The sequence below is a fragment of the Gigantopelta aegis genome, chromosome 3 (genome assembly GCF_016097555.1).
Source record: "Gigantopelta aegis isolate Gae_Host chromosome 3, Gae_host_genome, whole genome shotgun sequence".
Taxonomy (NCBI): Eukaryota; Metazoa; Mollusca; class Gastropoda; order Neomphalida; family Peltospiridae; genus Gigantopelta; species Gigantopelta aegis.
In genome coordinates, this window is record NC_054701.1 from 40,638,091 (window position 1) to 40,782,269 (window position 144,179).

At 37.2% G+C, this 144,179-nt stretch overlaps 4 protein-coding genes across 8 annotated transcripts in view; 2 read left to right on the plus strand and 2 right to left on the minus strand.

Moving 5' to 3' along the window:
- Positions 1–10,198: 10,198 nt before the first annotated feature.
- Positions 10,199–55,082, minus strand: LOC121368038 (glutamine--tRNA ligase-like). Its single transcript, XM_041492550.1, has 23 exons — positions 54,969–55,082; positions 53,987–54,143; positions 51,741–51,850; positions 50,242–50,317; positions 48,706–48,770; positions 47,754–47,813; positions 47,238–47,304; positions 46,160–46,231; positions 45,173–45,258; positions 44,482–44,568; positions 43,051–43,150; positions 41,326–41,513; positions 40,660–40,790; positions 38,995–39,087; positions 38,137–38,274; positions 37,593–37,680; positions 36,465–36,550; positions 35,765–35,921; positions 35,279–35,371; positions 34,240–34,367; positions 33,243–33,309; positions 32,033–32,158; positions 10,199–11,312 (listed from the first exon to the last, which is right to left on the minus strand). Exons 1-23 carry the CDS (start codon positions 55,080–55,082, stop codon positions 11,262–11,264), a joined length of 2,340 nt encoding a protein of 779 aa, XP_041348484.1. The 3' UTR covers positions 10,199–11,261.
- Positions 55,083–55,227: 145 nt separating this feature from the next.
- On the plus strand, positions 55,228–114,457 carry LOC121368039 (ectopic P granules protein 5 homolog). 3 transcript variants are annotated; one of them, XM_041492551.1, is made up of 46 exons: positions 55,228–55,311; positions 56,082–57,722; positions 58,247–58,414; positions 59,098–59,258; positions 59,574–59,656; positions 60,384–60,523; positions 62,260–62,465; positions 63,016–63,115; positions 63,550–63,670; positions 65,059–65,215; positions 65,897–66,043; positions 67,642–67,662; positions 68,994–69,148; positions 69,361–69,512; positions 70,147–70,287; positions 71,380–71,544; positions 72,216–72,338; positions 81,601–81,833; positions 82,921–83,061; positions 84,011–84,131; positions 84,754–84,851; positions 85,744–85,840; positions 86,345–86,578; positions 87,715–87,881; positions 89,199–89,399; positions 90,090–90,213; positions 90,798–90,939; positions 91,772–91,943; positions 93,789–93,879; positions 94,553–94,630; positions 95,423–95,565; positions 96,000–96,168; positions 97,732–97,926; positions 98,744–98,875; positions 99,345–99,426; positions 99,817–99,980; positions 101,083–101,275; positions 102,416–102,586; positions 103,152–103,327; positions 104,564–104,743; positions 105,719–105,876; positions 107,000–107,199; positions 108,018–108,266; positions 109,728–109,947; positions 111,198–111,404; positions 112,915–114,457. In XM_041492551.1, exons 1-46 carry the CDS (start codon positions 55,273–55,275, stop codon positions 113,216–113,218), a joined length of 8,562 nt encoding a protein of 2,853 aa, XP_041348485.1. In that variant the 5' UTR covers positions 55,228–55,272; the 3' UTR covers positions 113,219–114,457. The 3 variants fall into 3 exon arrangements, with proteins under 3 accessions (XP_041348485.1, XP_041348486.1, XP_041348487.1); XM_041492552.1 differs by having other exon boundaries at positions 90,801–90,939; XM_041492553.1 differs by lacking the exon at positions 67,642–67,662.
- A 3,552-nt stretch (positions 114,458–118,009) lies between these two features.
- On the plus strand, positions 118,010–123,780 carry LOC121390236. Its single transcript, XM_041522014.1, has 3 exons — positions 118,010–118,781; positions 120,808–120,984; positions 123,414–123,780. The coding sequence occupies exons 1-3, from the start codon at positions 118,478–118,480 to the stop codon at positions 123,629–123,631; spliced, it is 699 nt and encodes a 232-aa protein (XP_041377948.1). The 5' UTR covers positions 118,010–118,477; the 3' UTR covers positions 123,632–123,780.
- A 17,048-nt stretch (positions 123,781–140,828) lies between these two features.
- Positions 140,829–144,179, minus strand: part of LOC121368040 (trans-1,2-dihydrobenzene-1,2-diol dehydrogenase-like) — a 91,596-nt gene continuing 88,245 nt past the window's right edge. For all 3 annotated transcript variants that reach the window (XM_041492556.1, XM_041492554.1, XM_041492555.1), the window contains exons 7-8: positions 143,108–143,258; positions 140,829–141,531 (exon numbers count right to left, since the gene is read on the minus strand). In XM_041492556.1, the coding sequence (XP_041348490.1) occupies positions 141,392–141,531; positions 143,108–143,258 (291 nt within the window). In that variant the 3' untranslated portion in view covers positions 140,829–141,391. The remainder of the gene's footprint in view (positions 141,532–143,107; positions 143,259–144,179) is intronic.

Below are 144,179 nucleotides of genomic sequence, written 5' to 3' on the forward strand. Positions count from 1 at the left end.
ATTTCAGGCATAAAGCGATTTAAGTTAACACTTTTTTGTACAGTTTGTAGTGGATACATGATGATAAATGTAACAGTTTCATGGCGTTTTGGTTGCACAGAAAAAAAAATCACTTTGTGTTAATTTCAACGTAGTTACTGTCGTTATAAATTCTGCACCAAATTTCTCAGTATTGAGAGAACAATGTCACTGTCATTTATTTTCTAGTGTGGTTACAAAATAACTCACCAAAAAATATATATAATCAGATTGATCAGGCGGTAGCACTGTTTTAAGAGAGAGAGAGAGAGAGAGAGAGAGAGAGAGAGAGAGAGAGAGAGAGAGAGAGAGAGAGAGAGAGAGAGAGAGAGAGAGAGAGAGAGAGAGAAATAAGAAAAGAAGACATACTAATTAAATATTAAAGCGGTCAATCTATTCGTACTCTTCAAAGAAATTAGAAAGGTTTTTCAGTATGTTATATTATATTTTTACGTGTGTGCATATACTAAAATATCAGGTGAGCCAAAAATTACTACTACAGAATGGTCGTTTTAAAAACACAAAACAGTTTGTTTTGTTTTTTAATAAAACCATATTTGAAAAAAAGGGGACAAAAAATGGGGACAGCGCCTGAGTATAGAGATTTTATTTTATCCTTAAACAAAATGAGAAAAGCAGAAAAAACCCATCATTTTTTTTTTAAATTAAACAATTGGTTTTTTTTTTGGGGGGGGGTTGTTATGAGGGGGGGTTTGAGAGAATTAAGGAAAATATTCAAACAGTTTTAAGTGTTACAAATGTGTATCTAAAAATAGCATTCCGGAAACGGCGATCAATCTTGTACTTCTCAAGCAAACCGACATTTACAAGACAGGTTACAAACAAAACTTTGTTAGCTAGACTTCGGGCAGTTATTCTGAGAATCAACCCCAAGAAACCAAACATTAAGTGACTTTGACCGATAAGACTGCAGTGGAAGTCCGACAAATGCCAGGCCAATACGTTATCTTGGCTCAAGTGATATCAGCCACGATATGTCACTGCCAATTGGACAAAATGGCATTGTTATCTTATTATATAATGCAGTGCATAACACAATATCACGATTATTAAACACGTAACATACCTTCCAAAGGTCAAGCGGTGTAAATAACTGATACAAGAGGTTATTGTAATTGTTTAACTGATATAACATCTTCGTAATACCTTTATATACAAAAGCAGTATGGATATGTGTAATTTCTTTGTTTTTTAATGTTGTCATTTTCTTTTCTTCTTCAAGTGTGATAGCGGGGCATTTGTGATCGAGTAAAAAGAGAATCGGCGTACGATAGATGTATGGTCAGTTTGCCGAATCATGCATGTTTAGTGCGAATTTAAGATGTCTGTTTTGAAGACGTCACCTTATTTGGATTTTAACGACCCATTTGCTGTCGTAAATGAAGAATATAACGACACCAGTTAATTATCTGTAAATTGAAAGAAGTTATAACATTTCAACAGCGGAGAGGCACACAATAGTTATAGCACGTTGAACATTTTGTAATGCATAAATATACAATATCAGCGGAGAAACCTGAGAATTAAAAAAAAAAATAATAATAACATTTTGAAACGATTATTCACACGCAGCATCAACATATCTGTGACCGCGTGCACGTGTTTATAATTTATATACATATGGTAAATATTTCTACCTGTCACAAAGATTAAACTCTTTTTATGCCCATTTAAGGTGGTATTTATTTAAAGCATTAAACCATAACGTCCCTCGACGTATTACCCTATTGGAATGACAGACGACATAAAAACAAGGTCCTGCGCTGTTATGATGCATCAGGTGACAAAACCATTACCTGCACATCTTACACAAGTGTCTTTAACGTCTCTTGCAGGTGGGACATACACGCAGTGACTGCCAAATTAGACAAAATGCAATTAATAGATCACGATGCAAGAGCCTCGTGAACAAGGACGATAAGTGTATGATATGGGGTTCAGGGGGCTAACTGTCCCCACCCTCCACCCCCGCAGTACTGGAGCAATCCTTCGCACGAGATCGCGCTAAAAAGTAGGAGACATTCAGGCAAAATGTGCTGGCCTGAAACCTTTTCGCTATGTACATCCATGATTTTTCTTACAGTATTACTTGTGATCCATGTAAACATGCACAGTGATTCGTTAACTCTATATAGCTGGTAGTAATGTAAAATATGAATAAACGTTGGTATCAAGATACGGGCAATAGTAACATGGTTAAAGCTGCTATATGCGGCGTTTCAATCAACATATAGGCCATAAATATAAATACTACAATCCCTTAAAAACATGGCATAATCTTTTTAAGTCTTTTTGCACTACTCTGCGAGATCGCAAAGCTGCAAGAATTTAGTGAATTAGGCCCTTGGCCTCGTATTGATAAGACGGCGTAGCCCAGTGGTAAAATGCTCGCATGATGCTCGATCAGTTAAGGATCGATGCACTTCGGTGAACCAATTGGGCTATTTTGACGTTCTAGTCAGTGCACCAAAACGGGTATATCAAAGGCCGTGGTATGTGCTATCCTGACTGTGGGATAGATATCGCTTGCTACTAATGGAACAAATGTAGCAGGCTTCCCCAAAGACTATATGTTAAAATTACCAATGTTTGACAACCAATAGCCGATGATTAAGAACTCAATGTGCTCTAGTGGTGTCGTTAAACAAAACAAACTTTTAACTCTATCGTATTCATAAACGTACTTAAAGAGATATTCCTAAGTTTGCTGCATTGTAAGATGTTTCCGACTAATAAAATATTTCTACGATTAAACTTACATATTAAATATATTTTATTGTTTAAAATATCAGACGGGTGTCTGTATATTCAATGTGTTTCTGGTCATCTCAATATTTGTAAGAAGCCCAAAGTGGATTTTGTCTTCAAATAATTTCGTACGTACAAAAAAATAATTTTTTTGCAAATAAAATTAAATTTAACATTGTACAAATATTACAACGATCAGATCAGAAACACGTTTAATATACATCCACTAATATTTTATGCAGAAAAATATATTTGATATGTAATTACAATCGTTAAAAAGTCTCTGTTAGTCCATAACGTCTTAAAAATTGCAGCAAATTCAGGAATGTCCCTTTAAGACAAAATATGACGTACATTGTACAATTACTTGGAAATTAATTCAACACCACCTGTTTTGATCATATCACTTCGCAAGTAATTGTGACCACTTGCTGGAAACAAAACACACAGCGGATATTGAAAACGATTGACAGCAAGTGTCACTGACGTTACATCAAGATATAATGCACTCTAGAGAAAAAGACGGAGTCCGTAAATATGCATAAAAATGAATGGCAATTAACTATGGAGCTGAAATTACACAAGCTGTGATTCCCATAAGTAGTTTATTCGTGTCATCTCGGTTAATACCCAGTAGATGCATAGTATGTAAAAACTATCAACATCAGGTTTAAACTCCGTCGGCACGAACAGCTATTTCTAGGCGCGTTTTTGGCTACAGTACAATTCATGTGGTGCTTGATTAATGTCTAGGTGTATACTTTAAGTATGTATAGTCCGTCCCACAGGGAACGCCTTTTTCATACTGTGAAATTTGCTACAAGTTATTTATTTCTGAGCCTATTGCTTTGTAAATTGCACACAAAAATAGTACTTTTCTTCTTACGTTAAACCAAACAAAACATATTTACAAAAAACATGTTTTATAGAATGATGGGACGGACTATAGGCAAGTATCATACATTGAATTAAGTACGTCTATGAATACGGAGCGGATGCCAAATATTATTGCATGATACTAGTATACAGTGGCGGATCCAGTATTGAATTGAAAAAGGGTCACCGGGCTGTAAAGCTGGCGGGTGATAGGCTAGTATTAAATATTGAATTTAAAAAATATATATATTGTCACACCAGGTAGTAGCGGATACAGGATTTGTCTAGGGAAGAGGTGCTTACAATGGGTACCCACTAACAGTATCCAGTACACTAACAATGTTATATACATGAATTACCCAGAGACGGATCTAGGGGGGCAGCGGCCCGCCCCCATAAATTTTAATTTTTTTTTTTTTTTACGAACATCTCCAAACCTCCCCCAAAGTTCCACTGGCATTCCGCCTCATGCCATTGCCTCCCCCCCCCCCCCCCCCCCCCGCCCTCAAATGGATTTTTCTGGATCCGCCAGTTACCAAAATTATAATCTTCCACAGAAATATCAAGCGGACCACTGTAAACATGTTGTTAAAAACAATAAAAAGAAAGAAATGTTTTATTTAACGACGCACTCAACACATTTTATTTACGGTTATATGGCGTCAGACATATGGTTAAGGACCACACAGATTTTGAGAGGAAACCCGCTGTCGCCACTACATGGGCTACTCTTTCCGATTAGCAGCGAGGGATCTTTTATTTGCGCTTCCCACAGGCAGGATAGCACAAACCATGACAATTTCGGAGGGGGTGCTAACCTACAACATACTCGAAAGCAGTTCTTCGATCAAATTAACATAAACTGAATTGAACTGAACTGAAGTAACCTCGCCAACATTTCTTGTATAGTCATATTAATAAGCCAGGGTGGAGCATGGGAGTCTTGACCCTCCTCAGTCACACACACACACACACACACGCACACACGCACACACACACACACACACACACACACACACACACACACGTGGGTGGCCCCTTAATATACAATCCTTGCTACGCTAATACCTACGCACCCCAATTCCGACTTCTGATAAAAAAAAAAAATAATAAAAAAAACAAACAAAAAAACAAACAACAATCAAACACTTACCTTTATTGATGTATCCCTTCAGCACTAGTTAAGTGAAAAAGATTACAAAAGAACAGCACAGTTAGCAATCGTCATTATGTAGTAGTAGATCCATGCAACGATATTTTAAAGCAATAGGCCTACACATTTAAAATAAATATGATTATTAAATGCCAAACAGCGATTCTGTTCGCACATTTCTGAAGTTAAAACTGTATTCAAAAGAATGTACGTAGTATCACTTTGTTTGACATCAATAAGCATATAATTAGAACGTCAAAGCATTGTTGACGTCATGTCAAAGGACTGTTTCCGGCCATTTTCGTAACTTGACGGAAAATGTCGAAATACCATTAAAATGGTCACCCCAGCGCGCGCGCTCACACTCATACACACACACACACACACACACGCACGAACGCTTTTAATCCGCACCTGATATGGAATAAATTTAGTACAGGTCTATGTACAGTAATAATCCATCGTCTATCAACGGCAAACATAAAGTAAACGGTAGGCCTACATAAAAAGTATTCGCTGAATGCGTTAAGACAAGTCCTTTTTTTCTTCTGTTGAATTCAAACTGTAACGTTACATATTAATCCGGTCATCAGTATTGGGCGTTTCAATAATATACATTAAAAAAAAATGAAATGAAATTATTTGGATGGGGTTTTTTTGTAGTTTTTTTTATCATTATTATTATTGGTTTTTTAGCATGTAGGCCGAAATCAAAGTTTAATCTTTAGACTACACGTCACAAGAAAAATGATTTTTTGGTTATGATGAAACTTTGAAACTGTCGCTTAAAGTAGATTATATTAAAACTGCAATCCAGCTTCATATGTATTATTTAACCATTTAGAATATACCATTAACATTAATTTTATTCCTGTCGACAGCATAATTTTGGCTACACTCATACATCACCCTCAAAAGTGTATTCTTCTTCACTATAAAACCGTTGAGCAGGTCGTTTTATGGTTTTCGTCTATTGTCTATGATGTGCAATACATTGAAAAAAAAAGAAGAAAAAAAAACTCAGATGTAATAGGTATAACTGGCCATTTTCAAGTTACAGTACTTGTTATTTGATGTCACTTTTATGCAATCTTTGCCAGGAAAGGCGAGTGATCAGTCTTCAACACTCGCATAGAAAGTTTTAGGAGAGTGGCAAATTGATCGTCTTGCAATAAGAATTTATTTAGAACTTCACAAGATTCTCCCTTAGCATCCATTCAGGAGAGCAACTACTGCTCCCCTTGATTCTGCTTATGGTAAACACCGTTTATGAATACATTATTGTGAAGAAATGAAATATAAAGAGATTTTCTGTAACCACAGAATTGTATTACCTTTAAAACAATATATTACATTTGCAATGCAATATAATATTCCAGTACAAACATTAGAATATATGTATATATATATATTGCCATTGATCTATCAGAAAAGGCTGATGACTTCATTTCAGATCAATTGTAATGTAAGAATAACCATATTAATATAGTAATTGATGCACCAGATCATTCTTTTAAACAATATACATACTGGTTTAAGTGTTACAATTATACTTCATGACAAGTACTATAATGTATTCACCCTCCACCCCATCCCCACCCCCCAAAAGGGGGGGGGGGGGGTGGGAGAGAAGAAGCAACTGAGAATATGCATAAACAATTAAAGAAGATCATTTGTTGTAACTCATATTGTTTAGTAGGTGGAGAAATGGCTTGGAGACGCCAGCGAAAATCACGTTTCTTGGTTTTTATTACGGTAATGACTTCCGAGACATATTGTTGACTTGTCTATTATTAATTATTAATAAACGTCATATACATGTATGCATAGGACTGTTAGTACTACTATTACAGTGCACTCTTCTTATCTAAACCAGCTTCAAGGGCGCACCCGACTCGGAGCCGGTTTATCCCAGTAGCATGTGCAACGGGCCCCACGCTTCAAGGGGTCCCGCGGAAATGTTTACATTTATTTCCCCCCCAGATCATTTCCTCCCTCTGCACGAGGGGGTTGCTAAATATATATATACTGGGAAGGGGTCTCCTCTGTTATTTGTGCTACAGGCCCCTCGGATCCTTAAACCGGTTCTGCACCGATTAGACGTGCTGGTTACCCGGTGCTTTTTTTTTTTTGGGGGGGGGGGGGGGGGGTGAGGAAACTAAGAGGAAATGGATACACAGACCAACTGTAAAAAGAAAATTACAACGTGGTGGGTTTTTTTTAGGTCCCCTGGTACCACTGCCCCCCTCCCCACCCACCCACCCCACCTTGGATCTGCCTCTGATTTTATTTCAGCTATAATTGTCACTGAATGGGACTCTGTGATCATGATGCCAGTTTACACAGAAATCTCGATTATACAGATGCTGGTTTGGACAGAGACCACTGTAATATAAAACCATAATAAAATAATACATTTATAATAGAAGTGTGCATATTAATTAATAATGAATAACAGACCAAATCTGTGATATATATGTAACAGTATTTTTATTGATGATAACACACAGTAAATCCATGTAGTAGTATGTACATTAATTTTATTACAGATTTGTTACTGGTTATCGATCACTATGTAAATGATGTCTGTAGGCTACTATCGTGACTACTTTACTAAAAGGTTTTGTGCTTGTGCTTGTATTAAAAGAACAGGGTGGGATGTAGCCCAGTGGTAAAGCCCTCGTTGATGCGCGTTCGGTCTGGGATCGATCCCAGTCTGTGGGCCCATTGGGCTATTTCTCGTTCCAGCCAGTACATCAAAGGCTGTGGTATGTACTACCCTGTCTGTGGGACGGTGCATGTAAAAGATCCCTTGCTGCTAATCGAAAAGAGTAGCCCATGAAGTGGCAACAGCAGGTTTCATCTCCCAATATCTGTGTGGTCCGTAACCATATTTCTGACGCCATATAACCGTAAATAAAATGTTTTGAGTGTGTCGTTAAATAAAACATTTCTTTCTTTTGTATTCAAAGAAAAACAAATTTAACAACACCTCAACCCTTTTTAAATTACAGCTACAGTATTTAAGCCTAAAGCACACTGAAACTGGGTCTGGATCTAGCATAGTCGCAAGTGTTGCAAAGACAACATCCCTGGCGTATTTTAACACCAAGGTTCTGTAACAGTTACGTGTTACGAAAATGATAGATCTTTAGATATACTTTCTCCTATAAACACCAACAATAATTATGAGAATTCCACATAGATTAATATATGCCTTTCCAGCTGTTTATTAAGAAAACTGAAAAAGTAAGGTTCGAACATTGTGCAGCTGCATGTCTGGTAGAGTGAAAACATATAGTGCATGTCCTATGTCGTCTCTTGCCAGTCTGTACATGTAGTTTTTGCCAGCTCAGACATGGCGTTTTCTGTCAAATTCAATTCAGTGTGTTTCTTTTTCAACTGGTATCATACATACTAGACTCAGCTTCGGTGTGTTTTTGACCAGAGGTTTCTAACAGTATCATAAATAGATGGTTATTGAGACACTTGCTCAGGATAAAACATGCTGTCATCATATTAGCTACATCTATATAATATTACATGTAATATTTCAGTTTAATTTTTTTTTTTCTGCTTATAAGTTGTATCAAGTTAAGGTTCAAAACATGCTGTCCTGGGCAAACCACTCAACTATCTGGACTGTCCAACAAGGACAGTGGTCGATGGTCAGTTGTCATGGGCGGATCCAGGAAATATTTTTAGGGGGGGACCAAAAAAGAAGGGCACACTGACTCGTCAAAAGGGCACCTTACTACAAGTTTTGATATTTACAATTAATATGAATTCCTACAGTTCTACGTCATAATATACTAGCAATAATGAAGTAAATTGGCGTCACTCGCGTTAGAACCTCAATGGGGCCCCATTGAGACTCAATAACACAGACACATATCTGCAAGCTTGCGCATGTACACGAAAATCTTGATTTCATTTATCTACAATATAATTATTGTTTACTTAAAAAAAAAAAAATTCTACAAACAAAAAGGGCACTTGGACATTTTGAGGGCACTTGAACAATTTTTTGGGGGGACGCGTCCCCCTGGTCCCCCCCCCCCCCTTGGATCCGCCCATGGTTGTTAGTGGTTAATTATCAATGATAGAAATAAGCAGAATTTTGCATGAGTCCACTGGACAAATACATCTAGAAATCTACTTGTCCACCAGTATTTTCACTTGTCCAAATAAATAGTTTGTTTTATTCAAGTACAATGATGACAATATTTTTGATAGCTCAAAATGAAACTACACTGAACATTTTTACTTACCCACTGGACAACCACTGAAGTACATTTTGTTCGTCAGGGCAGATTTTCTCTTGTCAGGACAAAGTGATTATTTTTTACACTAGTTATTCTACCAGACAGGAGAGCACATACCATTGTTTTTCAGACACAAGTCATGAGTTACTGTTTGCGGTGGTCAAAACCTGAATGGACCAGTGAGTGTGATTGACCCTCTGACCCAAGAAACCTCAGATGAGCACACAGGATAGCACATACCATTGTCTTTGAGATACAAAATTAAGTCAAGCATACGGTTTGTGGTGGTCAAAACCTGAATGGACCAGCGAGTGATTGACCATCTGACCCAACATACCTCAGACGAGCACTCTACCACTGAGTTACATTCCGTCCCACAACAATACAAAGATAATGTTAATATTGTTGTCTTCTTCATATTACTTTAGTGGAGATTAGCTTTATGGTTCTCTACTGAGCTATGGTTAGTGTAAGTGCTATAGATGTCAAACTGTATCAGTTGATATCATCACAGCATTAATATCAACCGACACATTTTGTACATAGAAACTCTTCTTCTTCTTCTTCTTCAGCGATCCCGGCCATGTCAAATGGGTAGTCCGGTATTGTGGATGAAGTCCGCTGTCTGCCTTAGCGACGTTGGCGGTCCCCACAGCTTCTCCCTCAGGTCCACTGCATTAGGCCATGTTTGCTATTGCAGGGTGTCAAAGGTGGGACAGGATTGGAGAATGTGGGCTGGTGTCTGTGGACCAGTGCCAAACGGGCACTCATCCGTGTAAGAGATTTGTACACGGAAGTCAATTTTTATATTTATACATGTAGAATGGTTTCAAGAAGAATCTGTTTAAAGGGACATTCCTGAGTTTTCTGCACTCTTAAAGATGTTATCAACTAACAAAGACTTTTTAGCGATCGTAATTACATAACAAATATATGTTTTTGCATAAAATATAAGTGGCTGTATATTAAACATTTTTCTGATCGTTCTAATATTTGTACTAGGTTAAATTTCATTTTATTTCCAAAATATAATTTTTTTGTATATACGAAATTATTTGAAGACAAAATCAAGTTTGGGCTTTTTACAAATATTAAGACGACCAGAAACACATTGAATATACAGACACTGATATTCTAAACCAGAAAATATATTTAATATGTAACTTTAATCGTAGAAATATTTTATTAGTTGGAAACATGTTACAATGCAGCAAACTCAGGAATGTCCCTTTAAGGATTTGGCAAACAAAAACTCAACCGACCAAATTACCATCATTTGCTACTAATGGCTAAAAATAATAAATGTTTAACAAAAAAGAAATGAAATTAACAAAAAAGAAATGAAATGAGATATTAACTTTGCTGTTTAAAATACAGTGCCATAAAAAAGCAAGGGAAAAAAAGCATCTACATATATCTAGAGCTTTTACTGGTGGATATCTGTAGAAATGTAAAATACATAATTTTGCTTATGTATACAATTGCACACGCATATTTAATAAATGCTTTTAAGTTTTAAAAAATTCCAAAAATCAAAATCCACTCATCCTTTCATCACAAAAATAAATTACTTTACAATCTAATATTATTATAATAATAAATTGCTTCGTCTTTTTTTTTCATGGGCAAGTATTTTCGAAACAGGAATACTGGTAACTCCTGATTCAATTTAACCAACACATGAATTAAGTGATGTGCAAAGTTATTAAATAATTTTAAACCAATATTTTCATGACAGCCAATTTGTTTCTTATATAAAAAAAACTCCATTTTTTTAAAGGTAAATTATAAAAATATCTTATTTCCCCCAAATTTGTGGTGCCAAAAATTATTAAATAATTTTAAACCAATATTTTTAAGACAGTCAATGTGTTTCTTAAATAAAAAAAACCCCACTTTTTTATGGTAAATTATAAAAATATCTTATTTGTCCCAGCTTGCACACCATCTTAGGACTGGCTCTGCCAATCACAAACTGTAGAATAATGATCATGAGACAAATCTATATGCAAGGAACCAGATGTTTAAAACACAATAACTGTCCTTCAGCTGACAGAGATAGTTTCCACATCAGATACCAGTAGACACTGTGGTTTGATTCAGCTGTTGGGCAAATCTTGTGACATAAAAAAAGAGACTTTACGTCTGCTCCCGATAACAATGAAAGTCATCGGCAGCCATTATTTCTTTCCAGGGTCTTCCTTCAGCGTCACTGTCCGGTTAAACACCAACTGAAAAATAAAAAAATAAAAACAAATGTAATAGTCTTCAAAAAATACATGTAGATCTGTTAGCACTTTATAGCTTTTTCTGTGTTTTCTATTAATTAATAAAAATCATTCTGCCAGCACCCACTTTTCAAACTTACAATTATATACCACACTGCACTAAGATCGTAGATATAGCTGCCTTCTTTCTTTTTAAATAGTCTCATACTTACAAAGACAATGAAAACTCTGCTTTAGCAGAATGAAGGAAGGTAGGAAATGGTTTGTTTAATGACACACTCAACACATTTTATTTACGGTTATATGGGGTCGGATATATGGTCAAGGACCAAACAGATATTGAGGGAGGAAACCCGCTGTCGCCACTTTATAGGCTACTCTTTTTTCGATTTGTAGCAAGGCATCTTTTATATGCACCATCCCATAGACAGGATAGCACATACCACGGCCTTTGATGTACCAGTCATGGTGCACTGGCTGGAGCAAGAAATAACCCAATGGGCCCACTGACGGGGATCGATCCCAAACCGACCGTGCATCAAGCGAGCAGAAGTGCAGAATGATGTCATGCGTCATCAGAGAATTACTCTCATCAATAAATCCAAATGGCTATTTCCTGTTACCACACAGTGTTCCATGACTGGTATATCAAAAGCCATGGTATGTACTGTGCGAGCTGGGTGAAAGATTATATAAATGATCCCATGCCTCTAACTGACATACGACCAGCCTCAGTGGTATAGTAGTTAAGCCATTGGACTTAAGTCTGGTAGGTACTGGGTTCACATCCCGATATTGGCTTCCACCCAGAGTGAGTTTAACAACAAAATGGGATAGGTGTGTAAGAGTCTAACACCAACAATAATAATAACTAACCCACTGTCCTGGACAGACAGCCCAGATAGCTGTGGTCTATGCCCAAGACAGCATACTTGAACTTTAATTGGATATAAGCATGAAAATAAGTAAACAGACAAACATTAAGAGAAACATAAATGATGATACAGGAATTCCTCCCAGCCCTCATCACATTACTGGTCACCTATATTGATCAAGACATCATGCTCAGTTATTAGATGGATATAAGTAAGAAAATATGTCATTGTCATCATCATCATCAACAACATCATCATCAACAACATCATCAACAACTCGCATATCAGAAGTTGATGAAAAACTTTCTTAGCTGTCACCAGGTGACAAGCATCTTAACAGTTCTGCCACTCTGCGAAACATCACATCATCTCCAACCCATCATGATCCACTGGTCCATCAATTGCCTAACAACCGGTGTATTCCCCAGGGAATCCCTCATTCACCAGCAGCACTCAAGCAGTCCTCTCATAGGCAGCCCAGATCTATATATTATCTATGTGTGTGGCAGTCCGGTGTTGAACAAACACTTTGTGCCACGGGGCAAGCCGAGGTCAAGAGTCCTCGTGGACCATATTTCACAGATCTGTGGCATTCTGTTCAATAAAAATCAGAGTTCAACATAAACTGTTAAGACAATGCAATAATTTACTACCACACATGGGAGGGGTTGGCTCTTGAAGAAAGATCACAGGGTGGGAAGATTGTTATTGTAGAGCGGTTTTGAAGAATTTAGGTCAAAATTTCAGTTAAATCAAGTGAAATCATTCAAAGAAATGTTTTATTTAACGACACAGTTTATTTACGGTTATATGGTTAAGACATATGGTTAAGGACCACACAGATATTGAGAGAGGAAACCTGCTGTTGCCAGTGCTCCACAACTGGTGTAACAAAGACCGTGGTATGTACTATCCTGTCTGTTGGATGGTGCATATAAAAGATCCCTTGCTGCTAATCGAAAAGAGTAGCCCATGAAGTGGCGACAGTGGGTTTCTCTCTCTATATCTGTGTGGTCCTTAACCATATGTCTGACGCATATAACCATAAATAAAATGTGTTGAGTGTGTCGTTGAATAAAACATTTCCTTCCTTTAATACAGCAAAACCTGTGTAAATGGCCACATTTATCAAGTGGCCACCTCACTTCTGTACACCTAGTAATCTGTATTAAGCAACCAACTGTGTTAAGAGGTCACATGTTGTTACTTTCTAATGGACGTGTTCAACACAGGTTAATCTTAACCTATGGGTTAAAATACAAAAAATAATAATATTTGTTTCATGACATCTCAGCATATTTTAAAACTAAAATTTCAATTAAGTTATATCAACACTATACATGTAGATGATAGAGGGAACCCACTGCCACCATATAGTTTAAATATATTGAACATACAACAAGTGATCTTTTATATACGATTTTTCATAGATAGGAAAGCACATACATGTATACCTTGTCAATTGATGTAGCAGTCATGAATTAATTATTGACTACTGGATGTCAGACATTTCAGGTATTTCTCACACATGGTCTTCAGAGGATTTCTGGTAATTTTTTCAATTAAAAGGGATTTTTTATATGCACTTTCCCCACAGGCAGGACAGCACATACCATGAACTTTGATATACCAGTCATGTGGCACTGGTGATGTGACAGGAAAAAACCCACAACAAGTTTATAACATACTACATCTCAAAAGGCTAATCTACAACAAAGCTACATGTATATATCGATCTTGCCCCTGAGGAAAATATACATGCATGCTACCATTTCAGCAATACACTTTAAGTGACCGGCCTCGGTCTACAGGCTGGTAGGTACTGGGTTCGGATCCCAGTCAAGGCATGGGATTTTTAATCCAGATACCGACTCCAAACCCTGAGTGAGTGCTCCGCAAGGCTCAGTGGGTAGGTGTAAACCACTTGCACCGACCAGTGATCCATAACTGGTTCAACAAAGGCCATGGTTTGTGCTATCCTGCCTGTGGGAAGCACAAATAAATGATCCCTTGCTGCTAATTGGAAGAGCAGCCCATGTAGTGGTGACAGCGGGTTTCCTCTCAAAATCTGTGTGGTCCTTAACCATATCTCTGACGCCATATAACCGTAAATAAAATGTGTTGAGTGTGTCGTTAAATAAAACACTTCTTTCTTTCTTTCTTTCTTTCTTTACACTTTAAGTGCTACACTCATCAAACAAAATCTAAAATATCTAAATTACTCCACAGCGTCAGACATATGGTTGAGGACCGCACAGATATTGAGAGATGAGACCCGCTGTCGCCACTTCATGGGCTACCCTTTTCGATTAGCAGCAAGGGATCTTTTATATGCACCATCCCACAGACAGGATAACACATACCACGGCCTTTGATGTACCAGTTGTGGTGCACTGGCTGGAGCGAGAAATAGCCCAATGGGCCCACTGATGGGGATTGATCCAAGATGGACCGCACATCAAGCTAACGCTTTACCACTGGGCTACGTCCCGCCCCGCCCCACCCCCTCCCCCTACCCCCAGCTATAACAGAGCAAATATTAAGATACAAGGAGCACCATTGGATGGATGTACATGTATCCAAAAGACCTATAGTCCTTTCCAAACTCAATGTAAATACTTTCACTTTGATTTGACGTTCAAGTTAAAGTTTGTTTTGTTTAACGACACCACTAGAGCACATTGATTTATTAATCATCGGATATTGGGTAATTTTGACATTAGTCTTAGAAAAAAACCCAGCTACATTTTTCAATTAGCAACAAAGGATCTTTTATATGCACCATGCATCCCACAGACAGGATAGCACATATCATGACCTTCGATATACCAGTCGTGGTATACTGGTATGATTTGACATAAGGAGAAGAGTAAAAGTGTTTTAGAAAACAAAAAAAACAAAAAACACCCACTATTTTGAGGTGCAATTTAGAAAATAATTGGCTCACAAATAAATAACTTGTAGTAAATTTTATACCATAGTAAGAAAACGGCGTTCCCTAAAGGTAGGTCTATAACTCTGACTTTGTTTTAACTTTTTTCATTTCATTTCAACTTATTTCATGCTGTCCTGGGCACATACCTCAGCTATCTGGGCTGTCTGTCAGGGCAGTGGGTTAGTGGTTAGTGCTTATAGTGAGAGAGAAGAGGGTGTAGTGGTCTTACACCTACCCACCGAGTCGTTAAAACTCGCTCTGGGAGGGAGTCAGTACCAGGCTGCAAACCCTCTACCTACCAGCCTTATGTCCATGCTATGGCTTAACCATGACACTACTGAGGCCAGTTTGTTTTAACTGCATCATATCCCCCATGGACAAGTGATGAGAATGACCAGCCCGGCTTGATTGGGCACTGCACTGATGTAATTAACAATAAATTAAATAGCTTCAACACTTGACGATGCCCCTCAGTCGTAACTTAGTCACCAGGACCATGTGATGAGATGCAGGTCATTTTTCACAATCGCCAATATTGATTCAGGGTCAAAGCTTTTCAAAAGATGTCCATATTGCCTGACATGTTCACACAAAATGGTAACAAGCTTTGTGATTAGAAGCTGAAGAAGGAGAATGGGCCGTGGAGCTCTGTGACCTCCCATTGAATTAATTGTGTGGGACTCAATCATATACATGTACAGAGGATGTATTAAGTTTTATTCAACAACTGAATTGTATTTCTTAATAATTATTTAAAGGGACATTCCTGAGTTTGCTACATTTTTAAACATGTTATCGACGGACAGAGACTTTTTAACAATTGTAATTACATATATATAAAAACAAAAATTCTGCTTAAAATATTAGTGGCTGTATATTAAACGTGTTGCTGATTGTTCTAATATTTGTACTGGGTTAAATTTCATTTTATTTCCTAAAAAACATTTTTCATACATACAAAATTATTTGAAGACAAAATCCAGTTTGGGCTTCTTACAAATATTAAGACGACCAAAAACACATTGAATATATAGACACTGATATTCAAAACAAGAAAATATATTTAATATGTAAGTTTAATCGTAGAAATATTGTGTTAGTCGGAAACACCTTACAATGCAGGAAACTAGGGAATGTCCCTTTAAGGTTGATTGATCCTGGGTTCACATACTAGTTCTGGCTCATACCCAAAGTGAATTTTAACAGTTCATTTACGGTAGGTGTAAAACTACTTTTTGTACACCGACTTCTCTCTCTCTAAACACTAACAACTAACCATTAACCCAAGGTCCTGGACAGACAGCCCAGCTAACTGAGGTGTGAGTCCATGACAGTGTGAACACAAAAATCAAATTAATCAATTAAAAAAAACCCAAAAACCCCCACCAGTGTTCGATAAATATTTGAGACAGTCACTAGCCCTAACAGAAGCTTTGGTTAGTGCCCTATGTATTACAGTAAAAATACAGTTTATAATTTTCACTAGCCCAGACCAAATATTTACAGTAATAAACCAATAAATAAAAAAAAAATTAAAAAAATGATAATGATAATAAATAAATAAATAAAATAAAATAAAATAATAAACCACTTTGCACTTGACAGTCAAAAGTTCAGTGCACAGTAAATTAAAATGCCTCAATTCGAGTTCGTCGATCAGTTCAAACATGGAAGTTTCTGATCTGACTGCACTCTACGTGAATACAAATAAACAGCCGAAAAATGGATCTACAATCACGGCTACAAGTGAACAAGTACTTGAAGACTGTGCAAGACAAACACAATTACCAACAGAATGCATATAAATCTCCAACTAGTAACAGCAGAGCAAATAAAGCGCCGCTTCTATGAGATGGCCGAAATGAAATGCACTCTTATGATAACCAGGCAAGAGTCCTCGTAGTTATAAGTCTGATTGCTAGCAGAAGCCGATATGCTTTCGGGGTTCAAAGAGTCACAACCCAGAGCCCGATCGGAGCGGAAAAGAACGCCAGCAGCCGACAGTCGGCCATAGTGGATGCACTCATGAATCAACAGCTGTGATTAAATATTGATGAACACCATGATGCCCGAGCAACGTTTTGATGATGGTTGTCGATAGTTTTTGTGCAATGTCACAATAAATCATGGCAGTACGACATGCACATCGCCAGCACGATCATTTTGTTCCGGAGGCATCGGCCCTCATTCAGATGGATTGGTCCGTCTTGCTTTGGGCCAAATATTGCCAATGATTATGTGCAGATAGAAATAAAGAGAAAAACACTGGGCTTGAAAAATTCTCAAATAATATACAATGTAGCTACAGTGTAACTACATTTAGTTCAGTGAAACTCCTCTAAACTGGACATACATGTACATGAGACCAAATTTTAAAAAGTCTTGTTTTAAGGAGTAACTGGTTTAGAGAGGTTCTTTTCTGTACTGATATTTAAAAAGGGGCCATGAAAAAGTCTGGGGTTTTTTTTTTAGGGAATTCTGGTTTACAAGGGTCCAGTTTTGAGGATTTCACTGCTAACTGGTTTAATAAGCATGGAGCTCGTGTCCTTACAAACTCTAAAATGTTTCTCGTTTTGTTTAACGACGCTACTAGAGCACATTGATTAATTAATCATTGAATGTCAAACATTTGGTAATTCTGACACAAAGTCGTCAGTGGAAACCTGCTACATTTTTTTCTAATGCAGCAAGGGATCTTTTATATGCACTTTCCAACAGACAGAAAAGCACATACCACTGCCTTTGACTAGTTGTGGTGCACTGGTTGCAACAAGAAAAAACCCAATCACCGCAGGCAAGCACTCAACGCAAACACCTCAGGTGAGCACTCAACCAACTGAACTAAATCCTTGCTAAAAAAATGTATAACAACAAGTTTTATTCAGTGACAATAAAGTACCTGTAGGGTCTTTTGTACTGTTCATAAAAAATATTATTGCATTATAAAGATATAAAGATATAAAGAGGAAAGCTAAAGAAAAAAGGAAGCAAAATTGAGAAAGGTTCACCAAAATCACCCCCAAATTAACATAAATCAAATTAATTTGGGTTCATCTTCTATTCACTTAGTTGGGATTTAGCTCAGTCGGTTGAGTGCTCGCTTGGGGAGCTTGCACCATATAGGATCGAACCACTTCGGTGGATCCATTCAACTGACTGAATTTCTTCTCATTCCAATCAGTGCACCACAACTAGTCAAAGACAGTGGTAGGTGTTTATTTGTCTGTGGGAAAATGCATATAAAATATCCCTTGCTACATTAGGAAAAATGTAGCAGGTTTTCTCTGATGGCCATGTGTCAGAATTACCAAATGTCTGACATCCAATAGCTGATGATTAATTAATCAATGTACTCTAGAGGTGACATTAATCAAAACAATTTTTTTTTCAATTTATTCTTTACTTCAGTATATAATGTAATCATTTATTAAAAAAGTACAAAAAGACAACAAAAAACAACTCCACATTAAAAAACAAATGTCCAGCAATCAAACAGGACCAGGCCTTGAAGGTCAGCTGATAATATGACCTTATCAGAACCAGCAGACGTGACCGTATCAGGTCCTATCAGCAAAGTGTCCAAAGGGCCGTAAATCAAACCAGCTTCCTAATCACCGCTCTAGAGCACCCCCTACCACCCACAGGACCCCCCTGGACCTTTTACGCCTTCTAAAGAGGGATATCATTTACCAGCATTATCATGATTAAGTGAGGACTGCCATGAGGTTGGCTTGGCCCTGGTCTCTTGTCAGATTTGTGGATCTGCTCCCAGCCTCTGCCCTGTCATGAAGAAGCAGATGTCCACGTGCAGATTATTTATGGGGAAAACCGAGAGTTAATCATATAATGAATGGATGGCATTCAGAAAGCTAGTTATTATATTAGTCTCAAAGAGGGGCGAAATCAGGCCTCTCGGACCACAATTAAAACAGTGACAAATTTAGAAACAAATCAAACAAATCATACTGGTCACACATTCAAAGAAAAAAGGAAATTAATTGTCTTGTGAAAAATCGAGTTATGCATGACACCATTTCGATAAATGTTGTAAAGCATATCCACATCTGTCACATTAAAACAACTCAAAACCAAACAAATTTTAAATATCTAGATGTGTGAATTACACGTTACATTAACCTATGTTTTCAAAGAAAAAATCAATATGTGACAAATTATGTTGGCTGAAAATCTGGTGTATTTTGTATCCCATCAACCCCTCTATGTATGCCTTCAGTACATTCCATCACTACTTACAAGCCCATGTACATGCATACATTAATCCACAATGAAATTTACTGATCATTTTAACAAGCATTCTGAGAGTACTGCTGAAGCAATACCTGTCCCTTATCAAACATAAGCATTTTGTGTATCTCCTAAGTTCAAGGGCCATAACTGTCAAAAATTGTTAAAATGTCATGAAAGTCAAAGTTGATCTGTAACAGTACATAATAAAGCCATAACAAGATTTCAGCTCAATATCTCAAGGCTTTCTGCAAAAAACGTCTGGGAATAGTTTTTTCATATCTTCTAAGTTCAAGGGCCATAACTCTGTCAAATTTTTTTAAATCACCATGAAAGTCAAACTTGATCTGTAACAGTACATGATAAAGCTACATGTATAAACAAAATTTCAGCTCAATATCTCAAGGCATTGTAAAAAAAACCACCCAGAAAAATATGTGGGACAGACAGACCAGACCGACTGATGGACCGACGGACAGACAGACGGACGGATGGACGGACCAACAGACAGACAGACGGAGATGAAACCTATAGTACCCACTGGTTGGACCGGTATGGGACTAATAAATGTATTTTTAAAACACACTATTTCATTTTCAAACTAGTTCCATAGGCTTTTTTTCATAAAACTGGTACATTGTTGGGAGTTTATTATAATGTCAGTGATAACCCCCCCCCCCCCAACTCCACCCCACCCACCTGTATATTCTATACTAGTAAAATCTGAGTTCTCTCTACTCTAATACCCCCCCCCCCCCCACACACACACACACACATTCCCTCTGGGTATACATACTTTTTAGATTGCCCCTATTCATCTTACTGTAAAAATAATATTTAAGCAGAAACGTATAAACCAGTTAAAACATTTATTTAATTAACTGATTTCTGAATGATTACCAAATAATATCACCAGACCTAACAGTCCCTATTTATTATGCATTACTATCACTTACTAATCATAGAAAATTCCACATTTAGACATTAATTAAATGACACTGATGGATTATTGGTGAGTTATCACTTTATCCACAGAAAGTCTTTTACAGGAATATTAAACTGAGACGTAATATGAATGATTAAATCAAGCCATGGCAATGCTCAATATTGTACTAAATTAATGACGTATCTTGCAGCTTATATTAAACCAATAATCAGTGTCATTTACAGATCTAGGCCTTTGCTTATAAGCCTTTAGAGTCTAGACTCACATCTCTAATGATGTTGCACCCTCACAACGTGCATGTCATTGCCATGACGTTAAAGTCTCAGTTAAAGTTTGTTTTGTTTAACGATACCACTAGAGCATATTATATTAATCCATGTCAGCATATTTATATTAGTCAGCATATTTTTAATCCACTCTAGCATTTTTATATTAATCCTCACCATGTAAACTACTGAACAGTAACAGTTAACATTTTTCATGAAAATCGATTATTGATTTTTATAGTCGATCATCACATCAGTAGAGTCAAACTGATAAAAAAATTATTATAATCAATGACTGGAACATCACCAACTAATAAAAAAAAGAAGAAGAAAGTTTGTTTTGTTTAACGACACCAATAGAGCACATTGATTTATTAATCATCGGCTACTGGATGTCAAACATATGGTCATTTTAACACAGTCATAGAGAGGAAACCCACAACATTTTTCCATCAGTAGCAAGGGATCTTTTATATATACCATCCCACAGTCAGGATAGCACATACCATGGCCTTTGATATACCAGTCGTGGTGCACTGGGTGGAATGAGAAATAGCTCAATGGACCCATCAACGCGTCAGGCGTGCATTTTACCACTGGGCTACGTGCCACCCCTCAACAGTAATAAAGCGTCTTGTGCAGCTGGTAAAACGGTATCTTTTGTTTACCTCTCCTGTGCCTCTTCCATATGCTACAGGGCTAGGTATATGCCCTTGAATGGTCTTTAAAATAATTTCAAATGATTCGGAGCAAAATCCCCACAGACAACCGAGTTTTACAAAATATATGTACACCACATTTCATGTTACAATCAATAAATATGTGATTTATTAGTAATAGGTGATAGCTAGGCACCGATAAAATCAGAGACTTGTTTGTTTTTCTTTTACTTCACTGGCATCATGAGAGTCATGAGACTACCACATTTTTATATTGAAGGCTATCCGATTTTATATATTATTAACTAGTAGCTCTATGGCCTATCAGTGAAAATTATTTTATAACTTAAGATGAATTTTATCAAACATATTTCATAACAAATTATCCTCAAAAGTTTATACATAAATAAATAAAAATTCTACTCATACATGTATTCAAACAAAAATGTGTCAAATGACAAATCATTTTCCCCCCTCCCCCTTTAAATTCAGTTATATGTACTTTACATACTGTTATAATGACACATTGACACACTTTGCTTAATGAGGGTTACATACAATGTAGGTAAATGTCTTTTCGGCTTGTGCTAAACTCCCCTACAGCTATCCATACAGTCCCTTCATCTTGCTAATAGACACTGTCACGGCAAGACAAATGCTAGCTATTATTTTGCCGCTGCCATAAAAATACACAAGAGTCCAGATTACAATGATATCACACACAAAAAAAACCCACTAATGACAGCCGGTGCATTTTTCCAATTCTGCACCAGATCACCAGAATTATTTTCTCTTTTAGAGCTCTTTATAGTGAGGAGGTAAACAAAACAAAAAAGAAGCTGTTATGCAATTTGTTCTCGGTCTGTCATCACGCAACAAGTACGTCTGGTGAACTGGAACCATCGCGGTACTGCACTTAGTGAGCACGTGAGACGAAGGAGAGAAGACAGAAATAATGACAGGTTAAAAATCATTTTTCACTTGAGAACAGCCCGGCTAATTGACCGGATACAAACAGGATGAGCTTTTATTATCTGTCAGAAGAACGACCAAGTGCACGTGATAAATGGACAGATCACATGCAAGAGCGTATGATGTTTGTGATTCCTGCTACTTAAATATTTGCCGCTCTCCATCAATCAAGTTTAAAAAAAGATGATGTTTTCTTTGACATCTGTTTTTAAATGCAAATGAAACAATTTTTGTTAAGTCTGAACATTTTTTTTTTCTTTTTAAAGTCGCTCCCCACAGTCCTTTCCTTTTAAAATTTAATAAATGTCAACAATTATTATAACTTTTTTCTTTATTTTACGTTTATTTTGAATTTGTTAAAGTCATTCCCCACAGTCCTTTTTTTTCAAAAGTTAATAAATGTCAACTATTGCTTTAACATGTAAATGAAACAATTTTGTAAAAGTCTGAAAGATTTTGGTTTCGTTTTAAAGTCGCTCCCCACAGTCCTTTCCTTTCAAAATTTAATAAATGTCAATTTTTTTTTAAGCGTTTATTTTTGTCTAGTTTTTTCATTCACTTTTTCACTAATTCATAAATGTCTTCTTTCATCCATACATTCATTATTACATTTTATTTCTATGACTAAACTACAAAGTTTCCCAACACGTACACATTCCAAACCAAACGTAACCGCCCTTTCAAAGCATGCCAAAACACTCAACTTTTACCAATTCTGGTTTAAGAAGGAAAAAAACAAAATCGCAAAAAAAGAGAGTCAAAAGTCTGTTTCCTGCCATTACAAATAAGACTGTTTTACCCCATTCTGAGCGATTTTCCAAGAAGCTCTTTTAAGCTGCCAAACTGAATGAAAGAGAAAATCTCAATATTCTTCCAGCGTGTCTCCATGGCTCCAGTGCAATATCTTAGATCAGACATGTTGAGAAATATTTCTATCTCATCCCATTCTGAAAATTACCTCATCTTGATCTGCTCCATAGGCAGCGTATTGCCGGCCTTTGAAGATTTCAATTTGCCAAGTTTACTCAGGAACACAAAAATTAATGGAGACAGAAGGTCTACAGATGTAATCAAACCCTGGAATATTGGGGGAAAGCAATTCCGTGTTTGTAGTAAACAATATTAGGCTTTATTACCGACACACAAAACATCTCTGACAAACGTAATATTGTGTACATAATGGAAATGTGCATACAACATGAGGCATATACATGTAGTCATCAGGGTGCCAAGTCGAACAGAAAAACACAATGTGTTGATATGTTCTGCACTTATGCTTAAACGTTTGAACTCATACTGAAAAACATAAAAAACAGAATCATATGGCAATCGACCTACAGCATGACTCAACACAATACTGTCTGAAAATATAATAAGTTAAGTAGCCACAATGTAGATTCCACCCCTGGCTGAAAATATATACATTTGTACAGTCATCGTATTTGAGGTTTTTTTATTGATAATTTGGTATAAAAATATATTTTAACTGTTCATAAATCAGAAAAATATTTGCAAAATAACATTAGCTTAAGAGGACCATACACACAATTTAATCCGTATCTGTAACGTCACACTATTGTTCAAGGTGTAGATTATGTTTCAAGAATCAACACCTGTGAAACAATGTAATTTGAACTTTTCATGAGTTCGGGACAGGGATTAGAACCCACTACCGACAGAACATGTCCTAAGGGGCTTGTGGGTTATTTTTCAAGAATCGATAGTTAACCATGTATTCTCCATTACGTATATTTCAAGTCACACAGTCCATGCAATCTGAAAACTTGATACAACTGAGACATACGTTTATTCAGGACGGCAACACATAAACACATTTTACACTAGTTATTCCACATACATGTATGTCTACATGTACAGATTGAAAGTTTTTGTTTTGGTTTAATGATACCACTAGAGCACAAAGATTTATGAATCATAGACCATTAGATGACAAACATTTGTTAAATCATTAGAGGAAACGGACTACATTTTTCCCAATTAACAGCAAGGGGTCTATTATATATGGTATGCACTTCCCACAGACAGGACAGCACATTCCACAGACTTTGATCTACCAGTCATGGGGCACTGTTTGAGATGGGGGGAAAACCCAACAGGTCTGCTGAAGAGGAGGTTCATCCTACAACCCAGGCATCTCAGGCGGGTGCTAGCTGTGCTGACTGATAGGAAATCTGCTGCTGTGAGTCACTCCTATTGAAAAGCAGTATGGGATCTCTTAGTCTTATACATATGTATATAGTTACCCAGAACAGCACATACCACAGACTTGATGTACATGTACCAGCCATGGGATACTTTACAGAAAAAAATATTATCTGATAGATCTACTGATGGGAGCTTATCCTATGGCTCACCACACAGGTAGCGAGCACTCTGACCACTGAGCTACTTAACATCTCATCTCACAGCTGGGTTACAGATAAAAGAACAATTTTTTAAAAGCTTGCCCTCATCTACATTAGCATACATTTAATGATAATGTTGGGAAAAAACCCCAGTTAAAACATTCCTCATCGACTTGGCTGAAAATTGAATTCCCAGCATGAAAAGCCTGACTCGATAATATCACCACACTGACTGATTACATTCATCATATGTTGTCATATACAACAAGGACATCGTTGTGCACCGCCCGCTACAGCAAATTACACTAATTGTGGCACCCGGGGCTGGGCAGACACTTTCTGATTTACTCCAATACTGAGGCCCTTTCATTTATCTGGACTACCACGCTGATCAGTCTTAAATTACTCTCGTAAATTGAATTAGAGGGTAGAATGCTCAAATGATTTATGAGTGTTCAGGCACAGAAAGATACGAATCCCACAAGCAAAAACAGCATCACAGTTTTCATTAAGAGTTAAACACTCTGCACATTATAAAACTTGGTGTAATTCGGAAAGCTGCACATTATAAAACTTGGTGTAATTCGGAAAGTTGCACATTATAAAACTTGGTGTAATTCGGAAAGTTGCACATTATAAAACTTGGTGTAATTTGGAAAGCTGCACATTATAAAACTTGGTGTAATTCGGAAAGTTGCACATTATAAAACTTGGTGTAATTCGGAAAGTTGCACATTATAAAACTTGGTGTAATTCAGAAAGTTGCACATTATAAAACTTGGTGTAATGCAGAAAGTTTCGAAAAATATGGCACAACAAAAGAAATTCTCCACGGTAATGGTCAATGCTGTGGACTTTTTAATTCTCCATGACATTTTTTTCTCTTTTTTTGCTAAGGGCTAAGGGCTAAGATCACTTCGCGGAATGGAGCCCTGAGCTAGCTCTGGCAGTCACCAAAATTCACCAATTGCAAATTTTTAAAACAATAATTGGCAAAAGAAAATAAGTTGGCGAAAGAATTTCAAGTATTAATTGATATTTTGTTACAAAATAACTGGGTATATGTATCTATAAAATTTGGAAGTTTAATATATAATTTGGCGAAATTTTCTGCTCATCCAGAGCTACACATGTAGCCCTGAGTGATATTCAATGTTGGGCTAGTATATAACTACTATTGCCATGCCCGATGGCTAGTGAATTTTTCTTTGTCAAATGTTGCAGTTAAGTCTGTTTTATAAATATGAATATGCTGTCCCCACCACAACCCCCCAATTTTAGTATTTTTAAGCTCTATCTCCCTCTTCAGGTAACATATCTGATCATTACTATTACTTAGTAAAATAGTATTAACTTAAAGTTAAAGTAGGGTTAGTGAATTTTTAATCGTGGCTAGTAATTTTTTTAAATCACTGATCCCATGGCTAGTGGACTTTATAAAAATTCTAGAAGCCCTGTTCAATATATTTTAAATTATTCAGTTTGAGTCCCAGTAGGTTTTGTGTCTGTTAAAATTATCCATGTCAATGTGAACACTAGAACCATTTTGACAGTCCGTGTACTTAATTAACTGTATCACGACAAATATATTTTAAAAAATATTTGAATATCTTGTATTGTTCATGAGCGGGATGTAGCTCAAGCGGTAGCAAGTCCACCTGTGAAGTGGTCGGTCATCGGATCGATCCTTCTCAGTAGACCCATTTGCAGTTTGGGCTATTTTCCGTTCCAACCAGTGGTCCACAACTGGTTCATCAAAGGCCATAGTATGTGCTGTCCTGTCTGTGGGAAAGTGCATATAAAAGATCCCTTGCTGCTTATCGGAAAGAGTAGTCTACATGTACATGTTTGGGTATGTGGTGGCAGCGGGTTTCCTCTAAAGAAATATGTCAGAATGACCATATGTTTGAAGTCCAATAGCTGATAAGATAAAAATTAATGTGCTCTAAAGGTGTCGTTAAATAAAACAAACTTTACTTTTGTATTGTTCAGTATAGTTATATTATAAGACGTTTCAAATTCAGATTCATGAGACTTAAAAAAAAAAAAGGTACATCTGATAATTTAATTTATGTACATTATTTTTAAGACGTACTGCCAATTAGTACCGGATGGTCTTGTTTGATAAATATAAACCTACACAAGACAGAGCTCAGTGGACATGTAGACAGTTCAAATGGCATACATTGTACATGTGTCACATTCAGAAACTAGGGAATATTTTTAATTTATCCAGCAATCACTGTATACATTGGCAAAATATGATGACTAGATAAATCTCTATATTTTCGGTCACTGACCACAAATATAGGTCACGTGACATAAGTCAGACTGAGTACATGTATTTCAAAGTAGATTTTCAATAAACACACTCTTTAAATCATTTGTTGAAGTATAGTAAATACAAATAACTTTTAGTCTTGCGATAACAATACAAAACTTGTATATTTATTTATGAATTAGAGTTTAGAAATGCTTTTTTAATGTGACGTCATGTATCTTGTATGACATCATACGGCAAAAGCCTTGCTAGGTTAACAATATTCGATTTGCTCACACAAAACTGGAATAAATAACGATTTTCCAAATACATTGTATCCCTGTAGGACTGCAGGATAAAAGAAATAACTGGTTACTGTCTTAAGATATCGGTTTTATCCTGCTCAGGGAGAATGGTGATATCTTAAGACACTAACCAGTTATTCCCTATATATAATGCCACAAGCTTATAAGTAATTTAAACAATACTACTAAGTGCTTAAATATCTATAAAAAATTACAAAAATTAACAAGACAAATGTGTCTAAATGTAAAACATCAACACCAGTTATAAAAATAAGTTGAATATGTGTGCATTATCCACAACATTTGCAAATGTTCTGCTTACAGCATTTAAAGGGACATTCCTGAGTTTGCTGCAATGTTTCAGATGTTATCGACTAACAGAGACTTTTTAACGACTGTAATTACATATCAAATATATTTTTCTGCATACAATATTAGAGGCTGTATATTAAACATGTTTCTGATTGTTCTAATATTTGTACTAGGTTAAATTTCATTAAAAAAATTGTAAGTACAAAATTATTTGAAGACCAAATCCAGTTTGGGCTTCTTATAAATATTAAGATGACCAGAAACACATTGAATATACAGACACTGATATTTTAAACAAGAAAATATATTTAATATGTAAGTTTAATCGTAGAAATATTTTATTAGTCGGAAACATCTTACAATGCAGGAAACTCGGGAATGTCCCTTTAAGTAATTCACTGCATCAGCAAGTCATAATGAAAGCAAAGACATTTGTGACACATAAAGATCCAAACTAACTGAGTCACAGTGGATGCTTATAGACAAACAACCGACAATAAAGTTTAGGCAAGCCTTTCGCTTTGTAAAAATCAAGTGATGCTTCTTCATTTGAATATTTTTATTATAGCAATTGGTTGTCAATAAAACAATGCCCATATAAGTAATATCATGTAAAAGAGTGTACGAAAACAGCAAAAACTTAATTTCAAATATTCATTTTATTCATTATATGAAATCCTCTGATTTACGTGTCAAATATACATTTATACAAACAGAAAATGGTATTATCCAGTAGCCCTTGAAATTTGCAATGAAACTCAGCAGTGCGACAGCAAAATTGATGTGTGATGGCATTTTTATAATTTTCAGATCTTCACTTTGCTATTATCTGTAATAAACTGCCGTCATGAAATGACCTCAATCCAGGAAAAGTATCAACATTATTGCTTAAATGTCAGAAGATTTACATATGTTTTGTATATAGACTCTTGTTCCAAATATGAAATTAAAATAAATAATAAGATCAAATGTGGTCAGTAAATAAAGTTTGTTTTGTTTAACGACACCACTAGAGCAAATTGATTTATTAATCATCAGCTATTGGATGTCAAACATTTAGTAATTCTGACATATAGTCATCAGAGGAAACACACTACATTTTTCCTAATGCACTTTTTATATGCACTTTTCCACAGACAGGAATGCACATACCATGGCCTTTGACCAGTTGATTGGAACGAGAAACAACCCAATCATATGTGTTCAGGGACATGTACTGATGTAGCTGTTGACAGGATGGTGTCTCGAAGAATCAGTTAAATACGATCAATATTAAATGTTATCATCATGGTTAAAAACACAGAAATGAGTCCACTGTCCTAATTCAACTTCACTGTCTTTCATTTGCAAACAGTTTCTGCGATATATACTGACACACAATGAAAACGCAAAAACAACTTCATGGAGTCTCCTGTACACACGTGCTCTTCCATCGGCAAAGGATACAGAGAAACGGGACTCATCTGAGAAAACAATGCTCCGGTAAAAGGCTGGTGGATGATTACCATTCTGAAGACCAAATTGTAGTCTCACAGCACGATGTTGCAGTGTCATGATGTTACCGTTGTACGGGCGTCTGCATCTGAGTCCAGCCGTTCTGAGTTGACGGATGAACGTCATCGGATGTAAAAAGCTTTCCATGACGTCCTATCGTGTTGCTTGCTGTCATCTAGCAGTTCTGAACCGGTCGCGGAGGTGGTGTCGTCGATTCTGCCGATTTTGGCGTGGGGTCGTAACGGGACGTTGTCAAGGTCGAGGTCGATCACGGACACTCCCGGTCTGTTGATGACATTCAACAAGTCGTCCAATAGTTGATGGATGGACTCTGAAGGTCCTAGCAACTTGGCTTTGCGAAGTCCCCCCTTGAACCATGACCAACGCTCGCTCCCTTCGTTCTTCTCTGAGTCGTGGCATTCTTAATGTGACGAGGAATATGACACCGTTATGTGACTTTTATGTGTCCACATACTAGCATTTCATGTGCATTGCATGCAGCATGATTGAGCATGTAGTGAACACATTTCACACCATTTTGTGTTTCTGCTATTGTATGTGTAACGAGAACAAAACCAGGATTAAAACCCAGACAAAAGTACCAATCAATGGCTTCCTCTCATAAATTGTTATTTTAAGTCCAATAAATATTTTTTTCATTAATTACAAAAAAATATTGAAAAATATCTGTTTTGCGTTTTCATTGTGTGTCAGTATACTAAAATTCATACCTGTAAGTACTTATTACCACTTGTTTTATCTTTAAAATTTGCCCATAACACCATTTTGTTTTAGTTTATCCGAATCTTTGTCATACATGTACCTGACATCATTACCAGGCATTAAATTTGAAGATTTTTCTGTTTGAATTCAATGGTAATTGTGAAAAATGATGTAATCAAGATATTTTGGGATTCGCCATAATCTCATACTCTCAGGTTTCGAAACTTGCTAAAGAATAATAATGTATATTGACAAATTATGGTAAGCGAACCAAGAGTACAATTTTAATGTGGAATACAGATATTAACAGTTGCTCATATGCTAAAGAAGATAATATTATTTGGGCGACTAACACCATTATTTTTTTAATATTAAAGTCGCCCAAAAGAGGATCTTGGGCACATTTAGCGACCTGGCCACAGGCCGTTTCAAGCCCTGACTCTTATGCTTGAAGCCTTCCGACTTAAAATTTGGGATTTGCAAAAGCACAAAATCCTGCTAAGTTTACAGTCTGATAACGGTTACCTGTATCATGAGATGCTGGTCTCACTTAACATTTTGGGCATTGTATATATATATATATTGCTTAACGACACCACTAGACACATTGATTTATTAATCATCAGCTATTTGGATGTTAAACATTTGATCATTTGGTAATCTGGACATTTAGTTTTAGAGAAAAAACCCGTAATATTTTTTCATTAGTAGCAAAGAATCTTTTATATATCATCCCACACAGGATAGCACATACCACAGCCTTTGATATACCAGTTGTGGAGTACTGGTTGGAACGTGAAATAGCCCAGTGAGCCCACCGACGGGGATCGATCCCAGACTGACCGTGCATCAAGTGAGCGCTTTACCACTGGGCTACGTCCCGCCCTATGTCTACATTATCCCAAGTATTCCATTGTGTCTCATTTCACTCAAACATTGCCTATGATGCATCACATACTCTATCTCACTGGCAGACAACTTAGCAATGTGCATATTTTCAACAGTGCAGCATATTTTGGATTTTTTATGCGAAATACTATACTGGGTCAAAGGTAAAATCATAGAAGTAATGTTTACAGGGCTATCTCTGCCACTCACCAAATTCGCCAACTGCAAATTTTAGGAACAATTGGCAAATTTTATTTTAATTTGGAGAACAAATTTCAAGTAATAATTGGTGTTTTGTTGGAAAATAACTGGGTTTTGCATTTTTATTTTAGCTAATTTGGCAAAATGTTTTGCTGATCCAGAACTAGCCTTGGTTCAATTCTTGATTTACTGTTCAACAACATACGACTGAATGAATGTTTAATGACACCCCAGCACAAAACTAGACATTAGCTATTGGGTGCCACAAAAGGTAAAGTACATGTATATGACGACAGATGCATGCAAATAATATCATTGTGGAATACCAACAGATAAAAATCTATGATAGTGTATGACATAACAAATGGCCGTGGTGAAAGTTAAAAGGTTTTTTTGTTTAATGACATTACTAGTGCACAATCATTCATTAATCGTCCGGTATAGGATGTCAGTAATCAGTCATTTTTAGAGGAAACCTGCAACATTTTTCCATTAGCAGCAATGCATCTTTCATATTAACTTTCCCATACACATGTACCACAGCCATTAATATACCAGTTGTATATTGGTTGGAATGAGCAGAACTGTCTTGCGAATAACAGCCACAGGCTGTGCCCACAAAATGCGTAATTAAAAGGTTTTCTGATGGAAGCACACACAAAATTATCCATATCTAAAGGTTAGAGAAATCCCATTATAGCTGTCAAGCAAGTCTCTACAAACATACATAACCATGTGGTACAAAATGGAGTCCAATACAGAGAGTTAGTCAAAGCAAAAGACATTTAGACCATAACACCAAATGAGAAAGAAGGAAGATGTTTTTCTTATTTTCATGCTTGTATCCAATCAAGTTTCAAGCACACTATCCTGGGCACACTCCTCGGCTATCTGGGCTGTCTGTCCAGGATAGTGGGTTAGTGGTTAGTTGTTAACTTATTGAGTTTTTAAATTCACTTTGATTGGGAGCTTGTACTGGGATGTGAACCCAGTACCTACCAGGCTTAAGTCTAATGACTTAACCACTACACCACCAAAGCCAGCTGAAGAAGAGGTGACCATGAAATAGGATAACTAGGACAAAAGAGAAGACTACTGATGGACTGTTGTGATACTTGAACCAGTCCAATGTAACCGGGAGTTACGCTCAAATGTTGAGAGGTCAGGTTATGTATAAAGGAAAAATTATTACACAATACTTTGAACCCCGTGTATATTTTAAAAAAAGTTCATAAATCTGGTTACATCCTCGTTAGTAGTCAATAGTTTTACTCACCTTGTCCGCTATGGAGTCTGGGTCGACACTGAAGAAGCCGTTCCGTTCAAACTGGAATTTGTCAAACACCTTGGCTCCCTTCACCGACTGGTCCACCATGGCATCACTTATCACTTTCATAGAGTCCTGAATACATGAAAAAAAAATTAAAATTTTTGTAAAACATAATTCATCAGCACAAATCACTCCTTACTTATTTAATAAAATTCTTGAATTCTGAATAGACAAAAATAACTGTAGGAAAATACATAAAACATGGCTGCTATTTGGTAGGAACAGCCTAAGTTACCGCACAGGGAACATTTTGTTTTCAAAATCTTGATTAGCGATATTTGTAGTCAGTTGAAAATTGATTAATAACTACTGTTTAATGTTTTAGAATTGTGTAGCGATTTCTGAAACTTGCATAGTCAATCACGACGTGATACTGAAAAAAAAAGGTTCTCTGAAGTATGTGATGGAAACAATGTTTCCTTACTATCTAGACCATTTTAAAATAATCATATGATAGACATCAAATAGCTCTAGTTCAAAATGTGCTGAGGTGTTATTACGTAGTATTCCTACACACCTTTGTGAGAACATCATTAGTTGTTTATGATATCACACGGCAATAATGCACATAGTGTTATCAATTTAAAGACATACAACTAGCTGCCTTTAGGTGATGATCCGATCACCACAGCTATACTATCCAATGAAATAACAGTGACTGAAATTGATTGCTCTGTGATGTATAAGTTAACCTGAAAGCGATTTCCCCATGATGCGTAAGTTTACTGCATGTGACAGAGAAAACTTTTAACTTTATTTTAAACCTTGTTTTTGAGGATACGTAAGAAATAGAATACTACATTCATGTCTGTTAGATACCATTTATCTCACAACTCGTTGTTTAAAACATATCTCACTTACTTTTGTTCATTAAGATACATTTTGAAACAATTTGTTCAATATATTTTTAAATAACATATAATATGTAGTATTTAACAACACCACTACCTAGCATAGACGAAGTGGGGGAGGCCACAGGCTATTTGTTCCCCCCCCCCCCCAACTATGAAGACTATAATCCCCTTTACTTGGTGAATTAAGGTATTTGGGCCCACCAGTTGTCAGCAAATTCAAACGCTTATACTTAGCAATTCATCATCAAACAAAAACCTCAGCCATTTCAATACCAAAAGACCGTAAATAAAATAAGACTTACGGGATTGATGTCGGTGAGAAAACCACCAGGCACTACAGCTGGATCCTCTGGGTTTTTGTGGAGGAACCTGCAACAGAAGAAAACATGACATACAAACATTCAGTGCTGCAATAGTTTGTTTTGTTTTACACCACCACAAAGGCACACTGATTTATTAATCATACGGTTTCAAACATTTGATAATTGGAAATATAGTCATTTTTTAAAACATTTTTTGTGCTGGATTATGCATTGGATTAAAATTAGTTGTGGGGGTTTTTTAACTATCACAGTTTTCTGAATTATATCCCAAATATAAAAACTACATTTCACAGGTTCATATATTTAAAAAATAAAATTTTATATCAGGTAAATTAAACTTTTGTTTTTAGTTACAAAAAATTAATATACTTGATTGAAATATAGAGGCTTTTATTAGAACACAGTGAAATATGACGACAAGGACCAACATGAGAATCTAGAGAAAGTGACTAATGGTAGATGTGCTCTAGGTACAAGTTAAAATACTTTTATATGCAAAATGAAAATATCTTAATGTTCTTTATCTCAACGGGTGCAAATACTTTAAAATAGTATGCAAGTTGATTACATACTACATGCTTTTAAATTTAAAAAAATGTATATATAGCTTTCTATTAAACTGAATGTATTCAAGTTGATATTTACATCCTCTTAAATCTTAATATACATGTAGTAAATCTGTTTCTATTAAACTGAATGTATTCAAGTTGATAATTACATCCTCTAAAAGCTTAATATACATGTAGTAAATCTGTTTCTATTAAACTGAATGTATTCAAGTTGATAATTGCATCCTCTAAAAGCTTAATATAGCAAATCTGTTTCTATTAAACTGCAAGTATTCAAGTTGACAATTACATCCTCCTAAATTTCATAGTATCTTAATACAGCAAATCTGTTTGTATTAAACTGCACATTATTTTGATACATAAATCTGATAATACTGAATAGCTTGCAATCAATCCTGTGTACTTACAAGAGTTCGTATAATCTGACTTCACAGCTTAATGGATCAGACACCCAGTGAATGAAAGCCTTTGGTTTATTTGAATCTGTTACTTTCTCGCATGATACCAGTAACTCACATGGTTTGCCAGAATTGTCCTTGCAAAAAACAAAAAACACACAACATAGTTTTACAAAACAAACACAATGGAATTAAATACTGAGAATTTTCTTTTTAATATGTGACATGTTTTTGTTTTAAAATATATATATATATATATATATATATATATATATATATATATATATATATATATATATATATATATATATATATATATTATGATAATGATAGTTAAAACAGGTATTTATGAATGTGTAACTATTAAACAAAGAAAAAGAATCATTGTAAACATTAGATTTTTAGTGCAATGCTGTAATGTTAATTCCATTGAGTAAACAAAGTTTGTTTAAATTTAATTTCAAAGACATCAAAACAAACAGAATCTGTTACTGGTTTTAGTATAGGTCTCTGGTCATAATGTCAAACACTGTCAAGGTTAAGGATATGAATATAAATTATGACATTAAGATTTGTGACCAAAACAACCCGACACCTAATTAAACTGTCACACTTAGGATTATAGTTTTTACAAATTTATGAAGCCTGTTTTTCTTAAATGCTGGGGCCGGTTGTTCAAAGGTTAGTGAGCTTAACTAGTGTTTAACAGAAATTTTTAAAACCCAGGACTGAAACAGTATAAATTGTAATTGAAAACACAATGTTGAAACTCGATGCATAACAATCAAATGTATCCATACATAATCCAATCTAAAGTTCATTTTATATTTGTGTAAAAATAATTAAAAGGAAAATATCAGACTAACCAAAGGTTAGTTTAACTATGCTGTGAACTGGGCCCAGGATTTAAAACATTGTAAATCTATACTGTGTACATGTAAATGCAGCCCTACATGTGCATTATGCACATTTTAAAATTATTTTTACAAATACAACTTTCACCACTCATAAGTATAATGTCTATCTGTTTAAAGCAAAAAACTAATACCTTTATAACTTTGTCCACCTTGATGACATACCCAGAATGTCTCAAGCCCACTGGTTGGTTCACTGCTAATCTCTTATATTGCTTATCAGCATCCTGCAAAAGTTAGACAATCACGAGAGCTTATAATAATCTTTTATGTTTTTAGCATGACAAATATAAATTTGCTTTGATTACTGGTCAAACAGTGTGCAATATATATACATATAGAGGTTGTCTTATTGTTTGTTCAATTTGATTTCATATGTAACATCCAGTTTATCATTTAACCCCTTAAGAGACAATAACATTTTCAAATAGAAACTGTCTCCTTTAAACCAAAATTCGATTAACACAAAGATAATATTGTAACTAAATATGCAACCTTTTTTTTTAACCTATGCAAACTTAGTCTTTTTATATTTGTCAAATAAAAATGTTAGTGTCACACTATATTGTGAAATTCAAATAATAAACCCAAACTGTCTTTAATTGTCCATTTCAACATACTTCTCTGAAATCTTCCTGTTCGATGTAAAACGTTTTTCTGAAAGGTACTGTGTGAAATCCTTTCTTCTCATCAGCAGGGAAATTGGGGACAGTGATGTTCAGGTCTTCAGGCAGGTTTGAGATTGTCACTTTGAGAGGTTCTAACACAGCCATGACCCTGTAATAACACGTTAATTTTTTTTATTTATCGACATCACTTGAGGACAGCAATTAATCATTGTCAAACAAGTAGTCTTCAGAGAAAACCCGCTACATTTTCCAATTAGCATCAAGAGATCTTTTATATGCACTTTCCCACAGGACAGCATATACCACAGCCTTTGATATACCAGTTTTGAGTGATCTATAATCCAGACTAAATGAAGAGACATGTAGAAAGGAATGAAGGAAATGTTTTATTTAACGAAGCACTCAACACATTTTATTTACGGTTATATAGCGTCAGACATATGGTTAAGGACCACACAGATATTGAGAGGGGAAACCCACTGTCGTCACTTCATGGGTTACTCTTTTCGATAAGCAGCAAGGGATCTTTTATATGCACCATCCCACAGATATACCAGTCATGGTGCACTGGCTGCAACAAGAAATAGCCCAATGGGCCCACTGACGGGGATCTATCCCACACCGACCGCGCATCGAGCGAGCACTGTACCACTGGGCTACGTCCCGCCCCCTAGACATGTAGAAAGCTTACCTTGGTGCGGTGACGTTGAGTACGTCTCTAACACACGACTCCAGCATGGTGGGGTCAATCACCGTCTGTGCCATCGTCACGCCAACCTGTTGAGACAATCACATCAACCAATCTGATTTCTGTATTATCTCAAATAATACAGTGTGTTATAATTCAGTGTTATTCCAGCACCCAATACAAGACTACAGTTGAAGATGGTTTTGTTTAACAACACCACTAGAGCACATTGATTTATAATCAATCAGCTAATGAATGTCATTTGGTAATTTTGACTCGTAGTATTCAGATGAAACCTGCTATATTTTCCCCATTAGCTTGATGTATCATGCAACCCCTGCAATTTCTCACGGCAATCGGCAATACAGTGAAGATTGCTGTGTAGTTTGTAATTCTCCACAGCACTTTTTTTTCCCTTGGACTATAGTCAGTTTTTTTTTTCAATGGCATGGGTTTTTTTCTGTGGACATTTTCTTAATTGCAGGGGTGGTCATGTCATAGCAATGATCAGACTTTGTGCCGGCGTCATCCAGGCTGTATTTCATACCATTCAGGTGACATTAAGGAGATAAAGAAAGAAGGAAATGTTTTATTTAATGACACACTCAACACATTTTATTTACGGTTATATGGTGTCAGACATATGGTTAAGGACCACACAGATATTGAGAGAGGAAACCTGCTGTCGACACTTCATGAGCTACTCTTTTCGATTAGCAGCAAGGGATCGTTTATATGCACCATCTCATAGACAGGATAGTACATAGTACAGCCTTTGTTACACCAGTTGTGGAGCACTGGCTGTAACGAGAAATAGCCCAATGGGTTTGAGGAGATAAAGTAGGTGTAAAGGCACAGTAACAAGATATGACTGTTTTTAAAAATATAAAAATTTTAGATAATATTTTTGGAAACTTCAGTGGTTTTGACTTACTATGCTCTCAAATCAAAAACTGTATCTACAATTAAAAGACACATGTGACACATTTTGGAGGAAAGGACGATTAAAATGTTGAAAAAAAATGCAATGTTCCATGAGAGGAAAACAGCTGATCCGAGGAGAATTCCCACCTCTGTTTTATTGTTCAGTATAGTACCTCCCGTATAACTGTACTAAGTAAAATATGTTACCTTTGCACAAAAAATGTTAACAGCTTCAGGTGGAAAGCCTCGCCTTCTCAGTGCTGTCAACGTAAACAACCGAGGGTCATCCCAGTCTCTGAAGTCAGAAGAAAACACATGTTAAATGAGGTACAGCAATTTTATTTTGTTTGACATCACCACTAGAACACACTGATCAATTCATCAACGGCTATTGGATATCAAACAATGGGAAACATGCTATATTTTTCCATAGCAGCAAGGGATCTTTTGTATGCAATTTTCCAGACAGAACAGCACATCTCAGTCGTGGGGCACTGGTTGGAATGGGAGTGGGGGGGGAACAATCAGAGAACAGGTCCACTGTGGGGATTTGATCCTCTGACATAAGCACTTTGGCGAGCTCTCTACCAACCGAACTATACTGACATCCAAAACAACCTTTACAAGACATGAATATGTATTATAGAAAACCAACAAAACAGTACAGTACAGTATTCTATGGTAACCACTCTACCAAATGAGGTAAATACTCTCTCTGTCAGAAACTTTAGATAAATATGGTCAATGTTACCTTACAATTCCCGAGTTGATAAGTTTGGCGATCTTCCTTTTTGAGACGACTGCGTAGTTGAGGTTTAAGCGAGCATACTCCCACTGGACCGGACAGTAGACGTCAAGAGCATTGCATAGCCAGTAGTATGAGGAACGTCTGTGATAAAGTGTACAGATGAGTAAAAAATATATACAGTAAAGTACACTTATAACGAACATGCTTAGAACGAACTACTGCATAGAACAAACTGATCGTAAAGTCCCATTATCTCCCTAAACAACAACTTGTACAAATATGTACAACGAACCATTGCTATAACAAACTAGCTATCATGGTCCCTTCTGGTTCGTTATAACAGTACTTTACTGTATATATTTTTTTGGCATTTTTTGACAGCCACAGGTCATTAAGGGGATGAGAGTTGTCTCAATTTAAAAAGAGTCAGAGTATATAACAATTTATGACAGTATTTTGAGTAATTAAAATGTTGTGAAACTATCATTTCATCACTAAAATACAATAAAGCAGGTAACAATTTAAAAAAACATGCCTTGCTTTAGATGTAATATATTAAATGCTTACATCATGATAACATTTCCAACAAACAGATGCCCAAACATGTGCAAATGGAAATTTCATATGACATCATTTGAACTGATATTTTGTGTTGATGTTTTATTGTTTGAAAAATGCCCTTACAAATGGTCAATAATTGATAAACAAAATGCTTATAAATATAAATGGTAAAATAAATCAATTGTAAGTGTAAGCCATATTGTCCTAACAATTGACAAATAAATAACTAAATTGCATATCACAATATAACATACATGTAGATCACAACAGAAATTTAAATGTTTATGTCTCCATACTAACCTGGACTGAAACTCTTTGGTGCAGAGAGAATGAGTGATGTTTTCTAGAGAGTCACACAAACAGTGCGTGTAGTCATATGTTGGGTAAATACACCTGGAAAAACATATTCCAAAATAAACATATATCGAGGTGCATTTCCCAATTTTACTTTTGTTACAATATAATACAATTAGTCATTTTATTTCAACTTATTTCCGTGCTATATCCAATTAAGGTTCAAGCACACTGTCCTGAGCACACACCTCAGCTATTTGGGCTGTCTGTCAAAGGACAGTGATTTAGTGGTTAGTGAGAGAGAAGAGGGTGTAGTGGTCTTACACCTACCTACCCATTGAGTTGTTAAAACTCGCTCTGGGTCGTCTGTCCAATGGCTTAACTGCAACACCATCGAGGCCGGTCTACAACTAGCCATAGCCAGCAATGAAGCAAGGGAGACAACTACTATTAGAAATTGCTGACGTAGTCTTAAAATGTAAGTTTTGGAGTTGCACATTTAATTATGTATGTGATTATGCAGCTTCTCATAAAATTTCTGAACTTTTTGTGCCTGAAATCATTTTTACCAAATAGATTAAAATGCTTAAAAATTTACTTTATTTTAGTTTGGTATTCAGGTTTAAGCTAATTAAAAATCATTTCAGATTTTATTTCTAAATATATATATTTTTTTTAAATGCTATGCATATTCAGGGTATGCACTTGGAATTTTTTTGACTGGCCAATCGGGCCACTCACAGCAACATTTTGGCTCACCCGTACAACTTTTGAATGGCCCATGACTGAATTTCGTTAAAAAAAAGAAACTAACTTAAATTGTACTTTAAAAACATGTTATCATAGCATACAAACAATAATAACAACAACACAAAAGAAGGAAACAAAACTTGTTTTAGTTACATTGCAAACTGTTGTAATTAAATTATAATTATTGTTGTCACAGGACAAACATGGAATATTTTACCAAGGTTCAGTCTTGGAATGATTGTCGTTGGCATCGTTCGCAGTGACGACTAGGTGTTTGGAAAAGTAGACTCGGTATATTCCGTAAGAAACGAAAATGTTCCAACACAATGTAACTTCGGAAAACCTTAGGCTCATAAACAAAATCTTACTGCAAAACATATCATAGTGGAATGTGGCGAGTTGTTCTGACTGAAACTATGAATACATTTAGGTGGCCGAGGTTTTCCGAATACATAATCAAAACCAGCCAAGGGATTCTGAATGGTTTTAGACTGTTCGATAGGCTGGGGAAATGATCTCTATTTTATGTCCTATATTGGATTGGTTGCGTAGATACTAATAAGAAACTAGCTGAAAACAATAAATAAAAAATAACTTTCCAATCTCTTACAAATATTAGTTATTTGCATTTTGATACATAATACAATATGCAGAATTTTCTCGGTCGCCAAGCGGGCAACACATGATAAGGTTTTGACTTGTGCGACACTATTTTGACTCGCCTGGGTGATCGGGCGACCGTAAAGTGCACACCCTGCATATTTGCCATGCAGGTGGGTGTTTTAAACTAATATTTCTTTTGATTGGGGATTTACAAGAGAACAATTTCAATAACACTCAATTACTGTGGAAACAATTTTCTAATGTTAGGTATTGGACTTTTTAACCATCAGCAGATAATGCTATTGCGTAAATAAATACCACGTGTCACCACTCCTGTGGTGAGGTGTGAACTTTATTCGATAAGCAACTGGATCTTTCTTTCCTTCCTCTAGTGTGGTCTTCATTCGAAGAGTGGCCTCCCCTTCTTGAAGTTTTCCTTTCTTCATATCCTAAAAAAATATTCAAAATTTCTGAAGAATAACTTTCAGCTATTTGTTTACCGCATTAACATAGAGGTAATTCAGAATGTTACAAAAATACATATACATATTATCTGTTAGCCTTGACTTGTTACTCTATAAGATGAAACAACACCTCAATATATTGTTATATCAGAGGCATCAAAGTAAATGCGATTTACCAGACACATTCTGGAGTCCAAGTGCGCAATAGACTGGTTTTGTGTCTAACATTAAATGAATGTGATTTGGATAGGATGTGAAGGAAACCAGTAAATTGCTATCCAGCACTTTCTCATCTGAATTAGATGACTGTTCTAGAAAACCGATTGAAAAAAGGAACAGATTTCAATCTGCTGTACCCCCTTTAAACTTTTGTACCGATATGAGATATTTTAACAAGTAATTCTTTTCTCAACTTTTGTGTTCTTTAAATAAAATATTTAATTCTTTTCTCCACCTTGAAAGTCGCATAACATATATGCCATGTGTTTTCCATTATTAATTAACATGAAGAGACAATAACCTCAAAAAGACGAAGAGATTCTTCAATGGGGCGATCTCTCCATGGTGAGTCTGGGTTATTGTAACCTTTGACCTCTTCTTGTTTCTGGTGACACACGTAAGCATGACCTCGCTTGATAAGGTCCACAGCGTACTCATAAAGCTGCTGGAAGTTGTCGGATGCATGAGTTATCTTATACGGCGTGTAACCTGAAATACAACAGCAGAAACAAACTTTTTACTGCTGACAATCAGTGATGGGTTTGTGAAATTAATCATCTACATGTCATCATTTCATTATAATTTATGATAGTGATCTTTTTAAAAAAAACGGTGCGGGGAGTAGCCCAGTGGTAAAGCATTCACTTGATGCGCGGTCAGTCTAGGATTGATCCCCGTCGGTGGACCCATTGGGCTATTTCTCGTTCCAGCCAGTGCTCCACAACTGGTGTATCAAAGGCCGTGGTATGTACTATCCTGTCTGTGGGATGGTGCATATGAAAGATCCCTTGCTGCTAATCAAAAAGAGTAGCCCATGAAGTGGCGACAGCGGGTTTCCTCTCTCAATATCCGTGTGGTCCTTAACCATATGTCCGACACCATATAACCGTAAATAAAATGTGTTGAGTGTGTCATTAAATAAAACATTTCATATTGTTTTTTTAAAGTTAAAAAGTCTGTTTCATTTAACGACACCACTAAAGCACATTGATTTATTAATAATCAGCTATTGGATGTCAAATAGTTGGTAATTTTGACCAGGGCTAACTCTGGCATTCACCAATTGTGAATTTTGAAAGCAGTTGGCGAATTTTATTTTAATTTGGCCAAATAATTGCATGTAATAATTGGTATTTTAAAGAAAATAACTTGATTTCTGCAATTTTTGAAGTTTAATAGACAATTTGGCAAAATAATTGCATGTAATAATTGGTATTTTTAAGAAAATAACTATTAATTTCTGTAATTTAATAGACAATTTGGCAAAATATTTTGCTCACCCAGAGCTAGCCCTGTTTGACTGTTAGTCTTAAAGAGGAAACTTGCTACATTTTATCATTAGTAGCAAGGGATCATTTATATGCACCATCCCAGACAGGATAGCACATACCACGTCTTTTGATATATCAGTTGTGGTGCAGTGGATGGAGCGAGAAATAGCCCAGTGAGCCCACCAACGGGGATCGTTCTTAGACCGACCGTGCATCAAGCCAGTGCTTTACCACTGGCCTGTCCCACCCCCTTGATCTTTAAAAAATGCAATCCAGTACAGAACATTCACATAAAAACACATATTCACCACCAATCAACCAACCAACAGAAAGAAAGAAATGGTTTATTTAACGATGCACTCAACACATTTTATTTATGGTTATATGGCATCGGACATATGATTATGGACCACACAGATACTGATAGAGGAAACCCACTGTTGGCACTTCATGGACTACCCTTTTCGATTAGCAGCAAGAGTTCTTTTATATGAACCATTCCACAGACAGGGTAGTACATATCACAGCCTTTGATATACCAGTCGTGGTGCACTGGCTGGAACGAGAAATAGCCCGATTGAGCCCATCGACGGGGATCGATCCCAGACCGACCGCACATTGAGCGAGCACTTTACAACTGGGTTACGTCTCACCCCAAACAACCAACCAACAAGACAGTCAAATATGATCTGTCCTTGTTTTTACAAATGGGTTAACAAGTAAATATCTTAAAAGATGAAGATCTAAAATATTACCTAACCACTCAACCATGTCACGAATCCCTGTGAAAAACTTCTCTTCCTCCTTCTCCGGGTTTGTGTCATCATATCTGAGATAGCAATGACCCCCTGTTTTCTGAAGAAAAACATTCAGTATAGAATATCATGAATAAACACAACTGACCAAAATTAGTAGATTAAACTGATAAGAACAGGGAGGTGGATACCCATTTAAAAATAAAAGCTGAAATGATCTTTAAATGTTGAAAACTATAACTTTTAAAGTATTTGTCAGTATTTCAGATCAAATCCAGTCTACTATGTGAAAATTATTTCACACAAACCTGAAATTTAGTAAAAAGCTAAAAACTCACACCCCTGTAAGAACGAGTAGAAAAACTTTTAACTATGGGATTATATTATCACTGTAGTAACATTCATTTCTTTAAATGTTCTGTAAATATCTTAATATGATATGCAGGATTCTCATGGACCCGGGGTCCTGACGCAGCGATTAAGGATGGGATGCACCATATTGCATACACGTGCGTCCCTGCGGACGCAGTATATTTTTATTTTTATTTAACTTCAATACAATTTTTGTTTTAAACATCTAAATTTACTGTAAAGTAAATCGGCAACATTCATAAAAAGTTTTGGAAATTAGTGTTAATTGGTACAGTCAGTTGGTCACTCCAGAAAGCCACCCTCATCAATGCACCCATTTCGTGGAAATAACTCAACCACGTGACCCAGATTTACAACATTAATCGGTACGACAAAACATGACTAGTAAAAAGTAAAACTTGTTGTCACTAGTAACCAAACATTTAATATAAAAAATGCAACATGTCTTAAACAGTATTTCATTTTATTTAATCGAATTTTCTAGCTTTACGACAAGCAGCTGGCAGTACACTACTGAATAGTAGACTGGCCACGTGGACATGCAATCAGCGCTTATTCACACCGTGAGGCAGATCAACTGAACAAAACTGGTTGAAAATGTTTGGTTCTAAAAATCGCAGTAGAAAAATAATCTTTCGCAAATTTCCCCCCCACCACCCCCCGCATTATTAGTTGAATATATATGAGTTACCTGGTATTTGTTTTATATTTCATCATACATTTTAATAATAAAAAAATGTATTCATGTACATGTACTTTTTATTACGACATAACACCATTTAAAAGGCAATGTTTTTTGTGTTGTCAGTTGTTATACAATTCACTTGATATTTTATTGGATATATCAATTCATCTGCAAATGTGGACTCTCCTACATTCCTAATGGACTCTTAAAATATAAGGTCATGAGTCCATGGACTCTCAACATTTTTGGATGAATGAGAACCCTGATATGTTAAAATGCAAATTAATTTCACTGAGATGCATTAAAATGTGAATTAATTTCAATATTTAACCTGCACTATAAAGTACATAATAAAACTGGTAAGTACTACTTACTCTGGCAATTCCAAAATTGAAGTTAATTGCTTTTGCATGTCCAATGTGCAGAATACCATTTGGTTCTGGTGGAAATCTGGTAAAAACCTATAAAAGAAAGCACAAGTAAAGTTACTTTTCTAGTAATACTTTGTGTATGAAATTAATAACAATATACGTCTATATATATTTAGGGTAACCTTAAGTGACAAATACATACGGTTAGCCTTTTTATTTTCAAATGACAGCCAGATAAATTCTGGTCTGTTATTGCAAACTTCAAGTAAGAATTATCTGTTGTTATTTTTACATTTATCGGGGTACGCAAAATAAACATCATCCACAAACTGAGAGAGAGAGAGAGAGAGAGAGAGAGAGAGAGAGAGAGAGAGAGAGAGAGAGAGAGAGAGAGAGAGAGAGAGAGAGAGAGAGAGAGAGAGAGAGAGAGAGAGAGAGAGAGAGAGAGAGAGAGAGAGAGAGAGACGGAGAATGAAAGAGAAAGAGAGGGAGGGAGACAGAGAAACAGAGTAAAGAGTAAGAAAGAGAGACAGAGAGAGAGAGAGAGAGAGACAGAGAGAGAGAGAGAGAGAGAGAGAGAGAGAGAGAGAGAGAGAAGGGGTGGGGGAGCTGTCTTGTATTTACTATTCTGCCTTGTACTTGTATGGTAAATGACATTTATGTTTACTAGTGAAGGCTAATTTCTGGCACTAACCGTTCCTCCAGTAACCTTCAAATGTTCTTTGAGAATGTTCATTGTGTTAGGTGTTATCACATAGCCATCAGTCTTGTAGTTCTCACCTAATATGGAACAGGGATTTTTTATAGTGCTGATTTAATCTAAACACAATTGTACTATAAAACAGGTATACAATCACAATTGGTTAATGTGCTATTCTGTTCTCCCCCTAAAGTATAAATCAAAAATGTTTTTTCGCTAGGAAACTTTACATTAAAATTTGTTTAAAAGCATACTTTGGCATTAAACCCCTCCACATCTCCTATCTAACCATATGCTATAAAATGCTCAGGGCTTCTAGATTATGGTAGCTCAACTCCCATGGCTAGTGATATTCAGTGTTGGGCTAGTAACTAACTACTATTGCCATGCCCGACGGAAATCTATTTTGTAAATATATATATCCTGCCCCACCAACATCAAGTGTTAGTGTTTTGAAGATCTATCTCCCTCTTTAGGTGACATATCCAATTATTACTATTAATTAGTAAAATTGTATTAACTTAAAAGTGAATTTTTAATCATGGCTAGTAAATTTTTAAAATCACTGATCCCATGGCTACTGGATTTTTATAAAAATTCTAGAAGCCTTGCATGCTTGTGAAAATACTGATAATTGTGAAAAGACCCTTGTTAAATTTTAAAATAAGAATAAGCCACAAAAGGTTTATCAGATATATATAAACAACTGATACAACAATTAAGAAACAACCACCTTTAATTTCAACACAAATTGTGTCAAAAAGAACCCTGTAGTTGTCACATTGATAGTGTCACCAGTCTGCCGTAAAAGAATGGGAAATAATTCCAATGTGGAGATTAATTTAACTACTTGCATCTTGATCACATACTCTAACCACTGGGCTATATATTGCTATTCAAATACACAAAGACAGAGAATATGGTAGTGGTTTACTCATATATGCTAGAGTTAATGTAATTATATATTTAAATGCAATTTACCAGTTTTATGGAACCTCAAGGCATCGCCCATTAGTTCAGTAAAACTTTTAACATGGCCATCTTCTCCAATGCCTGAAAAAAAGGTAAGAAGTAATTTAACATTAAAGAAAAAAACTGGTGACCTCTGAAGAAGCATAACATGAAAGTTTTTTTTAAATGTATAATGTTTGTATAATAAAATTATTAACATGCAGAGTTCAAGTTAAAGTTTGTTTTATTTAAAGAAAGAAAGAAATGTTTTATTTAATGACGCACTCAACACATTTTATTTACGGTTATATGGCATCAAACATATGGTTATGGACCACACAGATTTTGAGAGGAAACCCGCTGTCGCAATTACATGGGCTACTCTTTCCGATTAGCAGCGAGGGATCTTTTATTTGCGCTTCCTACAGGCATGATAGTACAAACCATGGCCTTTGTTGAACCAGTTATGGATCACTGGTCGGTGCAAGTGGTTTACACCTACCCACTGAGCCTTGCGGAGCACTCACTCAGGGTTTGGAGTCGGTATCTGGATTAAAAATCCCATGCTCGACTGGGATCCGGTATCTGGATTAAAAATCCCATGCCTCGACTGGGATCCGAACCCAGTACCTACCAGCCTGTAGACCGATGGCCTAACCATGATGCCACTGAGGCCGGCTTGTTTTGTTTAACAAAAAAGACTAACTACATGTAAAAGCACATTGCTTTATTAATCATTGATTAATTAGTTCCCAAAATGTTGATTAGTGACAGTTGGTAATCAATTGAAGATTACCCATTAGGCTATTTCTCGCTCCAGCCAGTGCTCCACAACTGGTGTAACAAAGGCCGTGGTATGTACTATCCTGTCTGTGGGATAGTGCATATAAAAGATCCCTTGCTGCCAATCGAAAAGAGTAGCCCATGAAGTGGCGACAGCGGGTTTCCTCTCTCAATATCTGTGTGGTCCGTAACAATATGTCTGACACCATATAACCATAAATAAAATGTGTTGAGTGCATCGTTAAATAAAACATTTCCTTCAACTGAAGATTGAACAAAATGTTCTTATAAAAATAGTATTGAAGATGTGACTACAAAACCGTACACATTTCTGCCGATGTTGCTGCACTCTCTGCTGTTTTCTGAGATTCTTTCTTCGTTGGTTTGGCTGCCTGAAACCAAAATAAATTATTGTGTAATGAAAATGATTTTTCTTGTCATGTATGACATTTTGGATTTTTTAAATATGTCATCACTTCACCATCCTAAAAGCTTATTTTGTGGAGATGGTATCTTTTTTAAAAACTTAATAATATGGATAATAAACAGCTTAAGCTGGACAAAAAAATACTACTTGCAATTTAACACATTCTTTAACTTGTCGAAAGAATGTTTTAGTATTGTAGAGGAACCTTTTAACCAAAAATAATTAGTCAAGCAAGCATGTGTGCAGAGGGGGGAGTTTATGGGTTGAACTCCCCTCCAAACAGATGTTCTTTCTCTCTAATGTATTTTCTGAGGGAGCAGGGCCCAAACCCCTCTAAAGACTTCACCATCTAGAACCCCCTGCATAATTTTCTGTTTGTTTAGAACTTCAAGGAATTTGTTTTAGATTGTCCACCTTCTGTTTTGGTGGTTTCTCCAGGTCTGCATCAGTCTTTGGTCCAAGTAAATCAAGAATCTAAAAATAAAAGTAATAAACAATAATCAAAAACATAATAATGACAAGATGGAAACACATTTGTATAATTTACAGATTTCAGTGCCAGTAAGATAAACATGAATGAAAAAAAACTGATATTCAGACCAATTCAATGAAGTTGAAACTGGCAAATTATTTTCTTATTACATCACCAAAAAGCTATTTCATGAAATAATAATAATAAAAATTAAAAATTCTTTAAGAGCTTTAAAGCATTGTCTTCAGATTTTCACACAAAATTTGTCAAATTGCTTACATTTCAGGACCAATTTAAAGGCATTGTCCTGAGTCTGTTGCCATTGTTAAGATTTAGCCAACTAACACAGACATTTTAATGACTAAAAGTACATATTAAATACATTTTGTCACAATAAAATATCAGCGGCTGTATATTAAATATGTTTCTGATCGCTCAGTGTTTGTATTATGTCAAATTTCATTTTATTTTCTAATTTATAGTTTATTGCAATTATAGGGAAAGAAAGAAATGTTTATTTAACAATGCACTCAACACATTTTACTTCCAGTTATATGGTATCAGACAAGGACCACACAGATATTGAGGGAGAAAACCTGCTGTCGCCACTTCATTGGCTACTCTTTTCGCTTAGCAGCAAGGGATCTTTTATATGCACCATGCGACAGACACGATAGCACATACCACGGCAATTGATGTAATTATAGGGAAACTAAATCCATCCAGTTTGGGCTACTTACAAGCATAAGAATGCCCACTGAATCTACATTAACAAGACTGCGTTTGGCATGTAATTTTAGCTGTTAAAAGATTTTATTAGTCAGAAACACCTTACAATGGCAGCAAACTCAGGACAGTCTGTTTAAAGCCTGAGAGACTATACAAAATGTGTACCTGCATGTCGACTTCATTCTTCACTCTCTTACCATCCGCCCATTTTAACTTGCCACGGCATTCACCTGTAACAAAAAACATTATACAATTAGTTTACTTTACTTTAATAATAAAGAACGTGCCTACAAGGTTTTATGTTTCAAATTCATTCCTTAAATATGGGGCCAAAATATCGGACTTGAGTACTCAAGGGTCAAACTCAACCCGGACCCAAGTACCTGACACTTACACTGGATAATAATGAGATTAAGGAAGAAAGTTAAATAGCATTATGCATCTTAATTCCAGCGCTGAACATGGATGCCAAATCATGCCATTGTATTACGTTTAGAAACCGATTATGTTCAGTGTTGTGATGGACGGACGGCCAGTTTAAAAAGAGAAACTAGTGCATGATCATGTAATTATTGTGTAACTTATATCGTTGATTATCTACTGCTGAAATTATTATCCTACATTGTCCATTGTATTATAGTAGATAATTGTATTCCATCTTTTATGGGTACTAGAGTCATGTGAACTGACTCGAGACTTGCTAGACTCGTGCCCAAGTACTCGTGGAGACCCTACTTAGATAAAAGGAAGGAAATGTTTTATTTAACAATGCAGTCAACACATTTTATTTATGGTTATATGGCGTTGGACATATGATTAAGGACCACACAGATATTGAGAGAGGAAATCCGTTGTCGCCACTTCATGGGCTACTCTTTTCAATTAGCAGCAAGGGATCTTTTATATGCGCCATTCCACAGACAGGGTAGTACATACCACAGCCTTTGTTACACCAGTTGTGGAGCACTGGCTGGAACGAGAAATAGCCCAAATGGACCGACCGCGCATCAAGCGAAAGCTTTACCACTGGGCTACATCCCACTCCCCCCCCCCCCACTATTTAAATAACAAATAAAATTTTGCTACTGACAATTTAATTACTAGTAAAATGATGTGATTAAGGAACATAACATTGTTTAAATGTGGTCAACAAATCAAACAAAATAATTCAAAATAACATTATAAAATCTTCTGTCAACTTCACAGACTTATTGAAGTTATTGTAGAAGCAAAAGAGTGAAAATGAAAGCTGCAAAACTGTGACTATTAATGAAAAACTATATAATGACACCATACCTAAAACCGGCCTCGGTGGCGTCATGGTTAGGCCATCGGTCTACAGGCTGGTAGGTACTGGGTTCGGATCCCAGTCGAGGCATGGGATTTTTAATCCAGATACTGACTCCAAACCCTGAGTGAGTGCTCCGCAAGGCTCAATGGGTAGGTGTAAACCACTTGCACTGACCAGTGATCCATAATAACTGGTTCAACAAAGGCCATGGTTTGTGCTATCCTGCCTGTGGGATGCGCAAATAAAAGATCACTTGCTGCTAATCGGAAAGAGTAGCCCATGTAGTGGTGACAGCGGGTTTCCTCTCAAAATCTGTGTGGTCCTTAACCATATGTCTGACGCCATATAACAGTAAATAAAATGTGTTGAGTGCGTCGTTAAATAAAACATTTCTTTCTTTCTTTCCATACCTAAAATAATGCCCGGACTAAACCTGTATCTGTCTGCCAACAGTTCTTGTTTGTATTTGTTAATCACAACTTCAACCTGAAAATATAAATTACAGGAAAATGTATCACACGGGCAACATTTCCACATTTTCAAAGCATTTATAATATGAATGTATCTAATGTAAACACAAACATTAATAGACAGGAAAGGACTGGAATATTTGTTTAACATCTTATCTTTATTTAGACACTTGCTAGAAAGAGAAAGGAAGGAAATCTGCTGCTGCCACATTGGTAACTCCTACCAAAACAGCAGCAAGGTATCGTTTATATACTTACCTTTAACAGAACATTACATACCACATCTTTTAATATACCAGCTGGTTGTGATGAAAATAAACCCACCAGAATCCATCAAGGGTGATCGATCCTACAATGCATTACCCCAGATCTACAACAGCATTCAATCCTGCTCCCTCCCACACTAAACAGATGAAATAAATTATAAAGTTGTTTTGTTTAATGACATCACTAGAGCATATTGATTTGTGAATTATCGACCACTAAACAGATGAAATAAATTATAAAGTTAAAGTTTGTTTTGTTTAATGACATCACTAGAGCATATTGATTTGTGAATTATCGACCACTAAACAGATGAAATAAATTATAAAGTTAAAGTTTGTTTTGTTTAATGACATCACTAGAGCATATTGATTTGTGAATTATCGACCACTAAACAGATGAAATAAATTATAAAGTTAAAGTTTGTTTTGTTTAATGACATCACCAGAGCATATTGATTTGTGAATTATCGACCACTAAACAGATAAAATAAATTATAAAGTTAAAGTTTGTTTTGTTTAATGACATCACCAGAGCATATTGATTTGTGAATTATCGGCTACTGGATGTCAAACATTTGGTAATTTTGACATATTTAGTGATGAAACACACTACAATTTTCCATTAGAAGCAAGGGATCTACCATCCCAAAGACAGGATAGCACATACCACAGCCTTTGGTATATACCAATCATGGTGCACTGACTAAAACGAAAAATAGCCCACTGACGGGGATCGATTCCAGACCGACAGTGCATCTGGCGAGAAATTTACCACTGGGTTACATCCTGTCCCCTTAATAAAGAATCATTAGCAAAGAATCATTTTGACTGCAAATAATAGTAAAACATATCAAATGATTTTATTACAACAGGCATTCTGAGAGTACTGTTAAAGCAATACATGTCCACTACCGGGCATAACACATTTTCACAGCACTCAAATTCAAGGGCTATAACTCTGTTAAAAATGGGTAAATTCCCATTAAAATCAAATTTGATCTGTAATTCTAAGGAAAAAGCTATACACAAAATTTTAGCTCAGTATCTTGAGGTACTTTGATTGAAAAAAGGCCAGAAAACTAATGTGGGACAGACAGATGGATGGACAGACAAAGACCTGTTGGACTGGTAGGGGACTATTAAATATATCACTGATGTATCTGAGCAACATACAGCTGATTCGATTTCCTCAGGACTAACAACAACACCAACTCCGGATTCTGCTTCCAGCTCAGCGATGTTGACTGGCTCTAGGGGATGATGTAGCAGATAGTCCATGGCAGCTGAAACAGAACGAACACATTCAGATTTGAAGAGCATATCAAAAAAAATTAGTTATTTTGAACCATTTTTTTAAATTATTATTATTATTATTATTATTCACAGAAACCGTGTTACAGTAAGACCTGTCCCCAACTAGGGAGAATAAAAAGGACAGGCGGTCAACAAGACCTTGATATATTACATATAACAGGTTTTCAATAAATGCTAGAGTAATTTGAGGAGTAGCTCTAGAAGCAATACAAAAAAAAAAAAAAAAAAAAAAAAAAAATGAACCATTGTTTTATTACTTGCTACAATCAATGTTTTCAGAAACAATTGTATAATGACAATGTAACTCTGTTGTGACAATTATGTCATTACAGGGTTCGAATTTTAGCATGACAATGACGACAAGTGCTGTGGTTTTCCTCCTTACTTGCTGCTGTGCTCATTCACTATTATATATTATGTGCATGTACTTGTGCTTGCTTATCTTCTTCTTTTTTTAAATCAGTGATAGCTTTTATGTAACTTGTTTTGAGTTAAATAATCAACAGTAGCAGGGGTTTCCCTAGAGCGATAAGCCGACACGGCCCGTGCTCCCTTAGCCAGCCAAGTAAGCGCCTTAATGTCTGGTAAGCGCCTTAACTGCAGGACCGTGTCGGCTTAATTCGTAACATGTATACAAAACAATGGAGCTGTGATCCGTAACATCATTCGCCACACATTATCACACTTCCATTTGGTATCTCTGCAATTCTTTAGATGTTCACTTTGAGGTCCATTGATCGCACCGTTTTAATTGTCAGCAGGCTTGTGCTGGTCACGTGGTACAGGTGATCGGCTACTACTAATCCGCCAGATAACTGCTTGTTGTAAAAATGTCTGTATGCTTGGGAATTACGCATCAAGACAAATCAAAGAAAATACCTATTAATTGAATAAACATCTTTGAAGGTGAAATTCTTGAGTAAAACATGTCACCATTATTTTAATTTTGTAAAGTCTTTGAACCAAAGTAATAAAAACAAACCGACACTGCATGTCAATTTGAATACACATGCCAGTTCAGGGCCGAAAGACATGTCGGCTATCCCAAGGGCTGAGTTCAGCCAGACTGAGCGAAAACAAAACGTTCGCTACACTGGTTTGTGCGCTTCACGTTAAACCAAATGGACACGACGGACACCAATCAAATAGTTCGCGAACATTAGGAAGAACGTTCGTTGGCTGAACTGAGGAAAGCTCTCGGCGTAATATACGACACGCTTCAGAGTCAGCCGACACCCACGTGTCAAGAGACATCGTTGCGGACATGAACAATACGATTACACGGAAGTAAATCTTGATGTAAATGTGTAGAAAAACAATAGTTGTTTGCATCAATGAATACCTAACTGCAGTTTCGTTATTTCCTTTGTCTTTGTTAATTTTGTACCTATGGTCGAGAGCACGCACTGAGATCGCGATCGCAGGAAATGAACATGCAGTATTTATACAAATTGCAGTTAAACGTACACTGAATTAGTTTACAATAATTTGTTAGATAATGCTAGATATGTATTTGTTAAACTGTGAGGTGACAAGCATTTAACACGACGCTGAAATCAACAGCAACAACATGGCACAAATTATGAAATTGTTGGGGGTGGGGAATTGATGGGTTATATTTTTTTAAAGTTTTAACCCCCCTGGGGAAAGGCCTGAGTAGGCCTATATATATATTATGTATTTTTGCTTTTATAGAGTAATCCATACTTTAAATCATCAACGTAATAATAAACATTACAAAAATATGTCTTGACATATATCTTTCTTTTAGTTTTCTATAATGTGTACATGACACAGTCACACCCATATATTATGTACGCCAGAATGCATCTAAAGACAACTGAATTTTTAAACAAAATACCGGTAAGACTATCCTTAGCATATTCGCACCCAAATTATTTTGCTAACTCTGAACTCAAATCCTGGGGGACACATTGCCCAAGTATCCCAGACTCAACATGCTAACATGGCATGGTAAAAATGCAGTTTTTGTTTTTCAAGTCAAGATATTTTTTCATATTTAGAATTATTTATATACGGTATACCGCCCAGCTCTACTCATTATAAATAATCAAAGCATATATAGTATTACTGAAGATTATTACCATTCAGTTGTGCTTCTGACGTCATTTGTTTCTGAACAATGTACTTGATCAGTAGAGACTGATGACATCGAATCTGAGTTTTCAGCTTGGTTGCTATATTGTACAGCAACTTCCCCACATCTTTGTTACGCACTGCACCTGGAGCTCGTTTCTCACCCTTTAAAAGATAAAAGTCATATTGTTAAAATTATAACTCAGAATATTTAGTTTATTTTCCCCCATTATGGCCCATAGTGATATAAATTAATCTTAATTTTGCCAGTGTTTTCTGTAATTTTTTTTTTTTAAATAAAGTAATTAGAAAAAATACTTATGTTGAGTACAATTGGATTTGTATTGATTTAAAGTTGGGTGTTTTAATATGGGCTTACAAATTTATATATATAACTGAATTATTGCAGAATGGTTTGAAATTACTTTTGTAACTGGCTGATTTTTTTTCTATTATTGTATACCAATTAACATTAATTTGTTTATTAAATGCAACAATAAAATATCTGATCTACATTTTTTTGTGCCTTTTTAGTTTTTGACTTAAATGTAAAGATAATTTTTACTTTAAATAGCATTCTTGCCACTTTTTACCAATTACTTGCATGGCCTTATTCATCCCTGGGCTGTTTAAATTATTAACTCAGTAACTGTTTTTAAAATCCATATCATGGCTGTCATGATCATGGCATATGCGATATGGTGTGATCACAATTTAATGACATGTCATTGTCATGGGTAGCATAACCATTATGTTTGGCAATGCCGCGTTTTATACAGGATAGAAGGCAATCATTTTGTGATCATTTATGCAAGTTCCAAAATACTGTCAATAAGTAAGGCATATTAAAAAAAGAACCGTTTTACATGCCCTATTAAGTATTAATCATTACAATAAATGTTGCTGTTGATTTCATCATCTTTGTGAAGTGAAACCATTGACACAATCATCTAAATTTTAGTTTTATGTCAGATATAAATGCCCCAATACCTCGTCAATAACATGTTTAAGATTATTTGAAAGTTGTTCATTTTTTAGCGTTTCCTTGGCTTTCTGTTCGCTCAAACCAATGCTGACAAACAAATCCACCAAATCAGTAGCCATGCTGGATCTCAACTAATAATGATAAATGTGCTACGCTTGTTAATCGTTGAAAACCACAAACGACCTATTTTCAGTCTAATAAGGGTATCGAGAGTTATATGCCCTTGACCATAAAATGTAGACGGCAGCAGTGGTTATCACATGACAATAACAAAATAATACGACCACCTGACTCTGCTGACAGGCAGAAATGGCAGAAGCTGTAAGAGAAAACCCCAGGAAATCAAAGGTTGTTAGCTTTACGATTGCAATCATTACATCTATTGATATTTCAGGCAGAATGTTATGCCGATACATTTCTAATCAAAGGGAAGTGAATATGTATTAACTTCCTTTGAATGTCCAACCCAATTGCCAACATATTCAACATCAGACGAGAAATTTTTTATTATTTTATATCTGTCAATCTGATGTAATGTCACAATTTAATGTAAAAACAATATTGAGATTGTGAAATTAAGTGAATGGAAAAAATAAGGTTGGATAATTATCATTCAGTTTTGGCTTTTATTTTTAATGAAAGGAATTATAATTTAAAATGCTGTCCATATTTATTTTAGGCCAAGAGAATGAAAGTTATAGATTTGCGTCTGAACAATTTTAAAAACACATGAGGCTTTTTTTCATTATTCATTATTCATTATTTTTATTGATCTATTATCACATCGTTCGACACATCAAGAGTTCGGCAATTTTCGTCAATGTTTGGAATATACTGCTTCCTGCTTGAGGATTCAATGCTCTGCTGGGCTACACTTCAGAATTTATGACAGAGATGGCAGTTTTGGTGCAAAGGACCTCGTAGACATTACCACTATTGATGATTTGGAACTTGAATTTGTGTGATGATCATTAAGTGCCTTTTTTTGTGCAAATAATGAATTTTTTTTGTAAATAATGAAAATTTTCAGCGGTACCTTTCACGGCATGCGGGCGGTAGACACAAATCTATAACTTTCATTCTTATGGCCTTAGTGACATTTTTTGGTTTCTTTTCAGGGAGGTGAAACCAAACAAAAGAAAAGTAAATTAAGGACAAAAGATGTTGTGAAAACACATCAATCTCCAGAACTTTGTACTACTACACAAGAGTCTTCATGTCCTAGTCTTAAAGAAGTCTGCGAGGAGGAAAAAAGTGACTCCACAACTGTAGCAGAATCAGAAGAAACAATTTCTCTTGACAAACCTTTGCATCACAAAGATGAAGTTGTCAAAGAATTGGAGGAATCATCTTTGGATGGAAAGGAAATGGGGGCGCCTCCACCTGATCCAGATGGGTTACTGGGGGTTGCTGCAGGTGAAAAGGTGGAGGAAAAGACAGCTGATACTGAAGAGAGTGTGTCAGCACACAGTGAAGCAAATACACAATGTTCACAGACTCCTATTACTGACTCTCTTGTTCATTGTGCAGAAGGAACTGATATATTTACATCTGAAATTTTTTTGTCAGGTGAAGATAATGTGAAAGATACAGAGGCATCATTTGTAGATCAAAAGGCAGTGGGTGATGTTTTACCAGATCGAGGTGGTTCAGTAATAGCTGGATGCGAAGAAACAGATCAGATTGAAGAAAGTGCTAAATCAGAAGCTGTAGAAAGTGTTCAGATAGATACTGAGATACCAACTGATCCACATGGTTCAGTAATAGCTGGATGTGAAGAGACAGAACAGAAGACAGATCAGATTGAAGAAAGTGCTAAATCAGAAGCTGTAGAAAGTGTTCAGATAGATACTGAGATACCAGCTGATCCGCATGGTTCAGTAATAGCTGGATGTGAAGAGACAGAACAGAAGACAGATCAGAATGAAGAAAGTGCTAAATCAGAAGATGTAGAAAGTGTTCAGATAGATACTGAGATGCCAGCTGATCTAAATGCTTCAGTAGGAGCTGGATGTGAAAAGATGGAACAGAAAACAGACCAAACTGAAGAACTTGTTGCAGCAGAATCTATAGAAAGTGTTAAGTTAGATACTAAAGCAGATTCTGAAGGCTTAAATATTCCTATTATTGAATGTGGAATTGGAACATTAAAACTTAAACCAATTCAAGATGTTAGTTCTGTCAGTGACAAGGAGGTTGAGAACACACATAGAAAACAATCTCCCATTTTCAAAACTGGTGAGCTTAGTTCTGTTAATACAGAAATATCCAAGATATCTATATGTGATAGTGCTACTACTATTGAAAACATTGAGGCTGGACCAACTGGGGTGGATTGTAATGTTACTGAGTTTGAAGTTTCTCCCAGTGAGGTGCTTAACCCAGGTGAAAAAACAGAATCCTCTCAATCAGTATCTCATATGTTATTTGATGTTCCACAAATGAACAAGGAACAGTCCATGACACAACCCAGTCAGACTGACATCAAATCATCTCATCTCAAAGAGGAACCAGTTCCTTTAGCTGAGCAAGGTCTTGCATCAGCCATGGCAGGCATATCAAAAGAACATACAAAAGAGAAACAAGTTCAAAATGTAGTATCCCAAAAAGAAAATCAAGAAAAAGTCATGCACAGAAAGGTGTATCGAGAAGCGACAGATCAGAAAACGGTCAAACCAATGACTATGGAGCAGATTCAAGCACTTTACTACAATCAGCAGCTGTTGAAAAACCCACAGATAATAGAGAAATTCATTCAGGTGCTTTACAATGTCTTGTACATGTACATGTATTTATTTATATATTGTGTATTTTAATGCTTAATTTGTTTACTTCAGTTCCTGAATTTTGTTTTTGCCTTTTAAACATAGTGTCTGGAGAATATGTAATTGAGTAAGTGGCTAAATGAATGAATGGGTGTATTAATGGATGAAATTTGAAAGAAAAAATACATGTACATGCATAACTTATTAACTAATTATGGGGCCATCCATTTATCTCCCTGATATGATATGATACACCTTTCTCACCTCTCTCTGTCTCTGTCTCTGTCTCTCACTCTCACTCTCCATCAATCTGTACAGTAAGTATAAACATCATCTTTAAAGAAAAATACACTGAATACAATTAGGATCTAGATTACATGTATGTATATTTGTTTATATCATTAAAAGTAAGACAAATTTTAATTGGATTTAACAAAATTGGGCTTCTTTTTAAAAACAAATAGCTAAGATTAGTATATGGAAATAATTTGTCTTTATACTGGACTTTTTTTATGCAGAATGAAGCAAAAAAGGAATCCCATGAGTTCTATGAAATCCTACTGAATTACTATCGCTCACGTAAGAATCTGTTGAGTGCCGAAGATGATATTGCCATTCTACAGAAAGCATATAGCCAGCTGATGGAAGAAGTCTGGATTACAACTACACACACAGTCACTGCCCAGGTTTGACATCATAATAAATAGTAATATGTACATATACATACTTTTATTATAATGTCTTTGAAAATATATTTAATTATTATTCATTTTCATTTTTGTAAATCATTTTTATAAAGATTCACTTCACTAGGTGATCATAATTGTATTTGGTGGAGACTGTCATCAGGTGCAGTACTTCTCACTTTTGTATAAATTGTTGTTTGCAGTATAGCCATTGTTAATTTTATGTTCTCATTTTGATTAGCTGGAGAAGACCCAAGGTTACTGTGTCCTCTTTTGTATTTACTGTTCATTGCCACACCCACCACCATTATTATTTTAATAATAGCTACATACTGTAAAAGCAACATTGCATCATCCTTGCAAGTTTTTTTTGCACTGCTCTGTGAGATTACAAAGTTGTGAGAGTTTAGTGAATTAGGCATTTGGTTAAATAACACAAGTTTGCACGTTTATTATAAACTTATTAAAAAAGACTGACATAATTACCTGTACATTGTCAAGTTATTTTCTATTGTTTTTTATACAGTAAATAATCATGAGCATCATAGGGACATAATCATGTGTGTGTGTTGGTGTTGGTGGTGGGTTTTGGGGTTGTTGTTTTTTTAGCACATAGTTGACTGCCTCTTGCCAATCACTAGAAAGGCCCTGTTAACAAGTAATGTTTTTAATATATTTTTAAGGGTCAGTGTGGTGATGGTTCCAAGGTCTCTACAACCCATATGTACGAGATGTGTAAACTGAATACATCCGCGATTGAGAGTATGAGCCAGACTCTGCTGACCATCCGAGAAGAGGTCCAACAGAAGTTGTCATTGTATGCCTATTCCTCACAGCTGTCCAGGTATTACTTCACACAGTTCTCCACATTCAGGAGTTCTGCTACAAATTCAGTCTTAATTGACGATGATGGCTAGGTTTCATTAAAATAATTATATTGCCAGTAACAGGATCATAGTATTAATTTAACATTTTGAAAACCAATAAAAACAACACAATACATACAAAAGCTAATAATGATACTTTCAAATGTGAGCATTGAGTATAAACAAATTTTAAGATTATTAGTAATTATAGGATTCTGCAACACCATGCATGTGCACACACATACATAAGCATAAATTCCTGTCGTTATAGTGAATGTGATTTTCTCTTTCAGACTGCAAGTTGAATCATATTTGTATTCATTTTTAACCAAATCACCAGCTTTGAAAAACATTCCAAAAAATGCTCCCATTCAAGGTAACATTTACTTTTCACCTGCATTGTTTTAGAAGCCCATTTAAAGACCATCTTTTAGAGATGTTTGTATACTAAACTATTACTAAAAATATTGTAAAATATATTTTAATTTTTCTTAACCAATATTTCAAGCTTATGATTATGGCATATTGTATTCTGTGAACTAGTTTAGATTCTTTTATTAAATAAATAAGTCAGTAATGTTTGTAAATAAGGACCTATCTACAATATCTTAGATAGAGGGGATGGAAATTTACCTCCTAAACACATAAGACTCCCTTGCCTGTAAAGTATTTTGCACACATGTGTACTATTTGCTTGTACTTAATATAAATACACAGCTATACTATGTCTTGTTCAACATATTGTTTGTACATGTAATTTCAAAATGTGTGATCAGGAGACAAGAGACCTGTCATCTTGAGGGAGAGGGACAAGAGTCCTGTGTGTCTCCTTTTAGATTAATATGGTAAATAATCTATAATAGTGGTCTACTACAATGAAACCTCTCAAAACCGGACCCTCTGTAAACCGGATGTTTTTCATGATCCCTGTTTAAATATCTGTGCAGAAGAGAAGCTCTCTAAACCGGATACCTCTTAATACTGGACTTTTTACTTGGTCCCGAGGGTGTCCAGTTTAGAGGAGTTCCACTGTATTTTAATTACTGACTGCATAAAGTATGTACCTAAGATGAACTGCATGATTGTGTTTTTCTGATTTGTAGTTCTCCTTGTTCAGAAGGCTGAATATTCACACCAAATTGGGAAACTCAAGGATTGTATCTCTGTGCTGTTCATGTTCCACCGGCGTCCAAGCAGGGACCGGGAATTTCTTAACAACATTCGGCAGTGGACACAGAAACTGGTGACTCACTTTTGCCTCCATCCCAACTTTTTATTAATCCACTACCAGTCCAACCAGAGGAGACTATAGGGTTTTTGTCTTCATCCTTCTGTCTGTCTGTCTGTCTGTCCATCTATCTGTCCAATATATAGTTTTTCAGACTTTTTTTTCTGCAATGCCTGAAGATGCAGATTTTTTAATAGAATTATCATGTACTGGAAGGAAATGGTTTATTTAACGATGTACTCAACACATTTTATTTACGGTTATATGGTTACGGACCACACAGATATTGAAGGAGGGAACCCACTGTTGCCACTTAATGGGCTGTTCTTTTCGATTAGCAGCAAGTGATCTTTTATATGCACAATCCCATAAACAGGATAGCACATACCTACGGCCTTTGATGTACCAGTCGTGGTACACTGGCTGGAGCGAGAAATAGCCCAATGGGCCCACCGACCGGGATCGATCCCAAACCGACCACGCGTCAAGCAAGTGCTTTACCACTGGGCTATGTCTCGCCCTATCATGTACTGTTACAGATCAAGTTTTACTTTCATGGTGATTTACCTATTTTTCACATAGTTATGGCCCTTGAGCTAAGGAGCTTTGTTGGGCCCAGTAGGGGACATGTATTGGTTTGGCGGTATTGTCAGAATGCTTGTTTTCTTCCATGCTTTTATTTAATTACAATTCAAGCATGCTGTCCTGGGCACACACCTCAACAATGTGGGATATCTGTCCAGGATAGTTGGTTGTTAGTGATTATTGAGAGACAAGTTGTTGTAGTAGCATTGCACATCCACTGCAGGCCGTTAAGACTCAAGCTGGGTGAAATAGAGACAGGTACAAGGTTATTAACCCAGTATCTACCAACCATAATTCCAATGGTTTAACCAGTGACAGTTTGTTTTGTTTAACAACACCACTAGAGCATATTGATTAATTAATCATTTGCTATTGGAGGTCAAACATTTGATAATTATAATACATAGTCATCAGAGGAAACCCGCTACATTTTTCCTAATGCAGCAAGGGATCTTTTATATGCATTTTCTAACAGACAGGAAAGCACATACCACAGCCTTTGACCAGTTGTGGTGCACTGGTTGGAACGAGAAAACCCCAATAAGCTGAATGGATCCACCGAGGTGGTTTGATACTGCAACACAGGCACCTCAAGCGAGCACTCACCCAATTGAGCTAAATCCCACCACCCACTGAAGCCAGCTTATTTTCGTAAACCATGGTTATTCAACAGATTGTTGGGATGGGGTGTTTGGGGTAGGATGTAACTCAAGTCTAGTGTTTCCTCTAGCTTGTTTTAGCATGGTGCAGCACCATGCCTCAATAGTCTAGCACCATCTTGCCTTAATCAGCACCATGCTGCCCTGAGATTAAACAAGTCTTTTTCACTAATTAATTCTAAAATTGCCTTTATAAAACACCCAAAAAGGTATTATTAATTAATAAAATATGCCTTTTACATCGTTTGCCATTAATTTATTAAAGCAAGCACATAAATTACATTAATGTTTATTTCAATTAATTTTTGTGTATTTTTAATGAAAAACAAGTGCCCCGAAAATTGTGAAAATGCCCCAAAAGTGTTTGATCTACCATGCCTTGCCTAATTTCTAGGGAAATCACTAAAGTCAAATATAGGCTTTTTGATTGGTAAAATGATAATACATAAAGTATTATTGGTTTAAACAGATTATGTTTATTTACTATTTGTTTATGTTTGTTTTTAGGTTGCAACACTTCTGCGCTTAGCAACATTTGAAGATCATTTGTTTATACTGAACCACATCCTGAGGTGCCCAGCTGGAGTTGGGACGTGGGCTACTAAATTGGTTCAAGTCCCACCACCGCCACCGGCAGACACAGCAGGAGGTTTCGGAAGTCCTTTGTTGGATCACCTTGTCACTGAATTGTCGACGCTGTTACAACCCACCATGTATGTCGTAATGCAGTTCTGTTCCTTCTTTGACTGGCTGGCAGTTTGTCTAACTTTGTTGTTTTATAAATGCTAGTTTCTACATGCAGTCAGCAGTGCTATGGAGATTGCCACAGTGTATTCGATTCTCCACAGAATTTGGTCTTGGTGTGAAAAACATTCATAATTTTGATTATATTTTCTTGTTTCTGTATTCCAAAAATAAATTGTGAATGATAAAAATGTAAATGAAAATGCAACTTCATCTGTATTAACATATTCAAATTGTGTCTATGTATATGTATTTTAGGGTAGTTAAGTCTGTGATAACTACTTGTCATTCTATGTGCATTTAATAAGTTCAGTTTCTCACACTGTATATAACCTTTCCGTGACATAAAGAATATCACTAGTTATTTTATGCGATTGTATGAACCACATGATGATATATATATATTATGTAGAATAATTGAAAGATACTCCTTTATAATTTACCATTCAGAATAGAGATTATTAAAAATGAATATAGTATCGAAGATACTAAATATTATGTATTGTATGATTTTGTTAGTGCCCGGGAAGACTTCATGTGTCAGATGAGAACCTCAGTGAGCCCACAGAGTGTTCAGATGGAAAACACGTGGATCATGGTCGATTCAGATGGGGAAGAAGTGAGTGGGGTTTTCAAGACAGTATTAGCTTGTTAATGTTAGATGAACAGATCTTCCTAACTCCTCCCTCCTAACCCTAATTCTCTCTCTCTCTCTCTCTCTCTCTCTCTCTCTCTCTCTCTCTCTCTCTCTCTCTCTCTCTCTCTCTCTCTCTCTCTCTCTCTCTCTCTCTCTCTCTCTCTCTCTCTCTCTCTGTGTGTGTGTGTGTGTCTCTCTCCCTCCTCAGTCCCATCTCCCTACTCTCTCTCTCTCTCTCTCTCTGTTCTTCTGCATTCACCATGGCTCATTAATATGTATGACATGTCTTCAGAAAGTTGCACATCTGTTGTGTTTTTCCTGAAAATATTTCTAATTAATTTTAGTATTCGAAAAGATGATATAATTATTTGTTTTAAAGAAATAATTGAAATAAATTTATTTAACTTGTATTCTAGGATGAAGACCCCAGCAATCTTTGGTTATACCTCCATGAAAATGATATCGTATCAATTCTGAAGCAGTTTCCGGTCACTTTAGTGTTTGCTCACGTACTCAAAGCATCCGTCCAATTTTCTGGTGAGTGTGTGTCACATATTTTAGTGTTCAGTGTACATAACTGAATTAACACCAACCCAACATACCACCATCTTCCTGTCACATAATCATTCATAAATTTGACACCCGTTAGGTGATCTATTTTTTGTGCTGGGGTGTCATTAAACTCATTCAGTCGGTCATTCCTGTCACAATTTGTTTTTTTGTTTTTCTCAATACCGTTTTTATTTCTCTTTATTTTGTTTATTTTTAGTCCTCAAACTGCCCAACTGGAGTGGACTATAGGTATTCGTCTCCACCATTCTGTCTGTCTGTCCATCTGTTCCACAATGTTTCGCAATGCCTTAAGATATTGATCTAAATTCTGTGTTTAGCTTTCTCGCATACTGCTACAGATAAAATTTGACTTTCATGGCAATTTATCCTTTATTTTCAGTTACGGGCGTTGAACTTATGAGATACAAAAAAAATTGGGGCTCGGTACACTAGTGGTTATGAATGCTTGTGGAACAGAATTTTTTTAATCCATTATAATACTATTAATGCTATCGCCATTAATAACAAATTGACCATTATACTGTAATTAAAATGATGATGCTTTATGTTACAGTACAACACAAACATTTTGTTGACATTCAGCATCTTGATCATAAAAATATACTAATGGAAAGAAATAAGGGAAGACATAAATGGTTACAGCAAATATTGACTGCAAGCAAAATCCTCATTCACAGTATCAGAAAGTTAACCTTGATTCTGGCAGTCAGTCTTACAGTACCAACATACCAACATTTAGTCCCACATTAAAGGCATAACTACTCTTAGACTAGTCGTGAAGTAAATTTGGTCTTTTCTTTCCATCGGGGGGCGCGGTCGGTTTGGGATCGATCCCTGTCAGTGGGCCCATTGGGTTATTTCTCACTCCAGCCAGTGCACCACAACTGGTACATCAAAGGCCGTGGTATGTGCTATACTGTCTATGGGATGGTGCATATAAAAGATATCTTGCTGCTAATCGAAAAGAATAGTTCCTGAAGTGGCAATGGGTTTCCTCCCTCAATATGTGTGTGGTCCTTAACCATAATATGTTCGACGCCATATAACCGTAAATCAGATGTGTTGAGTGTGTCGTTAAATAAAAACATTTCCTTCCTTAGACTAGTAGTGAAGTAAATTTCATCTCTTCTTTCCATCAGACTGAGTATACCTTACCATGGATTAAAATGTGCTGTTCAGATCAAATTTTTTTTTTCGAAATCTTAATTAACAATATTTCTAGTCAATTGAAAATTGATTAGCTACAACTGTTTAATGTTTTAAAATTGTGTAGTGATCTCTAAAACTTGAACAAAATGTTCCCTGCTATTAAACTAATATAATTATGTTCTGGGGTTGGGTTTTTTTTCCAGGAAATGTGAAATATGACATTCACCTCACCACAGAGGCTGTGATTATTCGTGTGTTTGCGTTTGCCACGATATGGATCACAATTCTTGGTGACGGGCTGAAGACATACAGCATGACTCGGTATCGCCAGCTCAATAAGCGGCTTGGCAAGATGATCAGGTAACTACCTCTGTTTTGTATATGAGATATCTTTCATTCTTTGTGAAATTATCAGTGTCTTTCATTCCTTGTGAAATTATCAAGTTATGTATTAAATGTCCATAGCATAGCAGAGTGATTTTGGTCTAAATTTGTGGCCTGTTACTCATTGAAAAGGTATCCAAAAATGTTTCCTTTTTAGATATGTTTTTTTATTACCCACCTGATGAACATTTAGGTGTGTCGTACAAATTTCATATGCACCTGATGGTGAATATTAGTAGCAATGTGCAATCATTTTGGTAAGTGACGTCATCTTCACTGGTCATAGCTGTGTGCATTAGCATGTCTCGTTGAGTAATGTTGGAAGTAATTGTCAAGTTCTACATTATTTGGTAATGGGTAATAAATAAAATATCACACTTGTTTTCTCTAGATAATTTTTTTACAAAACTCATGAACTTCCCATTGTATCTGACCTCACTTGTATTTGGTCAGATACTAACATGGGAATTTCACTCGTTTCGTAAAAATTATATCTAGCAAAAACAAATGTAGTATTCTATATAAACAACTCATTTTGAGATATTTGGTAACAATTGAATGGCCGTTCATTTAATATCATCTGTGATCATTAGTTACTAGGAAACATAAAACATCAGTAAACCTTGATGATTTTTGTTTTGCATGTATATTTTTTAGACAAACTGTTTCCTTTGTGTCCGATCACTGGCTCAACTTCAAGGCGTACAACGCCAGCCGTCTACCCCCTGCCACACTGGAGAGACTGCAGCTGGAGTTTGACCACTTCTTCATGAGATCCACTGACTGTATTCTCACAGCTCAGAAGTAATTAAACAAATATTTCACTGGCCTTTTGTGTGAAGCTGTAGAGCATTTCATTTCATTTCAACTCAACTTATTTTCGTGCTTATATCCAGTTAAGGTTTAAGCACGCTGTCCTGGCCACACACCTCAGCTGTCTGTTCAGAATAGTGGGTTAGTTGTTAGTTGGTTAGTGATTAGTGAGAGAGAAGAGGGTGTAGTGTCCTTACACCTACACATTGAGCCCTTAAGAACTCGCTCTGGGTTGGAGCGGGTACCGGGCAGCAAACCCTGTACCTACCCGCCTGTAGTCCGATGGCTTAACTACTGTGCCACCGAGGCCAGTTGCTATAGAGCAGGGCACAATGTAATGTCATATCAGGGAGCATCATAGTTAGTACTCTGAAATCACTTTTCTTCATGGTGGTAAGATTTCTGTATTTCAGAAACTAATGTAAATAAAGTTTGTTTGGTTTAATGACACCATTAGAGGACATTGGCTACTGGATATCAAACACTTGGTAATTCTGACATATATTGTCATAGTAGCAAGGGATCTTATATATGCCCTTTCCCAGAATCCCACCGATACAGACTACAGTTCATGGACTAGTGCAGTCAACAAATTTAAGAATGCAATGAAAATATAATACATGTAGTAGGAATTTATGACGCTATCTTTCTGATCCATAAATTTAAGTACCCAATGAAATGTATTTCTTATTAAAACCACACAAATTTAAGCCCACATAACTAAAAGATTTCCCTGTAGTGCTAGTTATTGTTTAGCAGAAAATGTTTCAATGAACATTTCATGAGTTTTTAAGTTTAACTACTAAACGTGTGTTTGATTCCACCTTTTGAGTTATCTCAGTCTGTACTTAAAAATATCTTTAGGACCAGCTTTTCCATTTTTTCCATATTTGAGTTTCAAATCTGTTGTCGGTTAAAAATTGGTTTAAAGTCATGTTATAGGCCTATTGTAACCTACAGCATGGAGCAAGCAATCTGCCATATTACCTTGGAACAGTAACTTTAAAAAAAAGCCCACAATCCATTTTTATTTTGAGATAAGATTATAAAATCTGATAGGAAGAGAGAAACTTTGTATTTCCAGTAACAAGTAAAAAGTGCTATAATTCCTAATTTTGCTTTTGCATTTTACAGAATATCTACAAGTATGACATTGTTATCATATCTGTCAGCATTCTAGATTTTTTTCTGTATGTACACTAGCCATGTTTGGGGGTTTTTTTATAGCCAAAAAGCAATTTTAATGCATGATTTTCAATACTAATTATGAAATTAAAATAGCCTTTGTTGGATACGAAAACATGCGTAATGTCATTTCCTAATATTTTATTACAACTTGACAAAACATTTTTTGTTAGGTTTTAACTTTACTTTGTTATAAAATTAACCTTTAAAATCGCAATTCGTAATTCCAAGTCTTTATGTACAACCATATATAGAGGCAGCATGTCTTGTGTACAATGCTGGTTAGTTGGTATCTATAGATGTGCTTTAAAATCTGTGTGGTTGTTGTGATGTTACTTCCTTCAGTGGTATTTATTAAACACAAGTTGTTCTGTAAGACCCAATATTACTACTGTATCTTTCAGATTTCATGACCCTTTGTGGCAGTGAGTAGATCTCTAAATAATGTGCTTTAATGTTTTGTTACAATTCACTTTTTAACTTCTTGTTTTGTTAATTTTGTTAATTTGACTTTTGTTTTCATTTTGCTACTGTCACAGCCAAAATACTGTTTTCATGGCATAGATGTTCTAGCCATAGTAGACAAATATCAAGCTGCATCTTGTAAGTTCTGGGCTGTTATGTTTTGTGTTATGCATTTTTATGCAAAGTTTAGATGGTTTATGGTGATACGTTGATTTCTTTTTTGTCAAGGACACCATGCATAAACATACCTCACCATGAAAACAGTTGAGGGTAGTGATTAATGATGGGGAGAGCTCCCCTTAAATTAGGAGGTCTGGATAAATACTGTGGCTTAGACTGCCTGTACTATTTAAGTACCATTTAAAGATGATTCATGTAAGGAGCTACTTTTCGATCAACTAGAACAAGTCAAAGCTCCATTTTCAATTTTGACGAACCGTTCCAAATTATGCATCAAAATTACCCTAAAAAAATTATGCAACAATTTCTATTTGACTTTAATCCTACAGGACATTTGCAAATTCAATAGCACCAGAATCAACCCCTCACCCGCTACTGACCCTGGTCAGGCTGCTGGTGTTCCCTTACACATGCCAGTGTGGGTGACCACCTCTTCCCTCCCCCCCCCCCCCCCCCCCCCTCCCACCACCCAAACCCTGTCCTGGATGGAGTCAACACCTGCGCCCATGACAGCTGTGTGCTACAACAGCTTGTTCTGAATGTGCACATTAAAACCTCTGGCCTGACTTGACCTGATGATTTATGTTACCGAACTATAGAGTTTTGTTATTTCATGCATTTGCTATTTTTATTGGCCTTGTTTGTTTTAATTCTTCTGTTTTGTATAGCACCTTGGATTTTTCATTTATTTGGTGACACTGTCCATGCAAGTCCATTCATCATGCTAGCTTTGATTGTCTTTAAGGTGGATGACATCCTATTAGTCACCATTTTAAAATGTGGCGGTTTCTTAACAATTAATGCATCTTTATTGTTACACTATTTAATCTTTCTTCAGTTCAGTTTAAAGTTTATATCAGATAGTGGTCTACATGTACATTGTGTATGTGTTTTTTGTGGTGGGGGGGGATTGTTTGCAGTCTGGACCAAACTTCCCAACCTCACTTGTTTTTAATTTTAATTTTAACTACAGAAAATGCAATACAAAGGAATTGTGTAGTTGAAGTAAAGGAAATAATAAACATCATTTTAGTACCATGTTAATAAGAACTGACATGTTCCATACCATGCTAATACCTGTACCTGAATTTTATTGTTGTTATTTTTTCAGACTGGGATCGTGGCAGTTTATGGCAGATATGCCATACACCTGTGTTTCTAGTGAGAGTATGTGGCAGTTACTGTACATCCTTCATCACGGTCAAGGTCATTCTCTAGATCTCGATTCCCTGCCAACTGTGGAATTCTGTCGGGGGTATTTGAAAGGTATCTATAATTGTTATAACAGTTACTGTAATCATTGTTTAAACAGTTTTGCAGGTAAACATTGATCACTGATAAAGGAGTATTCCAGAATTGATCGCATTTAATGTGTGTGTGTGTGTGTGTGTGTGTGTGTTCCTGCTTCTCTGCTTCTCTATTAAACTCCTGATGGGCGTATCACATACCTAACTGGTGTTCTTGTTACCCCTCTGTAGATCCAGACAGCCGACAGCAGCTGGCAGACAACCTGATGAACCTGCAGACCAGTGAGACCATCTACCTGTTAACGACATTTGCCAACATGGCGCAGTGCCGCTCTGGTGTCGAAGCGGAATTCATTGAGACTGTAGCTTTTGGTGTCTTTGAGGTAATTCTAGTAAATAAGTGAAAACCTCACTGAAATTATGACTGTTGCAATTATCAACAGTCATAAGTTCCATGTATTAGGATATGATTTCCACATGTTTGTTTTTTATTGTTACATAGAGCTGAAAATAGTTCTTATGGTTTGTTTTGTTCATGTTACAATATAAGTTATTTGTCAACATACATGTATGTATGCTAAATAGTGGATTACTACATTTTTGAATGAATGAATGAAATATGTTTTGATGTTTGAAAAGGCATAGTTTAAGCCGTCATATGCTAAATGCAGTTAATATGTATTTTCTTATTAATTTATAAAAAAAATTAATTTCCAAAATCTCCAAATTCTTGAAAAAGCCTTAACTATATATATATATATTTTTAGCTAACTGAAACTTGAACTTTTATCAAAAAATTTCAGTTGCTAATATTATGATGGGTACCAAGCTTAAACTCTGAAGTTGCAGATATTTATGTCCTATTTTAAGGTTTACAAACAAAGTGTGCAGATTAATATATACCTTTAAGCATAAAAAACAAAGTACAAAAGCTTAAAGTTGCCTGTAGTTTTCATTACATAATATTCCTATTCAGCATATTGTCCTGTTGTTTGTTAATGTTTTATCTATTTTTAGATATCCTACGTCTGCAGTCATACCAGAGAATTTTGTTCCAAGGTTGGCCGTGAATTGTTGTATACTATTATGATCAAACACCCATTCATCTTGTCCCTACTTCTACAGAGGGTTAAGGAAGTCATGTCACAAGTGGGAATGGTCAGTTTGTTATCTTTTTGTATAATATTACAATGTCATATTTTCTTTTTCATCATTAACCTTGTCTCAGCAAGTAAAGAGTAAGAGTGAAGGAGGAGTTAGTCACATGGTGGGACGTGGATACTTAAGTCACCAGGATTAAACATATATGTCATATTTCATTTGAAAATGTATCTTATGATAGTAAATGTTTTTATCCTGGTGTATATACTGTACTATAGAAGTTTTAAGGTGTGAACAAGTTTAACAATTTTTTTTTTTAAAGTTGGTTGTTGTCGACAAATTATTGTTGCCAGTTTGAAAACTTTGGACCAGTTTTTATTTAAAATTATTGTCGCTCTACCTGTCAATCTCTAATGCAAATAGCTCACTCATTTTAAGCTTCGCAAATATTTTTCTATATATTCCATTAAAGTGCCTTTGTTTGTGGTGTATTTTTAATATTTTGTTTCTTTGCTCTATCAGGCCTGGTGCTTATAAAACGTTTAGAGTCTAGCCTCAAGACTCTAATAAGAGTCTGAGACAGTAACATCATGGCAACACCATACAAATTGCATGCATGTGACATCATTTGAGATGAGTTTTATAAGCATGGGTCCAGAGCTCTTATGTTGCGCAGTGGTAAAGCAATTGCTTGTAGTCCAATGGGTCACAGAATCGATTGCCTTCAGTGGACTAAGTTTGTTTTCTCTCACCCCAATCAGTGTCCCATGACTAGTACATCAAATGGTGTGGTATGTGCTATCCTGCCTTTGTGTGAAAGAACATATAAACTTGCTGCTTTATTAGTAGAAATAGCAGGTTTACTCTTCACTCTTGACCAACAGTCAAAATAACCATTATAGTTGTGTTAGATGCCAAATTGCTGTATTTTAAAATTGTGCACAGGTACATGTGTATGTGTCACTAAAAGAAATATTTCTTTTCAACATCACTTGTCCTCAACAAATGCATATTCCCTTAAGGATAGTAGTCTGGTTCGAACATCCCAACGTCCAATGGGATGGCTTAAAATTCTTCTACCGTGCACCCCTTCCTGTTCCAGTCACATCTCAAGTTTTCTCCATTCCTTCTTTTCTTGTTCATCATTAGATGTCCCTGTACCTGTTTCAAGACCTTCCAATCCAGAAGTGGATGCCGTCTGACCCCGATATGCTGACATTGAGACAGTGGCTGTTAACACATGACTTGTCTCAGGCAGAAAACCAGCTTGCCAGGAGCGTTCTTAGTCACATGAACTGGAACATCAGTGAACAAGTGGGTTACATTATTCTGTAGCTCTTGGTAGTAGTGTATTGTCTCATAACTTAAGTCAAACTGTATGGTTGTATTTTTTATTTATTTTTTCAGTGACTCATTGCATTATAACAAACCCTGCAATTAAGAAAATGTCCACGGCAAAAAAACATGCCATTGAAAAAAAACTTGAATATAGTTTCAAGGCAAAAAATTGCTGTAGAGAATTAACAATTATTGTTATAATAAATGTAAATTGAGGATATTTCATGGGTTTGTTTTTACAAATATGATTTCATATCGATATGAAATAGGAGACTGTACAAGATAGATGTAAATCATTTCTTTTTAACTTAACCTGACCTCAAACAAATGATATTTTCCCCCTAAGATGGTAGAATGGTTTGATCATCCCAACGGCCAATGGGATGACTAATAAAAGTTATTCCAATGACACTTCTACTTCTTGTTCTGGTCACATGACTGAAGTTTCCTTCTTTAACCCAAGAAAAGCATAAAATGTTTTGTTTATATAAGTTTCATAAGATGTGTAACTTTATTTTTAAATAATTTTCATTTGTTATTCGCTAAAGCTCAAGACAGGTGAAAATTATTTTACTTGTGTCATAAATTTAACTGGTAACTTGTTTAGTATTTTCTATAAAATATTATTTTGATGTGGGTTTTTTCAGACTGGTAAACCAGTCTTGCCAATACGACTACACCGGCAAGTTGCTCTGCTGATAGTGGAAGCTTACAACAAGTACATTTCAAACCGCAATATGAGCTCTATCATTGGTGAAGGAATACGTCAGGTTTGTGCACACATTTTGATACTGAATTTATGCAAGTAACCTTTGTTGATAAAGTTTTGTCTGACATGGATCACTGTGTCATGTTAACACATAAAATGCTGGCTTACTTTGCTGTTGAAAGATACAGTGAAGGCCCTAAAAACCGGACCCTCTGTAAACCAGAATTCCCTCAAAACCAGACATTTTTCATGGTTCATTTTTAAATATCAGTACAGAACAGATCCTGTTTTTAGTTTGTCCAGTAGGTGTCCCGTTTCAAGGGGTTTAATTGTACTTATTGAGATAGCTTTATGTGCATGTGATTATAGTCAAGTTCAAAGGTTTTTTTAATTTTCTTTTTTCCCTTTTTATTTGAAACCATTGACTCTATTACTTTTGTTTTTTGTTTTGTGCTAAATACATTTTGAACTACTATAAAGACCAGAAAGTCCAGAGACATGTTGGGTTTGCTAAACGGAGAAATTTATGTGAAATGTTTATGTAAAGTGTAAGCTATTATGGTTAAAAAGCTGTAAAAGCCCCAAATATTTCATACTGCTAAAAACTAATTCAGTGGTTTTAAAATATCATTTTGGGTAAGGTGTATAAGCAGGCCCTGCTTTTTTCTTTAAGGAAATGTGATGTCATAAATTTTACATGTACTTGAACAAATATTGATCAACATTTATATGATGCTCTTTTACAAACACAAATGGAAATACTATTATTTTCAACATTCATCTCAACATCAGCCATGTATGTTTGTTATTGAGAAGAAAATATTTTCTTTTCACATTACCTGTCCTCACAAGTGCACCTCCTCTCACACGAGTGGTCTGGTCTGAACATTCCAATGGGATGGCCTAAAATTCTTCACTGTATGCTCCCTGTAGTTCCGGTCATGTGACTTCAACTTTCTTCTTTTCCTCTTGCTAATCTGGTTCGGACATGGTTTTTCTGGCTCTGCTGTTTGGAGTCAAACTTTGGGGTTTTTCGTGATACTTGTGTTTTATTATGGTGGATTCGTTTTCTCCATTGTCTTATTATGCTTGTCGCTACCTTCGTTTGGCTTTTAATGCTGAGTCTTCTAAGCGGACCGAAGTTTCCCAGCGGAACAAGAAGACGGTTTCACATCGTTCATTCCATGAGCGTTCTAGGGATTCCGGGTCTCACTGTAGCCGGGTCCGTAGTCACAGTCATTCGGTAGTTCCTGCGTCTCGTACACACCGTTCCGGTTCCAAGAATTCCATGGGTTCCCGACGGGATCATCCAGTTCTGGCTAGTACTACGGGTCGTTTTGCCTGCACTCGCATCATGAGGGACTTCCCGGATGACGTCTCAGTTCCCACGGTGGTCGATGATACCGATGCGGCAGATCATATGACCATGAGAGATTGCCTGGCTGCTGTATACGAGTTGTTGCCGTCACAACCGCGACCACCTACTCCTGCTAAGAAGGGCCCGACACCTATGATCACTACCGACATTCAACCTTAGGATGTTGTTCTGCGTTCCCTGGCGGCCGGCACGCTGGTGTCTGATGTTGCTGATAATCTTGACCGTGCATTTCACAACACTGCATCATTCGTCAACTTTCCTCATTGGTCTTCGAAAATGTATCCGGTGTTCAACATGCCATTTAAAGATGCGGCTCCGGTCCAGGGTGATGACATTCACCGCTTAGGGAAGTCTTCATCGGTGGAATTCACAGATCGTCAGGCACAGTCTATGGACATGGCTCATGTTTTGTCCTACCTGGATGTCTTCTTAGCGGCGACTTCACGTATCGCATACCACCGTTATCTGAGATTCGTCCTTCAAGGCAATCACTACGAATGGACAGTCTTGCCTTTCGGGATGGTGAAACTTTGATGTGGGATGCCACAGCAGATGGTCCCAATCTGGCAGAGGTAGAGGATGTGGGTCAGCGAGCCTGATGAGGTCTGGAAACCACATTCTCGTTGGCCACATTGGCGTGATCAAGAGAAGATGGCAATGGAACTGCTGGAATCTCTGCAACACTTTGGGCAGCAGGATGGGAGGCGGAAAGGGTACGCATCCATCTGATTCCAGCTGATGGCCAAGGCATCTAGATCTATGGCGTCTGGATCTGGGACTGGTGACACATATACTCGCAGCTGATGGTTAAACCGCGTGGCAAACAAATCGATGTTTGGAGTCCAAAGCCGGTTGCTTTGAAAAGCCTCCGGATGTAACATCCATTCGGTTGAAGGGGTTTTCTTCGAATATTTCTGCGGCAATTTTGAAGGCTCATCGCTCCTCTACTACTGCTGCATATAATGTCCAATGGCTGTGTTTCCACCGATGGTGTATCCGGCAGAAGCTACGACCTCAGTCTATTCCGGTGCCTCGACTTGCCAACTTCCTGATGTATCTTCATACGTCGTTGAAGCTCAAGGGGTCGACCATTGCAGGGTACATGTCTGTGATTGCTACGGTTCATGATCCAGCCACAACTACAAAGTTATCTACCATCCCTGAGATACATAAGATGATCAAGGGATTTAAGCTAGAAGATCAAGTCCATCGCTTTCGTCCACCGAAGTGGGACTTGAATCTGGTCTTACGGTCTTTGACGTCGGCACCATATGAACCTGTAGAAGAGTCATTCCTGGAAGCATTAACACGGAAGACTGTCTTCTTGTTGGGTTTCACTACAGCTGCACGGGTTTCTGAGATTCATGCCTTAGATGTGGACCTGATCCGGTTTCACCGTGACCGAAGTTCAGTTACATTGGGTCTCCTTATGAACTTCGTGGCTAAGAATCAGCTGCCTGATCAAGCTCCTCGTTCCTACGTGGTACAAGCCTTGTCATCCATTGTGGGTCCGGACGATGTGGAAGATTTATCCGTATGTCCGGTGAGAGCTTTGTATCATTACATAGAGAGGACTCGCTCGTTCTGTCAACGCCGTTCGAGGTTGTTCCTTTCCTGTCACCAAAGTTACCTAAAAGACATTACCAAGAATACGGTCTCTACTTGGATCCGGTTTATGATCCTGTCTGCATACCAGAAGGAAGATTTGCCTGCACCTTCAGCTTCCAATCCACTTGAATTGCGTGCACTGGTCGCCACCATGTCCCTGCACTGTAACACACCCATTTAGCACATACTTACTGGTTGTTTTTGGGCGACGGATTCTATCTTCGCTAACTACTACTTGCGAGATGTATCCACGGAGGATGTTGAGGGCTTCCATCATCTGGGACCTGTGGTGGCTGCGCAGACTTTGATGAATACTAGCTGTCCTCGTTGTCGCTGAGCTACTGTTGACTTATAGACTGCACACCGAGATGTCTATCATTTCAGGTGAGGACTTGCTAAGACTTCTGTTCTTTGCACTTTTAACATGCACTGGTGCTGGAACTTTTGTCTGGATAACATTTGCCTTACACTGCACTTGGCCATATGTTTCCTAACTGAACTAACACTTTTTTGGTGTACTAGCCAGAAAACATTCGGGATTTGTTTAGTTCAGTGTTCTGATGGATGCACCCATACTCTGTTGTTGCTTGTTTTTACTAAAAACACTCCAATACGTTAGGAGGTTACCTAACACCTGCATCCCTGGTGGTACATCTTTCCACCCTGTCAGAACCAACTTGAGATGTGGTTTCACGGTTCCTTTTCCATGTGTTTCGGGGAGCCGTACATGACGCTGATGGATGCTGCCTTTTCTGGTTGTTGTTACTAACATCACCTGCATGGGTTTGTGACGGGCACCCCTAGGAGGAGGGCTTACCATGGTTGGCCTAATTCTTCCACTTGTCAGACTCCATCCAGTCTTGGGGAGAGCACTTGCGGATCTCATTATCCACTGCCATCTGTTGAATGCTGCACTTGTGAGGACAGGTAATGTGAAAAGAAATGGAGAAAACTTGGAGTGTTTTCTCTTTTATAGATACATTACCTGTCCTCGCGGATTTATTCCTGCACGAGCCTCCCTGCTTCCTATTTCAGTTTGCAAATCACATATTTATTTTTAAAAAGGAGAAAGTTGGTAAATAGAAAATATTTAGAATCCAACATTCAAAAAGGAATACAAGTAGAAGTACGTATTAATAAAATCACCGCTTAAAGGTAGGGTCAACTCAAACAACAGCCTTATGTGTTGGAAAGATGCATACCCGGACACCAACACATACTGACACTTTAACAAATAAAAAACGCGTAATTTTAGAGTTAATAAAAAAACATGATTATTCCTGCTAACTGGGGGCAGCCATTTTGTTTACTTTTTGTGACATCCGGTGGTATAGCTTGGGGCGAAGTGATGTCAGCTCCGTCCATCTTCTCTATGCACAGTGTAAACAAACGCTCTAATTTACGACAAGGCGCTTCGCTTTCATCAACCTGACTTGTAAAACAACATAAATGACTTGATAGTATAATAAACTATTTAATTAAATATATTTCAGGTTACATCAATAGAACGAAATGGAGTTACAGTATTTTTATTTATTTTTAAATCCAAAGAAAAAAAATCAAAACTATTAGGCCTATTGGTAGGGCACGTTCGAGCAAACACTACCACTCACGATACCCAAGTGATACTTTTCTTTCTTTGGGACGACGTAATTGGTCAGTTTTGTGATTTTAGATGGGAAAGTCTAATTAATCAAGGGTTTTACAGAATTACTTACAGTAATAAAGCAGGGCGGTTGGTAATGTCCATTACGATTTGAGGTGTAACCGTGCTGTTATCACACAATACCCTGTGATCTTCATAAAAGAGGCACGTCTTTTTAGTGTGTCTAGAGACAGTGTCTGGGGACCATCTGAATATACACCTGCCAATCAGGAACCACAGAAAGGCCACGGAAAGAAAAGACCAATTGACCAAGAAAACACACCGATTATTGTTTTAGCACATGAGTCAATTTATGTACGAAACATAATACAGTTATTTCAACACTTTGACAATGGTGGTTAATTATGTATTGAAAAATAATATATAATTATTGGTGCTGGCTTACTAGGATGGATATAATTACAGAACATTGCGATGCATCTGCAAAAATCAGGTATGTTTTGTTTCTTCAGTTCGAAGACTAATTCCTGACGTGACACGTTAGGTATTACATAACCACCAGCTCGCCAGAGGGCGTATTCACTGGGATGGTACAAAATGGCTGCACCCATTATATATAATAGCCGTCACATTTAACCATTTTATTAATTAACTATACGATTATACTTGTTGATATTAAGCAATAATGTGCATTATATATTGTTGAATATGCATACCAGGCCAAATGCCTTAATTGTCCCTTCCTTTAAACAAAATATTACGTGAAAAAAGTTATTTTACTTTTTTAAATAATAATATGATAAATAAAATCACCAATTGAACAAAATAATAATGTGAAAAAAGCTACTCTGACTCGTGAAATTCTTGTTTTCTTTAACCCACCACTGATTTTATGTGACCTTATCTGGTGCAGGGTTTCTGCCAGAGGGTAAAATGGGTATGGTACCATACCCAAATATTTTTGCTGAATTTTTTTTTAAGCTAACTTTTTGACAAAATTATTTACTCTTATCATTACTGTATGATTTTCTTAATCCTAACCCTAAACTTAACCCGTTTTCTTTCTGAGGGAGGACAAACACCCCCCCCTCCCCCCCCCCCCATATCTCTGTTGACTGTGGCTGCATTCAATTCTATAGAGCCATACCCAAAAAATTCTATCTGGCAGAAACACTGTGGTGGTAGTGCTCCATGTTCTTTGTTTGATGATGGTGTATCAGAATCCAACGATTTATCCATACAAAACCTCTTTTTCTAGGCAAGTATTCATTCCTGATGAGTCATCAGAAAAGCTGATGGCATGTTGTGTGCAGTGTTCTTTGTGCTATGGGGGTCCTTTTGCAGATAGTTCCTGGTTCTGCTGCCTCAGGGTGTACTTCACTAGTTTCAAGAATACCTGGTTTATGAGCTAGTGCAACAGACAAACCAGAATAGTTAAGCAAACTGAAACTGGTACCTTTTAATGAAGGAACTATGTTTAGCAGCTTATTGGTTTGGGATACACCGGGTTCAAGTGAAGCTCATTCAGAGGATATAGGGTTTACATTTCCAATGAGGGTGTGTACTGAATATCAAATCCAGAAGTAGTGAACACTATACCATGTTCGCCTGTTGAGTAGCCGGCCTTGGTGGCGTCGTGGTTTGGCCATCGATCTACAGTCTGGTACGTACTGGGTTCGGATCCCAGTCGAGGCATGGGATTTTTAATCCAGATACCGACTCCAAACCCTGAGTGAGTGCTCCGCAAGGCTCAATGGGTAGGTGTAAACCACTTGCACCGACCAGTGATCCATAACTGGTTCAACAAAGGCCATGGTTTGTGCTATCCTGCCTGTGGGAAGTGCAAATAAAAGATCCCTTGCTGCCTGTCGTAAAAGAGTAGCCTATGTGGCGACAGCGGGTTTCCTCTAAAAAAAATCTGTGCGGTCCTTAACCATATGTCTGACGCCATATAACCGTAAATAAAATGTGTTGAGTGCGTCATTAAATAAGACACTTCTTTCTTTCATTTTCGGGGCACTTGTTTTTCATTAAAAATACACAAAAATTAATTGAAATAAACAGTGTAATTTATGTGCTTGCTTTAATAAATGAATGAATGGCAAAAGATATAAAGGGCATATTTTATTAATTAATAATACCTTTTTGGGTGTTTTATAAAGGCAATTTTATAATTAATTAGTGAAAAAGGCTTGTTTAATCTCAGGGCAGCATGGTGCTGATTAAGGCAAGATGGTGCTAGACTATTGAGGCATGGTGCTGTACCATGCTAAAACATGCTAGGGAAAAAACTAGATGTTCATGCCCTGTTGTGTGTGCTGTGTCATGTTCAGCTTATGTTGTGTGTGCTATGTCATGTTCAGCTTATGTTGTGTGTGCTGTGTCATGTTCAGCTTATGTTGTGTGTGCTGTGTCATGTTCAGCTTATGTTGTGTGTGCTGTGTCATGTTCAGCTTATGTTGTGTGTGCTGTGTCATGTTCAGCTTATGTTGTGTGTGCTGTGTCATGTTCAGCTTATGTTGTGTGTGCTATGTCATGTTCAGCTATGTTGTGCTAATGTTTTTGTGTGTGTGTTGTGTCTTGTTCATGTTCAACATTATGTTGCTTAGCTTAGCTTAGTAACTGGTTTAAAGTGTCCATAGTCCATATACCACCAGGGTTTCAAACACACCTATCCTAAATCTGGCCTCCAATAGGATCGGGGGTCTTACTCAGGACAGGTATATTCTGTTGCAGATATTTGTTAACTGTAAAGTTAATCAAAGTTCATAAATCTTGCTATCATTTATTCACTTTATTCGCCTTTTAACCTTTTGTCTGATTACACTGTCTTTTGTTACTGGACTTTGTCCTGGATAGCTTACAATGACGTTTGTATGTGCAATATTGTTAAGGCAAAAAAAAAAAAAAGGTGTGTTTCCGGTCGACCGACCGTCCCTAGTTTTACACACACACCCACACACCCCGACCCTAATTTTTTTCTCTTAAACTGAAAAAAAAAAAAAAAAAAAAATTAATAATAAAAAAAAAAAAAAATAAAAAAAAGTAAAAATAAAAGAGGACAACATCACCAAACAAGAGTATTTCCTTCCTTGCACATTGTTTACGTACTATTATACGATACATTTTGCACATGTAATTCCCTTCCGAAAAACATCAAGAAATTATGGAAACGCTTTTGTAATAGAGTTCCTTCCCCTGATTAACTACCACCGAACAGCTTGGTCGGTCACGGAAGTAACCGAATTAATGTACGAACATAGCCTTGGTACAGGTTATTTCGATTAAATATAATCGTATCAATTCAGCTTAATTCTCGTCTTCACTTAAATCAACAGGTCTTATTATTAATGCATCTCAAATGTTTGCATAAAGTATTTAAATTAAGAACAACGAAATTAATACAAATGTCCCATTAATTTAAGGAAATACACAAACAGTGCATACCAATACTACTACTACTACCACTACCACTACTACTACTACTACTACTACTACTACTACTACTACTACTACCACTACTACCACTACCACTACCACTACTACTACTACTACTACTACGACGACAATAATGATAATGATGATTAATAATTATAATTATTATTATTATTATTATTATTATTATTATTATGATAGTATTCAATTAAAAAAAAAAAAAAAAAAAACCTACCTACCTACCCTAATTTTTTGGGGGATGCAATCGGAAACACACCTATTTTTTTTTTTTTGGCCTAATCCATAATGTCTACATTAGGGCAATCCTTTAGATCCTAAAAGGCGGAACTTGACCACCGTAACATATAATTAAATACATGTACATGTACCTCCAAAATCAGTGTGATTATGCTTGCACTTTGGTCGTATATGTCACATACAACATTATTATGAATTAAAATTGTATTTGTTGGAAACTTTGCTTCAATTTTAAACATTTGAAAATAGATATTTGTTTGTCAAGAAAATTCACCAAAACATGTTTATTATTATAATTATGGTGCACCTAAAATAGCAAACCATACAAACATTAATGTTACTGCAATTCCTATTTATATATACAGACACCATTCTTGTCTGTTGCCAAATGGTTCATTTCATGCAGTACCAAATGTTTTTCCTAAATAGATTGGGCTCTCACAACGACAAAATTAGGTCATTATTTTTAGGATTCAAGCACATAAAAATATTGACTTAATGTATGCCTTATTGTACTTCGCATTTGTAATTTCTGTCACAGACCAATAACAAAGAATACATATGGGTTGTATTTGGCACATAGACCTATGTCAGACATAATTATATAACGAACTGTATGTAAAAAGGGTGTATCTACCGCACACGGTAAGTCATGTTCAAATGATGGACAGCAAGCAAATCGGAGGAAAGTCGTATGTGTCAGTTACATCTATTTTCATGCAAATTGGTATAGTTCTGTGATTCACTTACGACCATTTAAATCCTTCTGTATAATCGATGCAATTAGGGACACAGCTATGATTTTTTGTGACAATATGTAATCGGGGATGGCGATTCCAAATATGCAAAAAAGACACTTTAGGTCATATCTGCCACTTATGACCTTTTAGCTCTCACACGACATAATGTACAAATGTATCTATAAAAGAGAAAACACTCCCAAGTTTTCTCCATTTTCTCTATGTTAAAATTTGTGGTGGGATGGGGTTTTTTTACCAAACATTATTTTTTTTTTTTTTTTTTTTTTTTTTTTTTCAGATGGCTTCAGTAGTGAGACAGAATCAAACAAGTGAACAACATTTCAACAACTGGGCTTGGGACTTGGTACTCAAGTTAAAGCTGCACAGCTACTCCATTCCGTCAAACTTGCAGGAATGTAGCCCTCCAGATATGGCCAAAGATGATTGGCTCTTGCCTCTTGGCAAGGGCGTGACACAAAAAAACCCAATGGCTTGTTATGTGGCATTGGTTATGTCCAACATAGGCCATGAGTATGTGTTAAATATGTTTTTTATGGAAGATTATAATTGATCTGTATGGTACATTGAAATATTTCAGGTACCGTATATCTAATTAGCAGAATAAGATGTGAGATTGTTAAAAAAAATCCCCATGTTTTTCTTTGATTCAGTTACAATTTGATGGAATTTTTTTTGATAAAAATCATTTACAACACCAATGAAGGAAGGAAAGAAATGTTTTGTTTAACGACACACTCAAATTTATTTACGGTTATATGGCGTTGGACATATGGTTAAGAACCACACAAATATTGAGAGAGGAAATCCACTGATGCACCACTTCATGGGCTACTCGTTTCGATTAAGCAGCAAGGGATCTTTTATGTGCACCATCCCACAGACAGGGTAGTACATATCACAGCCTTTAATATACCAGTAGTGGTTGGAACAAGACATAGTTCCAATGGGCCCACAGATGGGGATCGATCCCACACCGACCGTGCATCAAGGGAGCACTTTACCACTGGGCTATGTCCCGTCCCTTACAACACTAATGAATGCAGCATATTGTATTATTACACACCAGTGTAAGATATTGCTCATGTCATAACAATCACTCAATATCTAACTAGTGTAATATTGGCGTGACGTAAGTGAGACGTAGATCACTCACTGACCCAATTCGTAGAAAAATAACGTGTAGTAGGTCTTGACATCTGCTTATTTCTGCGTTGCAGCTTGTTTGCAGTTGGTTTGTAATAAATAAAATACTAAACAAGCTTGCCAGATACCAAAACTGTTCACTTATTTCATGAAAAATGGTATGACAGGCAAACCCGTTTAGTATTCTATATTTATCTGCTAATTTAAAAATATTAAACAGTCATATCTTCTGAACTTTATAAACAAATATAATCAAAATGTTTGGGGGTTTTTTCATTTAAATTTCTAACTGATCATTTTAAATTTGTACTCAGGATGTAGTAAAGTAACTAAAGACAAAATTAATGAAGTTAAAGCTAATAAGATTTACATTTAACTGGTGCTAGAAATTGTTATCTAGGCATGTTTAGGTTTGAAATCGATTAATTTAAATGTATTGTTTTAATTATTTCAGTATTACAAGTTTTACCACAGAGGGCATGGACCATCTCCAGAATCTGCTGGCCTGTAACCAGTTCACTGCAGCCATTCACGTGATCAGCTGCCTCGTGCCGTACTTCAACCAGAGATCGCAGTACTTCCCACAGAGTGACGGGTGAGCAAGTAAACTCAGTACATGGCCAATATATTGCAGAGGGACACGACGTAGCCCAGTGGTAAAGTGCTCGCCTGATGTGTGGTCGGTCTAGGATCGAAATTCACCGGTGGACCCATTGGGCTATTTCTCGTTCCAGCAAGTGCACCACGACTGGTATTTCAAAGGTTGTGGCATGTGCTATCCTGTCTGGGATAGTGCATATAAAAGATTCTTTGCTATTAATGGAAAAATGTAGCAGGTTTCCTCTAAGACTAAATGTCAGAATTACGAAATGTTTGACATCCAATAGCCGATGATTAATAAAATGTTTTGTTTATGACAAATTATTACACCAGAGATTATTTTTTCATTTAAAACTAACCTTACCTCTTAACTTGTTACATTTCACTCTTCATTAGTCTGGTCCAATAATCTCAAAAGGCTGACATGTTCCATTGTATCTTGTTCCCAGTCACATTTATCACCTTTTCTTTCTCTTTTTCACTCTTGTTGTCCATTTTTCTCCGCTTATTCTAAGCTATCAGGTCTTCTAGGTTATGGTAGCCCCACTCCCATGGCTAGTTATATTCAATGTTGGGCTGGTAAATAACTACTATTGCCATGCCCGACGGCTGGTGAAAAAAAAGTCAAATGCTGCAGTTAAGTCTTATTTTGTTAATATATATCCTGCCCCACCACCACCACCACTAAGTGTTTTGAAGCTCTATCTCCCTCTTTAGGTAACATATCCGATTATTAGTATTAATTAGTAAAATTGTATTAACTTAAAGTAAAGTATGGCTAGTGAATTTTTAATCGTGGCTAGTAAATGTTTTAAATCACTGATCCCACAGCTAGTGGATATTATAAAAATTCTGGAAGCCCTGGCTATTCTGTGGGATATTTTCAGGTATTTGTTTGGATAGTAAAATGTTTTGTTATTAATGTTAATGATTTGATTATGCAGGTTCCAGAAGGTCCTACAAATGATTCTGTCAGCAGACGAATCCTTGTTCAAGATCGCCAAGTCTGTGCTGAGTTATGACTTCCCTGGGGCCATAACAAAGCAGCTAACAGATATGATCCAAGTTAGTAGACGGTTGTTTTCCTTCACACCTGTTGAAGAGACCATGGTTGCATGAGATTTGTGGTATCAGACTGATATCCCACAGAACAGTGATATCCCACAGTTGGATATTGATTTATAGACATCTGATTGGCTACTCTATTGTAATGACTCAGATGTCAAACCTCCTTTAATGAGAAAGATGTCCAGTAAAAGTAACACATTCAAAACCGATTTCTACCTGTCATGTATTAGTTCACTGAGCAATTGCAATATTTAGTGTTTTAAATAAGTTTTAGTTCAAAAAGATGTTTTAAATCTGGGTTTTTTTGTTTTTTTAGAAATGTTGTTTATTTTTCCTGTCAGTGTATGGGATCAACAGCCTTGATATTGCAGACTATTCTTTGAAGAAGGTTTTTAATATTTTGACCAAGATTAGTGACCAGGGGATGGGGTGGGGGTGCTGTTAAAAAAATTGACACAGTGGAAAAAGGGCTCATTTAAACTAGGTGTGGGTTTGACAGTTGCATCTAAAGGATGTTGAAGATTGAAGAAAATGTGAATAATCTGTAATAAAAGTTTAATTAATTTGTAAAATAAGCCTAAGAATTCACTAAAAGTAATATAACATTGTTTTTGAACAGTCTGAGATCTTGCAGCATCTGTCTGACAGTAGTGCAAGTTCCATCATCGTCTTCTGGCTGAGTGTTCTTCTGAAGTCGCCTAAAGGAATCACTGACAGGTGAGTTGTGAAGTAATTCTCACATTCAGAGTTTAATCCTCTTTTGTTATTGGTAGCCAGTTGGAACTGCAAGAAGTTATGTGATTATGTAAAAATTAAATTGCCTGTGGCCAGCAGCTTCAAGACATAGATTTACTTTTGGGTGGGGTGGGGGGATGAGTATGTGGTAGTATTGGTATAAATTGCTTGTATTGATTGTAGCTAGTGGAATTTACCTATTAGCTCATTTGGTAAAGTGGTAAAGCGCTCGTTTGATGCACGGTCGGTGTGAATTCGATCCCCGTCGTTGGACCCATCGGGCTATTTCTTGTTCCAGCCAGTGCACCACAACTGGTATATCAAAGGCCATGGTATGTGCTATTCTGTCTGTGGGAAAGTGCATATAAAAGATCCCTTGCTACATTAGGAAAGATGTAGCGGGTTTCCTCTGATGACTACGAGTAAGAATTACCAAATGTTTGACATCCAATAGCCGATGATTGATTAATCAATGTGCTCTAGAGGTGTCGTTAAACAAAAACAAACTTTTAACAGTTGGTAGTGTGCTGGACTCGTACAAAGTGTTCATGGTTCAGATTCCATTAGTGGAGGTTGATTTATCTATTACAGTTGTTTCAATTTTTGGTTGCAACCATTGTGTATAACAAATACATGTATGTATGGTATGTGCTGTCCTGGTTATGGGGAAAGTGTTAAGACAAAAATCAAATTATCTTCTCTTATACACTAGAGGTCCTGTTTATTATGACATATAACTAATATCTGTTGTTGTACAATGTACTGGTATGTTAATATTATAATACAGCTTCCTCCTCTCTCTCTCCCCCCCCCCCCCCCCCCCCCCCCCCCCTTTATTTCATCTTGATTCAGCCTGATTTGGGGGTTTTTTCAGAAACTACTGCTTTGTGGTCGACAGTTTGATCCGATGTACCTTTACACTGAAGGGAACCTACATTGAGATTGAAGAAGTCTTTAGTAAGACCTTTGAGGTAACAAATCTTTTTTGAACACTGGGTAATTGTTATACATTCAGTCGCAGTGTTTCTGCCAGAAAGATATTTTTGGGTATGGCACTATGGAATTGAATGCAACTACAAGCAACAGAAGGTATGGGGGAGCCTGCCCCAAAAGGAAAATGGGTTAAGCTTAGGGTTATGGTTAAGAAAATCATACAGTAATGACAAGAGTAATTAATTTTGTCAAAAGATTAACTTAAAAAAAAAACAATCTGCAAAAATTTGGGTATATGGCGCCATACCTGTTTTTACCTCTGGCAGGAACCCTGAGTCAATCGTCATTATCTTAACTTCTATTATGTTATTAGCTCAGGATATTTTGAGGTCAAGAATCTTTCCATTCCATAATTTACACCAAAAACTACTAATGTTTATCACGACCCACTGTCATCTCAAGCTATTTGTTTTAGTTTCTTCAACAACAAAGTTTGTATTTGTAGCAGTGTGTTAAGTCACGGGATATGTTTCTGTTGCTAGACCCTGTTGCGGAGTGACAAGGGTCGAGGTGTGATGTCATCTGTGGTTTCGTGGATTGCCTCGGGGGTGACGTTGCCGTCGTTGATGGAGAGAAGTTCGATGCCGGAGTTCACGTGGCTCGCCTACATGGTCCTGCACACCGAGGGGGCATCCAGGGTTTGTACTCAACTCTGGCTCAACATTCAGCAGGAGATGCACAGCAATCCCAAGTTACCAGCAGACCAGGCGCACCGGGTATGTAATTGTATATATAGTAATTAATACAGGTCCATAGATTGTGGAGGGGGGATTTGTTGGGTTTGAATACACATTCCCATGGACCTGTAAAGTCCACGTTTTGCATAAAACAGTAACTGTCTTTTACATTGTCAACACTCACAAAGTTCCTTTTTCGAGAGTTAGCACCCTTCCCCTCCCCCCCCCCCCCCCCCCCCCCCCCAAAAAAGAAGAAGAAGAAATCCTGGGCTTTTAATGTGTTAATGACTGGAGATGTATAGCAATTCCAAGTTATGAGAAAACTAGGCACAACATGTACATACTGTATAGAAACATTAAATTTTTACAGCAGGAGATGCACAGTAATCTCATGTTACCTTCGAACCAAGGTTATAATGTATGTAATTTTATCCTACAATCGTTGCAAAATATGAGGACTAGATTAATTTCAATATATTTTTTTTATTAGTGACTTAAGCCTAACTTAATTGTTTACTTCAGACTATTTTTCAAGTACAAAGTTTAACCGTTTTATATTATTACTTTAGTTACATTATAGACAAATACGGTTTTGTGTTATAATAAAGGTAACAAAGCATACAACTTTACAAGGACTTTTGACATGACAAAATGTAGCTAGCATCTTAAAAAATTAATTTATGTATCTTGTTATCTTGTATGATGTCATAGTACAAAAGACTTGCTACACTGATGGTACACCATTTGAAAGCAAAAGTGGAGCAAATAATATTTTCCAACTGTTTTTGTTGGATTGCAGGATAAATAAAATGAATGGTTACTGCTTTAAGATATCGGCTGTATCCTGCTGCTCAGGTTGAATGGTGAATGCCACTTAACACTCTTATGACATTTGTCATTGTAACTTCTCATTCTAGCCTGTGCACCACGACTGGTATATCAAAGGCTGTGGTATGTGCTATCCTGTCTGTGGGATGGTTTAAAAAAGATCCCTTGCTACTAATGGAAAAATGTAGCAGGTTTCCTCACTAAGACTATATGTCAAAATTACCAAATGTTTGACATCCAATAGCCGATGATTAATAAATCAATGTGCTCTAGTGGTGTTATTAAGCAAAAACCTTTGTCATTGTAACCTTCACAGCCGATATAAAAAAATTAATTTAAATTTTCAGCAATCGGTAGTGAAGTTGAAACTGGAGCAGGCTCCAGCATTCCATCGTCTGAACATCTATCGCTGGGCGCAGCAGGCCCTTGATGCACCGGTTAGTCACCCACTGCTGCCAGTTCTCTACCAGAGATTCTTCAACCTCTACCTGTCAAGACTTGTCACAGAGTCCAGGTACTGTTGGTATATATGTATCATAAATTAGTTCTCTACCAAAGATTCTTCTCTACCAGAGATTCTTCAACCTCTATTTGTCAAGACTTGTCACGGAGTCCAGGTACTGTCGGTATACATGTATCATAAATTAGTTCCCTACCAGAGATTCTTCAACCTCTATTTGTCAAGACTTGTCACGGAGTTCAGGTACTGTTGGTATACATGTATCATGAATTAGTTCTCTACCAGAGATTCTTCAAGCTCTATTTGTCAAGACTTGTCACGGAGTCCAGGTACTGTTGGTATACATGTATCATGAATTAGTTCTCTACCACAGATTCTTCCACCTCTATTTGTCAAGACTTGTCACGGAGTCCAGGTACTGTTGGTATACATGTATCATGAATTAGTTCTCTACCAGAGATTCTTCGACCTCTGTTTGTCAAGACTTGTCACGGAGTCCAGGTACTGTTGGTATACATGTATCATGAATTAGTTCTCTACCAGAGATTCTTCAACCTCTGTTTGTCAAGACTTGTCACAGAGTCCAGGTACTGTTGGTATACATGTATCATGAATTAGTTCTCTACCAGAGATTCTTCAACCTCTGTTTGTCAAGACTTGTCACAGAGTCCAGGTACTGTTGGTATACATGTATCATGAATTAGTTCTCTACCAGAGATTCTTCAACCTCTATTTGTCAAGACTTGTCACAGAGTCCAGGTACTGTTGGTATACATGTATCATGAATTAGTTCTCTACCAGAGATTCTTCAACCTCTGTTTGTCAAGACTTGTCACAGAGTCCAGGTACTGTTGGTATACATGTATCATGAATTAGAGCACCTTGCCGGTTTTGCAGTATGATACTAATACTAGAAAGATAAACTATATGTCCGACGCCATATAACCGTAAATAAAATGTGTTAAGTGCGTCGTTAAATAAACCATTTCCTTTCCTTTTATCCCCGCTTGAACCATGATTTAATTCCCTTCGATAAAGATTCAGTTTTTGGCATGGTTAAAATCATAATGGTTTTATGTGAATGAGGTATAGCCTCATCTTTTTTAAGTACATTTTTTACAGTGATTGTTGCTTTACAGTACTAAATACTAATGTAATGTCCTTTTGATGTCTGTCTTCATGTTAGGGTAATAACAAACTTTAAGGCTTTGATTTTATTTATTGGGGTAACAGATGTATTGTCTCATCTTTTGAAAGCCAAGACTAATAAATTTACTAGGTCAGTCTTGAAAGAATGCACATTGGAGACTTTAATTATCTTGCTTTTTCTAGATACGGTGTTATAGGTTATATTTTTCTTCTTGTGTAAAGTTTACCGCAGAGAGCCAGTGTTGGCGAAAGATTCTTTGAGAGCATGAGTTATTCCTCCATGTTGAAGAAGATGAAAAAGAGGCTGGCGGAAGCGGCCGACTACCACATGAACTACAAGCCTGCAGAAGATGCAGCCGCACTGGGCGGTAGTCAGAATGACAAATACGCCAGCTCCAAGGAACTGCATCAGAAACTGGCCAGGTTTGTAATTCTTTTAAAGTAACAAGATATACATTAGAATTTGAAATAGTTCATTTATTGTAATTATATTTAATTATTAAGATTATCATAATATCAGTGTTATGAAATTAGGAGCAGGATATAGCTCAGGAGACTGGGGTGGGGGGTTGGATTTAGAATAATGCATATAAAAGATAACCAGCTATGTTTTGGTAGTAGTAACCCAAGAATCAGCATAAAGTGTCAAAATAACTACATGTTGTGTGTTAAGGTGTTGTCAAACAAAAATTCTTTGCCTTTAGTTATTATAAAGTTAATCATTTTTTCAATCATATATATAATGTTAATCATGACCTGAAAATTACAAGAATGATCATTTTGTTTGTGCATTGCTCAGGCAAGTCAAGTGTTGTGTAACCCATTTGTTCTTTGGCACATTTACATCTATTGCATTCTTTGCATGGTCATGACAGGTTACTAAAAAAAAGGAAATGGATTATCTGAATTTTATTTTTGCATGACCCGTACGTGAATTACAAGCAGTTTGTTCTGAGAAGCTGAGACATGTAAAACTTCTAAAATCTCATCTCAAGTCTTTAATAAAGTCTTGAGTTTTTAACATCATGGCAGCACCTTACAAATTGCATGTGTGTTTGCATGTGTTCGATGTCATTGGAGATTTGAGCAAGATATTCTGGTGTGATGTTTCAGGTTGTATCAGACGTTTGCTCTGTGGCTGGACGAGCCCCGACTCCACGACGCCAACCTCTACCTGCCGGCTCTTCCACCCCAGTACGAGTCAGCTAGGCTCTTACAGGTCTTCCAAATGAAAATGGTACATAGCACTATCTTCTATAAAATGTAGTTTTCTTTTCATGCATATTCTGACATAAGAACAAAGGAAAGAAGGAAGAGATGATCAGGTAACTTAAACTAGGTTTCCTGGGACACAGTAGAACATTCTTGGCGCACTCTGGGTGGGAGCTGCTACAGCGATATAAACATGGTATTCACCAGCTTTAAACCCAGCCTTGGACAGAACTCTCTGGTGAAGTTAGAGGTTGTGCCCACGAAAGGCATGCTTGAACAGTTCTCTGATCGAAGAATTTTAAGACCAGTGTTTAAGCTTGACCTTCAATATTATTAGCATTTTAGTGGTCAGAAAATCTATAACTAAATTAATGTTTCAATCAACCAAAGAGCCAAAATATGGTAGATATGGTAAAAAAAAGAGCAAAAAAGCACATGAATTTCAAATTTAATTTTAATTAGCAGTAAGCTAATTTATAATGAAAAAAAATTGCCAAATTGAACTTTAATTTCTGTTTGACAAATGACAGCATATAGTCTGTTCACCAAGACCAGTTGTTGTACTGTAGGTGTTTTATCTGACCAATGTTTTCTCTAATTTTTGACCAGAAGCCATGGCTGGACTTGGTGGATCTCGATGGAGTGCAATATTTACTGAGTCTCGGTGCCGAAGACTGGAGAAAAGTTATCAACTCTTTACTAGAACCTGATCCAAAATGTTTTCAAGGGAAGGAAGAGGAGGCTGCAAGTGGTGAGCATATTATAGATGTCAGTCTTTTTAACCATTTTGGTGCTGAAATGTTCACATGTACAAAATATTGTCTAAAAATTGCATTTAATTTGTCTAGAAATAACTAATTTTTGTCCCAAAAATAACTACAGTTGAATCCCGTTGGCTCGAACCCCGTCGGTGTTGGAGAAAGTGTTCGACCAATCGGGTAGTTCGACCTAACCATTCGGTCAACATCGTGTAAGTGTAACTTGGGACTTCGTGTTTGGTTCGAGCGTTGCGGTGTATTCGACCCTTCCAAGTTCAACCCAACGAGATTCTACTGTATTTCTTTTCAACTTTTCAAATGTTTTAGCATATAATTGAATTATGAGCACACAGTCATAAATAACAAGCAAAATACCTAAAAGTTTTTCTTTAATTTTTTGCTAATGTTTGCTGTTTGAAATGTTTGCTTGATGCACGGTCGGTCTGGGATCAATCCCCATTGGTGGGCCCATTGGGCTATTTCTCATTCCAGCCAGTGCACCACGACTAGTGTATCAAAGGCCATGGTATGTGTTATCCTGTCTGTGGGATGGTGCATATAAAAGATCCCTTGCTGCTAATCGAAAAAAGTAGCCCATGAAGTGGCGACAGCAGGTTTCCTCTCTCAATAACAGTGTGGTCCTTAACCATATGTCCAATGCCATATAACCATAATAAAATGTGATGAGTGCGTCTTTAAATAAAACATTTCCTTCCTTCCTTGCTTTAGTAGATCAGTTGCCATGCTAGCAAGTCATTATCAGTGTTACTTTATATGTTCATTCATAACTATTGTATGAATCAAACACCATGTCTGGGTTTTTAGCTGCAGAAAGAATTGTTCGAAGGTTAAGAAACACTGAATCTGTAGAAGATCCTCCACCACTGGTGACCTTGACAGCTCCTGTGCCTGAAATCAGTGTGTCCATCATTGGAGAAAAATCACCTTTCATGCATCTGATGAAAGCAGATTTAAATGTTCTCAGGGATTATACAAGGTAATGCCCATATTTCCTTTCACATTATGGGGGTGGGGTTGGCCTTAGGCTCCTGATTATGTATATATTATATTGTATGTCCTGTTTTGAAATATTAATTTATAAATGGTACAGTCCTTATATGAAATCAGAATATGAGAACACCTGATTTTATTTTATTTATATTTGGGATATTTAATTTATTTTATACTTAATATACTTAAATCTACATTGAACAGTAGTTTTCTTTTCAATCTGATATATTTTAAGAGGAATTCAATCATCAACATGTTCACAAATGTTTGGGGGACGGGTTTAATGCTTTTGTACACTTTTGAAACAAATCAAAATGTTGATAATAATATCCTTTAGGGGCCGTCCATAATTATCAACATTTTCACGAGCGTACAAACCGTATGCGGGGGGGAGGGGTTTACGGCCAGCGTACACTTCTTTTGAAAGTGAAAAATGTCGATCAACATTTTTCATTTTGGGATGTGCACTTTTAGGTGGGGTGGGTGTCAAAAGTGTACTCTTTGTACACTTTTGAAAATGTTGAAAACTATGGACGGCCCCTTACCAAAAAATATATCAACATTTTTAATATACACCTTAACTCTTTCACCACGACAGGCCGGTATACCGGCTAGCGATATCCAGTGCCTCTCAGCACGACAGGCCGGTTTAGCGGCTTGTAACACCTGTTCATATTTGGCGCCGAGTGACACGTCAATATTATAATTAGACAAAATCTCGCGCGACCATAGCTGCCATGTGACACACTGTAATGGCTGCGCCCATGTTCTAGCGAATTTTGAATGAGTTTTTCAAGTTTATACTGATATTCTGACTGTAATTAAACATGAATCGAGGTGACGAAATTTTGTCTGTTGAAAACAATGGTTGCGATTCAGATGACGGGTTTTCCGATGATGAAATGTGGGATAATATGGATTTTGGTGCATTTGATTTAATCGAGATTGGCAATCATGAACGAAATGTCATTCAACATGGCAATTTAGAAGAAAATGATACCGATGACGAGTTACAAGATGACTTGCCACTGTTTTACCACGCGCCTGAGTTTACCTGGACACATGAGCCATATTCGGTTACCTGCAGATCAACGTTTACTAAAAATCTGGGGCCCGTAAAAGTGTTTGACGTCAACACAAACGCCATAGAGTACTTTTCGCTATTTTATTCCAATACAGTGTATGGAAAAATTGTGTAATTTACCAACATGAATGCAAAAAAAAAGCGTGATACAGATCCTGCTAACAACAAAGATGTGTGGTATGATGAAATGAAAGCTTATTATGGCTTGTTTATTTTGTCAAAAGCATTGTAAATATATTTTTTAAATTGTAACTGGAATGTTAATTAATTAATTATCCAACAAGAAAAACATTTGTACTGTTATTTTTTAAATTACCAGTCCTACCTACTCAAATAGGTGAGTAATATGCATAGTTTACCTGTAATTACCAGATTTATACCTGTTGAATCTAACATTTTTAAAGTTTTTTTTTTTTTTATCTAGACAGCCGTCCATTCACCTTTCTGGAAATGTATAGCCTATAACTAAAATTAATGATAAAACAAGTAGTTTTGTCCTTTAACAAACATGATCATAAATCTGCTATTTAAACTCAGTGTGCAGGGAAGATCAAGGCTGTAAAACTTAGTGGTGAAAGAGTTAAAAGGGGTGGAGAATACCAAACACAAGATTGGCTTGTATTTTGTTAACTGTGAATGGCACCATATAATGTTATTTTATGTGTAAAATATCTACCCTTATATATATATATATATATATAATATTCTTTGTTAATGTATGTTATAATTATATCTGATTATTTTCAGGATTTTTGCAACATGTACTGCTCGTCACTGTGCTGTGGATGAGACGTACTTGGATCTTCTACCAGAGCTGTATTCTAACGTGTGGAGAGAGGTGCATAGATTATAAAACGTACACATGTAGTAGCATTGCTGAATTCAGATCTCCAGTTGAAGTTTTGAGTACATTGTAAAAACGTAACAATTAAAAGGACATTCCTGAGTTTGCTGCATTGTAATATGTTTCCGACTGATAAAATATTTCTACGATTAAACTTACATATTAAATATATTTTCTGGTTTAGAATATCAGTGTCTGTATATTCAATGTGTTTCTGGTTGTCTTAATATTTGTAAGAAGCCCAAACTGGATTTTGTCTTCAAATAATTTCATACATACAAAACAATTATATTTTTAATAATAAAATGAAATTAACCTAGTACAAATATTAGAACGATCAAAAACATGTTTAATATACAGTCACTAATATTTTATGCAGAAAAATATATTTGATATGTAATTACAATCGTTAAAAAGTCTTTGTTAGTCGATAATATCTTAAAAATTGCAGAAAACTCAGGAATGTCCCTTTAAAAGGTTTCTGGATATGTGCAATGAATAGAGTTTGTTATTTCTTGTTTTTATGTAAAATTACTTCGTCATGACCAACCAATGACAAAAAATAAAGTTCTGATGAACTTTATTAATTTAATATGAAATTAAGTTACAATGTTTCAGTTAGGCACAAAATGTTTTACTAAAAATGTTTCTTTTTTTTTACTTTTAGGTGACTTTGACCATTGAATGCAAAAGCAAAGTCAACCCACTTCACCGCTGTTCTAATCCTGCTGTTACTAACGTCAGGGTATGTTTCTAAACATTTATTTTTGATTTGTGTTCAAAACTTGCCACCGTAACATTTCTGTCCATAAACAGTCTGTCAGCTATATGTTGTCGAAAAGTCAAGTGCCTTATTCTTATGCTCTTGCATTATAGAACACACAAATAATTACTCCACTACACTGTAAGACAGTTTCGCACAAAATTTTAGTCCTTTTTTTTTTTTACAGTACCCCATACATGTTTCAGGCAGAAGGCTACTTTACACAGTGGTACTAGATGAAATACAATTGCATACTTTTATTACACAGATAAAACTAACTTTTTTTACAACAAACATGGGCACATTTATCACCAATGGCAATACTTGTAGTATTAACTGCCCTATCAAAAGTTAGGTGCACCTCAAACTTTGACTCGGCCAGATGTTATTTGGTTTAGAACTACCTGTAAAATAGGATCTTCTCTTAAGCTAGATAAAAATGGGACATTTTGTTTTTCATATTGTTTGTGTGAGGGTCAGCTTCCCCTGTGCCCACCCCCAAACACTGTCACATTTATCACCAATGGCAAGACTTGTAGTATTAACTGCTCTATCAAAAGTTAGGTGCACCACGAACTTTGACTCGGCCAGATGTTATTTGGTTTAGTACTACCTGTAATATAGGATCTTCTCTCAAGCTAGATAAAAATGGGACATTTTTTTCATATTGTTTGTGTGAGGGTCAGCTTCCCCTGTGCCCACCCCCAACTATATACAACCCTGATTTACCCATGAAGACACATGTATGTAAGAGAGCTTTTCACTGTATTGTAGGTGAATGAGAAACAGCGGAATGAGATCATACAGCGAAAGATGGACGAGAATCGCGCTGAGTACAAACAGGTGATGATTGAGGGTCTGCTGCCTCCTCCACAGAATGTCTGCATTGCTGCCGTCCACGTGGAAAACGCAATCACGTAAGAGTCTGGTGGGAAAATATCTGTATCTTGTGTATTTAGGTTTTACTTTTTCAAAACACAAGTTTTATGAAAACGAAAACTAAAAAGTGCTTGTGGAAGTAACTTGGTGCAAAATCCAGCCAATGTGTCACAACTGATATATCAAAGGCCGTGGTATGTGTTATCTTGTCTGTGGATGGTGCATATAATAAGATTCCTTGCTACTAATGCAAAATGTAGTGGGTTTCCTCTCTAAGGCCATGGGTTTTGCTATCCTGTCTGTGGAATGGTGCATATAAAAGATCTCTAAGACTAGATGTCGGAATTACCCAATTTTTTACATCCAATAGCTGATGATCAATAAATTAAAATGCTCTAGTGGTGTTGTTAAACAAAACAAAGTTTAACTTTGATGCAAAGGTTTCTGAAGCTGAATTGTGTTTGTTTTTCAGACTGTTAATCAAGCGGTGTCAGTCGAGCACAGATGATGCTCTGCGGACTGTGTTGTTCGACATTGCCAGCTCATTGTTCTTCTACCTGGCCTCCATGGTGAATGAGGAGACAAACTTCTACCCTCCCACTAAACAGTTCTTTATATCCTGCACTGAGATACTGGGGAAGGTAAATTGTATTTTTCAACATCTTTGGAAATATAAATAATATATACATGTATATTATATACTTCTGTCCTCCCACTAAACAGTTCTTTACATCCTGCATTGAGATACTGAGGAAGGTAAATTGTATTTTTCAACATCTTTGGAAATATAAATAATATATACATGTATATTATATACTTCTACCCTCCCACTAAACAGTTCTTTACATCCTGCATTGAGATACAGGGACAGGTAAATTGTTTTTTTCAACATATTTGGAAATATATTTAATATATACACATGTATGTATATATATATATATATTATATATTTCTACCCTCCCACTAAACAGTTCTTTACATCCTGCATTGAGATACAGGGACAGGTAAATCGTGTTTTTCAACATCTTTGGAAATATATTTAATATATATATATATATTATATACTTCTACCCTCCTACTAAACAGTTCTTTACATCCTGCACTGAGATACAGGGACAGGTAAATTGTGTTTGTAAATATGTATATTATTTTAAATTGAAAAAGGAAAGGAATATACATGTATGTCTACTGCTATGCTGTTAAGTGGCCATCTTATGATTGTTTTCATACATGGTCTACAGAATGACAGAGTAAACCCATTACTGCCATATACATGTAGGTTACTCCTACCAAATAGCTATCAAAATTACAGCATTAGTCAGTTATATAGTTTCATGATATGTTTATTTTTGGTTAGGGGGGAAGTTTTGTGTTTATTTATAATAAATAGAATTTTTCATGTTTGATGGTGGGGGTTTTTTTTGGTTGTTTTTTTGTCAAATATGATTTATATCGCATGTTGTGAAGTCTGCATTTTCATATCACACCTTGATATGATTGCAGAATTGACTTGATAAAAAAATAGACAGTCATAAAACTTATTTGACAAAAAAAACCCCACATGAAATATTCTAATGTGTTTGCAGGAGTTTGTTACATTGTACCTGTTGTAGATATGCAGGGCCGAATTTAGTAAGCCTGTTTTTAATACACGCAGGTGTTTAAGCATTGTAAATGTATGTAGTTACACGCATGTAAGACCTAAACAGGTGTTTAAGCATAGTAAATGTATGTAGTTACACGCGTGTAAGACCTAAACAGGTGTTTAAGCATTGTAGATGTATGTAGTTACACGCGTGTAAGACCTAAACAGGTGTTTAAGCATTGTAAATGTATGTAGTTACACGCATGTAAGACCTAAACAGGTGTTTAAGCATAGTAAATGTATGTAGTTACACGCGTGTAAGACCTAAACAGGTGTTTAAGCATTGTAGATGTATGTAGTTACACGCATGTAAAACATAAACAGGCTTTGTAAATTCAGCCCGATATGTTCTACAGGTGTTTTTAGACTAGCCATTTCTGAGTGAAATATATGTATGTAACTCATATTTGACATCAAATATGAAATAACTTCTAATGTATTTTCAGGAGTTTGTATCCCAGGACCCGCTGCAGACATGCATGGTTCTACAGATGTGTTTAGATGAACCGTCGCTGTCTGGGCGAAATATACACATGTAATATTTTCTATGTATTTTCAGGAGTTTGTGTCCCGGGACCCGCTGCAGACATGCATGGTTCTACAGATGTGTTTAGACCAACCATCGCTGTCTGGACTGATCTCCCCCCACTTTGTGCCTGCCAACAGCCCCCAGCACTTCATCGACATGTACGAACAGCTCATCCACGTCCTACAGCAACAGAACATGGATCTCGTCTTCATGCTGCTCACAAAGGTGGACGTCATTCTTTTCTCCTTTTTTTATTTTTTTATTTTATTTTTATAAATATTTATTCACAGAACCCCTGTTTACATTTGTTATCTGTCTGAACAACAGGGATGAAGTGACAGAGTTACAATACAAAATTAAACATTATCATTTTGGTATACATCTCAAAATTTTCATTCAGTATTTACAATTGTTATTATCATTCTTATCTTTAATTTAAATTAGTTTAACTGTTAAATTTAAATATTGATGTGGTTCATCACTTAATGTTTTTTGCATTTACCATAGTTTGACACCCAATATCTGAGGTGTTTTTGTGCTTGGGTGTCATTAAACATCTATTCTATTCTATTGTTATCTTTAAAATGATGAGGTGTCAGTAATTTAAAATCATTCATTCATCCATTCATTCACTCGCCCACAAAGGCTGTGGTATATGTCATCCCGTCTGTGGGAAATTAAACATGGACCTTGTCTTCATGTTTCTCACAAAGGTGGCAATCATTGTTCTCTTTAAAATAACATGGTGTCAGTAATTTAAAATAATTCATTCATCCATTCATTCACTCGCAAAGGCTGTGATACAAATGTATATGTCATCCTGTCTGTGGGAAATTAAACATGGACCTTGTCTTTATGCTGCTAACAAAGGTGGCAATCATTCTTCTTTTTTAAATTTTCGGCAGGATGTAGCCCTGTGGTAAAATGCTTGCCTGATGTGCAGTCAGTCTGGGATCGATTCCCATCGGTGGGCCCACTGGGCGATTTCTCTTTCCCAAGTGTGCAATTAAACAAAATGAAACTTTTAATTTGTGTTTGACAGTTTGATGTCTGGTCATGGCTGGAGAATGTGAAGCCACCTCAAGTGGAGAAGAAAAGGTTTATTGATATCCTTGGTTCCGCGCTGATGGCTTGTGGAGCCGAGCCTGAGAAACAGACGAAACTTGTCTTTGATGTATGTTATTAGTTACTGTTCATCCATGCATGATGTGTGTGTGTGTGTGTGTGGGATGTAGCCAAGTGGTAAAGCACTTGCATGATCAGTCCAGCCTTACATACAGTTTGGTGTTCTCTTGATATAAAAATAAATATTCCTACTGAATGATAAACTAGTTGGATAATGAATTATTAACTCTAATTGTTTTGTTTTTTTTGTTGCTTATTAAGTAATCAAAGAAGTTATTTTTTAAATGTTTTTTTTATCTGGTTTCATCTTTTCTTTTTTGCATAAAATAATTTCTACAAAGCAAACTGAATTTGATGTTAAAAGCTGGAAAACAGCTTTAGTTAACTGTGATAAATTGTTAAGATTTTCACTAAAAAAAAATTAATAGAAGTTATTGTAACGAATTCGTATAATTTAAAGCATGTCTCACAGAAAATAGTATGCAATCACTGAAGGTATAAAAAAAATTGTCTTTTAGTTTTACTGTGGTCACCTTCGAAGCTTCCTTCAAAACAACTTTCCCAGCAATATTTCAGAGGTTATCAATGTGGTTCTTCAAGGTAATTTGCATGTTATAAAAAAGCGTCATTCACTTGTATGTTAAATGAATAGGAGCTGGATATAGCTTAGTCAGTAGAAAGCTAGTCTGAGGTGCTCAGATCACATGATCAAACTCCCTCCATTATGTAATATAGTCATCATGTATATACTTTAGGTATGTAGAAAGGGTGCCTCGTAAGTTGTCAATCTTGTGCCCAATTCTTTAGTTTTATTGTACAATAAAATTTATTTTCATTCAACCCAGTGTTCTCTCTCCATCTTTTGTAACAAGACATTCATTCATAACTGATTTTATGCTAATTTTGTTACATAAGAAATATATGTTATTAATTAAGATATAAGACTGAAGGATCAACACACATAGCAGTATTTATACTTGCATTTACCAGGTTCGACATCTGAGAGGCTTCACGTTCAGTGCTGGGAGATTCTCTGTATTGAGTGTTTCATGGTGACACCACAAACAACGGATTCGAGTCAGAGGAAAACATCTGTGAACTTTAACATGACGGAAGTGGAGGCCTGTACCGACACCATGCTCAGTACGACACAGGTACAAAGTATTAATGTATAGTCAGACCTGCTGTTAAGGATACAAGCAAAATAGGGCTGTACCGTCTAAAAATAAAATGGTTTTGAGGGGGGGGGGGGGGGGGGGGGGGGGGGATGGGGAAGGTAATAAGAAAAGGTGGGGGCATAGTAATATAGGGTGTATACCACCAAATCCTATCATTGGTATCATATGTAAATAAAACTGCTACATGCAATGTGTTAATCAACATACACCATAGATATAAATACTACATCCCACCCCACTCTACCCTCACCTTTAAAAAAAAAAATCTTTAAAAATATGAGTTTAATCTGCAAGTTTTATATATAATGTAAAGTATCTTTTGACTACCCTAGTTCCACACAAAAATGGTTTTCCTAATTTTAGTGGGACCTCGTACATTCCAAGCACAATATTATAGTACTTTGTACATTTTGAATCTAGTTTCAATTTAAATTACGGGAATTTACTGGCAAGATGAAACAACATTTTATGATAACCAGAGATGAAAGTTTTGTGGATATATCTGGAATCCAGATTTTTTATTGTTTATACAGTCTTTCCATTGTTTGTGCAAAGTTTTCCATATTTTCCATCCAAAACTTACGATATGGTTTCATTTTATACTTTGTATATTTCTGAATTGGGGACCGTCATTTTAGATCATTGTGGAACCTTAACCCTAGGGGCGAGACGTAGCCCAGTGGTAAAACGCCCACTTGATGTGAAGTCAGTTTGGTATTGATACCTATCGGTGGGCCCATTGGGCTATTTCTCGCTCCAGCCAGTGCACCACGACTGGTACATCAAAGGCAGTAGTATGTGCTATCCTATCTATGGGATGGTGCATATAAAAGATCCCTTGCTGGTAATCGAAAAGAGTAGCCCATGAAGTGGCGACAGTGGGTTTCCCATGTGTTGAGTGCGTTGTTAAATAAAACATTTCCTTCCTTCCTTCCCTAAACACTAGGATCAATCTCAGTACTTGACCATCGATATTAAAATTTCCAGAATTAGTTTTTTTCACAACTCACTTTTATCTCTGGATATCAAGCTCTGCTGACTGATGATGTGATAGTAAAGAGTTCAACTTTGTCTTCAGGTAAAGGAGATTCACCAATGGTTTGGTAGCTACTTTCTGCAAGTCAGACTCACCGACATGGATGCAGCCACGTTTGGTCTGTACCCGAAGTTGGGCCGATACGTTCCCTACATTGCCCAGTTCATCGGAGGATTCATGAGAAGTCTCGTCACAAAGATGATGCCAAATGTATCCGAAATGAATCCATATCAAGGTCAGTGTATTTCTTTTAAATAAAAGTCTTAAAGGGACATACCCTAGTTTTTAAACACTAAGGCATATTTATTTTACTATTAGAGCCATTTTTGATAACTGAAATCTTACTTTACTTAGAGTTTATTGCTGAGATTATCCATTTCCGTACATTCAAAGTGTTTTTGGTCATCCTAATGTTTTTAATATCACAAAATGCATTTATCATATTTTTAAAAACGTGCATGCGTCTTGAGAAGTAACAGTTATGGAGTCGGCTTTTTAGTCTATTTTTAGAAGGTATTTTACCATTTGAAAGTCACAGACTCGTGTTTCACTCTGTTGTAACTTTATCTAAATGTGTTACAGGTTTGTAGATTAACTAAACTTAGTGTGTATTTTCATTGACTGAAACTAGGGTCTGTCCCTTTAAGGCCTGTGAACATTGTGAGAATGATAGCCTTTTATATCTGGATCTCCTTCAAGTTTTGTTTATTTAACCCATTTATCATTGATGCATTCAGTTTCTGACATCATGTGTATGGATGGGCAGAATCTACTTCAGTCAGTAGGGGTTCCTGGGTTGTAAGATTAAACTACCTCAGTGGACTAATTTAGTTTTTTCCATCTCGGCCAGTGCTCCACAACTGGTATATCAAGACTGTGGTATGTACTGTCCTGTCAGTGGGAACGTGAATATAAAAGATCCCTTGCTGCTAATGGAAAAATGTAGCAGGTTTTCTCTGAAGACTATGTATCATAATTATCAAATTGTAATGGTATCATTAAACATATTAAAGAACTTTAACTTTCATATGCATCGTTAAAACACATTTTACAAAATGGAATTGGTTAGGGACTGATTGTCATTTTCAATTTTCATTGGACAAGTAATGTTAAATCCTTTATACGTACCTATCTGGTTTGTGAAATTTTAGATTTAACTAAGGCGCCCTTCAAATTTATCAAGTATACAAACTGTATGCTAGGCTGAAGGGTTAATCCCAGCATATGACATTAAAATGTTAATAAAATATTTCTAACACAAGGGGTGGGTGGGTGCCAAAAAAGAGTACAGCTTGTATGCTGTGAACGACTCCTAATTTAGTTAATTTTACATAATTTTTTTAAATGTACCAAATTTTCGATTCTTTGTTTTCAGTTATTGAACTAGTATGGACAGAACTGGTACAGGTGTTTTCTCCCTGGATACAGCATCTTGGAAACAAGGAACAAACGCTCTTTCCGTGGACTGAGGGTGACACATTGGTTGCTATGTCCATGGTTACTATGTTCAGGAAAGTGGTGGAATTTCTTATTGCTCAGCTTTCAGGTATATGTTGTTGAATTTGAAAGTTGTGCACAGGTTTTATATATAACACATTAAAACCTTTTTTTTTCAATACATTTAGATTTACACTAGACTATTTAGTACATCCACATAAAAAGCTGGTTCGTTTCTTTAATAAGTTTTTAGTGTATTGTATATCATTAACAAAGCAAAAAAGTTGTGATAAATTTGTTTTAAATAAATAAATAATACATTTTAAACATTAATTTGTTATTTTATCAACTTTCATTCATTCATGTACCTTTGACACCCAATAGCCAGTTTTCTTTTGAACTCGGGGTGTCATGAAACATTCTTTCTTTCTTTCTTTATTGACCTTTATCCTTCACAGACAATTATATTTAGCAGGGACGGCATGCTTGAACCTTAAATGGATAAAAGTACAAACTTAAATAAACTATAATAAAGGAAAAGAAGGTGACCTCAGTTGAATGTATAACAAAAAATTACTTACATACATGTATCTGATTCAGATAGCCCGCTGTGTATATCATGACAGATGAGGTTGTGTGAACAAATATTTAATACAGTGTATATCTTATATCAGTTACAGCGGCGGAATACAGTGCTGGGGTGCTTGCCCTGTTGTTGATGTACTATGCCACTGGCCTGTGTACGAAGACGACCCCACCCTACATCTCCGACCTCTACCTCCAGCAGTTCAAACTCTTACCCTGGGAGAAACTTCGACCTGACCTACAGCTGCTGGAAACCATAGCTCAGGTAGGCCGATATCTAACAGTTAAACAGGTAGACAATCGTGTTAGCTCAGGTAGGCCGATATCTAACAGTTAAACAGGTAGACAATCGTGTTAGCTCAGGTAGGCCGATATCTAACCGTTAAACAGGTAGACAATCGTGTTAGCTCAGGTAGGCCGATATCTAACCGTTAAACAGGTAGACAATCGTGTTAGCTCAGGTAGGCAGATATCTAAGAGTTAAACAGGTAGACAATTTTCTACATTTTTAAAACTGAAACCCCTCAAAACCAGCCCCTCAGTAAATTGGAATTCTTTCAAAACCAGGACCCATATTTTCGAAGCTATTTTATCGCTATGATATATGCGGGGAGAGGCTATCACGTGTGTCATGTTGACGTCGCAACAGTTTTACGATATCGTAGCACATAAATGTCTTCAAAACTCTGAAGCCAGATGTTTTTAACAGTGCCATTTTATATGTCAGAACAGAAGAGAACCTCTCTAAACTGGATACTCCTTACAGCTAGACTTTTTACTTAGACATATGAATGTCCGGTATAGAGGGATGTATGTATATATATATATATATATATATATACATACATACATACATACATACATACATACATACATACATACATACATACATACATACATACATACATACATACATATATATAGACAGACAGAGGAAGGAGAGATACTCTCCTCGTGTCTTGTGATATCATAATTTATCAGCACGAGTTGATAAAAAGTATGAAATGTGCGACAATTGTAAACAATGTCAATAATGTGGGTTGAATGTCACTATATTTGGCAGCGGTAGACTCGTTAACAAGCAGAATAACAGGGGCATGACTTCACTAATAATAGGTTTAGCGCTGAAACAAACTGTGAAAGTAACATAAAGAAGCAATATCTCCTAGGAGAATATCGCAGGAGATATCGCAAATTATAGTGTCAGTGATATGTTCTACAAAAGCCTTTAATGGATTTACATATATATATATATGTATGTATGTATGTATATATGTATGTGTGTGTGTGTGTGTGTGTGTGTGTGTGTGTGTGTATATATGTATATATATATACATATATATATATACATATACATACACATATACATATACATATACATATACATATACATATACATATACATATACATATACATATACATATATATATAAATATATATGTTGCTCCTGATTTGCATTCATGTGACAATGTATTTTTCATTGCTTCTGTTTTTTATCAGATGAAAGAGAGAACATCCCCGAACTGCTTCAAGCTGGTGAGCCACCTGCTGCCCAGGCTGGCGTGGCCAGACATTCTGCAGTACTACCAGATGTGTCAGCCACCTGACGTGGTGTTCCGCATTCAGGCCGCGCTTCTGCTGCTGCTCATACAGACCTACGGAGATCGGGAGATGTTACAGGTCAGAGTTCAGCGGACATTACTGAATTAATTAATTAATTAATTGATTACTTTTTGAATGAATGAATGAATGACTTTTTGAATGAATGAATGACCTTTTGAATGAATGAATGACTTTTTGAATGAATGAATGAATGAATTACTTTTTTAATGACTTTTTGAATGAATGAATGACTTTTTGAATTAATGAATTAATTAATGAATGAATATTTATTGGGTGTCAAACTAAGATAAATGCAAAAATGAAATCAATATAAAAAGTCAAGAACATTAATTTTTAGGCACTTGGTGCCTGTGCAGTTTCTCTTGGATATCCATTCTTCTTTATTTATTTCTTTTAATACTGCAATATTGATGTGTTCATATGTTATTATAGTTTATCTGTCGTAATTTTGTGTCATGTTGAAATTATATGTTACTTGTTGCTATGAAATTCAGATAATCTATGTTTGATCCTTATATGTAAGGGCATTCATAGGCATTGGAAGTCAGGGGACACTGGGAGGAGGGGACACAAGCCCCAAACTCTGAAGATAATATATTGACCCTCCCATCCCCATTGCAAAATCAAAGTAATAGATAGCTTGCCAACCACTGGCCTCCTTTAATTGTCAAATCCCTACACCAATGGCATATCCCAATTCCATTATCGGGGTTTAGTAACAGGATAATAAATGATGGTAAACAAGACTAGTTAAAGGCACTGATCCTAGATTTCTGTTTGACATAAAATGTATTTGCAACAAACACCAGAATGATCAGAAACACAGATTTGCCAAACTTGTTCATTAAGGTGGACAGTAATTATTATTTACCTTTTTTATTTGATATGAAAACACAATTAATTGAATTACGATTCTAAGCTATGCAACTCCTTGGTCACTGACATAGACAGTATTAAAAAAATATATATATATATATTACTTCTTGACAAAAGAAATAAGTGGAAATATGTGATTTTATTGTCAATCTTCAGGAAGAGAACACAGTACAGCTGTTGCAGTCAGCAGAGAACTTTGATTGGAGCTTTGTAACCCTGCCGAGTTTCCAGACATCCAACAACTGGTTTTTACAAGTGTGTGATCCGAAATGTGTTCTGTCAGAGAGGTCATCCCCAGCTGCGGTGGGACTCAGGTTAGAGGAAAAGACGATCTGTTTAATGTTTTGGTTTACCTTTGTCAAATACAGCAACAACTATCTTGTTAGGTCATCCCCAGCTGCGGTGGGACTCAGGTTAGAGGAAAAGACGATCTGTTTAATGTTTTGGTTTGCCTTTGTCAAATACAGCAACAACTATCTTGTTAGGTCATCCCCAGCTGCGGTGGGACTCAGGTTAGAGGAAAAGACGATCTGTTTAATGTTTTGGTTTACCTTTGTCAAATACAGCAACAACTATCTTGTTAGGTCATCCCCAGCTGCGGTGGGACTCGGGTTAGAGGAAAAGACGATCTGTTTAATGTTTTGGTTTACCTTTGTCAAATACAGCAACAACTATCTTGTTAGGTCATCCCCAGCTGCGGTGGGACTCAGGTTAGAGGAAAAGACGATCTGTTTAATATTTTGGTTTACCTTTGTCAAATACAGCAACAACTATCTTGTTAGGTCATCCCCAGCTGCGGTGGGACTCAGGTTAGAGGAAAAGACGATCTGTTTAATATTTTGGTTTACCTTTGTCAAATACAGCAACAACTATCTAGTTAGGTCATCCCCAGCTGCGGTGGGACTCAGGTTAGAGATAAAGACAAACTGTTTAATGTTTTGGTTTACCTTTGTCAAATACAGCAACAACTATCTAGTTAGGTCATCCCCAGCTGCGGTGGGACTCAGGTTAGAGGAAAAGACAAACTGTTTAATGTTTTGGTTTACCTTTGTCAAATACAGCAACAACTATCTAGTTAGGTTGCTGTATTTTAAATGTGCATTTGTCATACATTTGGCTATAGGTTTAAAGTGACAGACCGTAGTGTTTAGAGTATTCATTTTCGCACATCCGAAGTATTTCTGGTCATCCAGGTATTTGTAATACCTCAAAATGCATTTTTCATATTTTAAAAAATGTACATACTTCTGAGGTTATAGAGACAAGCTCTAGTCCATTTTAAGGACATTTGACCATTTCAATGATATAGACTTTTGTTTCACTCTGTTATAACTTTATCCAACTGTGTTACAGGTTTTTAAGATTAACCAAATTTAGTGTCCATTTTCACGGGTTAAAACTAGGGTCTGCTACTTTAATAACTATTTTTTGTTTTAGATTATTGAAAGTTGCCGCTGGTTTCAATTCGCGCACGGACATGCCATGGTCACCTGACCTGTCGTCACGGCGAGTGATGTACATGCACACAGTCACCCAGCTGTTGTGTCAGTGCACGTATTTCCAGGACGTGGAGATGAGTACCATCGGAACCGTCATCGTCAATCTGCTCACGGAAATAGAAATGGTCGAAACATCTGGTGTGATTTTTTATAACTGAAGAAATTATTTTTTTCTGGTACAATTAGTGTGAGACATTTTAGCATCATTATCTAAGCTGCCTTTTTAAGGAGAACATTTGTGGTCCTGTTACAATTTATGGTAGATCCATCCCTCTAATAAGGTATAACCATTCAATATTAAAAATGTAAATGGATGTCAAAATTATTTTAACTGCAACAAAATGAACATGTAGGTGTAAATATTAACATTAAAGCCTGGCAGAAACAATTTAGGAGTGCCTATTCCTAAATTTGAGCTCATAACATAAGACCTCTAAGAATTTAGGTGTTTTCTGATACATGACTACATTTTCAGCTGTTTTGAGAGCAGGATATATTGATCATTGATATAGAGCTTGCCTGAAATGTAGATTGGTGGCAGCAGATTGCTCCCTTCTCTATCCTTCTGTCTCTCTCACCACCTCTCTCTCTCTCTCTCTCTCTCTCTCTCTCTCTCTCTCTCTCTCTCTCTCTCTCTCTCTCTCTCTCTCTCTCTGCTCTGTTGTCAACCAAATGTTGCAATAACCATATGTAACCATAATAACCATACTTTATAATGTGTTGAGATGATGTTAAACATTCCATTCTTTTCTCAGCTGTTTTAAGGAACTAATTATCTTCTGTGTTTTCCTCAACAAAAATTGCACACTGTTTTATTTTCCAGTGGTTGATGTGAGGACACAGCAGGAGGAATCTCTTGTCCTCATCGAGGAACTGCTGAGTCTGCTAAACACCTGCAACCCAGTGTTAAATTGTAATGAATATACCCTGGTAATGGAAATTTATTTATTTTCCAGTGATTGACACGAGGACACAGCAGGAGGAATCTCTTGCACTCATCAAAGAACTGCTGAGTCTGCTGAATAACTGTAACCCAGACGGTGAGGCTCTGGACATAGTCATAATGACCATCACGCAGTGGTTGCAGGACTCCCCGCAGAGCATCCTACTCACGCCCTGCATCAAGGCCGCCTCGCGCTGCCTCGCATCGCTCAAACAGATGGTGCAGATCATGGAAGCCTGTATCGAAGTCTTCTTCACTGCTGGTAGACTGTCTTGATCACTCAGTTAGATTATATTGTTAATGCTGGTTGGCAGTTTAATTTAGTCACTTAAAGGTAGGGTCAACTCAAACAAGAGCCTTATGTGTTGGAAAGATGCATACCCGGACCACTAACACATACTGACACTTTAACAAATGAAAAACGTGTAATTTTAGAGTTAATAAAAAAAACATGATTATTCCTGCTAACTGGGGGCAGCTATTTTGTTTTGTTTTTGTGATGTCCGGTGGTATAGCTTGGGGCAAAGTGACGTCAGCTCCATCCATCTCCTATACACAGTGTAAACAAATGCTCTAATTTACGACAAGGCACTTCGCTTTCATCAACCTGACTTGTAAAACAACATAAATGACTTGATTGTATAATAAACTATTTAACTAAATATATTTCAATTTGCATCAATAGAACGAAATGAAGTTATAGTATTTTTCTTTTTTAAAAAATCCAAAGGAAAAATGCATATTATTAGGCCTATTGGTAGGGTACGTTAGAGCAAAAACGACCACTCAAGATACCTAAGTGATACTTTTCTTTTCTTTGGGACGACGTAAATGGTCAGTTTTGTGACTTTAGATGGGGAAAGTCTACTTAAGCAGGTTTTACAGAATTACTTACAGTAATAACGCAGGGTGGCTGGTAATGTCCATTACGAATAGAGGGGTATCAGTGCGGTTATAACACAATACCCTGTGATCTTAATAAAAGAGGCACATCTTTTTAGTGTGTCTAGACACAGTGTCTGGGAACTGTCTAAATATACACCTGCCAATCAGGAACCACAGGTACAGGCCACGGAAAGAAAAGACTAAATAACCAAGAAAACACTCTGATTATTATTTCAGTACATGAGTTAATTTATGTACAAAACATAATACAGTTATTTCAACACTTCAACAATGGTGATTTATTTTGTATTGAAAAATAATATATAATTGTTACTGTCTTACTGGGATGGCTATTAATACAGAACATTGCGATGTATCCGCAAAAATCAGGTATGTTTTGTTTCTTCATTTCAAAGACTAATTCCTGACATGACACATTAGGTATTACATAACCACCAGCTCGCCAGAGGGCATATTCACTAGGATGGTACAAAATGGCTGTGCCCATTATATATAATAGCCGTCACATTTAACCATTTTATTAATTAACTATAAGATTATACTTGTTGATATTAAGCAATAATGTGCATTATATACCCTGGGCCTCCCCTAGATCCGCCTCTGGTTATTGCTGGTAACTTGTTTTGCTCACTCCAAATAGTACAGACCATGGAAGCCTACAGGCATAGTGAAGTATTCCTTACTGCTAGTAGACTGTCTGGCTCGCTCAGTTAAAATTAATGTAGTTATTTATCACTGACAAATGTAAGAATTGTTAAATATGACATTTGAAATTCCGACATTGCAAATTTTAAGATTCATGTATTACATTATTTAGAAATGGACTCTGTACATGGAGCTGAGTGGGGTCTGATTCTGGAAGTGATCCAGATGCCCGAACTGAATGTGGAGGAGTGCATAAAGGAGGCGGTGGTCGAAGGGTCCTACCTGCTCCTACATGCCCACGTGCTTCAGCAACTTGCCTTGTGCCAGAACTATGAAGACGAGGCCAAGATCACCAACAGCCTCATAGAGTGGTCCACTGAGGCAAAGCCAGAGTAAGAAGCGTTTCTTGTCATACGCAACCTGACCTCTGAACCTGTGGCACTTTCTCTGTAGTTTCATGGACTGGCCCAAACTTTCCAACAGCCAATCACAGGGCTATAATGTGACATACAATGTAGGCATCCTGTTATGGTTAAGTATTCATGAAAAGAGAACATGATCCAAGTTTTCTACATTCTGAATGTTTTTATGCTTGTATTGTTATATACAGTGAAACCTCTCAAGACCAGACCCTCTGTAAACCGGAATACCCTCAAAACCAGACGTTTTATCAGAGTCCCTCTTTAAGAACCAGTACCTAATTGAACTTCTCTAAACCGGATCCCTATTAATACCAAACATTTTTATTTGTCCCAAGTGTGTCCGTTTATAGGAGTTTTACTGTAGTATGCAGGATTTTTCTAAAGAAGTGGTGAAAACTTTAGGGTATATTAATTAAAATGTATGCAGGGTTTCCGATTGCACCAAAGCTAAGACTATAAATTCTGTGCCCAAAATACCTAAAATAAACGTGCCCAAATTAAGTACAGACATGCTGATATGTCAAAACATTTCGCCTCAGAAACATTGAACTAATATGCTTAAGCTAGATTATAATATTGACAGTCCTTAATAACATTAATTTGCTGAAAGTGGCCATGCTGTACTCGGACAAAAAGCATGTTGTGTCTAAAGATCTAAAGATCTAAAGCCCTGATATGCACATGTGTATGACATGACATTTGTTCTGAAAAACACAGCTGACAAAGATATTACATGTATTATGCCCTAACTTAAAAACAATAATGTATATTAAATTGTTACATACTGAATTTATTTTTACTTTGGTTCTAAATGTTCATGTAGCGAAAGAAGTAGATTCAAGACATTTAGTTGTGTGAATTCTTGTTGCGAGACGTAGCCCAGTGGTAAAGCGCTCACTTGATGCGCGGTCAGTTTGGGATCGATCCCCATCAGTGGGCCCATGGAGCTATTTCTCGCTCCAGCCAGTGCACCACGACTGGTGTAACAAAGGCCGTGGTATGTGCTATCCTGTCTGGGATGGTGCATATAAAAGATCCCTTGCTGCTAATCGAAAACAGTAGCCCATGAAGTGGCGACAGCGGGTTTCCTTTCTTAATATCTATGTGGTCCTTAACCATATGTCCGATGCCATATAACCATAAATAAAATGTGTTGAGTGCATCATTAAATAAAACATTTCCTTATTTCCTTATTTCCTCTTGTTATGTGTTGTTTTCAGTTCGGAGAATGAAGGGAAGCTTCTGTTGTGGTGGCACCAGTTCCTGCACCTGTTGTTAAAACAGCTTCGTGAGAACGGCTCCAAGTTCATCTTCACCAAACAGCTGAATCACTTCGTAACAGTGCTGCACAGTCTCGGCGAGGACCGGGCATCCTCCGGGCTTCTTGGAGCCATCGGATTCGGGAAAAAGTCACAGCTTTCCTGCAGGTTTGTATGGTGTACACTTATACAGTCAATAATGACACTATATTACATCTGGGCGGGACGTAGCCCAGTGGTAAAGCACTTGCTTGATGTGCGGTCGGTTTCGGATAGATCCCCATCGGTGGGCCCATTGGGCTATTTCTCGCTCCAGCCAGTGCACCAAAGTAAAGTAAAGTTTTGTTTTATTTAATGACACCACTAGAGTACATTGATTTTTTTATCTTATCATCGGCTATTGGACGTCAAACATATGGTCATTCAGACACTGTTTTTTAGAGGAAACCCGCTACTCTTTCACGACAGGCAGCAAGGGATCTTTTATTTGCGCTTCCCACAGGCAGGATAGCACAAACCATGGCCTTTGTTGAACCAGTTATGGATCTCTGGTCGGTGCAAGTGGTTTACACCTACCCATTGAGCCTTGCGGAGCACTCACTCAGGGTTTGGAGTCGGTATCTGGATTAAAAATCCCATGCCTCGACTGGGATCCGAACCCAGTACCTACCAGCCTGTAGACCGATGGCCTAACTACGACGCCACCGAGGCCGGTAGCCAGTGCACCACAACTGCTACATCAAAGGCCATGGTATGTGCTATCCTGTCTATGGGATGGTGCATATAAAAGATCCCTTGCTGCTAATCAAAAAGAGTAGCCATGAAGTGGCGACAGCGAGTTTCCTCCCTCAATATCTGTGGTCCTTTACCATACACAATGTATGTCCGATACCATATAACCGTAAATAAAATGTGTTGAGTGCGTCGTTAAATAAAATATTTCCTTCCTTCTATACTACATAGTAAACATGCATGTATTTTTTGTACAGGTTGAAAGTGGAATATAATGTTAAGAACGTGTCATATTGTTATAGTTTGTTTGGGTGGGGTTTTAAGGCAGGAGGAGGAGGAGGTTGTAAGCAAATTTGAAATATCCTAAATGGTTTATTGTATTATTTTGTTAAGAGGACAATGATATTCTTTAATATGTACAGGTTTCTGTAAAAACAATTGTTCATTAATTAGAAAAAGGTTCTAATCATAAATTGATGTCATTAAATAGGAGACTTAATTTAATAAATAATTTTTGTATTTATTTTATTTCTCATTTCTTATATGTTGTAATCAAATTAATTTCATTAACAGAAAAAATAATTTTATTACTTAATTTTCTTTAGATATCTTTTTCATTCATTAATTAGAGAAAGGTTCTAATTCAATAATTCAATTAATTTCATAACAATAATTTTATTACTTAAGTTTTTTTAGATTTTTTTTTCAATTAATTAGAGAAAATGTTCCAATTTAATTAATTTCATAACTGTTAAAATACTTTTGTTACATAACTTTCGTTAGATTTTTTTTTCTTTCATCAATTAGAGAAAAGGTTCTAATCCAATTAATTTCATGACAATAACTATTAATTTTCATTAGATTATTTTTTTCTTTCATTAATTAGAGAAAAGGTTTTAATCAAATTAATTTCGTAACAATAACTGTATGTCTCGATTCTCTTTAGATTCCGTATAATATGCCGTACCCTTGCTGCCTTTCTGGCCAGCCACATGTCGAACGAGACTGACCTGTGTCTACAACCACAACAACGTGCAGCCATCACTACACTGAGCAAACAGACGATGGCGGGTCTGCTGTCCCTCAAGTCGAACAAACAGTACAGCGAGTACAAGGATCAGATCGACATGGTCTGCGTGTTCGTACAGGATCCCATGATGCATCTGCACGATTCACTTGCCTTGGTGGAACAGCTCGTGAATGCCTTTTTCCCGGACAAGTATTATCTCAAGGTCGTCCAGTGGAGATGATCAGCTTGGTATGGAATGTGATGGTGTCTTGTTTAGAGACCTGCATGAAGATGGTTTAAAAGAGACTAACTACCTGGGCTTTTATCAACATTCTGCATTGTGGTGATGTTGAAGTGTTTAGTTGGTATTTCAGGGTTGTTTTACTGGTCAGGAAATGTCAAAGTCAACTCTGTAAAAATAAACAGTGAAACCCCTCTAAACCAGACACCTGTGGGACCAAGTAAAATATGTGGTTTATAAAGGGTATCTGGTTTTGAGGGGTTTTACTGTGGTTGTTTCTGGAAGAAACATGCATGAAATAAGAGTTATGCAGAGCTATATAATTAGGGGGGGATGCTTTCTTCTCGTATTTTTGTGACTTATTTAAACCATAAACTTATTTTTTTCTGAAAACCATAACTTTGGCCCGATTGTTAGGACTTGATGTGTATGGTTTTTTTTATATATATATATATATATATATATATATATATATACTAGGGGTTTTGTTTTGCATACAGTTTATGCCCACTTACATTTATATAAATAGTAAATAATGTATTGAACATTGCCAGTATATGTGTTTCTGTGAAACAGATCTTTCAAGGTTGTTTAAGGTTTAAAAATCAAGCCTGTGGGAACAATATCTGAAGTGGGGAGCACAATATCTAGTGGTGGGGCATTTTTATCTTTATTTATATAGAGTAGAACAAAAACAAAGTACATTTTCATCGTCAAGTTCGGGGGGGGGGGGGGGGGGGACAGCTTGGGTTCCTACAGGCCTGGTAATAAATTAAACCTCTATCAATATGATCCCAGTATTGGTTTTGTCAAGTTGGGTTAATAAAGATTTTTTGTTGTTGTTAAAGTTTGGTTAAATTAGTTCAGAACAGAATACTCATAAAACTGACTTTCTCAGCAGTGGTTTAAATATGAGACACTTGAACTCAAATAAACTTGGTTTACAATGAACAATCGATTTTGTCAGAATCATCATAAATCATCCATTGTGTGTTTTTGTTGTTTCTGAATTGATGAATTGTTATGCATATCCAAAAAAAGAAGTAGTTACTGTAGTGTATACATCATTAAACTTTATATTTAACCAAGTGTAATCCTAGTATATGCAGGCTGGTTTAAAGGCATACTGTCACGGATTTAAGGAATTTGTTTCTCTAAAAATGGATAATAAATAAAAATTACATTAATTGTTGGAAACCAAATCTAGCTATCACATCACCTTAACTGAACCATGATGGAGTGAAATCCATGTCATCCCTCTCGGCAATTTTAGTTTTTGAATTATGGACAAATTGCCATAATTCAATTATTTTTACAAAATGTCATTAATAAATGGAGTATGGTGGTTATGAAGATGGTTGAATAAAGTACATTTAGGGATAAATCAAATTATTTTTGTTCAGGTAATACTTTGTTAGACCATTAAATAGGTCAGTAGTCTGTGACAATATGCCTTTAACACCAATTATAATTATAGCATTTTTTTAACAATTGTGCTGAATTTACAAACTTCAACCATGTTTTTCATAAAGACAGGTATTTGAGAATTGTAAATAAATATAGTTAGACGCATGTAAGAGAAAAACAGGCTTTGTAAATTTGGCCCGTTATCTTTAAGCTTTAACTCTCTCTGGAGATGTGAGCCTTCTACAAAACCAAGAAACATTTGGTCAGTTTCAGTTGTTACACTGCGAAGTTGGTTTAAATGATATTTATTGTTATAAGCAGTGATATTGGAATGGTCAACAGCGAAAAGTTGAAAGTTAAAGTTGATGTAGAGTTTCTACTTGTAAATATTTTCTGTGGTCTGATTAAAGATTTTTGTATTCAAAGGCCATACATATTTATTAATTTTCTTAAACGTGGCTGTATAATTGTTGTAAATATATGAGATTGTGTTTGTGTTCAAATGTAATAAATATGTTAATTATAATGGCTTTGTGTGAAGTTATTTTATTTGTTGCTTGTTGATCTGTATATAGATGTGATGTATGTGATAGAAAACATATGAGTACAACTGTAGTGTTGGTGGCAGCCATTGCAATGACAAGTACATGTACATGAACTTATTGTAGTCTGTGTCATAGCATCACATATTGTAATACGCATCATGCATTATTCTAACCACTAAGATCAATCCCCCTAGTTTGGCCCATTAGGCGATTTCTCACTCTAGCCAGTGCACCACAACTGGCATATCAAAGGCCATTATATGTGTTATCCTGTCTGTGGGATGGTGTTTATAAAAGATATCTTGCTACTACTGGAAAAATGTAGTGAGTTCCCTGTCTAAGACTATATGTCAGAATTACCAAATGTTTGACATCCAATAGCTGATGATTAATACATCAATGTGCTCTACTGGTGTTGTTAAACAAAAAAACTTAACTTGTAACTTTAACCATGGAACAAGATGTAACTCAGTGGTAGTGTTATCCAAGGTTGATGGATAGCATCAAATCAACATCGATGGACTTGGGTGGGGCAGTGGCGTAGCTTGGGTTGCCAGCGCCCAGGGCAAGGCAAGTATTGCGCCCCCTAACCAGTGGACCGTTAGCACTCCCCGAGTCCCTTCCACCAGTCCAGAATTTTGCACCCAGGGCAACCGCCCCGGTGCCCTGCCCACGCTACGCCACTGGGGGGGGGGGGGGGGTCCTGTCCCACATGTGGTACATACATGTATAAGGCCATGGTATGTACCATTATTCCTATGTGAAAGTGTATATAAAAGATGCTTGCTACTTTGTTAGAAGAAACCCATGTGGTGGTGGTGGTGAGTTTCCTCTGTATTTAGACCAAATGTTGAAATAATCACCACACTAAATGGTAATGGTATAAAATGTGTCATCAAAACCATTTTATTTATGTCGACATAATCACAAGAAACATGGTTTACAATTCCTGTAACTTGCGTTCTTAGCTCTGCTACATGTACGTTGTTCATCGGTAGAGCTTTTGTAATTCCGATTATTCCATAGTGCATCCATCAGTTTTTCTTTGAAGTCCGTCTTTCTCCTAGAGTTTTCAAGGGATTGTTGCGAAATTGGTACAATGATATTGTGAAGCAATGTCTTAAAACTAATAGATATTTCTGAAATTTTGAATTTTTATTCATTATTATTATTATTATTATTATTATTATTATTATATAATATAATTATTATTATTATTTTAATCTAATTTCAAAATTTGCAAGTTTATCATTTCCTAGATTTTTTATAAGATTTTTGAAATTTGGTACCATAATTCTCTGGGGCATTCTCCACAAACTAATAGATTTTTTAAATTTCGTTTAAATTATAATTATTTAAATAGAAATTTAACATTAAAAATCTAAACGTTTTGTGGAGTTTTGGTTGGATAGTTCTGAAACTGCAGGGTAAGTTTACAGAGTAATGGAAATATATTTTGCGATTTTTATTAATTAAATTTTTTTTTTTTTTTATTATATTGCAAATTTGAAAATATTTTCAAACCGTTTTGGTCAAATAGTTCTAAACCTTGGTACTGTGATTTTCTTGTGCAGTATCCACCAACTAATAGTGAGATATTTTGATTGTTTAGAATTTTTTAAAGTTTGAAAATTTAATTCGAAAATTTAACATTGAATTATCGTCTAGCAGTGACAAAATTGAAAATTAAATAGCGGAGTTCTCTGCGGATAGTCCTCTTGTTCTATCATTTGAGATAAGCTATTTTATCAGACATCACCTAAAGTAGAGGTGTTGCGCCTTTCACGGTGGTAGCAAGAAGAAGAAGGAAATGTTTTATTTAACAACGCACTCAACATATTTTATATACGGTTATATGGCGTCAGACATATGGTTAAGGAACACACAGATATTGAGAGAGGAAACTCGCTGTCACCACTTCATGGGCTACTCTTTTGTATTAGCAGCAAGGGATCTTTTATATGCACCATCCCACAGACAGGGTAAGACATACCATGGCCTTTGATATACTAGTCGTGGTGCACTGACTGGAACGAGAAATGGCCCAATGGGCCCACATTCAGACTGACCGCACATCGAGCGAGCGCTTTACCTCTGGGTTACGTCCAGTAGTTGATGTTTTATTAATCTATGTGCTCTAGTGGTAAATATGTTGATTGAAACGTTTATTCACATATATTACTTAACCGAAGTTTGTCGTCTGTGGGATTTGATTTGTTGGTATACCCACTTCTGGCACTCCAGAGCCCGTGCTTATAAAACGTCCAGACTCAATCTCACAATGACGTCAAACACATGCAATTTGTATGGCGTTGCCATGACGTTACTGTCTCAGGCACTACTGGAGTCTCGAGTCCAGACTCCAAACGTTTTATAAGCACCAGGCCTAACCAACTTTCAAAATAATCGTATGTTAGACATAATGTAGATTTTTCTTTCCATTCCATTGCCTTCCATATATTTTTCACTGCAGTTTCGAGCTAGCACTATAACATCTAATACACAAACACATATTTGTTAGGTTGGATCAATTGTTGTGGGATTTTCCATAACAGCAAATTAATCTATACTTAAAGCAAGTCATTCGTGTCCAATTAAGGTGAAACCGGGAACTACATAGCAAAATACCGGTCACGACTGGACAAATTCCTTTTGCTTTAACATTAGGTAGCCTCACGACGCCAGTTGTAAACAGAAGCGTTCGATATTTGGGAATATTAGAAAAGTCAAAGCGGATGCAGAACTGATTTCTTCCATGATACGGTTACCACAACTTGTAAACTAATTTCTGATAGGTCTGTCGTTATGTTCTTAGAACATCGCCTGATTTCAAATGAAAGATTACAGTTTGGAACCACATGGAATCAGTTTTATTTGTGCTGACATCAGTTCATCAACTCTGTAAATTCTGATTTGTGGTTGTTAAAAACATTATTCCGTACTTGGTAGTATATAACATACATAAGGTATATGCATTTAGAGAACTAAACTTAACATTTATTGAAGAAAAAAAACCCCACACAAGCAAACAACAATCAACTATTGTACTTTATCAAATTATTTAAAACTTTAGACTGACGATCATTGCTTTATTTGATTAAACTAAAACCACAACGTGTATGCTGACGGTTTTCCAACAAGTATATATTATATTGGCTTTTCGTTTCCAGGACAAAGTGATTTTATTCTGTTCATTTATGTATCCGCCTTCTAGAATTATCTACACTTTGAAAGTCTAGCCTTGGATATCTATTGTCTACCTTCTGTTCATTGATATCATAGTGTTTTATAACACACATCTGAAGTGATGAAGGCTCTCATCTTGGTTCTGTTCGCTGCCTCAGTTCTACAGTGTTTGTGTGGACTGGACATCAGCTTACGTCATGGGTACTGGAAACAGATGCACGATTTGAACGACATAAATATGGAGAATCCTCTCCATCAGTATTCTGGCATCACTTCGAAGATGGACTGTTCGCGACTGTGTTTGAACCACGCGTCTTGCTTGGCATACAGTTTGAGGCAACAGTCGGCCGTTTGCAGAGTCTACTCGCAGTATACCTGGGGTGGATTAACTTGGATCGGCTACCAAACCTACTGGAAGATGTATGGTTAGTATAAAAAGATGAATACTGATTACAGGGTCGTTGCCGGTGATCTCTTGCACCTGCCATTGCAGACGGTCCCCTCTTCACCCATCCCACCCTTTCCTGTCCTGGACGGAGGAGCCGGTTGAGGCCGACACCTGCGCCCAGGACAGGCGTGCGCTACAACAGCTTGCTCTGAATGTGCACGTTAAATTATCTGACCTACAGGGTCATTTCTAGTAAGGGAGCAGGGAAGGCAGTTGTCCTGTCCCACAATTTGTTTTAAAGAAAAAGTGTTCCTTTTGTTTAAAATTTATTTTTGTTTGGACGAAATGTCATGGATTTTTGTTTTCTGTATCCACCCTAGTCATTTTAGACTATGTACCAGGAACGTGTTCAAGAAAGAATGTATGCAGGTGGGTCTACAGTGTGGCGAGCGAACTTTATGGGTGGTTAAGTCGTTCTCCCTCCCCCTCCCCCCAAAAAAATAAAAAAAATAAAAAAATAAAAATAAAAATATATATATTGAAAAAATAAAATAAAAAGTTGCTTGAACAGAGGAACATGAATTAAATGTTGACTTTCTATGTTTGAGATGATCAAAAGAACTGCATGCCATAATAATCATTTGCATAAGAGCCAGACAAGTCTGGTGTATGATATCTGTTATACTCATCGCAAACAATCAGACGATTGATCTGTGGTGAGTCGGTGACCTTTCCCTGAGGGAGCACTACCCACCTCTAACTGTGAAGATAAAAGATTGCCCTCAGTTAAACATAAAATTAATATATAGATGTCCCCCACTCCAATAACGTCACTGTAATCTTCGGACGCTTACGTGCTGTTAAGTTCGGTGATTTGTATTTTACATTTCTTCTTGTGTCTTTTCTTTCTTTCTTTCTTTCTTTTTTAAAGTAATGATGGTCTTATATTTTTTAATCGTCATCTTTGTATTTTGCTTATGAAAAACGTCAATCTAGATTCAAGACTTTAGAACAAAGCTTTGTGTCGTGTGTGTATGTGTGTGTGTGTGTGTGTGTGTGTGTGTGTGTATATATATATATATATGTGTATGTGTGTGTATATATGTGTGTATGTATGTGTGTGTGTATGTGTGTGTATATATATGTGTGTATGTGTGTGTATGTGTATGTGTGTGTGTGTGTGCGTGTGTGCATGTGTGTCTGTGTGTATCTGTGTGTGTACGTGTGTGTGTTCATGTGTGTGTGTATGTGTGTGTGTGTGTGTGTGTGTATATATATATATGTGTATGTGTGTGTATATATGTGTGTATGTATGTGTGTGTGTGTGTGTGTATATATATATATATGTGTATGTGTGTGTGTATGTGTATGTGTGTGTGTGTGTGCGTGTGTGCATGTGTGTCTGTGTGTATCTGTGTGTGTATGTGTGTGTTCATGTGTGTGTATGTGTGTGTGTGTGTCGTGTGTGTGTGTCGTGTGTGTGTGTGTGTGTGTGTGTGTGTGTGTGTGTGTGTGTGCATACAGGACCACGGCTCGTGCGTAAAGTACATGTATTTTAAAGTCCTTAAGGACTTTAGAAATCGTCAGACTTTTGACTACATGTTATTTGTATGGACAAGGCTTTATTAACGCTTTAATGTTTTATAAGCACAGAACGAATGAATGAATGATGAATGAGTGAATGAGTGAATGCATGAATGAATGAATGAATGATTCCTGAATGAATGAATGCGTGAATGAATGAATAAATGGAAGAATGAATGAAAGAATGTTTGAAAGAATGCCTGAATGAATGGAAGAATGACTGAATGAATGAAAATGAATGACTGAATGAATGAATATGAATGGAAGAATGAATGAATATGAATGGAAGAATGAATGAATATGAATGGAAGAATGAATGATTATGAATAAAAGAATGAAAAAAACGAATGTATGCATGACATGCTAACAAAAGAAAATCGGTTATTGGGTGTCAGACAAAGGTATGTGAACGAACGAAAGTTGATAATAATAATAATAATAATAATAATAATAATAATAATAAGAATACATATTTTCAGACCACTGCTCTAATAACTACACTCTGATCGAGACAGCCGGGGTATGTGTGAGGCTCTATGACTCTCCACAGTCGTGGGCCCTGGCAGAGCAGACGTGTATACAAGATGGCGGTCATCTCTTTATAATCGACAGTCAGCTCCGCCGCGACGTTCTGAGAGCATTCATCCAAGTTAATGGTAAACTTAATTTTCAAAATAGTTGTCGAGGGATAACGTTAATGTATTTTCTAAAAATGAATTGTTATTTGAAAAGTTCTTCGAAAGATAAAGCACGTTATTTATTCATGGGAAAAGCCGTAACATTTATCTTGTTAAATCATCCTTTGTCTCTGTCTTGGGTAGATATGCGATTTTGGTTTACAAAATAGTTTTTTGGGTTGTTGTTAGGGTGTGTGTGTTGTTGTTTTTTGTTTGTAGGCGTCGGTGGGCCCATTGGGCTATTTCTCGCTCCAGCCAGTGCACCATGACTAGTATATCAAAGGCCGTGGTATGTGTTATCATGTCTGTGGGATGGTGTATATAAAAGATCCCTTGCTGCTAATCGAAAAGAATAGCCCATGAAGTGGCGACAGCGAGTTTCCTCTCTCAGTATGTGTGTGGTCCTTAACCATATGTCCGACGCCATATAACCGTAAATAAAATGTGTTGAGTGCGTCGTTAAATAAAACATTTCCTTCCTTCCTTCCTTGTTTGTTGGGGTTGTAGTGGATTCTGTTCAGTGGCGTTTGTTCTCGAGGATAGTGAATGGTTTAGTTAGGACTACAGCTACCACTAATATACTAAAAGGCAAAAGTTATTGTGACACCCAAAAGACGAAGATAATCGATGATGCGTTTTTACTGCCGTGTATGAAACGTTATAATATGGAAAGAGATATGTAAGGTATGGAAACGAGCAATGGTCCATGAAAGGGCGCACCTGCCATATGCAAATGAGCCACATCACTAGAGGGGGTCCAGAACGAAGTTCACACAGTCAGTAGCGAGTGTGTCCATCTTGAGCATTCATACAGGTCTGACATCGTCGTCTCATTGAGACTACTAAACGCTGGAGAAAGTTCCTGGGAATGCCTGTTTCGCAAATGCGTGGTTAGGATCCATGTGTCTTGGTGAGGGGTTGTCACGGGTGGTCGGCCGCTACGGGGACGGTCCCTGACCTGGTTGTTTTGTTGATATCGTTGCCATGAGTGCCATATGTTTTTTCTGTGGACATTGAATTGACGTACGACGTCACGCTGCGAGGTCCTAGATTCAAGCATCCTTATGACTCGCCATCTGTCATTTTCACCGAGGCATGGCATGACGAAATTGCATCAAACAGTTTACTAATGATGTTTTTCTGACTTCTGAAGGCTGCACAGAGTGGCAATGATTTGCGACTGAATGTCTGACTTTTTATGGTGAACACTGGACAGGATTTCTCCCAAATATTCCACGTTTCTTGCACAAAGCATGTAATCGCTGCAACGACTGCTTGGTTGCATTTCTTCGAGCACATTTTCTCTGCTTTACATCCATGAATCCATTCACAAATTTATTACTCCAAACAATCCATGTCACAATAACTTTTGCCTTTTAGTATATTAGCCTCCACGAGTCCAACACATTGGACTCGAGAGAGTATTCGAGGGTCAAACTCGACCCGGACCCTAGTTCCCGACACTATATGATAATGAGACTAAGGAATAAAATAAAATGAGCATCATGAACATGGAAGGAAATGGTTTTTTTATTTAACGACACACTCAATACATTTTATTTAGAGTTATATGGCGTCAAACATATGGTTAAGGACCACACAGATATAGAGAGGAAACCCGCTGTCGCCACTTCATGGGCTACTCTTTTCGATTAGCAGCAAGGGATCTTTTATATGCACTATCCCACAGACAGGATAACGCATACCACGGCCTTTGATATATCAGTCGTGGTGCACTGGCTGGAGCGAGAAATAGCCCAACGAGCCCACCGACGGCGATCGACCCCAGACCGACCGCGTATCAAGCGAACGCTTTACCACTGGGCTACGTCCCGCCCCATGAACGTGGATGCCAAATCATGTCATTGTATTGCATTCCACACATTCTCATAACCCTGTAATGTAATTGGCTGCAAGCATATGGGAAAATGACGTATAAAAATGTCGTTGTTTTTTAAATACATGAGAGTGCTCTTCCTTGTTCGGACTCGACTCTTTTCTTGGTGGGGCAGGACGTAGCCCAGTCGGTCTGGGATCGATCCCCATCAGTGGACCCATTGGGCTATTTCTCGCTCCAGCCAGTGCACCACGAATGGTACATCAAAGACCGTGGTATGTGCTATCCTGTCTATGGGATGTTACATATAAAAGATCCCTTGCTGTTAATCGAAAAGAGTAGCCCATGAAGTGGCGACAGCGGGTTTCCTCTCTCAGTATCTGTGTGGTCCCTAACCATATATGCCCGATGCCATATAACCGTAAATAAAATGTTTTGAGTGCGTCGTTAAATAAACCATTTCCTTTATTTGCTAAACTTGGCCAGTCCATCATTTTGTTAAGTATCGTGATTTTCATCAGTGCTAAACTGTTTTCTTCTTCTTATTTTTTTTTTTTTTTTTTTTTTTTAGGAAATCTGACCAACCAGTACTATATAGGCAGCAAGAAGAATGGTTTAACGTACGCTTGGATCAATGGAGTCCAAGTGGACAGTTTCTGGCACGTGAATGCCCAGCAGTCTGCAGACTATGTACTTTGCCAGGATTACTTGGGTTCCCTCCATCTTGTTGACTCGAGCGGCACGTCGGCAGAGAGTTTTGTGTGTGAACTACCAATTTTAAATCTGTAGTGTCCGGGCATTGGTCATCGCCTGTGGTACTGAAGCAGACCGCACACAGAAAGCCGGTGTTTTAATATCTGTCGAACTGTCTGATTTTAACCGTGTAGTTACCACAAACCGTGCCATTTATACATGTGGAAACATTACACTTGATAACTGGAAAATAGTTGTGTTTTTTGTTTTCATTTTTTTGTAAAAGCGTTCGCGTACCTTGTACCACGCCCTTGCCCTCCCCAAAAATCGCACACATGGTAAACGGCCCTGACGAGACTCGCTTAAGACCAAGGCCCAATTTCGCAAAACATCGTAAGTCTATAGTTTTGCACGTAAACGTAAATCTACGACTAAACCACAATTCTTATTACTATTATAGTAGGACAACAAATATAGTTAGAAATACACATATTTCATTTTCTTTTGTTCTTAAAATGCTCCAATTTTCCTTAATGAAGTAATTTTCTTCGTGAAATAGGTGTCACACAATTGTAAATGTATGCCCGGTATAACTGCTATGTCGCAGACGTAAACTTATGATCGATGTTTTGTGAAATTTCCCCCTGTCCGGTCCTAATTTCCGTCGTGTGTGGACTTTCCTGTCGTTGACGCATCTTGGGTGATTAAGACCACAGGTACCAATACACGTACGGGATGGTGGTGGGGTGCGTGTGTGTGTGTGTGTGTGGGGGGGGGGGGTCAAATCTTCGCATTCGGGCAAAGATGATGTATGCAGTCGTTCAGACAAAATGAGCTGGCCTTAAACCTTTTACACTGGGTCATGTATTTTCATCATTCTACTCACACTATCAGCTGTCATCCATGTACAAAGAAAGAAAGAAATGTTTTATTTAACAACACACTCAGCACATTGTATTTACGGTTACATGGCGTCGGACATATGGTTAAGGACCACACAGATATTGAAAGAGGAAACCCGTTGTCTCCACTTCATGGGATACTCTTTTCGTTAGCAGCAAGGGATCTTTTATATGCACCATCCCACACAGGACAGTACATACCACGGCCTTTGTTACATCAGTTGTGGAACACTGGCTGGAACGAGAAATAGCCCAATGGGCGAATCGACAGGGATCGATCCCAGACAGACCGCGCATCGAGTGAGCGCTTTACCACTGGGCTAGTTCCGCCCCTCCATGTACAAATGCATAGTGATACGTTTGGAACCCTGTATAGCTATTTGGTAGTAATACAAAAAGGGGACCCGTACTCCTACTCAGGTTCCGCCAAAGAACAACTCCCGGGATTGTTTTATGGGAGTACCTGTGCTCTAAGCAATCTCAAACATTCTCCAGAACAAGTGTTGCTCAAATATTTTGTGAGTCTCGTGGTTCAAATCCCGTCGAAGCTGGCTCACACATTCATTCGTCTTTCTCATCTAGCACCCTTCTGCCTACTATTATCATTACCTTAATATAAAAAACAACAACTTTCCAATTTCTCCCACGATTTCAATCTGTTTCGACCCTTTTTGTCAGTTTCATCCAATTCTTGTCTTCTCAGCTGTCCACAGCATCGCCTACCTGTCTCAACTTCCTCCACGGGTGCAGTCTCTGTGTATTTCTCTACACCCACCTGGCATTTTCGTTCCTACTGAATACTCTCCTAAGTGGTCAGACTAAGCCCACAGCTAAAAGCTGATGCGTATGTATGTGTGTGTATGTATGTATATGTATATGTATATATGTGTGTGTGTGTGTGTGTGTGTGTGTATGTTTGTGTGTGTGTGGTGTGTGTCTGTGTGCGTATGTATGTGTTTGTGTTTATGTGTGTGTGTGTGTATGTATGCGTGCGTGTGTGTGTTTATGTCTGTGTGTATGTGTGTGTTTGTTTATGTATATGCGTGTATGTTTGTGTGTATGTATGTGTGTGCGTCTGTGTGTAGATATATGTGCGTGTAGATATAGATATGTGTTTGTGTCTGTGTGTGCGTGCGTGCGTGCGTGCGTGCGTGCGTGTGTGTGTGTGTTTGTGTGTATGTGTCGGGTTTGGCGAAGGACTTACGTATGAATATTAACGCATGGGCACAGGAGATAAAAAATCCTTTTTAGCCTCACACATTTTCTCATACCGTTCCTGGGACTCGAACCTATCGCACCGAATCGCCCGCTGCACGTGTGTGTCTATGTTTGACATCCAATAGCCGATGATTAATTAATCAATGTACATGTGCTCTAGTGGTATCATTAAATAAAACAAACTAACTTTTATTTGGCAGTAATGCTAATATGAATAAACGTTATCTAGATTCTGGCATTTTTCTTTAATTCGGGAAAAAATCAGCCTACCACCCTATAAAAATGGGAGTGCGTACGTCTATGTGTCTGAACTATAGAGATAGCGTATTTTAACAAAGTATGTGTGCCTTTTAACACATATTTAGGGTTAATAATAATTTAATATGGGTGTCATCTTGATCTTGTGACCCATAAATGGCATTTCTTACATACCCGTTGGTGAGAACATCATTCGTTATCTTTTTATAACACACTCCTGTTTACACATGTACGTATGTTAACAATTTCAACACATACGACTGGCTGCTCCTATGTGATGACCAGGTCACCAATGCCTTACATCCAATGGAAAACAGCACGATCGAAATCGATTACACTGTGACGTATAGTTAACCTGACAATCATTTGTCTGTGACGCGTACGTTAGCTACAAGTGCAAAGGCTGTAAATAACTTTTAGTCAAAAAAGATGTTAAAATTTTCTTAAAACCTGCTTTTTGAGGATATGTAAGAAATAGAATAAGACATTCGTATCCGTCAGATACCATTTATCTTACAACTCGTTGTTTAAAACCGTATCAAACTCGCTTTCGCTCATTAGATACATTTTAAAACAACTCGTTGTAAGATAAATGGTACCTAACGGCCACTCATGTATTATTCTCTATACTTCTTAAAATACAGTACATGTAATGTGTGAATAACGATTTCTACATGGCTGTCAGCTTTATTAATGTTTTGGTTTATCAGCAATCTGATTAAAATCAGCTCTACTGGTCTGATTTTAATCAGATTGATTTATCAGAAGTCATTTGTTTTCATACTGGCCTCCTGTCTATTGGTATCGCGCATGACAGATCTACCATGACTAAACCAATTGTTGTGTCATAGCAACCGAAAAGCAGGAATTGGCTTCGGTAATTCGATTCATTAATTGCTTATCTTTTGTGAAAAGAAAAGAAAGAAAAAAAAGAAAAGAGAAAACTTTCAGCTTCACGTTCATGTTTGTCCATATGGTATTTCATAATTTCATATTGTTTAAAACAGTGTTAAGCTAACATGAGAAATATGCTCCAAATGGCATGGCGTTATGATTATATCCAAAAATTAGATTTAACTGTTAATACGAAAAAACTAAAACTGTTGTTTTTGATGTTATTGTAAGAAACGGAGGTAACTTACGATACAAAGTTTGTTTTGATTAACGATACCACTAGAGCACATTGAATTATTAATCATCGGCTATTGGATGTCAAACATTTGGTAATTTTGACATATAGTCTTAGAGAGGAAACCCGCTACACTTGTATGCACCATCCCACAGACAGGATAGCACATACCACGGCCTTTGTTACATCAATCGTGGTTCACTGGCTGGAACGAGAAAAAGCCCAATGGGCCCACCAACGGGGGTCTTCTTCTTTTTCAGCGATCCCGGCCATGTCAGATAGGTAGTCCGGTATTGTGGACGAAGTCCGCCGTCTGCCTTAGCGACGTCGCCGGTCCCCACAGCTTCTCCCTCAGGTCCACTGCTCTGGGCCACGGGGGTCTATCCCCGACCGCGCATCAAGCGAGCGCTTTGCCTCTGGGCTGTGCCGCCCCACCATCAGACGATTAGAGGCAAGCGATTGGTGGCACACTAAGTTGGGAGTATGCCTGATGTGAATTTGCGATTGTCTATCGCAGTTGGCCTCCGACCACAATTAATTTCGCTATATGTTTCTATATATATAGCCTTAGTGGCTATAACATTTTTATTAATATCAGCAGGCCCGTGGATTTTTGTATGTACCGTTGCCTGCCTGGGGGACACATACCCTGAGAAGGACAACCCCTGTTGTCCAGCTCTTTTTCCCAGCATATTGGTTTAAACAAACACACACTCTAAACCAGGTCGGAGTACTCCCATTTTACACAAAAAAAAGCACTACTTTTGCATGGGCCGGAATTACCACAAACAAGTCTTCAATGTCAACAAGTTACACATGTTTACAAACTACACGACCTCCCCTGTCACTTCAGTCAAATAGTTGCCACTTCATAGCTGTCTGCCATGAAATAATCACAGTCAAACAGCAGACTACTTGCGCGGTCAAATTTCCGGATTTTCGACAACCAAATGGGAAGATAACTGTAATCTGAGGCCAGTTGACGCCGACACCATTCCAGCCGAGTACAAACATAAACAAATCTTCTAGTTCGAGGATTATGTTGCTTAACACACTGATAAAACACACTGTGACATCTAACTGACTTTCTGTCCGTTTATTGGTTTTAAAAATTGATACACGTTTCTTATTACATTTTAAATATTAATATTTATTTGGTTGTGCTATATTGATGATCATGAATATTCATAATCAAAGGTTACCAGATAGTGAACTCGATAATATTAGGTTATTGATACGCGTATGACCTTTACTGTTGTGAATGAAATCTACTGAAGTGAAACGTTGGTTATCAAATATTTAAATGAGTAGAATACATGTATATGACACTACACTTTACCAAGTACCCTGAAAAGGACAAATGTACCATATTTTTCCCGACACAGAATACTAGTCACTATAGGAACACACAAACTTTTGTTTTGTTTAACGACACCAAGTTATGTTTATATTGTCACTTCAGTCAAATAGTTGCCATCATAGCTGTCGGCTATTGGAATTGAAACATGTGGTAATTCTGACATATAGTTTTAGAGGAAACCCGCTACCTTTTTCCATTAGCAGCAAGGGATCTTATATATGCACTTTCCCATACAGAACAGCCCATATTACGACTTTTTGGTATGGCAGTCCTGGGGCACTGGTTGGGACAAGAAAACAAACACCAATCAGAGAATGGATCCATCGAAGGGATTTTCGATCCATCAACCGAAGCACCTCCGAATTGCGGATGCAACACTTTACCAAGTGGCCATCCCGACCATCAACATGTCATATATACAGGCCGTCAAGTGAGGTGGTGGGAAACCCGCTATCTTTTTTCATTAGCAGCAAGGGATCTTATTTTTTTTTGAAAAATAGGAATTTTTGTTGCCTGAAAAATAGGGACAAGAAAATAGGAATTTTGCCCACAAAATAGGAAGAAAATAGGAATTTTGTATAAATGTTAATGTCCCAAAATAGAGAATATTGCAGGGGTCAAGTGAGTGAGCCATCTCAAAATACTAAATATGGGAATAGAAAACCATTAAAAAGATAATAATACAGGAAAATAAGACAATGTGTATATCATAGGAATAAAATAGGCACTTATTTTGTTTTAAGATGGCCTCCCAACACCCCTTATAGCCATCCCGATCCACCACTTTTTATTTAGACAATGCAGTGGTTGAATTTGGTTCTTTGGAGTAAGACTTTTAAAAAGCAACACAATGCAGTATTCCTTTTATGCTACTGAATAATACAAGTTACAAGGTCAAATTTTAACTCTGAAATGACAGGGGTGTTGACTGAAAAAAAACAACTACAAGGCATTGCTGACCCAGTGACACCATCAAAAACAGCAGCAATGGCAGAGTGTGTGTGTGTGTATGTGATCAACTGGATAATATGGCTGGATTTAGTAGCTGTGTGCTAACTGAATTGGTAGAAATATGTCAAATAATTATGATACTGCAGGTGTGCACATTTAATAGAATACTTGTTACGGTAAACAAAACACAACCTGCAAATGAGCACCGAAGTCCTACTTCCTTAGACACCATGTACCAGTATATCAGAGGTAAACCCAATAGCTTCAGCTTGACTTCGTACAATTTAAACGTGATGAGAAATGTGGAAAATGTAAGATATTTGCACAAACACCCACCCACCCACCCAATTTAGCAGTTGTTTTGACTGTTCCATGATCATTCTTCAGTATTTTATATAATACAATGAGTAGATAACTGAAATGATAACTGTAATTGTTTTTCATTTTATTTAACCTTGTTTAAAGGAGACCTTAACCTATCACAGCCATCCTCTCTAATGGTTTTATACATTTTAAAACAGTTAATGACCACGTTATAAACTGAAAGTAGGTAACCAGAGGACAATTCAGTTTTATGATCAATTGGTTACATTGTGTAGCAGTTGTATTAATGGTTATGAGAAGTATTGTACTGCATTGGTGATATATATTAGTATCATCCGAGATCGAAGCTGGATGTTTTTAATGGCCTTCTCACTCCCCTAATAGCCACCCTGCCCACCCATAATGAAACATTGAATGATTAGTATGTCCTAATTTGAAAAAGGATCATGGTCAATCACAGATCAGTCCAATTACTGCAATGCGTTTGCTGAAAACTTTAAATAATAGCATACATGTATATACACAATGCAATTACATCAATAGATGTTATACTATCTAGGAAGCAGCATGACATGCAAACCATCACCAGAACCTATACATGTTTAAAACCAGAAATGGTTAGTATGTAGCTCAATGCATAGTTAACCATCACACACGGTAACACAACTATCCACCAGCTAGTAAGCTAAACTGAGCATTTATCAGGCTTCACTGGAGCAACTGCATGCAAGCCAACTCGAAAGCACCATTACCTGCAGATAATGAACTAAAGAAATAATTAGTATGTAGCTCAAAGTCACTAGGCCTAGACTGAAAGGGTTGCTATATCCTTTCAACCTTCTAGTTTTGAGCATTCAACAAGATCAGATATTACCAAAAAACAGAAACATATCCATAAATTCAGAAATTATAAATAAGAGGACTTCATATTGCATTGTGAAAATAAATAACTGGAAGCCTGTAACCATGCATTCCATCTGCATATTCAGATTTCAATGACTGTGCCACAGATATCACAATATGCCTCATAGCAAGTCATCTGGAGCAAATGATGTGATGAGAAAAAATATGGTGTCGCTAAAAAAAAAAAAATGGTCAATAGTGCAAAAAAAGAGGGAAAAAATAGGAATTTTCATTAAAAAAAGGGTTAAATAGGGACTCATTAAAAAAGGAATAAATAGGGAAAAGTAGGATACTTAACGGCCTGTATGTATCAAACAAGGAAAAATTACTTGCAAGTTAGTAATTCCGACTTTTTGTCTTTTAGTTTTCATAATCTTCTATTTATTGTGACCGGCCTCGGTGGCGTCGTGGTAGGCCATCGGTCTACAGGCTGGTAGGTACTGGGTTCGGATCCCAGTCGAGGCATGGGATTTTTAATCCAGATACCGACTCCAAACCCTGAGTGAGTGCTTCGCAAGGCTCAATGGTTAGGTGTAAACCACTTGCACCGACCAGTGATCCATAACTGGTTCAACAAAGGCCATGGTTTGTGCTATCATGCCTGTGGGAAGCGCAAATAAAAGATCCCTTGCTGCTAATCGGAAGAGTAGCCCATGTAGTGGCGACAGCGGGTTTCCCCTCAAAATCTGTGTGGTCCTTAACCATATGTCTGACGCCATATAACCGTAAATAAAATGTGTTGAGTGCGTCGTTAAATAAAACATTTCTTTCTTTCTTTCTATTTATTGTTGATGTTTTATTTGTTTTTGTTGGGGGGGGGGGGGGGGGTTTCTTTTTAACTTCCAGACCATAAGACATGCATATGTCGTTATACGAATTATAATTATTAATAATAATTTATGCATACGCACACACACAGTCGAACAAGTATATTACGGCCACTCAAGGGACCTCGTAAAAGTGGCCGTTATTTACAGGTGGCTGTTAAAGGGACTGGGAATTCCTGCAGAAGAAGACTCCATCTCAAAATTCTCTGGTTGGTGGCTTTCATTCTGTGAATGAAAGTAAGCGGATTATGGTCAGTAAAGACAACCACTTGATGCAATGCCGATTTCACGTAGATCTGAAAATGCTTCAGAGCTTGTACCATGGCCAAAGCTTCCTTCTCTATAGTGGAATAGTTCACCTTGTGTTTGTCAAACTTTTTGGAGAAGAAACTTACAGGATGGTCCAGTCCATTTTCGTCTTCTTGGAACAGCACAGCTCCAGCTCCCACGTCACTGGCATCCACAGCCAGCTTGAAAGGCATTCGGTAGTCTGGTGCTGCCATCACGGGAGACGAGGAGAGCATCTGCTTAAGACGGTTGAATGACTTCTCGCATTCATCTGACCACTGGAACTTCGACTCCTTCTTTAGCAGCGATGTGATGGGTGCAGCTACCGTCGCAAATTTAGCACAGAAACGACGATAATAACCGGCCATACCAAGAAACCGGCGAACTTCACGACGGTTGGTCGGTGCAGGATACTGGCTGATGCTTAGTGTCTTGGCCTGCAGTGGGGCGACGCAACCATGTCCGACAGTATGACCTAAGTAGGTCACTGAAGCTTTCACGAATTCACATTTACCCAGGTTCACAGTCAAGTTAGCTTTCTGCAGGCGACTGAATATTTGTAGTAAACCGTTAAATGTTCATCCCAAGTATCGATGGCTAACACCACATCGTCCAGATACACACTGACGTTTTCTAAGTCTGATAACACATGGTTCATCATTCTTTGAAAGGCAGCAAACGGCATCACTCGAAATTGGAAGAGGCCGTCAGGTGTGATGATCGCCAGAATGTCCTTAGCTTTCTCCATTAATGGAATGGCATAAAAACCCTTCAATAGGTCCAATTTGGTGATGTATTGAGCATGTCCAACTCGGTCGATGCAGTCGTCAAGGCGGGGTAGAGGGTAGGCATCTGCCTTGATGAGTTGATTCACACGACGTAGGTCAGCACACACCCAAAAACTGTTATCCCCCTTTTGAATTAGTATAACAAGTGATGCCCACTGACTGTTTGATGGTTCCAGAATGTCGTGTTCCAACATGTAATCTATCTCCTTTTCCAGTGCCGCACGTTTTACAGGGTTTATCCGATAGGCATGCTGTCGAATTGGTGTAGCGTTGAGTTCCAAGCGCACATCCTGGATTAAGATATTGGTAACCGTAGGAAAGTCCTGACAAATGGAAACATGGTCTTGTATCAACGTAGTCAGCTCTGCTCGCTGGGGCCTGTCAAGGTGCTGTAGATAAGAACTCAAGTCTGCTAGAATCTGGCTGTTGGTTAATTTGATCTCTGCAGTCCTGGCGTCATCACAGGAAATTGAGTGACTCTCAATCTGGACAGGTAACACTGGAACTATCGGCAGTCTGTCAACATAACCTTTTAGCAAACTGATGTGACAATACCTACTTTTCCTATCCCTATCAGGAGTGTTTATCACATACCCTGTCTCATTAACCCGTTTGTGCATAAAATATGGCCCGAAATACCTGTTCTGCAATGAACCCCGTTTAATGGGAAGGTACAGCAGCACCTTATCCCCTGGTTTAAATTCCCGACTCCTAGCCTTCCTGTCAAACACTGATTTTATTTGGCTCTGAGCATAGCTCAGATGCTTCCTAGCTAGTTCGGTCGCCTGCCACAACCTATCTCTAACTCTCCCTACATAAATCAGCAGGCTTTCGGCATTATCCTTGTCTAACCAACTATCTTTTACCAATTTGAGAGGGCCCCGGGCTGAATGCCCATAGACCAACTCAAATGGGGTGAATCCTAAAGATTCTTGCTTCGCATCCTGTGCTGCGACCAACACGAAAGGGATTGACTGGTCCCAGTCAGTACCATTGTCGAAACAATGGCAGCGAAGCATACTTTTCATGCTCTGGTGGAAACGTTCTGTTGCGCCCTGGCTCTCAGGGTGGAATGCAGCAGAACGAATCTGTCGTATATCTAACACAGACAGTACTTGCTGGATCAACTTGCTCATGAAGTTCGTACCCCGGTCGCTTTGAATTTCACCTGGTAAACCCATATACGTTAAGTATTTAAGCAGCGCACTAGCTACAACAGATGCAGTAACCTTCCTTACGGAAATCGCCTCTGAAAAACGCGTAGTTAAGCACATAATTGTTTGCCTGAACGCGTTTTCGGTAATGGCCCCACGACATCTATCAATACTTTTGAAAAGGCTTCCCCAACTATGGGAACCTTCAGTAGGGGATAGGGAGGGATTAGCTGATTTGGTTTCCCCACAACCTGACACGACATACAATGCTTACTGACATCTGCAAACATTCCCTTCCAATAAAACTCTGAGGCAAGTTTATTATGAGTCTTATTCCGCCCTAAGTGGCCAGCAAACACGTCCTCATGTGCTAACAATAACAATGACGGACGGTATTAGAGGGCACCACAATTCTACATCTTGTCACACATTCCTCACTATCAGGCACAACCTTCTCCACACTCTTATTCATTAATACTCCCTTGTCCATATAATCTCATCAACCTCACACTCTTCTATTGGTAAAGGGCTGTATTCAATTAACAATTGGTCACCTTGCGGCTGGCAACACTGACTAGTCAAATCGTTACCCAACAAAACTCCTATGTTTTCAAAAGGCAAGTCCTTCACAACACCCATAACGACTGGTCCCGTCACAAACTTCGAACACAAGAAAACGTTATGTAACCGGACAACCATATTTTCCCCAGTAACCGAAGTTAAGTCCAAACTACGTCCTGTATCTGAATTCTAAATACCAGCTAAACAATCTGACGTTATAAGAGACTGGCTACACCCTGTATCTCGATAGATTGATATTGCCTTAGGACTCAACTCTTGTTTCACATCACAAACCATACCAGTGGACACATACGGGTTTACTTTCTCTGCCATGGGACTAACCAATAACTCTCTCGCTAACGGAGTTGACCTCACTAAACCGACCACTTGCGCATTATCGCGTTTCCTTTTAAAACAGTCCCCGACAAGATGGTTGTCCCTTTTACAGTAACTGCAATGTGGACGAAAAGGTCGTGCATTGGCTGATAATGCAGGTTTATCCTTACTTTGCCCACCAGGTGCATTCCTTGCCTGACTAGCTGACCAACTAGATGACTCTCCCCGATAGTTGCTTTCCCGGGAAAAACCTGGCTGAAATTTCTTCTTATCACCCTGTTGTATAGAGCTACCATGTACTGCCAGAGCTTTGTGTATTAACACGTAATCATCTGCCGCTATGCCTGCCTCCTCTATTTTTTTGATATCACGATCCTCTAAATGAATACGTAAGCTAACTGGTAATCCATTTTTAATGTCCTGTAAGATCAACAATTCCAGTAACTCGGTATATGACCCTACCTGATGAGAAACCACCCATTTATCAAACATCCCTGCTTTCTAAACCACGAACTCACTATAAGACTGACCCTGCGTTTTTTTCAAACCGCTATACCGTAAACGATAATCCTCAGGTCGTAACTCATAAGCCCTCAACACTGCAGACGTAACTAGGTCGTACTGACTTGCTCGCTCATCACTCATTGAATTATAAGCTACGCTTAAACTTAAACACGGCTAACAATGTCCACTTAGACTGTGGCCAATTTAGCTGCTTAGCGGCCCATTCAAAAAGTTGGGAGAACAAATCTACCTCCTGGTCATCAAATACAGGCACTGATCTATAAGCCTCCGACATGTTAAACCCATTTCCTGCCTCTCGTCTAACTTCTTCAGTATTCAACTTTAACTCATGTTCCACTTTTAATTTTGCTAACTGGAATTCTCTATCCCTATCTCTCTCTCTTCTTTTCTCTATCCCTCTCTCTCTCTCTCTTCTCTATCTCTCTCTCTCTTCTCCATCTCTATCTTTCTCTATCTTCTTTTTCTCTATCCCTCTCTTCTCTTTCTCTCTCTCTATCTAATGCACGTTCTTCTCTTTCGTACTCAAGCTTTTTAAAAGCTAACTGTTGTTCCACACTCAACTCATTTATCTCTATCTCTGGAACAATCTCACTTTCTTCCATAACAGGACTATCACCAAAAACTTCCTGGATAATAATTGTCCTTATATCTCCTAATGTTTTAGCTGATGTTAAATCAATTTCCCGCTCACTCGCGATTTCAACTAATTCGGCCTTACGCGCCCGCTTTATCTCTACTACACTGAGTGTATCCAGCAAATTCTTATCTATGTTTAGATATGACGCACTTATTTTTTTTCTAGTGAACAACGTTGCTACTTCTAGTGAATTTGTAAACAAATTTTATAAAGCCCCCATTTACAAACCATAATTTTTCAAATATGCATGTCCCGTTTCAGATCCGGGACGAGCACCCCAATTTTTATCCTGTCACGGGGATCCTATAATACCCGTAACTGAATAAAACACGATTATCCAAATATCTCTCCTAACTGTATATCTATTAGATCTCTCTGTATCGGGCAGGCTACTACCCGAGTGACCCGGCTCTAGGAGTAATCAGAGATAAGATCTGATATAAATATATATATATATGTAGCACGTTTAGTTCACTAGAAAACACAACAAAACACAATACTCTTTGGTGTCTGTATTAACTCTAACGCTGACAAATGTACTTGCCGCAGTAGTTAATTAACAACAAAAATATAATAAGAACCCAGAGCTAATCACTTAATTAGTTAATCACTAGGTGTCTAGTTTACACAATATTCTAATCACTTCACCGTGATACAACACACACACGTGTGATAATGGAGAACATTGCCAGGGGAACTTAATTAATCAAGGAATTACAACTCTATTCCTCACTGGTTAATTTTTACTTAACCCTTAATACTTATTCAGTAACCTTGTAATGCAGAATTAATACTGGTACATATCACAATAAAGACAATAACCTAGTTTACCTAGGTCCTCTAGGATGACCGGCTAAGCTTTATCTTCCCAGATACTCGTATAAAAATATTAGAACAGTGAAGCCTACAATTTACTTCGTCAGATTACCGGAGACACTGTCTAAAGAATATTGGTATAATACAGTATTAGAATATTTAAAGTCACATCAGTCACATCAAGGTTATACAACAGAGCAGAAATATATAGTTACCAAGTCCGGTCTGAACTAATATAGTTCGTTCAGTTGGACAACGTCCGTTCCCCTGGATACTTCCAATGTTTCTCCCCGAGCTATCATGTCATGTCATGTCATAGGGTTTAACGTGCACATTCAGAGCAAGCTGTTGTAGCGCACGCCTGTCGTGGGCGCAAGTGCTTGCGGAGCAAGCTCTGTCGTCCAAGACAGAAAGTTGGGGGGGGGGGGGAGGGACCGTCTGCACTGGCAGGTGCAAGGGAGCACCAGCAGTCCGACCGGGATCGGTAGCAGGCGGGGGTGGGTGGTGGTGCTATGGAATTTTGAATGGAGCAGTTAATATGCCAAAGAGAAAAGGTGCGCAGTTTTGATTTGAAGGAATTTTGGCGCGAATTTTGAATGGTCAGTCTAAACTGTAAAGGGTAGTAGAGCTAGTATAAGTTTTGACTTTAGTATATCGAGAGTAGCTCGTTAATTAGACCTAGGTGTTGCTGTGGTGTCTCCCTAGGTTGCCCATCGGGCCATGAGAAAGGGCCTGATCGCTTCTGGTCGTGGCATGACAACCCAGGGGAGACTCGTGCAATGTGGTAACACCGGTAGGTAGGCGGCCGTTTCAGGGGGTCCAGATCGTTGTGTCGGTCTTGCAGCCATTGTTATTCCTCCATCTCCAAATCACCAAGTACACACCAGCAGCTTTTTGGGGTTTGGGTAGGGTAGGCTGATATTCTTTTGTTCAGCCATTCCCTGGGTGCAGTGCAATTTTTGTACTCGGAGCTGATATTCTTTTGTTCAGCTCCTTATTAGAGTACGTGCTGGGCCATTAACTGGGTGCGGGTTCATTATTATGATTAGGCAATGCACCCTGTGTACTGTTGCAGAGCATGTTGTTTTGTATGTGTTCCCTATTATGGTGTTTAGGTTGTTCCTATTGTCCTAGCATCCTAATCGAGTGTAATGCAACCAACGTCTTTTCAGAGCCACCACTCCCCCCCCCCCCCAGCCTTGGATTATAATGAAATACAAGGCCAGAGGGGGAGTTATTCTAGCTTATCTATCTAATTTGAAGGGGGTTGTCCCTTATAGTGTAGTATATTGGTTAAAAAAGTGTGCTTTAACATATATACATAGTTCGTAAAAAAAAATAAAGAGGGTTCCATTTATTGGCAAAGAAATATATAAGTGCATTATATACAGGTAAAGTCCGTGTCCGTGACGCACACTGTGGCTAACTGAAAATAGAAAACAGCAATATCTAAAATAGCTATCTAAAATCCTAGCTATTTATTCAAAACAACCAGACTGGCCCGGAGACAGTGAACAATGCCTGGAGGCAACAAACGCGCCCAAAGCGGGACCTAGCGCTATGATGTGCTATTTCCACAAGCGAGCCCAACTCCCAGAGACGGTTTATTTTCTTAGATGTCCAGACTGACCGTCTGCAGTTCGCTATGTTGAACCACGGTCGCAGGACAGAACTCCCGGAGGTATTACGTAACCAAGCTGCACCTGCCATCTGGTGTGTATTGGTAGGCAGAGCTAGCCCACACCACAATGGACATTGCCACAGACGAAAAGATAAGAGAATGTTCCGTCACAGGGATATTCCTGAGTTTGCTGCATTGTAAGATGTTTCCGACTAATAAACTATTTCTACGATTAAACTTACATATTAAATATATTTCTGGTTTAGAATATAAATATCTGTATATTCAATGCGTTTCTGATCGTCTTAATATTTGTAAGAAGCCCAAACTGGATTTTGTCTTCAAATAATTTCGTACGTACAAAAAATTATATTTTTTGGAAATAAAATAAAATTCAATCTAGTACAAATAATAGAACGATCAGAAACACGTTTAATATACAGCCACTATTATTTTATGCAGAAAAATATATTTGATATGTAATTGTTAGTCGATAACATCTTCAAAGATGCAGCAAACTCAGGAATGTCCCTTTAAATACAGGTGAAATTTCTTTTTAAAGTATTCAAACACGTTGGACTTCTCTAGCGACCGGCGATGAGACAAGACACGGAAACTTGCGCTCTCAAGTTAAACACACACACACACACACACACACACACACACACCCCACCTGGGGGCACTGTTGGAGTACCGAGTCGCATACACGGGGTTACGGGCGACCGTGACCTTAGTGTACGGCGACTCGGTAAAGAAGACACGAAGAGGAGGGAGGAGGAGACGTGCGCCAGGGGCAGCTCCTAAACTGGCGGCGGGTCCTTCTGCGTCGCCGCCCACCGTCACCACCGAAGAGGACGCCAGTGCCTTCGACACCAGCATCCCCGGATGAACCGTACTCGAGCCTAGACATAGCGATGTGTCAGGTTACGAGGTCAACTATACCGACCGCTCCCATTGAGTCGGCTCAGGGACACGTTGTTGTTGCGGCGGCGAAACGGAAGGCGACATCACCGACCACCCAACCAGCCAAGACCAAGCCGCCGCCACCGGTGATCACTCCCCCTGAGGACAATGAGTGGGTCCTGGCCATCAGTGGACTTAGAAGACAGCATCAGTACATGCAGGGGGACACGCTGAATCCGAAACTACTTCGAGGAGGGTAGCTCAGCGTGGACTGGAGACCATTGGACAACGGCAGCCGCTATGAACTACACAATCAAGTCTTCAGCGGCATACATGGAGTAGTCGTCATGCACAAGAGGGAGCAGATCTACAGGCAGTGCATCTTGTTTGAGAAGATTGACAACAGGTCTCTCCACAAGATGCTCAGTGCAGTCTGCGGCCCCGACTACTCCACTGTAGTTCAGACTCTACGTCAGCGACAACACCTGCTTCCGTCACTCCGGGAATCTCCAGCCTCCCCAAAGTAGACGCCAACTTTACCTAGGACAGGTAACCTCCTTTTTGGGGTTTAGTTGGACTTTAAATTTTTGGGCCGTGGCTCAAACTTCTTATGTTTATTTTTTTATAAATAATCCAACGCACTTTACTTTGGCGCCCGTTCAATTGCTCAAATCACTTTAAAACCTTTTAGGCCGAGCAGTCAAATTTTTATTTTGGGATTTAATTTCTTAGTCCGGACATGATTGGGGTGCAGATTATTCTCCGTAGACTTAAGCTTTTTAGACCTTACTAAAAAAAAAAAAATTCCAACTTCCGCCCACTTCAAACTTACCCCCCCCCCCCCTCTCTCCTGCCCCAGACTTAGTCACTGGCGAAAGTCAGAGATTAAGCCCGTGATAGGCGTGCGTGAAGCCTTCGTCGCATATATGCACGTAAATACTTTACCATGACCATCAAAACACGTTTTTTTTGAAAGTCATTCTATTATTCACATTTTCAAAATGCATATACATATGTCATGTATATATGATATCCAGTGTAATCAAAGTATATGATATTTTTCGGATCACATACTTTCAGAATTTGATAGCTTTGCAAGGTTACGGCGCTACGTTTATTGACGTTTAAGCAAACTTACTGCGGTGACACTCCAGAATTAACGTATGCACCAAGTCCTCCAAGAAAAACATGTCAATAGCAACTTTACATTGAAAGTTGTCCAAAAAACCGTCATGCACTAGTTTATTTTTATGTAAGGATATCCGACGTCGTTCCCATTCAAAACGATACATCACATTCATACGTCTTTTGAAGATAGATTGATGGCCGACTGGAATTATAGTTGCATATAGAGTTTACAAAAATACGTTGTATTAAGTTTGAAATTATATTAAATACAGATTATATATTACCCTCGTGTGTTTCTGTATGGTCAGTAGCATATATTAGGAATAAAAATTATGTGTTATGCTCGCCAGAGGCTCGCATAAGACAATTTTTATTCCTAATATATAATATTGACACTCTCTCTGGTAATAACATGTTTTCTTTTATAATTTGTGTGTGGGCACACACACACACACACACACACATTGAAAATACATGCACAGTGTTATACATGTATATACATATATGTATACATACATACATACATAGTCATTGGTTGTCAGTAAGCTATTATGTATGTATGTATATACACTATACAGCCGTCGAAAACAAGGCATATTGACTTTAAGAAACCATAAATAAACAAACACATTTGTTCGCTGAAAGATAAAATCACAAAACAAAGTTTTCTATTTCAGAAGTCAGTTTATTCGTGATTATTGGTTTGCAAACAAAATGCATTTTGATTAGTTTTAGTGTTCACATATCTTTAAAAATCGATTTAAAACTAAATAGAAACGTTTTGATCGTTATTAGTTTTATTGATCACATGGTTATACAATTAAATTCAAATGTATAGAGCCTTATAAAATAATGTATTGTACGTGCGTTTCGTTTTCGCCAGACCTAGACCCAGACCCAGACCCAGACCCAGATCTGGTGTGTTTTGGGCCTTATGTATTCAAATTGTTAATTTTGGTCATGGCAAGCCAACTATCATTTAAACCACTAAGTATAATTGAAGCTAATTTTCTGAGATAAATAAACAAACATATAAGTAAGCATTATGGGTTAAATACAAATAAAAAGAAGGTATATAGACTAAGCCACGATTGTTATTACAGCAGTTGTATAACATACATATTTAATATTTAAAAAAGAAAATCTCTCTTATGTGGTGTGAATCACTTTGGGGTATTTTTTAGTCACATTTGTGTTTTTACAGTGGCAAGCATATAATGAAAACGCCTAATATATGAATATGTTTTTAGTCGTGGCTGTTGTTGACACTCCACTGTAGTCGAGCCCGAGTTGCTTACACATTTCCGCCATGATTGAATTAATAATTTCACTGTCTGCATGCGTCATCTTCGGACACTCTTTTAAACCTGAAATAACAACGTAACGTGAGGCCCATGGGTCTAAACGGTCATATCACCCGTGTAAATTGTTGCACCCACCTACCACACTCGCTCAAAGGAAGGAAATGTTTTATTTAACGACGCACTATACACATTTTATTTATGGATATATGGTTAAGGACAACACAGATATTGAGAGAGAAAACTCGCTGTCGCCACTTCATGGGCTACTTTTTTCGATTAGCAGCAAGGGATCTTTTATATGCACCATCCCATAGACAGGATAGCACATACCATGGCCTTTGATGTACCAGTCACTGTGCACCGGCTGGAGCGGCAGGAAATAGCCCAATGGACCCACTGATGGGGATCGATCCCAAACCGACCGCGCATCAAGCGAGCGCTTTTGGAGTGAATAATACCCATTCTCCGGGGTGGGGTCAGAAAGACATCTCCTCCCCCACCCCCCAAAAAGAAAAGAACGTTAAAGTTTGTTTTGTTTAACGACACCAATACAGCATATTCATTTAATAATCATTAGCAATTGGATGTCAAACAATTGGTAATTTAGATATATAGTCTTAGACAGGAAACCTGCTACGTTTTTCCATTAGTAGCAAGGGATCTTTTATATGCACCCAGTGTTCAAAATAAGCACGTCCATTTGTCCTCACAAGTGAAAATATACGTGGACATGTTTTTATTTTTCAATGGATCAAGGAATCTTCTCAGAACATCTAGTTGTAAATAGTCAAGTACATCTGTAGAAATTTCAGTCCACCCATCAGCCCTTGGGGGTCAAAATAATCGAAAGAAAGAAAGAAATGTTTTATTTAACGATGTACTCAACACATTTTATTGACAGTTATATGGCGTCAGACATACGGTTAAGGACCACACAGATATGAGAGAGGAAACCCACTGTTGCCACTTCATGGGCTACTCTTTTCGATTAGCAGCAAGGGATCTTTTATATGCACCATCCCACAGACAGGGTAGTACATACCACAGCCTTTGATATACCAGTCGTGGTGCACTGGCTGGAATGAGAAATAGCCCAATGGACCCACCGACGAGGATTGATCCTAGACCGACCGCGAATCGAGCGAGCGCTTTACCACTGGGCTACGTCACATCCCCCTCCCCTCCAATATTAATGACATTCACAAATACGATAAACCATCTATTCATTTCTCGTAGTAGAGAAGTTGATTTTTTTTTAATTTACTTAATTTGTTTGTCAATGTGCCAAGGATGTGTCAACAAAATTTAATTGGAATTGGTGAAGTAGTTTGAAAGATTATTTTTTTAAGTTAGCTTAATTTTCCCTTTTGGCATCACCCCTTGGACACTTGGGGTTCGGAATTATGAAATTCACACATTTGTTTCTCAAAGAAAAATATATCGAAAAAAAAGAAGACAATTTGCTTAAGCAGATGAGGTTCTGACCCCCTCACTCCCTTGCTACCTCATATTCACATGCCTGGGTTGCCCAATACTCTTAAAATATTGTCCCCTGGACAAAGGGTAAAGCCGACAGAAAAAATGTATTTAACTACTTCCTGGAAAACGCCCATGTTACGAAGGAATCCAAGAGTTTTACCTTCTTTAAGACACTGTCTCACACAGTCTGCTTCGTAACACAGTCCTTCACTATTGGGCAGAATCACAGGGTGTTTGGTTTTCGGTAAAGGGAACTCCTTGTTCCCTGATGGGCCAGACATCTTCGTTGGGCACAAGAAAGGTGCATCAACCTGCGGCAAAATGATCACAACCTGTTTATGTACAGCCCCATGGCATCAACTTGGAACAAATGAATTGGGATGTAGCACACTATGAAGTTTTAACCTGACGAAAACAAATTCCAAGGCAATTAAAACGTGTTCTTAAACAATTACCAGCAAACTCCTTTTGTATACAGGTAAGAAAAAAAGTTTGCTTTGTGTAACGACACCACTAGAGCACACTGATTTTATTAATCATCAGCTATTGGATGTCAAATTTTGACATACATTCTTAGAGAGGAAACCCGCTACATTTTTCCATTAGTAGTAATGGATCTTTATATGCACCATCCCAGACAGGATATCACATACCACGGCCTTTGAAATACCAGTCGTGGTGCACTGGCTAGAAATAGCCTAATGGGCCCACCGATTGGGATCGACCCAAGACCGACCGCGCTTTAAATTTCTAATTTGTCTGGACCTGAAATAGGGTCCACGATCCAAGAGTATTGCCCTGGGGGCAATTTCACAAAACATCGTAAGTTTACCAGGCTTACGATGTTTTGTGAAATTTTGACCCTGGCTACCGTGCCTTCTCCACTTTGATGCTTTCTAAACTGGTGGTCAAAAAGTACCTTGATATAATTTCAAGGGATTGCTACAGGTCGAGATACATTTGTGATCTCTATCGGAACCTTGTTCATGATGTTGTTTTTCTTAAACGCAGGTGTTTAAGTATTGTAAATGTATGTAGTTACAAACGCAGGTGTTTAAGTATTGTAAATGTATGTAGTTACAAACGCAGGTGTTTAAGCATTGTAAATGTATGTAGTTACACACGCAGGTGTTTAAGCATTGTAAATGTATGTAGTTACAAACGCAGGTGTTTAAGCATTGTAAATGTATGTAGTTACAAACGCAGGTGTTTAAGTATTGTAAATGTATGTA

Excerpts from the sequence above, each read along its gene's own strand:
- LOC121390236 (XM_041522014.1), top strand. The coding sequence starts at position 118,478 with ATGAAGGCTCTCATCTTGGTTCTGTTCGCTGCCTCAGTTCTACAGTGT. Across the intron at positions 118,782-120,807 it reads AACCTACTGGAAGATGTATG|ACCACTGCTCTAATAACTAC; the intron begins GTTAGTATAAAA and ends ACATATTTTCAG. Across the intron at positions 120,985-123,413 it reads AGCATTCATCCAAGTTAATG|GAAATCTGACCAACCAGTAC; the intron begins GTAAACTTAATT and ends TTTTTTTTTTAG.
- LOC121368038 (XM_041492550.1), bottom strand. The coding sequence starts at position 55,082 with ATGGCTACTGATTTGGTGGATTTGTTTGTCAGCATTGGTTTGAGCGAA. Across the intron at positions 47,814-48,705 it reads AGAATGAAGTCGACATGCAG|ATTCTTGATTTACTTGGACC; the intron begins GTACACATTTTG and ends TTTTATTTTTAG. Across the intron at positions 35,372-35,764 it reads AACAGGAAGATTTCAGAGAA|GATGCTGATAAGCAATATAA; the intron begins GTATGTTGAAAT and ends TAACTTTTGCAG.
- LOC121368039 (XM_041492551.1), top strand. The coding sequence starts at position 55,273 with ATGGCAGAAGCTGTAAGAGAAAACCCCAGGAAATCAAAG. Across the intron at positions 63,671-65,058 it reads AGCATCCGTCCAATTTTCTG|GAAATGTGAAATATGACATT; the intron begins GTGAGTGTGTGT and ends TTTTTTTTCCAG. Across the intron at positions 85,841-86,344 it reads TCTTTAGTAAGACCTTTGAG|ACCCTGTTGCGGAGTGACAA; the intron begins GTAACAAATCTT and ends TTCTGTTGCTAG.